Below are 144,179 nucleotides of genomic sequence, written 5' to 3'. Positions count from 1 at the left end.
TTTGAAGACATTCCTTTTTCCACTATTACCCTCTTAGCGCTCCGAATCTCCACTTGCATTTTCTACAAAAAGAGTGTTTCATAACTGCTCAATCAAAAATATGTTTTATCTCTGTTAACTGAATTTACAGATCAGAAATAAGTTTCACAGAATGCATCTGTGTAGTTTTTATTTGAAGATATTCTTTTTCCCAATGTAGGCCTCTTAGCGCTTTGCATGTCCAATTGCAGTTTCTACAGAAAGAGTGTTTCAGAACGGCTCAATCAAAAGTAAGGTTCAACTCTGTTAGTTGAATGCACAGAACAGAAAGAATTTTAACAGAATGCTACTGTGTAGTTTATATTTGAATATATTCCTTTTTCCACTATTACCCTCTTAGCGCTCCGAATGTCCACTTGCATTTTCTACAGAAAGAGTGTTCAGAACTGCGCAATCAAAAGTATGGTTTAACTCTGTTAGCTTAATGAACATATCAGAAATAAGTTTCACACAATGCTTCTGTGCAGTTTTTATTTGAAGATATTATTTTTCCCAATAGAGGCCTCTTAGCGCTCAGAATGTCCAATTGCAGTTTCTACAGAAAGAGTGTTTCAGAACGGCTCAATCAAAAGTAAGGTTCAACTCTGTTAGTTGAATGCACAGAACAGAAAGAAGTTTCATACAATGCTTCTGTGTAGTTTCTATTTGAACATATTCTTTTTTCCACTATTACCCACTTAGCGCTACGAATGTCCAGTTGCATTTTCTACAGACAGAGTGTTTCAAAACTGCTCAATCAAAAGTATGGTTTAACTCTGTTAGCTGAATGCTCAGATCAGAAAGAAGTTTCACAGAATGCTTCTCTGTACTTTATATTTGAATATATTCCTTTTTCCACTACTACTCTCTTAGCGCTCCAAATGTCCAGTTGCATTTTCTACAGAAAGAGTGTTCAGATCTGCTCAATCAAAAGTATGGTTTAACTCTGTTAGCTGAATGCACAGATCAGAAAGAAGTTTCACAGAATGATTCTGTGTAGTTTATATTTGGAGACATTCCTTTTTCCACTATTACCCTCTTAGCGCTCCGAATCTCCACTTGCATTTTCTACAGAAAGAGTGTTTCATAACTGCTCAATCAAAAATATGTTTTATCTCTGTTAACTGAATTTACAGATCAGAGATAATTTTCACAGAATGCATCTGTGTAGTTTATATTTGAAGATATTCTTTTTCCCAATGTAGGCCTCTTAGCGCTTCGCATGTCCAATTGCAGTTTCTACAGAAAGAGTGTTTCAGAACGGCTCAATCAAAAGTAAGGTTCAACTCTGTTAGTTGAATGCACAGAACAGAAAGAATTTTCACAGAATGCTACTGGGTAGTTTATATTTGAATATATTCCTTTTTCCACTATTACCATCTTAGCGCTCCGAATGTCCACTTGCATTTTCTACAGAAAGAGTGTTCAGAACTGCGCAATCAAAAGGATGGTTTAACTCTGTTAGCTTAATGAACATATCAGAAATAAGTTTCACACAATGCTTCTGTGTAGTGTTTATTTGAAGATATTATTTTTCCCAATAGAGGCCTCTTAGCGCTCAGAATGTCCAAATGCAGTTTCTACAGAAAGAGTGTTTCAGAAAGGCTCAATCAAAAGTAAGGTTCAACTCTGTTAGTTGAATGCACAGAACAGAAAGATGTTTCATACAATGCTTCTGTGTAGTTTATATTTGAACATATTTTTTTTCCACTATTACCCACTTAGCGCTACGAATGTCCAGTTGCATTTTCTACAGACAGAGTGTTTCAAAACTGCTCAATCAAAAGTATGTTTTAACTCTGTTAGCTGAATGCTCAGATCAGAAAGAAGTTTCACAGAATGCTTCTGTGTAGTTTATATTTGAATATATTCCTTTTTCCACTACTACTCTCTTAGCGCTCCAAATGTCCAGTTGCATTTTCTACAGAAAGACTGTTCAGATCTGCTCAATCAAAAGTATGGTTTAACTCTGTTAGCTGAATGCACAGATGAGAAAGAAGTTTCACAGAATGATTCTGTGTAGTTTATATTTGGAGACATTCCTTTTTCCACTATTACCCTCTTAGCGCTCCGAATCTCCACTTGCATTTTCTACAGAAAGAGTGTTTCAGAACGGCTCAATCAAAACTAAGGTTCAACTCTTTTAGTTGAAGAAACAGAACAGAAAGAAGTTTCACACAATTCTTCTGTGTAGTTTTTATTTGTAGACATTCTTTTTCCCAATATAGGCCTCTTAGCGCTCAGAATGTCCAATTGCAGTTTCTACAGAAAGACTGTTTCAGAACGGCTCAATCAAAAGTAAGGTTCAACTCTGTTAGTTGAATGCACAGAACAGAAAGAAGTTTCATACAATGCTTCTGTGTAGTTTATATTTGAACATATTCTTTTTTCCACTATTACCCACTTAGCGCTACGAATGTCCAGTTGCATTTTCTACAGACAGAGTGTTTCAAAACTGCTCAATCCAAAGTATGGTTTAACTCTGTTAGCTGAATGCTCAGATCAGAAAGAAGTTTCACAGAATGCTTCTGTGTAGTTTATATTTGAATATATTCCTTTTTCCACTACTACGCTCTTATCGCTCCAAATGTCCAGTTGCATTTTCTACAGAAAGAGTGTTCAGATCTGCTCAATCAAAAGTATGGTTTAACTCTGTTAGCTGAATGCACAGATCAGGAAGAAGTTTCACAGAATGATTCTGTGTAGTTTATATTTGGAGACATTCCTTTTTCCACTATTACCCTCTTAGCGCTCCGAATCTCCACTTGCATTTTCTACAGAAAGAGTGTTTCAGAACGGCTCAATCAAAACTAAGGTTCAACTCTTTTAGTTGAACAAACAGAACAGAAAGAAGTTTCACACAATTCTTCTGTGTAGTTTTTATTTGTAGACATTCTTTTTCCCAATATAGGCCTCTTAGCGCTCAGAATGTCCAATTGCAGTTTCTACAGAAAGAGTGTTTCAGAACGGCTCAATCAAAAGTAAGGTTCAACTCTGTTAGTTGAATGCACAGAACAGAAAGAAGTTTCATACAATGCTTCTGTGTAGTTTATAGTTGAACATATTCTTTTTTCCACTATTACCCACTTAGCGCTACGAATGTCCAGTTGCATTTTCTACAGACAGAGTGTTTCAAAACTGCTCAATCAAAAGTATGGTTTAACTCTGTTAGCTGAATGCTCAGATCAGAAAGAAGTTTCACAGAATGCTTCTGTGTAGTTTATATTTGAATATATTCCTTTTTCCACTACTACGCTCTTAGCGCTCCAAATGTCCAGTTGCATTTTCTACAGAAAGAGTGTTCAGATCTGCTCAATCAAAAGTATGGTTTAACTCAGTTATCTGAATGCACAGATCAGAAAGAAGTTTCACCGAATGATTCTGTGTAGTTTATATTTGAAGACATTCCTTTTTCCACTATTACCCTCTTAGCGCTCCGAATCTCCACTTGCATTTTCTACAAAAAGAGTGTTTCATAACTGCTCAATCAAAAATATGTTTTATCTCTGTTAACTGAATTTACAGATCAGAAATAAGTTTCACAGAATGCATCTGTGTAGTTTTTATTTGAAGATATTCTTTTTCCCAATGTAGGCCTCTTAGCGCTTAGCATGTCCAAATGCAGTTTCTACAGAAAGAGTGTTTCAGAACGGCTCAATCAAAAGTAAGGTTCAACTCTGTTAGTTGAATGCACAGAACAGAAAGAATTTTCACAGAATGCTACTGTGTAGTTTATATTTGAATATATTCCTTTTTCCACTATTACCCTCTTAGCGCTCCGAATGTCCACTTGCATTTTCTACAGAAAGAGTGTTCAGAACTGCGTAATCAAAAGTATGGTTTAACTCTGTTAGCTTAATGAACATATCAGAAATAAGTTTCACACAATGCTTCTGTGTAGTTTTTATTTGAAGATATTATTTTTCCCAATATAGGCCTCTTAGCGCTCAGAATGTCCAATTGCAGTTTCTACAGAAAGAGTGTTTCAGAAAGGCTCAATCCAAAGTAAGGTTCAACTCTGTTAGTTGAATGCACAGAACAGAAAGAAGTTTCATACAATGCTTCTGTGTAGTTTATATTTGAACATATTCTTTTTTCCACTATTACCCACTTAGCGCTACGAATGTCCAGTTGCATTTTCTACAGACAGACTGTTTCAAAACTGCTCAATCAAAAGTATGGTTTAACTCTGTTAGCTGAATGCTCAGATCAGAAAGAACTTTCACAGAATGCTTCTGTGTAGTTTATATTTGAATATATTCCTTTTTCCACTACTACTCTCTTAGCGCTCCAAATGTCCAGTTGCATTATCTACAGAAAGAGTGTTCAGATCTGCTCAATCAAAAGTATGGTTTAACTCTGTTAGCTGAAAGCACAGATCAGAAAGAAGTTTCACAGAATGATTCTGTGTAGTTTATATTTGGAGACATTCCTTTTTCCACTATTACCCTCTTAGCGCTCCGAATCTCCACTTGCATTTTCTACAGAAAGTGTGTTTCAGAACGGCTCAATCAAAACTAAGGTTCAACTCTTTTAGTTGAACAAACAGAACAGAAAGAAGTTTCACACAATTCTTCTGTGTAGTTTTTATTTGTAGACATTCTTTTTCCCAATATAGGCCTCTTAGCGCTCAGAATGTCCAATTGCAGTTTCTACAGAAAGAGTGTTTCAGAACGGCTCAATCAAAAGTAAGGTTCAACTCGGTTAGTTGAATGCACAGAACAGAAAGTAGTTTCATACAATGCTTCTGTGTAGTTTCTATTTGAACATATTCTTTTTTCCACTATTACCCACTTAGCGCTACGAATGTCCATTTGCATTTTCTACAGACAGAGTGTTTCAAAAATGCTCAATCAAAATATGGTTTAACTCTGTTATCTGAATGCTCAGATCAGAAAGAAGTTTCACAGAATGCTTCTGTGTAGTTTATATTTGAATATATTCCTTTTTCCACTACTACGCTCTTAGCGCTCCAAATGTCCAGTTGCATTTTCTACAGAAAGAGTGTTCAGATCTGCTCAATCAAAAGTATGGTTTAACTCTGTTAGCTGAATGCACAGATCAGAAAGAAGTTTCACCGAATGATTCTGTGTAGTTTATATTTGGAGACATTCCTTTTTCCACTATTACCCTCTTAGCGCTCCGAATCTCCACTTGCATTTTCTACAAAAACAGTGTTTCATAACTGCTCAATCAAAAATATGTTTTATCTCTGTTAACTGAGTTTACAGATCAGAAATAAGTTTCACAGAATACATCTGTGTAGTTTTTATTTGAAGATATTCTTTTCCCCAATGTAGGCCTCTTAGCGCTTAGCATGTCCAATTGCAGTTTCTACAGAAAGAGTGTTTCAGAACGGCTCAATGAAAAGTAAGGTTCAACTCTGTTAGTTGAATGCACAGAACAGAAAGAATTTTCACAGAATGCTACTGTGTAGTTTATATTTGAATATATACCTTTTTCCACTATTACCCTCTTAGCGCTCCGAATGTCCACTTGCATTTTCTACAGAAAGAGTGTTCAGAACTACGCAATCAAAAGTATGGTTTAACTCTGTTAGCTTAATGAACATATCAGAAATAAGTTTCACACAATGCTTCTGTGTACTTTTTATTTGAAGATATTATTTTTCCCAATAGAGGCCTCTTAGCGCTCAGAATGTCCAATTGCAGTTTCTACAGAAAGAGTGTTTCAGAAAGGCTCAATCAAAAGTAAGGTTCAACTCTGTTAGTTGAATGCACAGAACAGAAAGAAGTTTCACACAATGCTTCTGTGTAGTTTATATTTGAACATATTCTTTTTTCCACTATTACCCACTTAGCGCTACGAATGTCCAGTTGCATTTTCTACAGACAGAGTGTTTCAAAACTGCTCAATCAAAAGTATGGTTTAACTCTGTTAGCTGAATGCTCAGATCAGAAAGAAGTTTCACAGAATGCTTCTGTGTAGTTTATATTTGAATATATTCCTTTTTCCACTACTACTCTCTTAGCGCTCCAAATGTCCAGTTGCATTTTCTACAGAAAGAGTGTTCAGATCTGCTCAATCAAAAGTATGGTTTAACTCTGTTAGCTGAATGCACAGATCAGAAAGAAGTTTCACCGAGTGATTCTGTGTAGTTTATATTTGAAGACATTCCTTTTTCCACTATTACCCTCTTAGCGCTCCGAATCTCCACTTGCATTTTCTACAAAAAGAGTGTTTCATAACTGCTCAATCAAAAATATGTTTTATCTCTGTTAACTGAATTTACAGATCAGAAATAAGTTTCACAGAATGCATCTGTGTAGTTTTTATTTGAAGATATTCTTTTTCCCAATGTAGGCCTCTTAGCGCTTTGCATGTCCAATTGCAGTTTCTACAGAAAGAGTGTTTCAGAACGGCTCAATCAAAAGTAAGGTTCAACTCTGTTAGTTGAATGCACAGAACAGAAAGAATTTTAACAGAATGCTACTGTGTAGTTTATATTTGAATATATTCCTTTTTCCACTATTACCCTCTTAGCGCTCCGAATGTCCACTTGCATTTTCTACAGAAAGAGTGTTCAGAACTGCGCAATCAAAAGTATGGTTTAACTCTGTTAGCTTAATGAACATATCAGAAATAAGTTTCACACAATGCTTCTGTGCAGTTTTTATTTGAAGATATTATTTTTCCCAATAGAGGCCTCTTAGCGCTCAGAATGTCCAATTGCAGTTTCTACAGAAAGAGTGTTTCAGAACGGCTCAATCAAAAGTAAGGTTCAACTCTGTTAGTTGAATGCACAGAACAGAAAGAAGTTTCATACAATGCTTCTGTGTAGTTTCTATTTGAACATATTCTTTTTTCCACTATTACCCACTTAGCGCTACGAATGTCCAGTTGCATTTTATACAGACAGAGTGTTTCAAAACTGCTCAATCAAAAGTATGGTTTAACTCTGTTAGCTGAATGCTCAGATCAGAAAGAAGTTTCACAGAATGCTTCTGTGTACTTTATATTTGAATATATTCCTTTTTCCACTACTACTCTCTTAGCGCTCCAAATGTCCAGTTGCATTTTCTACAGAAAGAGTGTTCAGATCTGCTCAATCAAAAGTATGGTTTAACTCTGTTAGCTGAATGCACAGATCAGAAAGAAGTTTCACAGAATGATTCTGTGTAGTTTATATTTGGAGACATTCCTTTTTCCACTATTACCCTCTTAGCGCTCCGAATCTCCACTTGCATTTTCTACAGAAAGAGTGTTTCATAACTGCTCAATCAAAAATATGTTTTATCTCTGTTAACTGAATTTACAGATCAGAAATAAGTTTCACAGAATACATCTGTGTAGTTTTTATTTGAAGATATTCTTTTCCCCAATGTAGGCCTCTTAGCGCTTAGCATGTCCAATTGCAGTTTCTACAGAAAGAGTGTTTCAGAACGGCTCAATGAAAAGTAAGGTTCAACTCTGTTAGTTGAATGCACAGAACAGAAAGAATTTTCACAGAATGCTACTGTGTAGTTTATATTTGAATATATACCTTTTTCCACTATTACCCTCTTAGCGCTCCGAATGTCCACTTGCATTTTCTACAGAAAGAGTGTTCAGAACTACGCAATCAAAAGTATGGTTTAACTCTGTTAGCTTAATGAACATATCAGAAATAAGTTTCACACAATGCTTCTGTGTAGTTTTTATTTGAAGATATTATTTTTCCCAATAGAGGCCTCTTAGCGCTCAGAATGTCCAATTGCAGTTTCTACAGAAAGAGTGTTTCAGAAAGGCTCAATCAAAAGTAAGGTTCAACTCTGTTAGTTGAATGCACAGAACAGAAAGAAGTTTCACACTATGCTTCTGTGTAGTTTATATTTGAACATATTCTTTTTTCCACTATTACCCACTTAGCGCTACGAATGTCCAGTTGCATTTTCTACAGACAGAGTGTTTCAAAACTGCTCAATCAAAAGTATGGTTTAACTCTGTTAGCTGAATGCTCAGATCAGAAAGAAGTTTCACAGAATGCTTCTGTGTAGTTTATATTTGAATATATTCCTTTTTCCACTACTAATCTCTTAGCGCTCCAAATGTCCAGTTGCATTTTCTACAGAAAGAGTGTTCAGATCTGCTCAATCAAAAGTATGGTTTAACTCTGTTAGCTGAATGCACAGATCACAAAGAAGTTTCACAGAATGATTCTGTGTAGTTTATATTTGGAGACATTCCTTTTTCCACTATTACCCTCTTAGCGCTCCGAATCTCCACTTGCATTTTCTACAGAAAGAGTGTTTCAGAACGGCTCAATCAAAACTAAGGTTCAACTCTTTTAGTTGAACAAACAGAACAGAAAGAAGTTTCATACAATTCTTCTGTGTAGTTTTTATTTGTAGACATTCTTTTTCCCAATATAGGCCTCTTAGCGCTCAGAATGTCCAATTGCAGTTTCTACAGAAAGAGTGTTTCAGAACGGCTCAATCAAAAGTAAGGTTCAACTCTGTTAGTTGAATGCACAGAACAGAAAGAAGTTTCATACAATGCTTCTGTGTAGTTTATATTTGAACATATTCTTTTTTCCTCTATTACCCACTTAGCGCTACGAATGTCCAGTTGCATTTTCTACAGACAGAGTGTTTCAAAACTGCTCAATCAAAAGTATGGTTTAACTCTGTTAGCTGAATTCTCAGATCAGAAAGAAGTTTCACAGAATGCTTCTGTGTAGTTTATATTTGAATATATTCCTTTTTCCACTACTACGCTCTTAGCGCTCCAAATGTCCAGTTGCATTTTCTACAGAAAGAGTGTTCAGATCTGCTCAATCAAAAGTATGGTTTAACTCAGTTAGCTGAATGCACAGATCAGAAAGAAGTTTCACCGAATGATTCTGTGTAGTTTATATTTGAAGACATTCCTTTTTCCACTATTACCCTCTTAGCGCTCCGAATCTCCACTTGCATTTTCTACAAAAAGAGTGTTTCATAACTGCTCAATCAAAAATATGTTTTATCTCTGTTAACTGAATTTACAGATCAGAAATAAGTTTCACAGAATGCATCTGTGTAGTTTTTATTTGAAGATATTCTTTTTCCCAATGTAGGCCTCTTAGCGCTTAGCATGTCCAAATGCAGTTTCTACAGAAAGAGTGTTTCAGAACGGCTCAATCAAAAGTAAGGTTCAACTCTGTTAGTTGAATGCACAGAAAAGAAAGAATTTTCACAGAATGCTACTGTGTAGTTTATATTTGAATATATTCCTTTTTCCACTATTACCCTCTTAGCGCTCCGAATGTCCACTTGCATTTTCTACAGAAAGAGTGTTCAGAACTGCGTAATCAAAAGTATGGTTTAACTCTGTTAGCTTAATGAACATATCAGAAATAAGTTTCACACAATGCTTCTGTGTAGTTTTTATTTGAAGATATTATTTTTCCCAATATAGGCCTCTTAGCGCTCAGAATGTCCAATTGCAGTTTCTACAGAAAGAGTGTTTCAGAAAGGCTCAATCCAAAGTAAGGTTCAACTCTGTTAGTTGAATGCACAGAACAGAAAGAAGTTTCATACAATGCTTCTGTGTAGTTTATATTTGAACATATTCTTTTTTCCACTATTACCCACTTAGCGCTACGAATGTCCAGTTGCATTTTCTACAGACAGACTGTTTCAAAACTGCTCAATCAAAAGTATGGTTTAACTCTGTTAGCTGAATGCTCAGATCAGAAAGAACTTTCACAGAATGCTTCTGTGTAGTTTATATTTGAATATATTCCTTTTTCCACTACTACTCTCTTAGCGCTCCAAATGTCCAGTTGCATTTTCTACAGAAAGAGTGTTCAGATCTGCTCAATCAAAAGTATGTTTTAACTCTGTTAGCTGAATGCACAGATCACAAAGAAGTTTCACAGAATGATTCTGTGTAGTTTATATTTGGAGACATTCCTTTTTCCACTATTACCCTCTTAGCGCTCCGAATCTCCACTTGCATTTTCTACAGAAAGAGTGTTTCAGAACGGCTCAATCAAAACTAAGGTTCAAATCTTTTAGTTTAACAAACAGAACAGAAAGAAGTTTCACACAATTCTTCTGTGTAGTTTTTATTTGTAGACATTCTTTTTCCCAATATAGGCCTCTTAGCGCTCAGAATGTCCAATTGCAGTTTCTACAGAAAGAGTGTTTCAGAACGGCTCAATCAAAAGTAAGGTTCAACTCGGTTAGTTGAATGCACAGAACAGAAAGTAGTTTCATACAATGCTTCTGTGTAGTTTCTATTTGAACATATTCTTTTTTCCACTAATACCCACTTAGCGCTACGAATGTCCATTTGCATTTTCTACAGACAGAGTGTTTCAAAAATGCTCAATCAAAATATGGTTTAACTCTGTTATCTGAATGCTCAGATCAGAAAGAAGTTTCACAGAATGCTTCTGTGTAGTTTATATTTGAATATATTCCTTTTTCCACTACTACGCTCTTAGCGCTCCAAATGTCCAGTTGCATTTTCTACAGAAAGAGTGTTCAGATCTGCTCAATCAAAAGTATGGTTTAACTCTGTTAGCTGAATGCACAGATCAGAAAGAAGTTTCACCGAATGATTCTGTGTAGTTTATATTTGAAGACATTCCTTTTTCCACTATTACCCTCTTAGCGCTCCGAATGTCCACTTGCATTTTCTACAAAAACAGTGTTTCATAACTGCTCAATCAAAAATATGTTTTATCTCTGTTAACTGAATTTACAGATCAGAAATAAGTTTCACAGAATACATCTGTGTAGTTTTTATTTGAAGATATTCTTTTCCCCAATGTAGGCCTCTTAGCGCTTAGCATGTCCAATTGCAGTTTCTACAGAAAGAGTGTTTCAGAACGGCTCAATCAAAACTAAGGTTCAACTCTTTTAGTTGAACAAACAGAACAGAAAGAAGTTTCACACAATTCTTCAGTGTAGTTTTTATTTGTAGACATACTTTTTCCCAATATAGGCCTCTTAGCGCTCAGAATGTCCAATTGCAGTTTCTACAGAAAGAGTGTTTCAGAACGGCTCAATCAAAAGTAAGGTTCAACTCTGTTAGTTGAATGCACAGAACAGAAAGAAGTTTCATACAATGCTTCTGTGTAGTTTATATTTGAACATATTCTTTTTTCCTCTATTACCCACTTAGCGCTACGAATGTCCAGTTGCATTTTCTACAGACAGAGTGTTTCAAAACTGCTCAATCAAAAGTATGGTTTAACTCTGTTAGCTGAATGCTCAGATCAGAAAGAAGTTTCACAGAATGCTTCTGTGTAGTTTATATTTGAATATATTCCTTTTTCCACTACTACACTCTTAGCGCTCCAAATGTCCAGTTGCATTTTCTACAGAAAGAGTGTTCAGATCTGCTCAATCAAAAGTATGGTTTAACTCTGTTAGCTGAATGCACAGATCAGAAAGAAGTTTCACCGAGTGATTCTGTGTAGTTTATATTTGAAGACATTCCTTTTTCCACTATTACCCTCTTAGCGCTCCGAATCTCCACTTGCATTTTCTACAAAAAGAGTGTTTCATAACTGCTCAATCAAAAATATGTTTTATCTCTGTTAACTGAATTTACAGATCAGAAATAAGTTTCACAGAATGCATCTGTGTAGTTTTTATTTGAAGATATTCTTTTTCCCAATGTAGGCCTCTTAGCGCTTAGCATGTCCAATTGCAGTTTCTACAGAAAGAGTGTTTCAGAACGGCTCAATCAAAAGTAAGGTTCAACTCTGTTAGTTGAATGCACAGAACAGAAAGAATTTTCACAGAATGCTACTGTGTAGTTTATATTTGAATATATTCCTTTTTCCACTATTACCCTCTTAGCGCTCCGAATGTCCACTTGCATTTTCTACAGAAAGAGTGTTCAGAACTGCGCAATCAAAAGTATGGTTTAACTCTGTTAGCTTAATGAACATATCAGAAATAAGTTTCACACAATGCTTCTGTGTAGTTTTTATTTGAAGATATTATTTTTCCCAATATAGGCCTCTTAGCGCTCAGAATGTCCAATTGCAGTTTCTACAGAAGGAGTGTTTCAGAACGGCTCAATCCAAAGTAAGGTTCAACTCTGTTAGTTGAATGCACAGAACAGAAAGTAGTTTCATAGAATGCTTCTGTGTAGTTTCTATTTGAACATATTTTTTTTCCACTATTACCCACTTAGCGCTACGAATGTCCAGTTGCATTTTCTACATACAGAGTGTTTCAAAACTGCTCAATCAAAAGTATGGTTTAACTCTGTTAGCTGAATGCTCAGATCAGAAAGAAGTTTCACAGAATGCTTCTGTGTAGTTTATATTTGAATATATTCCTTTTTCCACTACTACGCTCTTAGCGCTCAAAATGTCCAGTTGCATTTTCTACAGAAAGAGTGTTCAGATCTGCTCAATCAAAAGTATGGTTTAACTCTGTTAGCTGAATGCACAGATCAGAAAGAAGTTTCACACAATTCTTCTGTGTAGTTTTTATTTGTAGACATTCCTTTTTCCACTATTACCCTCTTAGCGCTCGGAATCTCCACTTGCATTTTCTACAGAAAGAGTGTTTCAGAACGGCTCAATCAAAACTAAGGTTCAACTCTTTTAGTTGAACAAACAGAACAGAAAGAAGTTTCACACAATTCTTCTGTGTAGTTTTTATTTGTAGACATTCTTTTTCCCAATATAGGCCTCTTAGCGCTCAGAATGTCCAATTGCAGTTTCTACAGAAAGACTGTTTCAGAACGGCTCAATCAAAAGTAAGGTTCAACTCTGTTAGTTGAATGCACAGAACAGAAAGAAGTTTCATACAATGCTTCTGTGTAGTTTATATTTGAACATATTCTTTTTTCCACTATTACCCACTTAGCGCTACGAATGTCCAGTTGCATTTTCTACAGACAGAGTGTTTCAAAACTGCTCAATCCAAAGTATGGTTTAACTCTGTTAGCTGAATGCTCAGATCAGAAAGAAGTTTCACAGAATGCTTCTGTGTAGTTTATATTTGAATATATTCCTTTTTCCACTACTACGCTCTTATCGCTCCAAATGTCCAGTTGCATTTTCTACAGAAAGAGTGTTCAGATCTGCTCAATCAAAAGTATGGTTTAACTCTGTTAGCTGAATGCACAGATCAGGAAGAAGTTTCACAGAATGATTCTGTGTAGTTTATATTTGGAGACATTCCTTTTTCCACTATTACCCTCTTAGCGCTCCGAATCTCCACTTGCATTTTCTACAGAAAGAGTGTTTCAGAACGGCTCAATCAAAACTAAGGTTCAACTCTTTTAGTTGAACAAACAGAACAGAAAGAAGTTTCACACAATTCTTCTGTGTAGTTTTTATTTGTAGACATTCTTTTTCCCAATATAGGCCTCTTAGCGCTCAGAATGTCCAATTGCAGTTTCTACAGAAAGAGTGTTTCAGAACGGCTCAATCAAAAGTAAGGTTCAACTCTGTTAGTTGAATGCACAGAACAGAAAGAAGTTTCATACAATGCTTCTGTGTAGTTTATATTTGAACATATTCTTTTTTCCACTATTACCCACTTAGCGCTACGAATGTCCAGTTGCATTTTCTTCAGACAGAGTGTTTCAAAACTGCTCAATCAAAAGTATGGTTTAACTCTGTTAGCTGAATGCTCAGATCAGAAAGAAGTTTCACAGAATGCTTCTGTGTAGTTTATATTTGAATATATTCCTTTTTCCACTACTACTCTCTTAGCGCTCCAAATGTCCAGTTGCATTTTCTACAGAAAGAGTGTTCAGATCTGCTCAATCAAAAGTATGGTTTAATTCTGTTAGCTGAATGCACAGATCAGAAACAAGTTTCACCGAGTGATTCTGTGTAGTTTATATTTGAAGACATTCCTTTTTCCACTATTACCCTCTTAGCGCTCCGAATCTCCACTTGCATTTTCTACAAAAAGAGTGTTTCATAACTGCTCAATCAAAAATATGTTTTATCTCTGTTAACTGAATTTACAGATGAGAAATAAGTTTCACAGAATGCATCTGTGTAGTTTTTATTTGAAGATATTCTTTTTCCCAATGTAGGCCTCTTAGCGCTTAGCATGTCCAATTGCAGTTTCTACAGAAAGAGTGTTTCAGAACGGCTCAATCAAAAGTAAGGTTCAACTCTGTTAGTTGAATGCACAGAACAGAAAGAATTTTCACAGAATGCTACTGTGTAGTTTATATTTGAATATATTCCTTTTTCCACTATTACCCTCTTAGCGCTCCGAATGTCCACTTGCATTTTCTACAGAAAGAGTATTCAGAACTGCGCAATCAAAAGTATGGTTTAACTCTGTTAGCTTAATGAACATATCAGAAATATGTTTCACACAATGCATCTGTGTAGTTTTTATTTGAAGATATTATTTTTCCCAATAGAGGCCTCTTAGCGCTCAGAATGTCCAATTGCAGTTTCTACAGAAAGAGTGTTTCAGAAAGGCTCAATCAAAAGTAAGGTTCAACTCTGTTAGCTGAATGCACAGAACAGAAAGAAGTTTCATACAATGCTTCTGTGTAGTTTATATTTGAACATATTCTTTTTTCCACTATTACCCACTTAGCGCTACGAATGTCCAGTTGCATTTTCTACAGACAGAGTGTTTCAAAACTGCTCAATCAAAAGTATGGTTTAACTCTGTTAGCTGAATGCTCAGATCAGAAAGAAGTTTCACAGAATGCTTCTGTGTACTTTATATTTGAATATATTCCTTTTTCCACTACTATTCTCTTAGCGCTCCAAATGTCCAGTTGCATTTTCTAAAGAAACAGTGTTCAGATCTGCTCAATCAAAAGTATGGTTTAACTCTGTTAGCTGAATGCACAGATCAGAAAGAAGTTTCACAGAATGATTCTGTGTAGTTTATATTTGGAGACATTCCTTTTTCCACTATTACCCTCTTAGCGCTCCGAATCTCCACTTGCATTTTCTACAGAAAGAGTGTTTCAGAACGGCTCAATCAAAACTAAGGTTCAACTCTTTTAGTTGAACAAACAGAACAGAAAGTAGTTTCACACAATTCTTCTGTGTAGTTTTTATTTGTAGACATTCTTTTTCCCAATATAGGCCTCTTAGCGCTCAGAATGTCCAATTGCACTTTCTACAGAAAGAGTGTTTCAGAACGGCTCAATCAAAAGTAAGGTTCAACTCTGTTAGTTGAATGCACAGAACAGAAAGAAGTTTCATACAATGCTTCTGTGTAGTTTATATTTGAACATATTCTTTTTTCCACTATTACCCACTTAGCGCTACGAATGTCCAGTTGCATTTTCTACAGACAGAGTGTTTCAAAACTGCTCAATCAAAAGTATGGTTTAACTCTGTTAGCTGAATGCTCAGATCAGAAAGAAGTTTCACAGAATGCTTCTGTGTAGTTTATATTTGAATATATTCCTTTTTCCACTACTACACTCTTAGCGCTCCAAATGTCCAGTTGCATTTTCTACAGAAAGAGTGTTCAGATCTGCTCAATCAAAAGTATGGTTTAACTCTGTTAGCTGAATGCACAGATCAGAAAGAAGTTTCACCGAGTGATTCTGTGTAGTTTATATTTGAAGACATTCCTTTTTCCACTATTACCCCCTTAGCGCTCCGAATCTCCACTTGCATTTTCTACAAAAAGAGTGTTTCATAACTGCTCAATCAAAAATATGTTTTATCTCTGTTAACTGAATTTACAGATCAGAAATAAGTTTCACAGAATGCATCTGTGTAGTTTTTATTTGAAGATATTCTTTTTCCCAATGTAGGCCTCTTAGCGCTTAGCATGTCCAATTGCAATTTCTACAGAAAGAGTGTTTCAGAACGGCTCAATCAAAAGTAAGGTTCAACTCTGTTAGTTGAATGCACAGAACAGAAAGAATTTTCACAGAATGCTACTGTGTAGTTTATATTTGAATATATTCCTTTTTCCACTATTACCCTCTTAGCGCTCCGAATGTCCACTTGCATTTTCTACAGAAAGAGTGTTCAGAACTGCGCAATCAAAAGTATGGTTTAACTCTGTTAGCTTAATGAACATATCAGAAATAAGTTTCACACAATGCTTCTGTGTAGTTTTTATTTGAAGATATTATTTTTCCCAATATAGGCCTCTTAGCGCTCAGAATGTCCAATTGCAGTTTCTACAGAAAGAGTGTTTCAGAACGGCTCAATCCAAAGTAAGGTTCAACTCTGTTAGTTGAATGCACAGAACAGAAAGTAGTTTCATAGAATGCTTCTGTGTAGTTTCTATTTGAACATATTCTTTTTTCCACTATTACCCACTTAGCGCTACGAATGTCCAGTTGCATTTTCTACAGACAGAGTGTTTCAAAACTGCTCAATCCAAAGTATGGTTTAACTCTGTTAGCTGAATGCTCAGATCAGAAAGAAGTTTCACAGAATGCTTCTGTGTAGTTTATATTTGAATATATTCCTTTTTCCACTACTACGCTCTTATCGCTCCAAATGTCCAGTTGCATTTTCTACAGAAAGAGTGTTCAGATCTGCTCAATCAAAAGTATGGTTTAACTCTGTTAGCTGAATGCACAGATCAGGAAGAAGTTTCACAGAATGATTCTGTGTAGTTTATATTTGGAGACATTCCTTTTTCCACTATTACCCTCTTAGCGCTCCGAATCTCCACTTGCATTTTCTACAGAAAGAGTGTTTCAGAACGGCTCAATCAAAACTAAGGTTCAACTCTTTTAGTTGAACAAACAGAACAGAAAGAAGTTTCACACAATTCTTCTGTGTAGTTTTTATTTGTAGACATTCTTTTTCCCAATATAGGCCTCTTAGCGCTCAGAATGTCCAATTGCAGTTTCTACAGAAAGAGTGTTTCAGAACGGCTCAATCAAAAGTAAGGTTCAACTCTGTTAGTTGAATGCACAGAACAGAAAGAAGTTTCATACAATGCTTCTGTGTAGTTTCTATTTGAACATATTCTTTTTTCCACTATTACCCACTTAGCGCTACGAATGTCCAGTTGCATTTTCTACAGACAGAGTGTTTCAAAACTGCTCAATCAAAAGTATGGTTTAACTCTGTTAGCTGAATGCTCAGATCAGAAAGAAGTTTCACAGAATGCTTCTGTGTAGTTTATATTTGAATATATTCCTTTTTCCACTACTACTCTCTTAGCGCTCCAAATGTCCAGTTGTATTTTCTACAGAAAGAGTGTTCAGATCTGCTCAATCAAAAGTATGGTTTAACTCTGTTAGCTGAATGCACAGATCAGAAAGAAGTTTCACCGAGTGATTCTGTGTAGTTTATATTTGAAGACATTCCTTTTTCCACTATTACCCTCTTAGCGCTCCGAATCTCCACTTGCATTTTCTACAAAAAGAGTGTTTCATAACTGCTCAATCAAAAATATGTTTTATCTCTGTTAACTGAATTTACAGATGAGAAATAAGTTTCACAGAATGCATCTGTGTAGTTTTTATTTGAAGATATTCTTTTTCCCAATGTAGGCCTCTTAGCGCTTAGCATGTCCAATTGCAGTTTCTACAGAAAGAGTGTTTCAGAACGGCTCAATCAAAAGTAAGGTTCAACTCTGTTAGTTGAATGCACAGAACAGAAAGAATTTTCACAGAATGCTACTGTGTAGTTTATATTTGAATATATTCCTTTTTCCACTATTACCCTCTTAGCGCTCCGAATGTCCACTTGCATTTTCTACAGAAAGAGTATTCAGAACTGCGCAATCAAAAGTATGGTTTAACTCTGTTAGCTTAATGAACATATCAGAAATATGTTTCACACAATGCTTCTGTGTAGTTTTTATTTGAAGATATTATTTTTCCCAATAGAGGCCTCTTAGCGCTCAGAATGTCCAATTGCAGTTTCTACAGAAAGAGTGTTTCAGAAAGGCTCAATAAAAAGTAAGGTTCAACTCTGTTAGTTGAATGCACAGAACAGAAAGAAGTTTCATACAATGCTTCTGTGTAGTTTATATTTGAACATATTCTTTTTTCCACTATTACCCACTTAGCGCTACGAATGTCCAGTTGCATTTTCTACAGACAGAGTGTTTCAAAACTGCTCAATCAAAAGTATGGTTTAACTCTGTTAGCTGAATGCTCAGATCAGAAAGAAGTTTCACAGAATGCTTCTGTGTACTTTATATTTGAATATATTCCTTTTTCCACTACTATTCTCTTAGCGCTCCAAATGTCCAGTTGCATTTTCTAAAGAAAGAGTGTTCAGATCTGCTCAATCAAAAGTATGGTTTAACTCTGTTAGCTGAATGCACAGATCAGAAAGAAGTTTCACAGAATGATTCTGTGTAGTTTATATTTGGAGACATTCCTTTTTCCACTATTACCCTCTTAGCGCTCCGAATCTCCACTTGCATTTTCTACAGAAAGAGTGTTTCAGAACGGCTCAATCAAAACTAAGGTTCAACTCTTTTAGTTGAACAAACAGAACAGAAAGTAGTTTCACACAATTCTTCTGTGTAGTTTTTATTTGTAGACATTCTTTTTCCCAATATAGGCCTCTTAGCGCTCAGAATGTCCAATTGCAGTTTCTACAGAAAGAGTGTTTCAGAACGGCTCAATCAAAAGTAAGGTTCAACTCTGTTAGTTGAATGCACAGAACAGAAAGAAGTTTCATACAATGCTTCTGTGTAGTTTATATTTGAACATATTCTTTTTTCCACTATTACCCACTTAGCGCTACGAATGTCCAGTTGCATTTTCTACAGACAGAGTGTTTCAAAACTGCTCAATCAAAAGTATGGTTTAACTCTGTTAGCTGAATGCTCAGATCAGAAAGAAGTTTCACAGAATGCTTCTGTGTAGTTTATATTTGAATATATTCCTTTTTCCACTACTACGCACTTAGCGCTCCAAATGTCCAGTTGCATTTTATACAGAAAGAGTGTTCAGATCTGCTCAATCAAAAGTATGGTTTAACTCTGTTAGCTGAATGCACAGATCAGAAATAAGTTTCACCGAGTGATTCTGTGTAGTTTATATTTGAAGACATTCCTTTTTCCACTATTACCCTCTTAGCGCTCCGAATCTCCACTTGCATTTTCTACAGAAAGAGTGTTTCAGAACTTCTCAATCAAAACTAAGGTTCAACTCTTTTAGTTGAACAAACAGAACAGAAAGAAGTTTCACACAATTCTTCTGTGTAGTTTTTATTTGTAGACATTCTTTTTCCCAATATAGGCCTCTTAGCGCTCAGAATGTCCAATTGCAGTTTCTACAGAAAGAGTGTTTCAGAACGGCTCAATCAAAAGTAAGGTTCAACTCTGTTAGTTGAATGCACAGAACAGAAAGAATTTTCACAGAATGCTACTGTGTAGTTTATATTTGAATATATTCCTTTTTCCACTATTAACCTCTTAGCGCTCCGAATGTCCACTTGCATTTTCTACAGAAAGAGTGTTCAGAACTGCGCAATCAAAAGTATGGTTTAACTCTGTTAGCTTAATGAACATATCAGAAATAAGTTTTACACAATGCTTCTGTGTAGTTTTTATTTGAAGATATTATTTTTCCCAATATAGGCCTCTTAGCGCTCAGAATGTCCAATTGCAGTTTCTACAGAAAGAGTGTTTCAGAACGGCTCAATCCAAAGTAAGGTTCAACTCTGTTAGTTGAATGCACAGAACAGAAAGAAGTTTCATAGAATGCTTCTGTGTAGTTTCTATTTGAACATATTCTTTTTTCCACTATTACCCACTTAGCGCTACGAATGTCCAGTTGCATTTTCTACAGACAGAGTGTTTCAAAACTGCTCAATCAAAAGTATGGTTTAACTCTGTTAGCTGAATGCTCAGATCAGAAAGAAGTTTCACAGAATGCTTCTGTGTAGTTTATATTTGAATATATTCCTTTTTCCACTACTACGCTCTTAGCGCTCCAAATGTCCAGTTGCATTTTCTACAGAAAGAGTGTTCAGATCTGCTCAATCAAAAGTATGGTTTAACTCTGTTAGCTGAATGCACAGATGAGAAAGAAGTTTCACAGAATGATTCTGTGTAGTTTATATTTGGAGACATTCCTTTTTCCACTATTACCCTCTTAGCGCTCCGAATCTCCACTTGCATTTTCTACAGAAAGAGTGTTTCAGAACGGCTCAATCAAAACTAAGGTTCAACTCTTTTAGTTGAACAAACAGAACAGAAAGAAGTTTCACACAATTCTTCTGTGTAGTTTTTATTTGTAGACATGCTTTTTCCCAATATAGGCCTCTTAGCGCTCAGAATGTCCAATTGCAGTTTCTGCAGAAAGAGTGTTTCAGAACGGCTCAATCAAAAGTAAGGTTCAACTCTGTTAGTTGAATGCACAGAACAGAAAGAAGTTTCATACAATGCTTCTGTGTAGTTTATATTTGAACATATTCTTTTTTCCACTATTACCCACTTAGCGCTACGAATGTCCAGTTGCATTTTCTACAGACAGAGTGTTTCAAAACTGCTCAATCAAAAGTATGGTTTAACTCTGTTAGCTGAATGCTCAGATCAGAAAGAAGTTTCACAGAATGCTTCTGTGTAGTTTATATTTGAATATATTCCTTTTTCCACTACTACGCACTTAGCGCTCCAAATGTCCAGTTGCATTTTATACAGAAAGAGTGTTCAGATCTGCTCAATCAAAAGTATGGTTTAACTCTGTTAGCTGAATGCACAGAGCAGAAATAAGTTTCACCGAGTGATTCTGTGTAGTTTATATTTGAAGACATTCCTTTTTCCACTATTACCCTCTTAGCGCTCCGAATCTCCACTTGCATTTTCTACAAAAAGAGTGTTTCATAACTGCTCAATCAAAAATATGTTTTATCTCTGTTAACTGAATTTACAGATCAGAAATAAGTTTCACAGAATGCATCTGTGTAGTTTTTATATGAAGATATTCTTTTTCCCAATGTAGGCCTCTTAGCGCTTAGCATGTCCAATTGCAGTTTCTACAGAAAGAGTGTTTCAGAACGGCTCAATCAAAAGTAAGGTTCAACTCTGTTAGTTGAATGCACAGAACAGAAAGAATTTTCACAGAATGCTACTGTGTAGTTTATATTTGAATATATTCCTTTTTCCACTATTAACCTCTTAGCGCTCCGAATGTCCACTTGCATTTTCTACAGAAAGAGTGTTCAGAACTGCGCAATCAAAAGTATGGTTTAACTCTGTTAGCTTAATGAACATATCAGAAATAAGTTTCACAAAATGCTTCTGTGTAGTTTTTATTTGAAGATATTATTTTTCCCAATAGAGGCATCTTAGCGCTCAGAATGTCCAATTGCAGTTTCTACAGAAAGAGTGTTTAAGAACGGCTCAATCCAAAGTAAGGTTCAACTCTGTTAGTTGAATGCACAGAACAGAAAGAATTTTCATAGAATGCTTCTGTGTAGTTTCTATTTGAACATATTCTTTTTTCCACTATTACCCACTTAGCGCTACGAATGTCCAGTTGCATTTTCTACAGACAGAGTGTTTCAAAACTGCTCAATCAAAAGTATGGTTTAACTCTGTTAGCTGAATGCTCAGATCAGAAAGAAGTTTCACAGAATGCTTCTGTGTAGTTTATATTTGAATATATTCCTTTTTCCACTACTACTCTCTTAGCGCTCCAAATGCCCAGTTGCATTTTCTACAGAAAGAGTGTTCAGATCTGCTCAATCAAAAGTATGGTTTAACTCTGTTAGCTGAATGCACAGATGAGAAAGAAGTTTCACAGAATGATTCTGTGTAGTTTATATTTGGAGACATTCCTTTTTCCACTATTACCCTCTTAGCACTCCGAATCTCCACTTGCATTTTCTACAGAAAGAGTGTTTCATAACGGCTCAATCAAAACTAAGGTTCAACTCTTTTAGTTGAACAAACTGAACAGAAAGAAGTTTCACACAATTCTTCTGTGTAGTTTTTATTTGTAGACATTCTTTTTCCCAATATAGGCCTCTTAGCGCTTAGAATGTCCAATTGCAGTTTCTACAGAAAGAGTGTTTCAGAACGGCTCAATCAAAAGTAAGGTTCAACTCTGTTAGTTGAATGCACAGAACAGAAAGAAGTTTCATACAATGCTTCTGTGTAGTTTATATTTGAACATATTCTTTTTTCCACTATTACCCACTTAGCGCTACGAATGTCCAGTTGCATTTTCTACAGACAGAGTTTGTCAAAACTGCTCAATCAAAAGTATGGTTTAACTCTGTTAGCTGAATGCTCAGATCAGAAAGAAGTTTCACAGAATGCTTCTTTGTAGTTTATATTTGAATATATTCCTTTTTCCACTACTACGCTCTTAGCGCTCCAAATGTCCAGTTGCATTTTCTACAGAAAGAGTGTTCAGATCTGCTCAATCAAAAGTATGGTTTAACTCTGTTAGCTGAATGCACAGATCAGAAAGAAGTTTCACCTAGTGATTCTGTGTAGTTTATATTTGAAGACATTACTTTTTCCACTATTACCCTCTTAGCGCTCCGAATCTCCACTTGCATTTTCTGCAAAAAGAGTGTTTCATAACTGCTCAATCAAAAATATGTTTTATCTCTGTTAACTGAATTTACAGATCAGAAATAAGTTTCACAGAATGCATCTGTGTAGTTTTTATATGAAGATATTCTTTTTCCCAATGTAGGCCTCTTAGCGCTTAGCATGTCCAATTGCAGTTTCTACAGAAAGAGTGTTTCAGAACGGCTCAATCAAAAGTAAGGTTCAACTCTGTTAGTTGAATGCACAGAACAGAAAGAATTTTCACAGAATGCTACTGTGTAGTTTATATTTGAATATATTCCTTTTTCCACTATTACCCTCTTAGCGCTCCGAATGTCCACTTGCATTTTCTACAGAAAGAGTGTTCAGAACTACGCAATCAAAAGTATGGTTTAACTCTGTTAGCTTAATGAACATATCAGAAATAAGTTTCACACAATGCTTCTGTGTAGTTTTTATTTGAAGATATTATTTTTCCCAATAGAGGCCTCTTAGCGCTCAGAATGTCCAATTGCAGTTTCTACAGAAAGAGTGTTTCAGAACGGCTCAATCAAAAGTAAGGTTCAACTCTGTTAGTTGAATGCACAGAACAGAAAGAAGTTTCATAGAATGCTTCTGTGTAGTTTCTATTTGAACATATTCTTTTTTCCACTATTACCCACTTAGCGCTACGAAAGTCCAGTTGCATTTTCTACAGACAGAGTGTTTCAAAACTGCTCAATCAAAAGTATGGTTTAACTCTGTTAGCTGAATGCTCAGATCAGAAAGAAGTTTCACAGAATGCTTCTGTGTAGTTTATATTTGAATATATTCCTTTTTCCACTACTACTCTCTTAGCGCTCCAAATGTCCAGTTGCATTTTCTACAGAAAGAGTGTTCAGATCTGCTCAATCAAAAGTATGGTTTAACTATGTTACCTGAATGCACAGATCAGAAAGAAGTTTCACAGAATGATTCTGTGTAGTTTATATTTGAAGACATTCCTTTTTCCACTATTACCCTCTTAGCGCTCCGAATCTCCACTTGCATTTTCTACAGAAAGAGTGTTTCAGAACGGCTCAATCAAAACTAAGGTTCAACTCTTTTAGTTGAACAAACAGAACAGAAAGAAGTTTCACACAATTCTTCTGTGTAGTTTTTATTTGCAGACATGCTTTTTCCCAATATAGGCCTCTTAGCGCTCAGAATGTCCAATTGCAGTTTCTACAGAAAGAGTGTTTCAGAACGGCGCAATCAAAAGTAAGGTTCAACTCTGTTAGTTGAATGCACAGAACAGAAAGAAGTTTCATTCAATGCTTCTGTGTAGTTTATATTTGAACATATTCTTTTTCCCACTATTACCCACTTAGCGCTACGAATGTCCAGTTGCATTTTCTACAGACAGAGTGTTTCAAAACTGCTCAATCCAAAGTATGGTTTAACTCTGTTAGCTGAATGCTCAGATCAGAAAGAAGTTTCACAGAATGCTTCTGTGTAGTTTATATTTGAATATATTCCTTTTTCCACTACTACGCTCTTATCGCTCCAAATGTCCCGTTGCATTCTCTACAGAAAGAGTGTTCAGATCTGCTCAATCAAAAGTATGGTTTAAATCTGTTAGCTGAATGCACAGATCAGAAAGAAGTTTCACAGAATGATTCTGTGTAGTTTATATTTGGAGACATTCCTTTTTCCACTATTACCCTCTTAGCGCTCCGAATCTCCACTTGCATTTTCTACAGAAAGAGTGTTTCAGAACGGCTCAATCAAAACTAAGGTTCAACTCTTTTAGTTGAACAAACTGAACAGAAAGAAGTTTCACACAATTCTTCTGTGTAGTTTTTATTTGTAGACATTCTTTTTCCCAATATAGGCCTCTTAGCGCTCAGAATGTCCAATTGCAGTTTCTACAGAAAGAGTGTTTCAGAACGGCTCAATCAAAAGTAAGGTTCAACTCTGTTAGTTGAATGCACAGAACAGAAAGAAGTTTCATACAATGCTTCTGTGTAGTTTATATTTGAACATATTCTTTTTTCCAGTATTACCCACTTAGCGCTACGAATGTCCAGTTGCATTTTCTACAGACAGAGTGTTTCAAAACTGCTCAATCAAAAGTATGGTTTAACTCTGTTAGCTGAATGCTCAGATCAGAAAGAAGTTTCACAGAATGCTTCTGTGTAGTTTATATTTGAATATATTCCTTTTTCCACGACTACGCTCTTAGCGCTCCAAATGTCCAATTGCATTTTCTACAGAAAGAGTGTTCAGATCTGCTCAATCAAAAGTATGGTTTAACTCTGTTAGCTGAATGCACAGATCAGAAAGAAGTTTCACCGAATGATTCTGTGTAGTTTATATTTGAAGACATTCCTTTTTCCACTATTACCCTCCTAGCGCTCCGAATCTCCACTTGCATTTTCTACAAAAAGAGTGTTTCATAACTGCTCAATCAAAAATATGTTTTATCTCTGTTAACTGAATTTACAGATCAGAAATAAGTTTCACAGAATGCATCTGTGTAGTTTTTATTTGAAGATATTCTTTTTCCCAATGTAGGCCTCTTAGCGCTTAGCATGTCCAATAGCAGTTTCTACAGAAAGAGTGTTTCAGAACGGCTCAATCAAAAGTAAGGTTCAACTCTGTTAGTTGAATGCACAGAACAGAAAGAATTATCACAGAATGCTACTGTGTAGTTTATATTTGAATATATTCCTTTTTCCACTATTACCCTCTTAGCGCTCCGAATGTCCACTTGCATTTTCTACAGAAAGTGTGTTCAGAACTGCGCAATCAAAAGTATGGTTTAACTCTGTTAGCTTAATGAACATATCAGAAATATGTTTCACACAATGCTTCTGTGTAGTTTTTATTTGAAGATATTATTTTTCCCAATAGAGGCCTCTTAGCGCTCAGAATGTCCAATTGCAGTTTCTACAGAAAGAGTGTTTCAGAAAGGCTCAATCAAAAGTAAGGTTCAACTCTGTTAGTTGAATGCACAGAACAGAAAGAAGTTTCATACAATGCTTCTGTGTAGTTTATATTTGAACATATTCTTTTTTCCACTATTACCCACTTAGCGCTACGAATGTCCAGTTGCATTTTCTACAGACAGAGTGTTTCAAAACTGCTCAATCAAAAGTATGGTTTAACTCTGTTAGCTGAATGCTCAGATCAGAAAGAAGTTTCACAGAATGCTTCTGTGTACTTTATATTTGAATATATTCCTTTTTCCACTACTACTCTCTTAGCGCTCCAAATGTCCAGTTGCATTTTCTAAAGAAAGAGTGTTCAGATCTGCTCAATCAAAAGTATGGTTTAACTCTGTTAGCTGAATGCACAGATCAGAAAGAAGTTTCACAGAATGATTCTGTGTAGTTTATATTTGGAGACATTCCTTTTTCCACTATTACCCTCTTAGCGCTCCGAATCTCCACTTGCATTTTCTACAGAAAGAGTGTTTCAGAACGGCTAAATCAAAACTAAGGTTCAACTCTTTTAGTTGAACAAACAGAACAGAAAGAAGTTTCACACAATTCTTCTGTGTAGTTTTTATTTGTAGACATTCTTTTTCCCAATATAGGCCTCTTAGCGCTCAGAATGTCCAATTGCAGTTTCTACAGAAAGAGTGTTTCAGAACGGCTCAATCAAAACTAAGGTTCAACTCTTTTAGTTGAACAAACAGAACAGAAAGAAGTTTCACACAATTCTTCTGTGTAGTTTTTATTTGTAGACATTCTTTTTCCCAATATAGGCCTCTTAGCGCTCAGAATGTCCAATTGCAGTTTCTACAGAAAGAGTGTTTCAGAACGGCTCAATCAAAACTAAGGTTCAACTCTGTTAGTTGAATGCACAGAACAGAAAGAAGTTTCATACAATGCTTCTGTGTAGTTTATATTTGAACATATTCTTTTTTCCACTATTACCCACTTAGCGCTACGAATGTCCAGTTGCATTTTCTACAGACAGAGTGTTTCAAAACTGCTCAATCAAAAGTATGGTTTAACTCTGTTAGCTGAATGCTCAGATCAGAAAGAAGTTTCACAGAATGCTGCTGTGTAGTTTATATTTGAATATATTCCTTTTTCCACTACTACACTCTGAGCGCTCCAAATGTCCAGTTGCATTTTCTACAGAAAGAGTGTTCAGATCTGCTCAATCAAAAGTATGGTTTAACTCTGTTAGCTGAATGCACAGATCAGAAAGAAGTTTCACCGAGTGATTCTGTGTAGTTTATATTTGAAGACATTCCTTTTTCCACTATTACCCTCTTAGCGCTCCGAATCTCCACTTGCATTTTCTACAAAAAGAGTGTTTCATAACTGCTCAATCAAAAATATGTTTTATCTCTGTTAACTGAATTTACAGATCAGAAATAAGTTTCACAGAATGCATCTGTGTAGTTTTTATTTGAAGATATTCTTTTTCCCAATGTAGGCCTCTTAGCGCTTAGCATGTCCAATTGCAGTTTCTACAGAAAGAGTGTTTCAGAACGGCTCAATCAAAAGTAAGGTTCAACTCTGTTAGTTGAATGCACAGAACAGAAAGAATTTTCACAGAATGCTACTGTGTAGTTTATATTTGAATATATTCCTTTTTCCACTATTACCCTCTTAGCGCTCCGAATGTCCACTTGCATTTTCTACAGAAAGAGTGTTCAGAACTGCGCAATCAAAAGTATGGTTTAACTCTGTTAGCTTAATGAACATATCAGAAATAAGTTTCACACAATGCTTCTGTGTAGTTTTTATTTGAAGATATTATTTTTCCCAATATAGGCCTCTTAGCGCTCAGAATGTCCAATTGCAGTTTCTACAGAAAGAGTGTTTCAGAACGGCTCAATCCAAAGTAAGGTTCAACTCTGTTAGTTGAATGCACAGAACAGAAAGTAGTTTCATAGAATGCTTCTGTGTAGTTTCTATTTGAACATATTCTTTTTTCCACTATTACCCACTTAGCGCTACGAATGTCCAGTTGCATTTTCTACAGACAGAGTGTTTCAAAACTGCTCAATCAAAAGTATGGTTTAACTCTGTTAGCTGAATGCTCAGATCAGAAAGAAGTTTCACAGAATGCTTCTGTGTAGTTTATATTTGAATATATTCCTTTTTCCACTACTACGCTCTTAGCGCTCCAAATGTCCAGTTGCATTTTCTACAGAAAGAGTGTTCAGATCTGCTCAATCAAAAGTATGGTTTAACTCTGTTAGCTGAATGCACAGATCAGAAAGAAGTTTCACCGAATGATTCTGTGTAGTTTATATTTGAAGACACTCCTTTTTCCACTATTACCCTCTTAGCGCTCCGAATCTCCACTTGCATTTTCTACAGAAAGAGTGTTTCAGAACGGCTCAATCAAAACTAAGGTTCAACTCTTTTAGTTGAACAAACAGAACAGAAAGAAGTTTCACACAATTCTTCTGTGTAGTTTTTATTTGTAGACATTCTTTTTCCCAATATAGGCCTCTTAGCCCTCAGAATGTCCAATTGCAGTTTCTACAGAAAGAGTGTTTCAGAACGGCTCAATCAAAAGTAAGGTTCAACTCTGTTAGTTGAATGCACAGAACAGAAAGGAGTTTCATACAATGCTTCTGTGTAGTTTATATTTGAACATATTCTTTTTTCCACTATTACCCACTTAGCGTTACGAATGTCCAGTTGCATTTTCTACAGACAGAGTGTTTCAAAACTGCTCAATCAAAAGTATGGTTTAACTCTGTTAGCTGAATGCTCAGATCAGAAAGAAGTTTCACAGAATGCTTCTGTGTAGTTTATATTTGAATATATTCCTTTTTCCACTACTACGCTCTTATCGCTCCAAATGTCCAGTTGCATTTTCTACAGAAAGAGTGTTCAGATCTGCTCAATCAAAAGTATGGTTTAACTCTGTTAGCTGAATGCACAGATCAGAAAGAAATTTCACCGAGTGATTCTGTGTAGTTTATATTTGAAGACATTCCTTTTTCCACTATTACCCTCTTAGCGCTCCGAATCTCCACTTGCATTTTCTACAAAAAGCGTGTTTCATAACTGCTCAATCAAAAATATGTTTTATCTCTGTTAACTGAATTTACAGATCAGAAATAAGTTTCACAGAATGCATCTGTGTAGTTTTTATTTGAAGATATTCTTTTTCCCAATGTAGGCCTCTTAGCGCTTTGCATGTCCAATTGCAGTTTCTACAGAAAGAGTGTTTCAGAACGGCTCAATCAAAAGTAAGGTTCAACTCTGTTAGTTGAATGCACAGAACAGAAAGAATTTTCACAGAATGCTACTGTGTAGTTTATATTTGAATATATTCCTTTTTCCACTATTACCCTCTTTGCGCTCCGAATGTCCACATGCATTTTCTACAGAAAGAGTGTTCAGAACTGCGCAATCAAAAGTATGGTTTAACTCTGTTAGCTTAATGAACATATCAGAAATAAGTTTCACACAATGCTTCTGTGCAGTTTTTATTTGAAGATATTATTTTTCCCAATAGAGGCCTCTTAGCGCTCAGAATGTCCAATTGCAGTTTCTACAGAAAGAGTGTTTCAGAACGGCTCAATCAAAAGTAAGGTTCAACTCTGTTAGTTGAATGCACAGAACAGAAAGTAGTTTCATAGAATGCTTCTGTGTAGTTTCTATTTGAACATATTCTTTTTTCCACTATTACCCACTTAGCGCTACGAATGTCCAGTTGCATTTTCTACAGACAGAGTGTTTCAAAACTGCTCAATCAAAAGTATGGTTTAACTCTGTTAGCTGAATGCTCAGATCAGAAAGAAGTTTCACAGAATGCTTCTGTGTACTTTATATTTGAATATATTCCTTTTTCCACTACTACTCTCTTAGCGCTCCAAATGTCCAGTTGCATTTTCTACAGAAAGAGTGTTCAGATCTGCTCAATCAAAAGTATGGTTTAACTCTGTTAGCTGAATGCACAGATCAGAAAGAAGTTTCACAGAATGATTCTGTGTAGTTTATATTTGGAGACATTCCTTTTTCCACTATTACCCTCTTAGCGCTCCGAATCTCCACTTGCATTTTCTACAGAAAGAGTGTTTCAGAACGGCTCAATCAAAACTAAGGTTCAACTCTTTTAGTTGAACAAACAGAACAGAAAGAAGTTTCACACAATTCTTCTGTGTAGTTTTTATTTGTAGACATTCTTTTTCCCAATATAGGCCTCTTAGCGCTCAGAATGTCCAATTGCAGTTTCTACAGAAAGAGTGTTTCAGAACGGCTCAATCAAAAGTAAGGTTCAACTCTGTTAGTTGAATGCACAGAACAGAAAGAAGTTTCATACAATGCTTCTGTGTAGTTTATATTTGAACATATTCTTTTTTCCACTATTACCCACTTAGCGCTACGAATGTCCAGTTGCATTTTCTACAGACAGAGTGTTTCAAAACTGCTCAATCAAAAGTATGGCTTAACTCTGTTAGCTGAATGCTCAGATCAGAAAGAAGTTTCACAGAATGCTTCTGTGTAGTTTATATTTGAATATATTCCTTTTTCCACTACTACGCTCTTAGCGCTCCAAATGTCCAGTTGCATTTTCTACAGAAAGAGTGTTCAGATCTGCTCAATCAAAAGTATGTTTTAACTCTGTTAGCTGAATGCACAGATCAGAAAGAAGTTTCACCGAGTGATTCTGTGTAGTTTATAGTTGAAGACATTCCTTTTTCCACTATTACCCTCTTAGCGCTCCGAATCTCCACTTGCATTTTCTACAAAAAGAGTGTTTCATAACTGCTCAATCAAAAATATGTTATATCTCTGTTAACTGAATTTACAGATCAGAAATAAGTTTCACAGAATGCATCTGTGTAGTTTTTATTTGAAGATATTCTTTTTCCCAATGTAGGCCTCTTAGCGCTTAGCATGTCCAATTGCAGTTTCTACAGAAAGAGTGTTTCAGAACGGCTCAATCAAAAGTAAGGTTCAACTCTGTTAGTTGAATGCACAGAGCAGAAAGAATTTTCACAGAATGCTACTGTGTAGTTTATAATTGAATATATTCCTTTTTCCACTATTACCCTCTTAGCGCTCCGAATGTCCACTTGCATTTTCTACAGAAAGAGTGTTCAGAACTGCGCAATCAAAAGTATGGTTTAACTCTGTTAGCTTAATGAACATATCAGAAATAAGTTTCACAAAATGCTTCTGTGTAGTTTTTATTTGAAGATATTATTTTTCCCAATAGAGGCCTCTTAGCGCTCAGAATGTCCAATTGCAGTTTCTACAGAAAGAGTGTTTAAGAACGGCTCAATCCAAAGTAAGGTTCAACTCTGTTAGTTGAATGCACAGAACAGAAAGTATTTTCATAGAATGCTTCTGTGTAGTTTCTATTTGAACATATTCTTTTTTCCACTATTACCCACTTAGCGCTACGAATGTCCAGTTTCATTTTCTACAGACAGAGTGTTTCAAAACTGCTCAATCAAAAGTATGGTTTAACTCTGTTAGCTGAATGCTCAGATCAGAAAGAAGTTTCACAGAATGCTTCTGTGTAGTTTATATTTGAATATATTCCTTTTTCCACTACTACTCTCTTAGCGCTCCAAATGTCCAGTTGCATTTTCTACAGAAAGAGTGTTCAGATCTGCTCAATCAAAAGTATGGTTTAACTCTGTTAGCTGAATGCACAGATGAGAAAGAAGTTTCACAGAATGATTCTGTGTAGTTTATATTTGGAGACATTCCTGTTTCCACTATTACCCTCTTAGCGCACAGAATCTCCACTTGCATTTTCTACAGAAAGAGTGTTTCAGAATGGCTCAATCAAAACTAAGGTTCAACTCTTTTAGTTGAACAAACAGAACAGAAAGAAGTTTCACACAATTCTTCTGTGTAGTTTTTATTTGTAGACATTCTTTTTCCCAATATAGGCCTTTTAGCGCTCAGAATGTCCAATTGCAGTTTCTACAGAAAGAGTGTTTCAGAAAGGCTCAATCAAAATTAAGGTTCAACTCTGTTAGTTGAATGCACAGAACAGAAAGAAGTTTCATACAATGCTTCTGTGTAGTTTATATTTGAACATATTCTTTTTTCCACTATTACCCACTTAGTGCTACGAATGTCCAGTTGCATTTTCTACAGACAGAGTGTTTCAAAACTGCTCAATCCAAAGTATGGTTTAACTCTGTTAGCTGAATGCTCAGATCAGAAAGAAGTTTCACAGAATGCTTCTGTGTAGTTTATATTTGAATATATTCCTTTTTCAACTACTACGCTCTTAGCGCTCCAAATGTCCAGTTGCATTTTCTACAGAAAGAGTGTTCAGATCTGCTCAATCAAAAGTATGGTTTAACTCTGTTAGCTGAATGCACAGATCAGAAAGAAGTTTCACAGAATGATTCTGTGTAGTTTATATTTGGAGACATTCCTTTTTCCACTATTACCCTCTTAGCGCTCCGAATCTCCACTTGCATTTACTACAGAAAGAGTGTTTCAGAACGGCTCAATCAAAACTAAGGTTCAACTCTTTTAGTTGAACAAACAGAACAGAAAGAAGTTTCACACAATTCTTCTGTGTAGTTTTTATTTGTAGACATTCTTTTTCCCAATATAGGCCTCTTAGCGCTCAGAATGTCCAATTGCAGTTTCTACAGAAAGAGTGTTTCAGAACGGCTCAATCAAAAGTAAGGTTCAACTCTGTTAGTTGAATGCACAGAACAGAAAGTAGTTTCATACAATGCTTCTGTGTAGTTTATATTTGAACATATTCTTTTTTCCACTATTACCCACTTAGCGCTACGAATGTCCAGTTGCATTTTCTACAGACAGAGTGTTTCAAAACTGCTCAATCCAAAGTATGGTTTAACTCTGTTAGCTGAATGCTCAGATCAGAAAGAAGTTTAACAGAATGCTTCTGTGTAGTTTATATTTGAATATATTCCTTTTTCCACTACTACGCTCTTATCGCTCCAAATGTCCAGTTGCATTTTCTACAGAAAGAGTGTTCAGATCTGCTCAATCAAAAGTATGGTTTAACTCTGTTAGCTGAATGCACAGATCAGAAAGAAGTTTCACCGAGTGATTCTGTGTAGTTTATATTTGAAGACATTCCTTTTTCCACTATTACCCTCTTAGCGCTCCGAATCTCCACTTGCATTTTCTACAAAAAGAGTGTTTCATAACTGCTCAATCAAAAATATGTTTTATCTCTGTTAACTGAATTTACAGATCAGAAATAAGTTTCACAGAATGCATCTGTGTAGTTTTTATTTGAAGATATTCTTTTTCCCAATGTAGGCCTCTTAGCGCTTTGCATGTCCAATTGCAGTTTCTACAGAAAGAGTGTTTCAGAACGGCTCAATCAAAAGTAAGGTTCAACTCTGTTAGTTGAATGCACAGAACAGAAAGAATTTTCACAGAATGCTACTGTGTAGTTTATATTTGAATATATTCCTTTTTCCACTATTACCCTCTTAGCGCTCCGAATGTCCACATGCATTTTCTACAGAAAGAGTGTTCAGAACTGCGCAATCAAAAGTATGGTTTAACTCTGTTAGCTTAATGAACATATCAGAAATAAGTTTCACACAATGCTTCTGTGCAGTTTTTATTTGAAGATATTATTTTTCCCAATAGAGGCCTCTTAGCGCTCAGAATGTCCAATTGCAGTTTCTACAGAAAGAGTGTTTCAGAACGGCTCAATCAAAAGTAAGGTTCAACTCTGTTAGTTGAATGCACAGAACAGAAAGAAGTTTCATAGAATGCTTCTGTGTAGTTTCTATTTGAACATATTCTTTTTTCCACTATTACCCACTTAGCGCTACGAATGTCCAGTTGCATTTTCTACAGACAGAGTGTTTCAAAACTGCTCAATCAAAAGTGTGGTTTAACTCTGTTAGCTGAATTCTCAGATCAGAAAGAAGTTTCACAGAATGCTTCTGTGTAGTTTATATTTGAATATATTCCTTTTTCCACTACTACGCTCTTAGCGCTCCAAATGTCCAGTTGCATTTTCTACAGAAAGAGTGTTCAGATCTGCTCAATCAAAAGTATGGTTTAACTCTGTTAGCTGAATGCACAGATGAGAAAGAAGTTTCACAGAATGATTCTGTGTAGTTTATATTTGGAGACATTCCTTTTTCCACTATTACCCTCTTAGCGCTCCGAATCTCCACTTGCATTTTCTACAGAAAGAGTGTTTCAGAACGGCTCAATCAAAACTAAGGTTCAACTCTTTTAGTTGAACAAACAGAACAGAAAGAAGTTTCACACAATTCTTCTGTGTAGTTTTTATTTGTAGACATTCTTTTTCCCAATATAGGCCTCTTAGCACTCAGAATGTCCAATTGCAGTTTCTACAGAAAGAGTGTTTCAGAACGGCTCAATCAAAAGTAAGGTTCAACTCTGTTAGTTGAATGCACAGAACAGAAAGAAGTTTCATACAATGCTTCTGTGTAGTTTATATTTGAACATATTCTTTTTTCCACTATTACCCACTTAGCGCTACGAATGTCCAGTTGCATTTTCTACAGACAGAGTGTTTCAAAACTGCTCAATCCAAAGTATGGTTTAACTCTGTTAGCTGAATGCTCAGATCAGAAAGAAGTTTCACAGAATGCTTCTGTGTAGTTTATATTTGAATATATTCCTTTTTCCACTACTACGCTCTTAGCGCTCCAAATGTCCAGTTGCATTTTCTACAGAAAGAGTGTTCAGATCTGCTCAATCAAAAGTATGGTTTAACTCTGTTAGCTGAATGCACAGATCAGAAAGAAGTTTCACCGAGTGATTCTGTGTAGTTTATATTTGAAGACATTCCTTTTTCCACTATTACCCTCTTAGCGCTCCGAATCTCGACTTGCATTTTCTACAAAAAGAGTGTTTCATAACTGCTCAATCAAAAATATGTTATATCTCTGTTAACTGAATTTACAGATCAGAAATAAGTTTCACAGAATGCATCTGTGTAGTTTTTATTTGAAGATATTCTTTTTCCCAATGTAGGCCTCTTAGCGCTTAGCATGTCCAATTGCAGTTTCTACAGAAAGAGTGTTTCAGAACGGCTCAATCAAAAGTAAGGTTCAACTCTGTTAGTTGAATGCACAGAACAGAAAGAATTTTCACAGAATGCTACTGTGTAGTTTATAATTGAATATATTCCTTTTTCCACTATTACCCTCTTAGCGCTCCGAATCTCCACTTGCATTTTCTACAGAAAGAGTGTTTCAGAACGGCTCAATCAAAACTAAGGTTCAACTCTTTTAGTTGAACAAACAGAACAGAAAGAAGTTTCACACAATTCTTCTGTGTAGTTTTTATTTGTAGACATTCTTTTTCCCAATATAGGCCTCCTAGCGCTCAGAATGTCCAATTGCAGTTTCTACAGAAAGAGTGTTTCAGAACGGCTCAATCAAAAGTAAGGTTCAACTCTGTTAGTTGAATGGACAGAACAGAAAGAAGTTTCATACAATGCTTCTGTGTAGTTTATATTTGAACATATTCTTTTTTCCACTATTACCCACTTAACGCTACGAATGTCCAGTTGCATTTTCTACAGACAGAGTGTTTCAAAACTGCTCAATCCAAAGTATGGTTTAACTGTGTTAGCTGAATGCTCAGATCAGAAAGAAGTTTCACAGAATGCTTCTGTGTAGTTTATATTTGAATATATTCCTTTTTCCACTACTACGCTCTTAGCGCTCCAAATGTCCAGTTGCATTTTCTACAGAAAGAGTGTTCAGATCTGCTCAATCAAAAGTATGGTTTAACTCTGTGAGCTGAATGCACAGATCAGAAAGAAGTTTCACCGAGTGATTCTGTGTAGTTTATATTTGAAGACATTCCTTTTTCCACTATTACCCTCTTAGCGCTCCGAATCTCCACTTGCATTTTCTACAAAAAGAGTGTTTCATAACTGCTCAATCAAAAATATGTTTTATCTCTGTTAACTGAATTTACAGATCAGAAATAAGTTTCACAGAATGCATCTGTGTAGTTTTTATTTGAAGATATTCTTTTTCCCAATGTAGGCCTCTTAGCGCTTAGCATGTCCAATTGCAGTTTCTACAGAAAGAGTGTTTCAGAACGGCTCAATCAAAAGTAAGGTTCAACTCTGTTAGTTGAATGCACAGAACAGAAAGAATTTTCACAGAATGCTACTGTGTAGTTTATATTTGAATATATTCCTTTTTCCACTATTACCCTCTTAGCGCTCCGAATGTCCACATGCATTTTCTACAGAAAGAGTGTTCAGAACTGCGCAATCAAAAGTATGGTTTAACTCTGTTAGCTTAATGAACATATCAGAAATAAGTTTCACACAATGCTTCTGTGCAGTTTTTATTTGAAGATATTATTTTTCCCAATAGAGGCCTCTTAGCGCTCAGAATGTCCAATTGCAGTTTCTACAGAAAGAGTGTTTCAGAACGGCTCAATCAAAAGTAAGGTTCAACTCTGTTAGTTGAATGCACAGAACAGAAAGAAGTTTCATAGAAGGCTTCTGTGTAGTTTCTATTTGAACATATTCTTTTTTCCACTATTACCCACTTAGCGCTACGAATGTCCAGTTGCATTTTCTACAGACAGAGTGTTTCAAAACTGCTCAATCAAAAGTATGGTTTAACTCTGTTAGCTGAATGCTCAGATCAGAAAGAAGTTTCACAGAATGCTTCTGTGTAGTTTATATTTGAATATATTCCTTTTTCCACTACTACGCTCTTAGCGCTCCAAATGTCCAGTTGCATTTTCTACAGAAAGAGTGTTCAGATCTGCTCAATCAAAAGTATGGTTTAACTCTGTTAGCTGAAAGCACAGATGAGAAAGAAGTTTCACAGAATGATTCTGTGTAGTTTATATTTGGAGACATTCCTTTTTCCACTATTACCCTCTTAGCGCTCCGAATCTCCACTTGCATTTTCTACAGAAAGAGTGTTTCAGAACGGCTCAATCAAAACTAAGGTTCAACTCTTTTAGTTGAACAAACAGAACAGAAAGAAGTTTCACACAATTCTTCTGTGTAGTTTTTATTTGTAGACATTCTTTTTCCCAATATAGGCCTCTTAGCGCTCAGAATGTCCAATTGCAGTTTCTACAGAAAGAGTGTTTCAGAACGGCTCAATCAAAAGTAAGGTTCAACTCTGTTAGTTGAATGCACAGAACAGAAAGAAGTTTCATACAATGCTTCTGTGTAGTTTATATTTGAACATATTCTTTTTTCCACTATTACCCACTTAGCGCTACGAATGTCCAGTTGCATTTTCTACAGACAGAGTGTTTCAAAACTGCTCAATCCAAAGTATGGTTTAACTCTGTTAGCTGAATGCTCAGATCAGAAAGAAGTTTCACAGAATGCTTCTGTGTAGTTTATATTTGAATATATTCCTTTTTCCACTACTACGCTCTTAGCGCTCCAAATGTCCAGTTGCATTTTCTACAGAAAGAGTGTTCAGATCTGCTCAATCAAAAGTATGGTTTAACTCTGTTAGCTGAATGCACAGATCAGAAAGAAGTTTCACCGAGTGATTCTGTGTAGTTTATATTTGAAGACATTCCTTTTTCCACTATTACCCTCTTAGCGCTCCGAATCTCCACTTGCATTTTCTACAAAAAGAGTGTTTCATAACTGCTCAATCAAAAATATGTTTTATCTCTGTTAACTGAATTTACAGATCAGAAATAAGTTTCACAGAATGCATCTGTGTAGTTTTTATTTGAAGATATTCTTTTTCCCAATGTAGGCCTCTTAGCGCTTAGCATGTCCAATTGCAGTTTCTACAGAAAGAGTGTTTCAGAACGGCTCAATCAAAAGTAAGGTTCAACTCTGTTAGTTGAATGCACAGAACAGAAAGAATTTTCACAGAATGCTACTGTGTAGTTTATATTTCAATATATTCCTTTTTCCACTATTACCCTCTTAGCGCTCCGAATGTCCACTTGCATTTTCTACAGAAAGAGTGTTCAGAACTGCGCAATCAAAAGTATGGTTTAACTCTGTTAGCTTAATGAACATATCAGAAATAAGTTTCACACAATGCTTCTGTGTAGTTTTTATTTGAAGATATTATTTTTCCCAATATAGGCCTCTTAGCCCTCAGAATGTCCAATTGCAGTTTCTACAGAAAGAGTGTTTCAGAACGGCTCAATCCAAAGTAAGGTTCAACTCTGTTAGTTGAATGCACAGAACAGAAAGAAGTTTCATAGAAGGCTTCTGTGTAGTTTCTATTTGAACATATTCTTTTTTCCACTATTACCCACTTAGCGCTACGAATGTCCAGTTGCATTTTCTACAGACAGAGTGTTTCAAAACTGCTCAATCAAAAGTATGGTTTAACTCTGTTAGCTGAATGCTCAGATCAGAAAGAAGTTTCACAGAATGCTTCTGTGTAGTTTATATTTGAATATATTCCTTTTTCCACTACTACGCTCTTAGCGCTCCAAATGTCCAGTTGCATTTTCTACAGAAAGAGTGTTCAGATCTGCTCAATCAAAAGTATGGTTTAACTCTGTTAGCTGAATGCACAGATGAGAAAGAAGTTTCACAGAATGATTCTGTGTAGTTTATATTTGGAGACATTCCTTTTTCCACTATTACCCTCTTAGCGCTCCGAATCTCCACTTGCATTTTCTACAGAAAGAGTGTTTCAGAACGGCTCAATCAAAACTAAGGTTCAACTCTTTTAGTTGAACAAACAGAACAGAAAGAAGTTTCACACAATTCTTCTGTGTAGTTTTTATTTGTAGACATTCTTTTTCCCAATATAGGCCTCTTAGCGCTCAGAATGTCCAATTGCAGTTTCTACAGAAAGAGTGTTTCAGAACGGCTCAATCAAAAGTAAGGTTCAACTCTGTTAGTTGAATGCACAGAACAGAAAGAAGTTTCATACAATGCTTCTGTGTAGTTTATATTTGAACATATTCTTTTTTCCACTATTACCCACTTAGCGCTACGAATGTCCAGTTGCATTTTCTACAGACAGAGTGTTTCAAAACTGCTCAATCCAAAGTATGGTTTAACTCTGTTAGCTGAATGCTCAGATCAGAAAGAAGTTTCACAGAATGCTTCTGTGTAGTTTATATTTGAATATATTCCTTTTTCCACTACTACGCTCTTATCGCTCCAAATGTCCAGTTGCATTTTCTACAGAAAGAGTGTTCAGATCTGCTCAATCAAAAGTATGGTTTAACTCTGTTAGCTGAATGCACAGATCAGAAAGAAGTTTCACCGAGTGATTCTGTGTAGTTTCTATTTGAACATATTCTTTTTTCCACTATTACCCAATTAGCGCTACGAATGTCCAGTTGCATTTTCTACAGACAGAGTGTTTCAAAACTGCTCAATCAAAAGTATGGTTTAACTCTGTTAGCTGAATGCTCAGATCAGAAAGAAGTTGCACAGAATGCTTCTGTGTAGTTTATATTTGAATATATTCCTTTTTCCACTACTACTCTCTTAGCGCTCCAAATGTCCAGTTGCATTTTCTACAGAAAGAGTGTTCAGATCTGCTCAATCAAAAGTATGGTTTAACTCTGTTAGCTGAATGCACAGATGAGAAAGAAGTTTCACAGAATGATTCTGTGTAGTTTATATTTGGAGACATTCCTTTTTCCACTATTACCCTCTTAGCGCTCCGAATCTCCACTTGCATTTTCTACAGAAAGAGTGTTTCAGAATGGCTCAATCAAAACTAAGGTTCAACTCTTTTAGTTGAACAAACAGAACAGAAAGAAGTTTCACACAATTCTTCTGTGTAGTTTTTATTTGTAGACATTCTTTTTCCCAATATAGGCCTTTTAGCGCTCAGAATGTCCAATTGCAGTTTCTACAGAAAGAGTGTTTCAGAAAGGCTCAATCAAAATTAAGGTTCAACTCTGTTAGTTGAATGCACAGAACAGAAAGAAGTTTCATACAATGCTTCTGTGTAGTTTATATTTGAACATATTCTTTTTTCCACTATTACCCACTTAGTGCTACGAATGTCCAGTTGCATTTTCTACAGACAGAGTGTTTCAAAACTCCTCAATCCAAAGTATGGTTTAACTCTGTTAGCTGAATGCTCAGATCAGAAAGAAGTTTCACAGAATGCTTCTGTGTAGTTTATATTTGAATATATTCCTTTTTCAACTACTACGCTCTTAGCGCTCCAAATGTCCAGTTGCATTTTCTACAGAAAGAGTGTTCAGATCTGCTCAATCAAAAGTATGGTTTAACTCTGTTAGCTGAATGCACAGATCAGAAAGAAGTTTCACCGAATGATTCTGTGTAGTTTATATTTGAAGACATTCCTTTTTCCACTATTACCCTCTTAGCGCTCCGAATCTCCACTTGCATTTTCTACAAAAAGAGTGTTTCATAACTGCTCAATCAAAAATATGTTATATCTCTGTTAACTGAATTTACAGATCAGAAATAAGTTTCACAGAATGCATCTGTGTAGTTTTTATTTGAAGATATTCTTTTTCCCAATGTAGGCCTCTTAGCGCTTAGCATGTCCAATTGCAGTTTCTACAGAAAGAGTGTTTCAGAACGGCTCAATCAAAAGTAAGGTTCAACTCTGTTAGTTGAATGCACAGAACAGAAAGAATTTTCACAGAATGCTACTGTGTAGTTTATAATTGAATATATTCCTTTTTCCACTATTACCCTCTTAGCGCTCCGAATCTCCACTTGCATTTTCTACAGAAAGAGTGTTTCAGAACGGCTCAATCAAAACTAAGGTTCAACTCTTTTAGTTGAACAAACAGAACAGAAAGAAGTTTCACACAATTCTTCTGTGTAGTTTTTATTTGTAGACATTCTTTTTCCCAATATAGGCCTCTTAGCGCTCAGAATGTCCAATTGCAGTTTCTACAGAAAGAGTGTTTCAGAACGGCTCAATCAAAAGTAAGGTTCAACTCTGTTAGTTGAATGCACAGAACAGAAAGAAGTTTCATACAATGCTTCTGTGTAGTTTATATTTGAACATATTCTTTTTTCCACTATTACCCACTTAACGCTACAAATGTCCAGTTGCATTTTCTACAGACAGAGTGTTTCAAAACTGCTCAATCCAAAGTATGGTTTAACTCTGTTAGCTGAATGCTCAGATCAGAAAGAAGTTTCACAGAATGCTTCTGTGTAGTTTATATTTGAATATATTCCTTTTTCCACTACTACGCTCTTAGCGCTCCAAATGTCCAGTTGCATTTTCTACAGAAAGAGTGTTCAGATCTGCTCAATCAAAAGTATGGTTTAACTCTGTTAGCTGAATGCACAGATCAGAAAGAAGTTTCACCGAGTGATTCTGTGTAGTTTATACTTGAAGACATTCCTTTTTCCACTATTACCCTCTTAGCGCTCCGAATCTCCACTTGCATTTTCTACAAAAAGAGTGTTTCATAACTGCTCAATCAAAAATATGTTTTATCTGTGTTAACTGAATTTACAGATCAGAAATAAGTTTCACAGAATGCATCTGTGTAGTTTTTATTTGAAGATATTCTTTTTCCCAATGTAGGCCTCTTAGCGCTTAGCATGTCCAATTGCAGTTTCTACAGAAAGAGTGTTTCAGAACGGCTCAATCAAAAGTAAGGTTCAACTCTGTTAGTTGAATGCACAGAACAGAAAGAATTTTCACAGAATGCTACTGTGTAGTTTATATTTCAATATATTCCTTTTTCCACTATTACCCTCTTAGCGCTCCGAATGTCCACTTGCATTTTCTACAGAAAGAGTGTTCAGAACTGCGCAATCAAAAGTATGGTTTAACTCTGTTAGCTTAATGAACATATCAGAAATAAGTTTCACACAATGCTTCTGTGTAGTTTTTATTTGAAGATATTATTTTTCCCAATATAGGCCTCTTAGCGCTCAGAATGTCCAATTGCAGTTTCTACAGAAAGAGTGTTTCAGAACGGCTCAATCCAAAGTAAGGTTCAACTCTGTTAGTTGAATGCACAGAACAGAAAGAAGTTTCATAGAAGGCTTCTGTGTAGTTTCTATTTGAACATATTCTTTTTTTCACTATTACCCACTTAGCGCTACGAATGTCCAGTTGCATTTTCTACAGACAGAGTGTTTCAAAACTGCTCAATCAAAAGTATGGTTTAACTCTGTAAGCTGAATGCTCAGATCAGAAAGAAGTTTCACAGAATGCTTCTGTGTAGTTTATATTTGAATATATTCCTTTTTCCACTACTACGCTCTTAGCGCTCCAAATGTCCAGTTGCATTTTCTACAGAAAGAGTGTTCAGATCTGCTCAATCAAAAGTATGGTTTAACTCTGTTAGCTGAATGCACAGATGAGAAAGAAGTTTCACAGAATGATTCTGTGTAGTTTATATTTGGAGACATTCCTTTTTCCACTATTACCCTCTTAGCGCTCCGAATCTCCACTTGCATTTTCTACAGAAAGAGTGTTTCAGAACGGCTCAATCAAAACTAAGGTTCAACTCTTTTAGTTGAACAAACAGAACAGAAAGAAGTTTCACACAATTCTTCTGTGTAGTTTTTATTTGTAGACATTCTTTTTCCCAATATAGGCCTCTTAGCGCTCAGAATGTCCAATTGCAGTTTCTACAGAAAGAGTGTTTCAGAACGGCTCAATCAAAAGTAAGGTTCAACTCTGTTAGTTGAATGCACAGAACAGAAAGAAGTTTCATACAATGCTTCTGTGTAGTTTATATTTGAACATATTCTTTTTTCCACTATTACCCACTTAGCGCTACGAATGTCCAGTTGCATTTTCTACAGACAGAGTGTTTCAAAACTGCTCAATCCAAAGTATGGTTTAACTCTGTTAGCTGAATGCTCAGATCAGAAAGAAGTTTCACAGAATGCTTCTGTGTAGTTTATATTTGAATATATTCCTTTTTCCACTACTACGCTCTTATCGCTCCAAATGTCCAGTTGCATTTTCTACAGAAAGAGTGTTCAGATCTGCTCAATCAAAAGTATGGTTTAACTCTGTTAGCTGAATGCACAGATCAGACAGAAGTTTCACCGAGTGATTCTGTGTAGTTTATATTTGAAGACATTCCTTTTTCCACTATTACCCTCTTAGCGCTCCGAATCTCCACTTGCATTTTCTACAAAAAGAGTGTTTCATAACTGCTCAATCAAAAATATGTTTTATCTCTGTTAACTGAATTTACAGATCAGAAATAAGTTTCACAGAATGCATCTGTGTAGTTTTTATTTGAAGATATTCTTTTTCCCAATGTAGGCCTCTTAGCGCTTAGCATGTCCAATTGCAGTTTCTACAGAAAGAGTGTTTCAGAACGGCTCAATCAAAAGTAAGGTTCAACTCTGTTAGTTGAATGCACAGAACAGAAAGAATTTTCACAGAATGCTACTGTGTAGTTTATAATTGAATATATTCCTTTTTCCACTATTACCCTCTTAGCGCTCCGAATGTCCACTTGCATTTTCTACAGAAAGAGTGTTCAGAACTGCGCAATCAAAAGTATGGTTTAACTCTGTTAGCTTAATGAACATATCAGAAATAAGTTTCACAAAATGCTTCTGTGTAGTTTTTATTTGAAGATATTATTTTTCCCAATAGAGGCCTCTTAGCGCTCAGAATGTCCAATTGCAGTTTCTACAGAAAGAGTGTTTAAGAACGGCTCAATCCAAAGTAAGGTTCAACTCTGTTAGTTGAATGCACAGAACAGAAAGAATTTTCATAGAATGCTTCTGTGTAGTTTCTATTTGAACATATTCTTTTTTCCACTATTACCCAATTAGCGCTACGAATGTCCAGTTGCATTTTCTACAGACAGAGTGTTTCAAAACTGCTCAATCAAAAGTATGTTTTAATTCTGTTAGCTGAATGCTCAGATCAGAAAGAAGTTTCACAGAATGCTTCTGTGTAGTTTATATTTGAATATATTCCTTTTTCCACTACTACTCTCTTAGCGCTCCAAATGTCCAGTTGCATTTTCTACAGAAAGAGTGTTCAAATCTGCTCAATCAAAAGTATGGTTTAACTCTGTTAGCTGAATGCACAGATGAGAAAGAAGTTTCACAGAATGATTCTGTGTAGTTTATATTTGGAGACATTCCTTTTTCCACTATTACCCTCTTAGCGCTCCGAATCTCCACTTGCATTTTCTACAGAAAGAGTGTTTCAGAATGGCTCAATCAAAACTAAGGTTCAACTCTTTTAGTTGAACAAACAGAACAGAAAGAAGTTTCACACAATTCTTCTGTGTAGTTTTTATTTGTAGACATTCTTTTTCCCAATATAGGCCTTTTAGCGCTCAGAATGTCCAATTGCAGTTTCTACAGAAAGAGTGTTTCAGAAAGGCTCAATCAAAATTAAGGTTCAACTCTGTTAGTTGAATGCACAGAACAGAAAGAAGTTTCATACAATGCTTCTGTGTAGTTTATATTTGAACATATTCTTTTTTCCACTATTACCCACTTAGTGCTACGAATGTCCAGTTGCATTTTCTACAGACAGAGTGTTTCAAAACTGCTCAATCCAAAGTATGGTTTAACTCTGTTAGCTGAATGCTCAGATCAGAAAGAAGTTTCACAGAATGCTTCTGTGTAGTTTATATTTGAATATATTCCTTTTTCAACTACTACGCTCTTAGCGCTCCAAATGTCCAGTTGCATTTTCTACAGAAAGAGTGTTCAGATCTGCTCAATCAAAAGTATGGTTTAACTCTGTTAGCTGAATGCACAGATCAGAAAGAAGTTTCACAGAATGATTCTGTGTAGTTTATATTTGGAGACATTCCTTTTTCCACTATTACCCTCTTAGCGCTCCGAATCTCCACTTGCATTTTCTACAGAAAGAGTGTTTCAGAACGGCTCAATCAAAACTAAGGTTCAACTCTTTTAGTTGAACAAACTGAACAGAAAGAAGTTTCACACAATTCTTCTGTGTAGTTTTTATTTGTAGACATTCTTTTTCCCAATATAGGCCTCTTAGCGCTCAGAATGTCCAATTGCAGTTTCTACAGAAAGAGTGTTTCAGAACGGCTCAATCAAAAGTAAGTTTCAACTCTGTTAGTTGAATGCACAGAACAGAAAGTAGTTTCATACAATGCTTCTGTGTAGTTTATATTTGAACATATTCTTTTTTCCACTATTACCCACTTAGCGCTACGAATGTCCAGTTGCATTTTCTACAGACAGAGTGTTTCAAAACTGCTCAATCAAAAGTATGGTTTAACTCTGTTAGCTGAATGCTCAGATCAGAAAGAAGTTTCACAGAATGCTTCTTTGTAGTTTATATTTGAATATATTCCTTTTTCCACTACTAAGCTCTTAGCGCTCCAAATGTCCAGTTGCATTTTCTACAGAAAGAGTGTTCAGATCTGCTCAATCAAAAGTATGGTTTGACTCTGTTAGCTGAATGCACAGATCAGAAAGAAGTTTCACCTAGTGATTCTGTGTAGTTTATATTTGAAGACATTACTTTTTCCACTATTACCCTCTTAGCGCTCCGAATCTCCACTTGCATTTTCTACAAAAAGAGTGTTTCATAACTGCTCAATCAAAAATATGTTTTATCTCTGTTAACTGAATTTACAGATCAGAAATAAGTTTCACAGAATGCATCTGTGTAGTTTTTATTTGAAGATATTCTTTTTCCCAATGTAGGCCTCTTAGCGCTTAGCATGTCCAATTGCAGTTTCTACAGAAAGAGTGTTTCAGAACGGCTCAATCAAAAGTAAGGTTCAACTCTGTTAGTTGAATGCACAGAACAGAAAGAATTTTCACAGAATGCTACTGTGTAGTTTATATTTGAATATATTCCTTTTTCCACTATTACCCTCTTAGCGCTCCGAATGTCCACTTGCATTTTCTACAGAAAGAGTGTTCAGAACTGCGCAATCAAAAGTATGGTTTAACTCTGGTAGCTTAATGAACATATCAGAAATAAGTTTCACACAATGCTTCTGTGTAGTTTTTATTTGAAGATATTATTTTTCCCAATAGAGGCCTCTTAGCGCTCAGAATGTCCAATTGCAGTTTCTACAGAAAGAGGGTTTCAGAAAGGATCAATCAAAAGTAAGGTTCAACTCTGTTAGTTGAATGCACAGAACAGAAAGAAGTTTCATACAATGCTTCTGTGTAGTTTATATTTGAACATATACTTTTTTCCAGTATTACCCACTTAGCGCTACGAATGTCCAGTTGCATTTTCTACAGACAGTGTGTTTCAAAACTGCTCAATCAAAAGTATGGTTTAACTCTGTTAGCTGAATGCTCAGATCAGAAAGAAGTTTCACAGAATGCTTCTGTGTAGTTTATATTTGAATATATTCCTTTTTCCACTACTACGCTCTTAGCGCTCCAAATGTCCAGTTGCATTTTCTACAGAAAGAGTGTTCAGATCTGCTCAATCAAAAGTATGGTTTAACTCTGTTAGCTGAATGCTCAGATCAGAAAGAAGTTTCACGGAATGCTTCTGTATAGTTTATATTTGAATATATTCCTTTTTCCACTACTACGCTCTTAGCGCTCCAAATGTCCAGTTGCATTTTGTACAGAAAGAGTGTTTCAGAACGGCTCAATCAAAAGTAAGGTTCAACTCTGTTAGTTGAATGCACAGAACAGAAAGAATTTTCACAGAATGCTACTGTGTAGTTTATATTTGAATATATTCCTTTTTCCACTATTACCATCTTAGCGCTCCGAATGTCCACTTGCATTCTCTGCAGAAAGAGTGTTCAGAACTGCGCAATCAAAAGTATGGTTTAACTCTGTTAGCTGAATGCACAGATCAGAAAGAAGTTTCACCGAATGTTTCTGTGTAGTTTATATTTGAAGACATTCCTTTTTCCACTATTACCCTCTTAGCGCTCCGAATCTCCACTTGCATTTTCTACAAAAAGAGTGTTTCATAACTGCTCAATCAAAAATATATTTTATCTCTGTTAACTGAATTTACAGATCAGAAATAAGTTTCACAGAATGCATCTGTGTAGTTTTTATTTGAAGATATTCTTTTTCCCAATGTAGGCCTCTTAGCGCTTAGCATGTCCAATTGCAGTTTCTACAGAAAGAGTGTTTCAGAACGGCTCAATCAAAAGTAAGGTTCAACTCTGTTAGTTGAATGCACCGAACAGAAAGAATTTTCACAGAATGCTACTGTGTAGTTTATATTTGAATATATTCCTTTTTCCACTATTACCCTCTTAGCGCTCCGAATGTCCACTTGCATTTTCTGCAGAAAGAGTGTTCAGAACTGCGCAATCAAAAGTATAGTTTAACTCTGTTAGCTTAATGAATATATCAGAAATAAGTTTCACACAATGCTTCTGTGTAGTTTTTATTTGAAGATATTATTTTTCCCAATAGAGGCCTCTTAGCGCTCAGAATGTCCAATTGCAGTTTCTACAGAAAGAGTGTTTCAGAAAGGCTCAATCAAAAGTAAGGTTCAACTCTGTTAGTTGAATGCACAGAACAGAAAGAAGTTTCATACAATGCTTCTGTGTAGTTTATATTTGAACATATTCTTTTTTCCAGTATTACCCACTTAGCGCTACGAATGTCCAGTTGCATTTTCTACAGACAGAGTGTTTCAAAACTGCTCAATCAAATGTATGGTTGAAGTCTGTTAGCTGAATGCTCAGATCAGAAAGAAGTTTCACAGAATGCTTCTGTGTAGTTTATATTTGAATATATTCCTTTTTCCACTACTACTCTCTTAGCGCTCCAAATGTCCAGTTGCATTTTCTACAGAAAGAGTGTTCAGATCTACTCAATCAAAAGTATGGTTTAAATCTGTTAGCTCAATGCACAGATCAGAAAGAAGTTTCACAGAATGATTCTGTGTAGTTTATATTTGGAGACATTCCTTTTTCCACTATTACCCTCTTAGCGCTACGAATCTCCACTTGCATTTTCTACAGAAAGAGTGTTTAAGAACGGCTCAATCAAAACTAAGGTTCAACTATTTTAGTTGAACAAACAGAACAGAAAGAAGTTTCACACAATTCTTCTGTGTAGTTTTTATTTGTAGACATTCTTTTTCCCAATATAGGCCTCTTAGCGCTCAGAATGTCCAATTGCAATTTCTACAGAAAGAGTGTTTCATAACTGCTCAATCAAAAATATGTTTTATCTCTGTTAACTGAATTTACAGATCAGAAATAAGTTTCACAGAATGCATCTGTGTAGTTTTTATTTGAAGATATTCTTTTTCCCAATGTAGGCCTCTTAGCGCTTAGCATGTCCAATTGCAGTTTCTACAGAAAGAGTGTTTCAGAAAGGCTCAATCAAAAGTAAGGTTCAACTCTGTTAGTTGAATGCACAGAACAGAAAGAATTTTCACAGAATGCTACTGTGTAGTTTATAATTGAATATATTCCTTTTTCCACTATTACCCTCTTAGCGCTCCGAATGTCCACTTGCATTTTCTACAGAAAGAGTGTTCAGAACTGCGCAATCAAAAGTATGGTTTAACTCTGGTAGCTTAATGAACATATCAGAAATAAGTTTCACACAATGCTTCTGTGTAGTTTTTATTTGAAGATATTATTTTTCCCAATAGAGGCCTCTTAGCGCTCAGAATGTCCAATTGCAGTTTCTACAGAAAGAGGGTTTCAGAAAGGATCAATCAAAAGTAAGGTTCAACTCTGTTAGTTGAATGCACAGAACAGAAAGAAGTTTCATACAATGCTTCTGTGTAGTTTATATTTGAACATATACTTTTTTCCAGTATTACCCACTTAGCGCTACGAATGTCCAGTTGCATTTTCTACAGACAGTGTGTTTCAAAACTGCTCAATCAAAAGTATGGTTTAACTCTGTTAGCTGAATGCTCAGATCAGAAAGAAGTTTCACAGAATGCTTCTGTGTAGTTTATATTTGAATATATTCCTTTTTCCACTACTACGCTCTTAGCGCTCCAAATGTCCAGTTGCATTTTCTACAGAAAGAGTGTTCAGATCTGCTCAATCAAAAGTATGGTTTAACTCTGTTAGCTGAATGCTCAGATCAGAAAGAAGTTTCACGGAATGCTTCTGTATAGTTTATATTTGAATATATTCCTTTTTCCACTACTACGCTCTTAGCGCTCCAAATGTCCAGTTGCATTTTGTACAGAAAGAGTGTTTCAGAACGGCTCAATCAAAAGTAAGGTTCAACTCTGTTAGTTGAATGCACAGAACAGAAAGAATTTTCACAGAATGCTACTGTGTAGTTTATATTTGAATATATTCCTTTTTCCACTATTACCATCTTAGCGCTCCGAATGTCCACTTGCATTCTCTGCAGAAAGAGTGTTCAGAACTGCGCAATCAAAAGTATGGTTTAACTCTGTTAGCTGAATGCACAGATCAGAAAGAAGTTTCACCGAATGTTTCTGTGTAGTTTATATTTGAAGACATTCCTTTTTCCACTATTACCCTCTTAGCGCTCCGAATCTCCACTTGCATTTTCTACAAAAAGAGTGTTTCATAACTGCTCAATCAAAAATATATTTTATCTCTGTTAACTGAATTTACAGATCAGAAATAAGTTTCACAGAATGCATCTGTGTAGTTTTTATTTGAAGATATTCTTTTTCCCAATGTAGGCCTCTTAGCGCTTAGCATGTCCAATTGCAGTTTCTACAGAAAGAGTGTTTCAGAACGGCTCAATCAAAAGTAAGGTTCAACTCTGTTAGTTGAATGCACCGAACAGAAAGAATTTTCACAGAATGCTACTGTGTAGTTTATATTTGAATATATTCCTTTTTCCACTATTACCCTCTTAGCGCTCCGAATGTCCACTTGCATTTTCTGCAGAAAGAGTGTTCAGAACTGCGCAATCAAAAGTATAGTTTAACTCTGTTAGCTTAATGAATATATCAGAAATAAGTTTCACACAATGCTTCTGTGTAGTTTTTATTTGAAGATATTATTTTTCCCAATAGAGGCCTCTTAGCGCTCAGAATGTCCAATTGCAGTTTCTACAGAAAGAGTGTTTCAGAAAGGCTCAATCAAAAGTAAGGTTCAACTCTGTTAGTTGAATGCACAGAACAGAAAGAAGTTTCATACAATGCTTCTGTGTAGTTTATATTTGAACATATTCTTTTTTCCAGTATTACCCACTTAGCGCTACGAATGTCCAGTTGCATTTTCTACAGACAGAGTGTTTCAAAACTGCTCAATCAAATGTATGGTTGAAGTCTGTTAGCTGAATGCTCAGATCAGAAAGAAGTTTCACAGAATGCTTCTGTGTAGTTTATATTTGAATATATTCCTTTTTCCACTACTACTCTCTTAGCGCTCCAAATGTCCAGTTGCATTTTCTACAGAAAGAGTGTTCAGATCTACTCAATCAAAAGTATGGTTTAAATCTGTTAGCTCAATGCACAGATCAGAAAGAAGTTTCACAGAATGATTCTGTGTAGTTTATATTTGGAGACATTCCTTTTTCCACTATTACCCTCTTAGCGCTACGAATCTCCACTTGCATTTTCTACAGAAAGAGTGTTTAAGAACGGCTCAATCAAAACTAAGGTTCAACTATTTTAGTTGAACAAACAGAACAGAAAGAAGTTTCACACAATTCTTCTGTGTAGTTTTTATTTGTAGACATTCTTTTTCCCAATATAGGCCTCTTAGCGCTCAGAATGTCCAATTGCAATTTCTACAGAAAGAGTGTTTCATAACTGCTCAATCAAAAATATGTTTTATCTCTGTTAACTGAATTTACAGATCAGAAATAAGTTTCACAGAATGCATCTGTGTAGTTTTTATTTGAAGATATTCTTTTTCCCAATGTAGGCCTCTTAGCGCTTAGCATGTCCAATTGCAGTTTCTACAGAAAGAGTGTTTCAGAAAGGCTCAATCAAAAGTAAGGTTCAACTCTGTTAGTTGAATGCACAGAACAGAAAGAATTTTCACAGAATGCTACTGTGTAGTTTATAATTGAATATATTCCTTTTTCCACTATTACCCTCTTAGCGCTCCGAATGTCCACTTGCATTTTCTACAGAAAGAGTGTTCAGAACTGCGCAATCAAAAGTATGGTTTAACTCTGTTAGCTTAATGAACATATCAGAAATAAGTTTCACAAAATGCTTCTGTGTAGTTTTTATTTGAAGATATTATTTTTCCCAATAGAGGCCTCTTAGCGCTCAGAATGTCCAATTGCAGTTTCTACAGAAAGAGTGTTTAAGAACGGCTCAATCCAAAGTAAGGTTCAACTCTGTTAGTTGAATGCACAGAACAGAAAGAATTTTCATAGAATGCTTCTGTGTAGTTTCTATTTGAACATATTCTTTTTTCCACTATTACCCAATTAGCGCTACGAATGTCCAGTTGCATTTTCTACAGACAGAGTGTTTCAAAACTGCTCAATCAAAAGTATGGTTTAACTCTGTTAGCTGAATGCTCAGATCAGAAAGAAGTTTCACAGAATGCTTCTGTGTAGTTTATATTTGAATATATTCCTTTTTCCACTACTACTCTCTTAGCGCTCCAAATGTCCAGTTGCATTTTCTACAGAAAGAGTGTTCAGATCTGCTCAATCAAAAGTATGGTTTAACTCTGTTAGCTGAATGCACAGATGAGAAAGAAGTTTCACAGAATGATTCTGTGTAGTTTATATTTGGAGACATTCCTTTTTCCACTATTACCCTCTTAGCGCTCCGAATCTCCACTTGCATTTTCTACAGAAAGAGTGTTTCAGAATGGCTCAATCAAAACTAAGGTTCAACACTTTTAGTTGAACAAACAGAACAGAAAGAAGTTTCACACAATTCTTCTGTGTAGTTTTTATTTGTAGACATTCTTTTTCCCAATATAGGCCTTTTAGCGCTCAGAATGTCCAATTGCAGTTTCTACAGAAAGAGTGTTTCAGAAAGGCTCAATCAAAATTAAGGTTCAACTCTGTTAGTTGAATGCACAGAACAGAAAGAAGTTTCATACAATGCTTCTGTGTAGTTTATATTTGAACATATTCTTTTTTCCACTATTACCCACTTAGTGCTACGAATGTCCAGTTGCATTTTCTACAGACAGAGTGTTTCAAAACTCCTCAATCCAAAGTATGGTTTAACTCTGTTAGCTGAATGCTCAGATCAGAAAGAAGTTTCACAGAATGCTTCTGTGTAGTTTATATTTGAATATATTCCTTTTTCAACTACTACGCTCTTAGCGCTCCAAATGTCCAGTTGCATTTTCTACAGAAAGAGTGTTCAGATCTGCTCAATCAAAAGTATGGTTTAACTCTGTTAGCTGAATGCACAGATCAGAAAGAAGTTTCACAGAATGATTCTGTGTAGTTTATATTTGGAGACATTCCTTTTTCCACTATTACCCTCTTAGCGCTCCGAATCTCCACTTGCATTTTCTACAGAAAGAGTGTTTCAGAACGGCTCAATCAAAACTAAGGTTCAACTCTTTTAGTTGAACAAACAGAACAGAAAGAAGTTTCACACAATTCTTCTGTGTAGTTTTTAATTGTAGACATTCTTTTTCCCAATATAGGCCTCTTAGCGCTCAGAATGTCCAATTGCAGTTTCTACAGAAAGAGTGTTTCAGAACGGCTCAATCAAAAGTAAGGTTCAACTCTGTTAGTTGAATGCACAGAACAGAAAGAAGTTTCATACAATGCTTCTGTGTAGTTTATATTTGAACATATTCTTTTTTCCACTATTACCCACTAAGCGCTACGAATGTCCAGTTGCATTTTCTACAGACAGAGTGTTTCAAAACTGCTCAATCAAAAGTATGGTTTAACTCTGTTAGCTGAATGCTCAGATCAGAAAGAAGTTTCACAGAATGCTTCTGTGTAGTTTATATTTGAATATATTCCTTTTTCCACTACTACGCTCTTAGCGCTCCAAATGTCCAGTTGCATTTTCTACAGAAAGAGTGTTCAGATCTGCTCAATCAAAAGTATGGTTTAACTCTGTTAGCTGAATGCACAGATCAGAAGGAAGTTTCACCGAGTGAATCTGTGTAGTTTATATTTGAAGACATTCCTTTTTCCACTATTACCCTCTTAGCGCTCCGAATCTCCACTTGCATTTTCTACAAAAAGAGTGTTTCATAACTGCTCAATCAAAAATATGTTATATCTCTGTTAACTGAATTTACAGATCAGAAATAAGTTTCACAGAATGCATCTGTGTAGTTTTTATTTGAAGATATTCTTTTTCCCAATGTAGGCCTCTTAGCGCTTAGCATGTCCAATTGCAGTTTCTACAGAAAGAGTGTTTCAGAACGGCTCAATCAAAAGTAAGGTTCAACTCTGTTAGTTGAATGCACAGAACAGAAAGAATTTTCACAGAATGCTACTGTGTAGTTTATAATTGAATATATTCCTTTTTCCACTATTACCCTCTTAGCGCTCCGAATCTCCACTTGCATTTTCTACAGAAAGAGTGTTTCAGAACGGCTCAATCAAAACTAAGGTTCAACTCTTTTAGTTGAACAAACAGAACAGAAAGAAGTTTCACACAATTCTTCTGTGTAGTTTTTATTTGTAGACATTCTTTTTCCCAATATAGGCCTCTTAGCGCTCAGAATGTCCAATTGCAGTTTCTACAGAAAGAGTGTTTCAGAACGGCTCAATCAAAAGTAAGGTTCAACTCTGTTAGTTGAATGCACAGAACAGAAAGAAGTTTCATACAATGCTTCTGTGTAGTTTATATTTGAACATATTCTTTTTTCCACTATTACCCACTTAACGCTACGAATGTCCAGTTGCATTTTCTACAGACAGAGTGTTTCAAAACTGCTCAATCCAAAGTATGGTTTAACTCTGTTAGCTGAATGCTCAGATCAGAAAGAAGTTTCACAGAATGCTTCTGTGTAGTTTATATTTGAATATATTCCTTTTTCCACTACTACGCTCTTAGCGCTCCAAATGTCCAGTTGCATTTTCTACAGAAAGAGTGTTCAGATCTGCTCAATCAAAAGTATGGTTTAACTCTGTTAGCTGAATGCACAGATCAGAAAGAAGTTTCACCGAGTGATTCTGTGTAGTTTATACTTGAAGACATTCCTTTTTCCACTATTACCCTCTTAGCGCTCCGAATCTCCACTTGCATTTTCTACAAAAAGAGTGTTTCATAACTGCTCAATCAAAAATATGTTTTATCTCTGTTAACTGAATTTACAGATCAGAAATAAGTTTCACAGAATGCATCTGTGTAGTTTTTATTTGAAGATATTCTTTTTCCCAATGTAGGCCTCTTAGCGCTTAGCATGTCCAATTGCAGTTTCTACAGAAAGAGTGTTTCAGAACGGCTCAATCAAAAGTAAGGTTCAACTCTGTTAGTTGAATGCACAGAACAGAAAGAATTTTCACAGAATGCTACTGTGTAGTTTATATTTCAATATATTCCTTTTTCCACTATTACCCTCTTAGCGCTGCGAATGTCCTCTTGCATTTTCTACAGAAAGAGTGTTCAGAACTGCGCAATCAAAAGTATGGTTTAACTCTGTTAGCTTAATGAACATATCAGAAATAAGTTTCACACAATGCTTCTGTGTAGTTTTTATTTGAAGATATTATTTTTCCCAATATAGGCCTCTTAGCGCTCAGAATGTCCAATTGCAGTTTCTACAGAAAGAGTGTTTCAGAACGGCTCAATCCAAAGTAAGGTTCAACTCTGTTAGTTGAATGCACAGAACAGAAAGAAGTTTCATAGAAGGCTTCTGTGTAGTTTCTATTTGAACATATTCTTTTTTTCACTATTACCCACTTAGCGCTACGAATGTCCAGTTGCATTTTCTACAGACAGAGTGTTTCAAAACTGCTCAATCAAAAGTATGGTTTAACTCTGTAAGCTGAATGCTCAGATCAGAAAGAAGTTTCACAGAATGCTTCTGTGTAGTTTATATTTGAATATATTCCTTTTTCCACTACTACGCTCTTAGCGCTCCAAATGTCCAGTTGCATTTTCTACAGAAAGTGTGTTCAGATCTGCTCAATCAAAAGTATGGTTTAAATCTGTTAGCTGAATGCACAGATGAGAAAGAAGTTTCACAGAATGATTCTGTGTAGTTTATATTTGGAGACATTCCTTTTTCCACTATTACCCTCTTAGCGCTCCGAATCTCCACTTGCATTTTCTACAGAAAGAGTGTTTCAGAACGGCTCAATCAAAACTAAGGTTCAACTCTTTTAGTTGAACAAACAGAACAGAAAGAAGTTTCACACAATTCTTCTGTGTAGTTTTTATTTGTAGACATTCTTTTTCCCAATATAGGCCTCTTAGCGCTCAGAATGTCCAATTGCAGTTTCTACAGAAAGAGTGTTTCAGAACGGCTCAATCAAAAGTAAGGTTCAACTCTGTTAGTTGAATGCACAGAACAGAAAGAAGTTTCATACAATGCTTCTGTGTAGTTTATATTTGAACATATTCTTTTTTCCACTATTACCCACTTAGCGCTACGAATGTCCAGTTGCATTTTCTACAGACAGAGTGTTTCAAAACTGCTCAATCCAAAGTATGGTTTAACTCTGTTAGCTGAATGCTCAGATCAGAAATAAGTTTCACAGAATGCTTCTGTGTAGTTTATATTTGAATATATTCCTTTTTCCACTACTACGCTCTTATCGCTCCAAATGTCCAGTTGCATTTTCTACAGAAAGAGTGTTCAGATCTGCTCAATCAAAAGTATGGTTTAACTCTGTTAGCTGAATGCACAGATCAGACAGAAGTTTCACCGAGTGATTCTGTGTAGTTTATATTTGAAGACATTCCTTTTTCCACTATTACCCTCTTAGCGCTCCGAATCTCCACTTGCATTTTCTACAAAAAGAGTGTTTCATAACTGCTCAATCAAAAATATGTTTTATCTCTGTTAACTGAATTTACAGATCAGAAATAAGTTTCACAGAATGCATCTGTGTAGTTTTTATTTGAAGATATACTTTTTCCCAATGTAGGCCTCTTAGCGCTTAGCATGTCCAATTGCAGTTTCTACAGAAAGAGTGTTTCAGAACGGCTCAATCAAAAGTAAGGTTCAACTCTGTTAGTTGAATGCACAGAACAGAAAGAATTTTCACAGAATGCTACTGTGTAGTTTATAATTGAATATATTCCTTTTTCCACTATTACCCTCTTAGCGCTCTGAATGTCCACTTGCATTTTCTACAGAAAGAGTGTTCAGAACTGCGCAATCAAAAGTATGGTTTAACTCTGTTAGCTTAATGAACATATCAGAAATAAGTTTCACAAAATGCTTCTGTGTAGTTTTTATTTGAAGATATTATTTTTCCCAATAGAGGCCTCTTAGCGCTCAGAATGTCCAATTGCAGTTTCTACAGAAAGAGTGTTTAAGAACGGCTCAATCCAAAGTAAGGTTCAACTCTGTTAGTTGAATGCACAGAACAGAAAGAATTTTCATAGAATGCTTCTGTGTAGTTTCTATTTGAACATATTCTTTTTTCCACTATTACCCAATTAGCGCTACGAATGTCCAGTTGCATTTTCTACAGACAGAGTGTTTCAAAACTGCTCAATCAAAAGTATGGTTTAACTCTGTTAGCTGAATGCTCAGATCAGAAAGAAGTTTCACAGAATGCTTCTGTGTAGTTTATATTTGAATATATTCCTTTTTCCACTACTACTCTCTTAGCGCTCCAAATGTCCAGTTGCATTTTCTACAGAAAGAGTGTTCAGATCTGCTCAATCAAAAGTATGGTTTAACTCTGTTAGCTGAATGCACAGATGAGAAAGAAGTTTCACAGAATGATTCTGTGTAGTTTATATTTGGAGACATTCCTTTTTCCACTATTACCCTCTTAGCGCTCCGAATCTCCACTTGCATTTTCTACAGAAAGAGTGTTTCAGAATGGCTCAATCAAAACTAAGGTTCAACTCTTTTAGTTGAACAAACAGAACAGAAAGAAGTTTCACACAATTCTTCTGTGTAGTTTTTATTTGTAGACATTCTTTTTCCCAATATAGGCCTTTTAGCGCTCAGAATGTCCAATTGCAGTTTCTACAGAAAGAGTGTTTCAGAAAGGCTCAATCAAAATTAAGGTTCAACTCTGTTAGTTGAATGCACAGAACAGAAAGATGTTTCATACAATGCTTCTGTGTAGTTTATATTTGAACATATTCTTTTTTCCACTATTACCCACTTAGTGCTACGAATGTCCAGTTGCATTTTCTACAGACAGAGTGTTTCAAAACTGCTCAATCCAAAGTATGGTTTAACTCTGTTAGCTGAATGCTCAGATCAGAAAGAAGTTTCACAGAATGCTTCTGTGTAGTTTATATTTGAATATATTCCTTTTTCAACTACTACGCTCTTAGCGCTCCAAATGTCCAGTTGCATTTTCTACAGAAAGAGTGTTCAGATCTGCTCAATCAAAAGTATGGTTTAACTCTGTTAGCTGAATGCACAGATCAGAAAGAAGTTTCACAGAATGATTCTGTGTAGTTTATATTTGGAGACATTCCTTTTTCCACTATTACCCTCTTAGCGCTCCGAATCTCCACTTGCATTTTCTACAGAAAGAGTGTTTCAGAACGGCTCAATCAAAACTAAGGTTCAACTCTTTTAGTTGAACAAACTGAACAGAAAGAAGTTTCACACAATTCTTCTGTGTAGTTTTTATTTGTAGACATTCTTTTTCCCAATATAGGCCTCTTAGCGCTCAGAATGTCCAATTGCAGTTTCTACAGAAAGAGTGTTTCAGAACGGCTCAATCAAAAGTAAGTTTCAACTCTGTTATTTGAATGCACAGAACAGAAAGTAGTTTCATACAATGCTTCTGTGTAGTTTATATTTGAACATATTCTTTTTTCCACTATTACCCACTTAGCGCTACGAATGTCCAGTTGCATTTTCTACAGACAGAGTGTTTCAAAACTGCTCAATCAAAAGTATGGTTTAACTCTGTTAGCTGAATGCTCAGATCAGAAAGAAGTTTCACAGAATGCTTCTTTGTAGTTTATATTTGAATATATTCCTTTTTCCACTACTACGCTCTTAGCGCTCCAAATGTCCAGTTGCATTTTCTACAGAAAGAGTGTTCAGATCTGCTCAATCAAAAGTATGGTTTGACTCTGTTAGCTGAATGCACAGATCAGAAAGAAGTTTCACCTAGTGATTCTGTGTAGTTTATATTTGAAGACATTACTTTTTCCACTATTACCCTCTTAGCGCTCCGAATCTCCACTTGCATTTTCTACAAAAAGAGTGTTTCATAACTGCTCAATCAAAAATATGTTTTATCTCTGTTAACTGAATTTACAGATCAGAAATAAGTTTCACAGAATGCATCTGTGTAGTTTTTATTTGAAGATATTCTTTTTCCCAATGTAGGCCTCTTAGCGCTTAGCATGTCCAATTGCAGTTTCTACAGAAAGAGTGTTTCAGAACGGCTCAATCAAAAGTAAGGTTCAACTCTGTTAGTTGAATGCACAGAACAGAAAGAATTTTCACAGAATGCTACCGTGTAGTTTATATTTGAATATATTCCTTTTTCCACTATTACCCTCTTAGCGCTCCGAATGTCCACTTGCATTTTCTACAGAAAGAGTGTTCAGAACTGCGCAATCAAAAGTATGGTTTAACTCTGTTAGCTTAATAAACATATCAGAAATAAGTTTCACACAATGCTTCTGTGTAGTTTTTATTTGAAGATATTATTTTTCCCAATAGAGGCCTCTTAGCGCTCAGAATGTCCAATTGCCGTTTCTACAGAAAGAGTGTTTCAGAACGGCTCAATCAAAAGTAAGGTTCAACTCTGTTAGTTGAATGCACAGAACAGAAAGAAGTTTCATAGAATGCTTCTGTGTAGTTTCTATTTGAACATATTCTTTTTTCCACTATTACCCACTTAGCGCTACGAATGTCCAGTTGCATTTTCTACAGACAGAGTGTTTCAAAACTGGTCAATCAAAAGTATGGTTTAACTCTGTTAGCTGAATGCTCAGATCAGAAAGAAGTTTCACAGAATGCTTCTGTGTAGTTTATATTTGAATATATTCCTTTTTCCACTACTACGCTCTTAGCGCTCCAAATGTCCAGTTGCATTTTCTACAGAAAGAGTGTTCAGATCTGCTCAATCAAAAGTATGGTTTAACTCTGTTAGCTGAATGCACAGATCAGAAAGAAGTTTCACCGAATGATTCTGTGTAGTTTATATTTGAAGACATTCCTTTTTCCACTATTACCCTCTTAGCGCTCCGAATCTCAACTTGCATTTTCTACAAAAAGAGTGTTTCATAACTGCTCAATCAAAAATATGTTTTATCTCTGTTAACTGAATTTACAGATGAGAAATAAGTTTCACAGAATGCATCTGTGTAGTTTTTATTTGAAGATATTCTTTTTCCCAATGTAGGCCTCTTAGCGCTTAGCATGTCCAATTGCAGTTTCTACAGAAAGAGTGTTTCAGAACGGCTCAATCAAAAGTAAGGTTCAACTCTGTTAGTTGAATGCACAGAACAGAAAGAATTTTCACAGAATGCTACTGTGTAGTTTATATTTGAATATATTCCTTTTTCCACTATTACCCTCTTAGCGCTCCGAATGTCCACTTGCATTTTCTACAGAAAGAGTGTTCAGAACTGCGCAATCAAAAGTATGGTTTAACTCTGTTAGCTTAATGAACATATCAGAAATAAGTTTCACACAATGCTTCTGTGTAGTTTTTATTTGAAGATATTATTTTTCCCAATAGATGCCTCGTAGCGCTCAGAATGTCCAAATGCAGTTTCTACAGAAAGAGTGTTTCAGAAAGGCTCAATCAAAAGTAAGGTTCAACTCTGTTAGTTGAATGCACAGAACAGAAAGAAGTTTCATACAATGCTTCTGTGTAGTTTATATTTGAACATATTCTTTTTTCCACTATTACCCACTTAGCGCTACGAATGTCCAGTTGCATTTTCTACAGACAAAGTGTTTCAAAACTGCTCAATCAAAAGTATGGTTTAACTCTGTTAGCTGAATGCTCAGATCAGAAAGAAGTTTCACAGAATGCTTCTGTGCAGTTTATATTTGAATATATTCCTTTTTCCACTACTACTCTCTTAGCGCTCCAAATTTCCAGTTGCATTTTCTACAGAAAGAGTGTTCAGATCTGCTCAATCAAAAGTAAGGTTCAACTCTGTTAGTTGAATGAACAGAACAGAAAGAATTATCACAGAATGCTACTGTGTAGTTTATATTTGAATATATTCCTTTTTCCACTGTTACCCTCTTAGCGCTCCGAATGTCCACTTGCATTTTCTACAGAAAGAGTGTTCAGAACTGCGCAATCAAAAGTATGGTTTAACTCTGGTAGCTTAATGAACATATCAGAAATAAGTTTCACACAATGCTTCTGTGTAGTTTTTATTTGAAGATATTATTTTTCCCAATAGAGGCCTCTTAGCGCTCAGAATGTCCAATTGCAGTTTCTACAGAAAGAGGGTTTCAGAAAGGATCAATCAAAAGTAAGCTTCAACTCTGTTAGTTGAATGCACAGAACAGAAAGAAGTTTCATACAATGCTTCTGTGTAGTTTATATTTGAACATATACTTTTTTCCAGTATTACCCACTTAGCGCTACGAATGTCCAGTTGCATTTTCTACAGACAGTGTGTTTCAAAACTGCTCAATCAAAAGTATGGTTTAACTCTGTTAGCTGAATGCTCAGATCAGAAAGAAGTTTCGCAGAATGCTTCTGTGTAGTTTATATTTGAATATATTCCTTTTTCCACTACTACTCTCTTAGCGCTCCAAATGTCCAGTTGCATTTTCTACAGAAAGAGTGTTCAGATCTGCTCAATCAAAAGTATGCTTTAACTCTGTTAGCTGAATGCACAGATCAGAAAAATGTTTCACAGAATGATTCTGTGTAGTTTATATTTGGAGACATTCCTTTTTCCACTATTACTCTTTTAGCGTTCGGAATCTCCACTTGCATTTTCTACAGAAAGAGTGTTTCAGAACGGCTCAATCAAAACTAAGGTTCAACTCTTTTAGTTGAACAAACAGAACAGAAAGAAGTTTCACACAATTCTTCTGTGTAGTTTTTATTTGTAGACATTCTTTTTCCCAATATAGGCCTCTTAGCGCTCAGAATGTCCAATTGCAGTTTCTACAGAAAGAGTGTTTCAGAATGGCTCAATCAATAGTAAGGTTCAACTCTGTTAGTTGAATGCACAGAACAGAAAGAAGTTTCATACAATGCTTCTGTGTAGTTTATATTTGAACATATTCTTTTTTCCACTATTACCCACTTAGCGCTACGAATGTCCAGTTGCATTTTCTACAGACAGAGTGTTTCAAAACTGCTCAATCAAAAGTATGGTTTAACTCTGTTAGCTGAATGCTCAGATCAGAAAGAAGTTTCACAGAATGCTTCTGTGTAGTTTATATTTGAATATATTCCTTTTTCCACTACTACGCTCTTAGCGCTCCAAATGTCCAGTTGCATTTTCTACAGAAAGAGTGTTCAGATCTGCTCAATGAAAATTATGGTTTAACTCTGTTAGCTGAATGCTCAGATCAGAAAGAAGTTTCACGGAATGCTTCTGTATAGTTTATATTTGAATATATTACTTTTTCCACTACTACGCTCTTAGCGCTCCAAATGTCCAGTTGCATTTTGTACAGAAAGAATGTTTCAGAACGGCTCAATCAAAAGTAAGGTTCAACTCTGTTAGTTGAATGCACAGAACAGAAAGAATTTTCACAGAATGCTACTGTGTAGTTTATATTTGAATATATTCCTTTTTCCACTATTACCATCTTAGCGCTCCGAATGTCCACTTGCATTCTCTGCAGAAAGAGTGTTCAGAACTGCGCAATCAAAAGTATGGTTTAACTCTGTTAGCTGAATGCACAGATCAGAAAGAAGTTTCACCGAATGTTTCTGTGTAGTTTATATTTGAAGACATTCCTTTTTCCACTATTACCCTCTTAGCGCTCCGAATCTCCACTTGCATTTTCTACAAAAAGAGTGTTTCATAACTGCTCAATCAAAAATATATTTTATCTCTGTTAACTGAATTTACAGATCAGAAATAAGTTTCACAGAATGCATCTGTGTAGTTTTTATTTGAAGATATTCTTTTTCCCAATGTAGGCCTCTTAGCGCTTAGCATGTCCAATTGCAGTTTCTACAGAAAGAGTGTTTCAGAACGGCTCAATCAAAAGTAAGGTTCAACTCTGTTAGTTGAATGCACCGAACAGAAAGAATTTTCACAGAATGCTACTGTGTAGTTTATATTTATATATATTCCTTTTTCCACTATTACCCTCTTAGCGCTCCGAATGTCCACTTGCATTTTCTGCAGAAAGAGTGTTCAGAACTGCGCAATCAAAAGTATAGTTTAACTCTGTTAGCTTAATGAATATATCAGAAATAAGTTTCACACAATGCTTCTGTGTAGTTTTTATTTGAAGATATTATTTTTCCCAATAGAGGCCTCTTAGCGCTCAGAATGTCCAATTGCAGTTTCTACAGAAAGAGTGTTTCAGAAAGGCTCAATCAAAAGTAAGGTTCAACTCTGTTAGTTGAATGCACAGAACAGAAAGAAGTTTCATACAATGCTTCTGTGTAGTTTATATTTGAACATATTCTTTTTTCCAGTATTACCCACTTAGCGCTACGAATGTCCAGTTGCATTTTCTACAGACAGAGTGTTTCAAAACTGCTCAATCAAATGTATGGTTTAAGTCTGTTAGCTGAATGCTCAGATCAGAAAGAAGTTTCACAGAATGCTTCTGTGTAGTTTATATTTGAATATATTCCTTTTTCCACTACTACTCTCTTAGCGCTCCAAATGTCCAGTTGCATTTTCTACAGAAAGAGTGTTCAGATCTACTCAATCAAAAGTATGGTTTAAATCTGTTAGCTCAATGCACAGATCAGAAAGAAGTTTCACAGAATGATTCTGTGTAGTTTATATTTGGAGACATTCCTTTTTCCACTATTACCCTCTTAGCGCTCCGAATCTCCACTTGCATTTTCTACAGAAAGAGTGTTTAAGAACGGCTCAATCAAAACTAAGGTTCAACTATTTTAGTTGAACAAACAGAACAGAAAGAAGTTTCACACAATTCTTCTGTGTAGTTTTTATTTGTAGACATTCTTTTTCCCAATATAGGCCTCTTAGCGCTCAGAATGTCCAATTGCAATTTCTACAGAAAGAGTGTTTCAGAACGGCTCAATCAAAAGTAAGGTTCATCTCTGTTAGTTGAATGCACAGAACAGAAAGAAGTTTCATACAATGCTTCTGTGTAGTTTATATTTGAACATATTCTTTTTTCCACTATTACCCACTTAGCGCTACGAATGTCCAGTTGCATTTTCTACAGACAGAGTGTTTCAAAACTGCTCAATCAAAGGTATGGTTTAACTCTGTTAGCTGAATGCTCAGAACAGAAAGAAGTTTCACAGAATGCTTCTGTGTAGTTTATATTTGAATATATTCCTTTTTCCACTACTACTCTCTTAGCGCTCCAAATGTCCATTTGCATTTTCTACAGAAAAAGTGTTCAGATCTGCTCAATCAAAAGTATGGTTTAACTCTGTTAGCTGAATGCACAGATCAGAAAGAAGTTTCACAGAATGATTCTGTGTAGTTTATATTTGGAGACATTCCTTTTTCCACTATTACCCTCTTAGCGCTCCGAATCTCCACTTGCATTTTCTACAGAAAGAGTGTTTCAGAACGGCTCAATCAAAACTAAGGTTCAGCTCTTTTAGTTGAACAAACAGAACAGAAAGAAGTTTCACACAATTCTTCTGTGTAGTTTTTATTTGTAGACATTCTTTTTCCCAATATAAGCCTCTTAGCGCTCAGAATGTATAATTGCAGTTTCTACAGAAAGAGTGTTTCAGAACGGCTCAATCAAAAGTAAGGTTCAACTCTGTTAGTTGAATGCACAGAACAGAAGGAAGTTTCATACAATGCTTCTGTGTAGTTTATATTTGAACATATTCTTTTTTCCACTATTACCCACTTAGCGCTACGAATGTCCACTTGCATTTTCTACAGACAGAGTGTTTCAAAACTGGTCAATCAAAAGTATGGTTTAACTCTGTTAGCTGAATGCTCAGATCAGAAAGAAATTTCACAGAATGCTTCTGTGTAGTTTATATTTGAATATATTCCTTTTTCCACTACTACGCTCTTAGCGCTCCAAATGTCCAGTTGCATTTTCTACAGAAAGAGTGTTCAGATCTGCTCAATCAAAAGTATGGTTTAACTCTGTTAGCTGAATGCACAGATCAGAAAGAAGTTTCACCGAATGATTCTGTGTAGTTTATATTTGAAGACATTCCTTTTTCCACTATTACCCTCTTAGCGCTCCGAATCTCAACTTGCATTTTCTACAAAAAGAGTGTTTCATAACTGCTCAATCAAAAATATGTTTTATCTCTGTTAACTGAATTTACAGATGAGAAATAAGTTTCACAGAATGCATCTGTGTAGTTTTTATTTGAAGATATTCTTTTTCCCAATGTAGGCCTCTTAGCGCTTAGCATGTCCAATTGCAGTTTCTACAGAAAGAGTGTTTCAGAACGGCTCAATCAAAAGTAAGGTTCAACTCTGTTAGTTGAATGCACAGAACAGAAAGAATTTTCACAGAATGCTACTGTGTAGTTTATATTTGAACATATTCTTTTTCCACTATTACCCACTTAGCGCTACAAATGTCCAGTTGCATTTTCTACAGACAAAGTGTTTCAAAACTGCTCAATCAAAAGTATGGTTTAACTCTGTTAGCTGAATGCTCAGATCAGAAAGAAGTTTCACAGAATGCTTCTGTGCAGTTTATATTTGAATATATTCCTTTTTCCACTACTACACTCTTAGCGCTCCAAATTTCCAGTTGCATTTTCTACAGAAAGAGTGTTCAGATCTGCTCAATCAAAAGTAAGGTTCAACTCTGTTAGTTGAATGAACAGAACAGAAAGAATTATCACAGAATGCTACTGTGTAGTTTATATTTGAATATATTCCTTTTTCCACTATTACCCTCTTAGCGCTCCGAATGTCCACTTGCATTTTCTACAGAAAGAGTGTTCAGAACTGCGCAATCAAAAGTATGGTTTAACTCTGGTAGCTTAATGAACATATCAGAAATAAGTTTCACACAATGCTTCTGTGTAGTTTTTATTTGAAGATATTATTTTTCCCAATAGAGGCCTCTTAGCGCTCAGAATGTCCAATTGCAGTTTCTACAGAAAGAGGGTTTCAGAAAGGATCAATCAAAAGTAAGGTTCAACTCTGTTAGTTGAATGCACAGAACAGAAAGAAGTTTCATACAATGCTTCTGTGTAGTTTATATTTGAACATATACTTTTTTCCAGTATTACCCACTTAGCGCTACGAATGTCCAGTTGCATTTTCTACAGAAAGAGTGTTCAGATCTGCTCAATCAAAAGTATGGTTTAACTCTGTTAGCTGAATGCACAGATCAGAAAAATGTTTCACAGAATGATTCTGTGTAGTTTATATTTGGAGACATTCCTTTTTCCACTATTACTCTCTTAGCGTTCGGAATCTCCACTTGCATTTTCTACAGAAAGAGTGTTTCAGAACGGCTCAATCAAAACTAAGGTTCAACTCTTTTAGTTGAACAAACAGAACAGAAAGAAGTTTCACACAATTCTTCTGTGTAGTTTTTATTTGTAGACATTCTTTTTCCCAATATAGGCCTCTTAGCGCTCAGAATGTCCAATTGCAGTTTCTACAGAAAGAGTGTTTCAGAACGGCTCAATCAATAGTAAGGTTCAACTCTGTTAGTTGAATGCACAGAACAGAAAGAAGTTTCATACAATGCTTCTGTGTAGTTTATATTTGAACATATTCTTTTTTCCACTATTACCCACTTAGCGCTACGAATGTCCAGTTGCATTTTCTACAGACAGAGTGTTTCAAAACTGCTCAATCAAAAGTATGGTTTAACTCTGTTAGCTGAATGCTCAGATCAGAAAGAAGTTTCACAGAATGCTTCTGTGTAGTTTATATTTGAATATATTCCTTTTTCCACTACTACGCTCTTAGCGCTCCAAATGTCCAGTTGCATTTTCTACAGAAAGAGTGTTCAGATCTGCTCAATCAAAAGTATGGTTTAACTCTGTTAGCTGAATGCTCAGATCAGAAAGAAGTTTCACGGAATGCTTCTGTATAGTTTATATTTGAATATATTCCTTTTTCCACTACTACGCTCTTAGCGCTCCAAATGTCCAGTTGCATTTTGTACAGAAAGAGTGTTTCAGAACGGCTCAATCAAAAGTAAGGTTCAACTCTGTTAGTTGAATGCACAGAACAGAAAGAATTTTCACAGAATGCTACTGTGTAGTTTATATTTGAATATATTCCTTTTTCCACTATTACCATCTTAGCGCTCCGAATGTCCACTTGAATTCTCTGCAGAAAGAGTGTTCAGAACTGCGCAATCAAAAGTATGGTTTAACTCTGTTAGCTGAATGCACAGATCAGAAAGAAGTTTCACCGAATGTTTCTGTGTAGTTTATATTTGAAGACATTCCTTTTTCCACTATTACCCTCTTAGCGCTCCGAATCTCCACTTGCATTTTCTACAAAAAGAGTGTTTCATAACTGCTCAATCAAAAATATATTTTATCTCTGTTAACTGAATTTACAGATCAGAAATAAGTTTCACAGAATGCATCTGTGTAGTTTTTATTTGAAGATATTCTTTTTACCAATGTAGGCCTCTTAGCGCTTAGCATGTCCAATTGCAGTTTCTACAGAAAGAGTGTTTCAGAACGGCTCAATCAAAAGTAAGGTTCAACTCTGTTAGTTGAATGCACCGAACAGAAAGAATTTTCACAGAATGCTACTGTGTAGTTTATATTTGAATATATTCCTTTTTCCACTATTACCCTCTTAGCGCTCCGAATGTCCACTTGCATTTTCTGCAGAAAGAGTTTTCAGAACTGCGCAATCAAAAGTATAGTTTAACTCTGTTAGCTTAATGAATATATCAGAAATAAGTTTCACACAATGCTTCTGTGTAGTTTTTATTTGAAGATATTATTTTTCCCAATAGAGGCCTCTTAGCGCTCAGAATGTCCAATTGCAGTTTCTACAGAAAGAGTGTTTCAGAAAGGCTCAATCAAAAGTAAGGTTCAACTCTGTTAGTTGAATGCACAGAACAGAAAGAAGTTTCATACAATGCTTCTGTGTAGTTTATATTTGAACATATTCTTTTTTCCAGTATTACCCACTTAGCGCTACGAATGTCCAGTTGCATTTTCTACAGACAGAGTGTTTCAAAACTGCTCAATCAAATGTATGGTTTAAGTCTGTTAGCTGAATGCTCAGATCAGAAAGAAGTTTCACAGAATGCTTCTGTGTAGTTTATATTTGAATATATTCCTTTTTCCACTACTACTCTCTTAGCGCTCCAAATGTCCAGTTGCATTTTCTACAGAAAGAGTGTTCAGATCTACTCAATCAAAAGTATGGTTTAAATCTGTTAGCTCAATGCACAGATCAGAAAGAAGTTTCACAGAATGATTCTGTGTAGTTTATATTTGGAGACATTCCTTTTTCCACTATTACCCTCTTAGCGCTCCGAATCTCCACTTGCATTTTCTACAGAAAGAGTGTTTAAGAACGGCTCAATCAAAACTAAGGTTCAACTATTTTAGTTGAACAAACAGAACAGAAAGAAGTTTCACACAATTCTTCTGTGTAGTTTTTATTTGTAGACATTCTTTATCCCAATATAGGCCTCTTAGCGCTCAGAATGTCCAATTGCAATTTCTACAGAAAGAGTGTTTCAGAACGGCTCAATCAAAAGTAAGGTTCAACTCTGTTAGTTGAATGCACAGAACAGAAAGAAGTTTCATACAATGCTTCTGTGTAGTTTATATTTGAACATATTCTTTTTTCCACTATTACCCACTTAGCGCTACGAATGTCCAGTTGCATTTTCTACAGACAGAGTGTTTCAAAACTGCTCAATCAAAGGTATGGTTTAACTCTGTTAGCTGAATGCTCAGAACAGAAAGAAGTTTCACAGAATGCTTCTGTGTAGTTTATATTTGAATATATTCCTTTTTCCACTACTACTCTCTTAGCGCTCCAAATGTCCATTTGCATTTTCTACAGAAAAAGTGTTCAGATCTGCTCAATCAAAAGTATGGTTTAACTCTGTTAGCTGAATGCACAGATCAGAAAGAAGTTTCACAGAATGATTCTGTGTAGTTTATATTTGGAGACATTCCTTTTTCCACTATTACCCTCTTAGCGCTCCGAATCTCCACTTGCATTTTCTACAGAAAGAGTGTTTCAGAACGGCTCAATCAAAACTAAGGTTCAGCTCTTTTAGTTGAACAAACAGAACAGAAAGAAGTTTCACACAATTCTTCTGTGTAGTTTTTATTTGTAGACATTCTTTTTCCCAATATAAGCCTCTTAGCGCTCAGAATGTATAATTGCAGTTTCTACAGAAAGAGTGTTTCAGAACGGCTCAATCAAAAGTAAGGTTCAACTCTGTTAGTTGAATGCACAGAACAGAAGGAAGTTTCATACAATGCTTCTGTGTAGTTTATATTTGAACATATTCTTTTTTCCACTATTACCCACTTAGCGCTATGAATGTCCACTTGCATTTTCTACAGACAGAGTGTTTCAAAACTGGTCAATCAAAAGTATGGTTTAACTCTGTTAGCTGAATGCTGAGATCAGAAAGAAATTTCACAGAATGCTTCTGTGTAGTTTATATTTGAATATATTCCTTTTTCCACTACTACGCTCTTAGCGCTCCAAATGTCCAGTTGCATTTTCTACAGAAAGAGTGTTCAGATCTGCTCAATCAAAAGTATGGTTTAAATCTGTTAGCTCAATGCACAGATCAGAAAGAAGTTTCACAGAATGATTCTGTGTAGTTTATATTTGGAGACATTCCTTTTTCCACTATTACCCTCTTAGCGCTCCGAATCTCCACTTGCATTTTCTACAGAAAGAGTGTTTAAGAACGGCTCAATCAAAACAAAGGTTCAACTATTTTAGTTGAACAAACAGAACAGAAAGAAGTTTCACACAATTCTTCTGTGTAGTTTTTATTTGTAGACATTCTTTTTCCCAATATAGGCCTCTTAGCGCTCAGAATGTACAATTGCAATTTCTACAGAAAGAGTGTTTCAGAACGGCTCAATCAAAAGTAAGGTTCAACTCTGTTAGTTGAATGCACAGAACAGAAAGAAGTTTCATACAATGCTTCTGTGTAGTTTATATTTGAACATATTCTTTTTTCCACTATTACCCACTTAGCGCTACGAATGTCCAGTTGCATTTTCTACAGACAGAGTGTTTCAAAACTGCTCAATCAAAGGTATGGTTTAATTCTGTTAGCTGAATGCTCAGAACAGAAAGAAGTTTCACAGAATGCTTCTGTGTAGTTTATATTTGAATATATTCCTTTTTCGACTACTACTCTCTTAGCGCTCCAAATGTCCATTTGCATTTTCTACAGAAAAAGTGTTCAGATCTGCTCAATCAAAAGTATGGTTTAACTCTGTTAGCTGAATGCACAGATCAGAAAGAAGTTTCACAGAATGATTCTGTGTAGTTTATATTTGGAGACATTCCTTTTTCCACTATTACCCTCTTAGCGCTCCGAATCTCCACTTGCATTTTCTACAGAAAGAGTGTTTCAGAACGGCTCAATCAAAACTAAGGTTCAGCTCTTTTAGTTGAACAAACAGAACAGAAAGTAGTTTCACACAATTCTTCTGTGTAGTTTTTATTTGTAGACATTCTTTTTCCCAATATAAGCCTCTTAGCGCTCAGAATGTATAATTGCAGTTTCTACAGAAAGAGTGTTTCAGAACGGCTCAATCAAAAGTAAGGTTCAACTCTGTTAGTTGAATGCACAGAACAGAAGGAAGTTTCATACAATGCTTCTGTGTAGTTTATATTTGAACATATTCTTTTTTCCACTATTACCCACTTAGCGCTACGAATGTCCACTTGCATTTTCTACAGACAGAGTGTTTCAAAACTGGTCAATCAAAAGTATGGTTTAACTCTGTTAGCTGAATGCTCAGATCAGAAAGAAATTTCACAGAATGCTTCTGTGTAGTTTATATTTGAATATATTCCTTTTTCCACTACTACGCTCTTAGCGCTCCAAATGTCCAGTTGCATTTTCTACAGAAAGAGTGTTCAGATCTGCTCAATCAAAAGTATGGTTTAAATCTGTTAGCTCAATGCACAGATCAGAAAGAAGTTTCACAGAATGATTCTGTGTAGTTTATATTTGGAGACATTCCTTTTTCCACTATTACCCTCTTAGCGCTCCGAATCTCCACTTGCATTTTCTACAGAAAGAGTGTTTAAGAACGGCTCAATCAAAACAAAGGTTCAACTATTTTAGTTGAACAAACAGAACAGAAAGAAGTTTCACACAATTCTTCTGTGTAGTTTTTATTTGTAGACATTCTTTTTCCCAATATAGGCCTCTTAGCGCTCAGAATGTACAATTGCAATTTCTACAGAAAGAGTGTTTCAGAACGGCTCAATCAAAAGTAAGGTTCAACTCTGTTAGTTGAATGCACAGAACAGAAAGAAGTTTCATACAATGCTTCTGTGTAGTTTATATTTGAACATATTCTTTTTTCCACTATTACCCACTTAGCGCTACGAATGTCCAGTTGCATTTTCTACAGACAGAGTGTTTCAAAACTGCTCAATCAAAGGTATGGTTTAACTCTGTTAGCTGAATGCTCAGAACAGAAAGAAGTTTCACAGAATGCTTCTGTGTAGTTTATATTTGAATATATTCCTTTTTCCACTACTACTCTCTTAGCGCTCCAAATGTCCATTTGCATTTTCTACAGAAAAAGTGTTCAGATCTGCTCAATCAAAAGTATGGTTTAACTCTGTTAGCTGAATGCACAGATCAGAAAGAAGTTTCACAGAATGATTCTGTGTAGTTTATATTTGGAGACATTCCTTTTTCCACTATTACCCTCTTAGCGCTCCGAATCTCCACTTGCATTTTCTACAGAAAGAGTGTTTCAGAACGGCTCAATCAAAACTAAGGTTCAGCTCTTTTAGTTGAACAAACAGAACAGAAAGTAGTTTCACACAATTCTTCTGTGTAGTTTTTATTTGTAGACATTCTTTTTCCCAATATAAGCCTCTTAGCGCTCAGAATGTATAATTGCAGTTTCTACAGAAAGAGTGTTTCAGAATGGCTCAATCAAAAGTAAGGTTCAACTCTGTTAGTTGAATGCACAGAACAGAAGGAAGTTTCATACAATGCTTCTGTGTAGTTTATATTTGAACATATTCTTTTTTCCACTATTACCCACTTAGCGCTACGAATGTCCACTTGCATTTTCTACAGACAGAGTGTTTCAAAACTGGTCAATCAAAAGTATGGTTTAACTCTGTTAGCTGAATGCTCAGATCAGAAAGAAATTTCACAGAATGCTTCTGTGTAGTTTATATTTGAATATATTCCTTTTTCCACTACTACGCTCTTAGCGCTCCAAATGTCCAGTTGCATTTTCTACAGAAAGAGTGTTCAGATCTGCTCAATCAAAAGTATGGTTTAACTCTGTTAGCTGAATGCACAGATCAGAAAGAAGTTTCACCGAATGATTCTGTGTAGTTTATATTTGAAGACATTCCTTTTTCCACTATTACCCTCTTAGCGCTCCGAATCTCCACTTGCATTTTCTACAAAAAGAGTGTTTCATAACTGCTCAATCAAAAATATGTTTTATCTCTGTTAACTGAATTTACAGATCAGAAATAAGTTTCACAGAATGCATCTGTGTAGTTTTTATTTGAAGATATTCTTTTTCCCAATGTAGGCCTCTTAGCGCTTAGCATGTCCAATTGCAGTTTCTACAGAAAGAGTGTTTCAGAACGGCTCAATCAAAAGTAAGGTTCAACTCTGTTAGTTGAATGCACAGAACAGAAAGAATTTTCACAGAATGCTACTGTGTAGTTTATATTTGAATATATTCCTTTTTCCACTATTGCCCTCTTAGCGCTCTGAATGTCCACTTGCATTTTCTGCAGAAAGAGTGTTCAAAACTGCGCATTCAAAAGTATGGTTTAACTCTGTTAGCTGAATCACAGATCAGAAAGTAGTTTCACCGAATGTTTCTGTGTAGTTTACATTTGAAGACATTCCTTTTTCCACTATTACCCACTTAGCGCTCAGAATCTCCACTTGCATTTTCTACAAAAAGAGTGTTTCATAACTGCTCAATCAAAAATATGTTTTATCTCTGTTAACTGAATTTACAGATCAGAAATAAGTTTCACAGAATGCATCTGTGTAGTTTTTATTTGAAGATATACTTTTTCCCAATGTAGGCCTCTTAGCGCTTAGCATGTCCAATTGCAGTTTCTACAGAAAGAGTGTTTCAGAACGGCTCAATCAAAAGTAAGGTTCAACTCTTTTAGTTGAATGCACCGAACAGAAAGAATTTTCACAGAATGCTACTGTGTAGTTTATATTTGAATATATTCCTTTTTCCACTATTACCCTCTTAGCGCTCGGAATGTCCACTTGCATTTTCTGCAGAAAGAGTGTTCAGAACTGCGCAATCAAAAGTATGGTTTAACTCTGTTAGCTTAATGAACATATCAGAAATAAGTTTCACACAATGCTTCTGTGTAGTTTTTATTTGAGGATACTATTTTTCCCAATAGAGGCCTCTTAGCGCTCAGAATGTCCAATTGCAGTTTCTACAGAAAGAGTGTTTCAGAAAGGCTCAATCAAAAGTAAGTTTCAACTCTGTTAGTTGAATGCACAGAACAGAAAGAAGTTTCATACAATGCTTCTGTGTAGTTTATATTTGAACATATTCTTTTTTCCACTATTACCCACTTAGCGCTACGAATGTCCAGTTGCATTTTCTACAGACAGAGTGTTTCAAAACTGCTCAATCAAAGTTATGGTTTAACTCTGTTAGCTGAATGCTCAGATCAGAAATAAGTTTCACAGAATGCTTCTGTGTAGTTTATATTTGAATATATTCCTTTTTCCACTACTACTCTCTTAGCGCTCCAAATGTCCAGTTGCATTTTCTACAGAAAGAGTGTTCAGATCTGCTCAATCAAAAGTATGGTTTAACTCTGTTAGCTGAATGCACAGATCAGAAAGAAGTTTCACCGAATGTTTCTGTGTAGTTTATATTTGAAGACATTCCTTTTTCCACTATTACCCTCTTAGCGCTCCGAATCTCCACTTGCATTTTCTACAAAAAGAGTGTTTCATAACTGCTCAATCAAAAATATGTTTTATCTCTGTTAACTGAATTTACAGATCAGAAATAAGTTTCACAGAATGCATCTGTGTAGTTTTTATTAGAAGATATTCTTTTTCCCAATGTAGGCCTCTTAGCGCTTAGCATGTCCAATTGCAGTTTCTACAGAAAGAGTGTTTCAGAACGGCTCAATCAAAAGTAAGGTTCAACTCTGTTAGTTGAATGCACAGAACAGAAAGAATTTTCACAGAATGCTACTGTGTAGTTTATATTTGAATATATTCCTTTTTCCACTATTACCATCTTAGCGCTCCGAATGTCCACTTGCATTCTCTGCAGAAAGAGTGTTCAGAACTGTGCAATCAAAAGTATGGTTTAACTCTGTTAGCTGAATGCACAGGTCAGAAAGAAGTTTCACCGAATGTTTCTGTGTAGTTTATATTTGAAGACATTCCTTTTTCCACTATTACCCTCTTAGCGCTCCGAATCTCCACTTGCATTTTCTACAAAAAGAGTGTTTCATAACTGCTCAATCAAAAATATATTTTATCTCTGTTAACTGAATTTACAGATCAGAAATAAGTTTCACAGAATGCATCTGTGTAGTTTTTATTTGAAGATATTCTTTTTCCCAATGTAGGCCTCTTAGCGCTTAGCATGTCCAATTGCAGTTTCTACAGAAAGAGTGTTTCAGAACGGCTCAATCAAAAGTAAGGTTCAACTCTGTTAGTTGAATGCACCGAACAGAAAGAATTTTCACAGAATGCTACTGTGTAGTTTATATTTGAATATATTCCTTTTTCCACTATTACCCTCTTAGCGCTCCGAATGTCCACTTGCATTTTCTGCAGAAAGAGTGTTCAGAACTGCGCAATCAAAAGTATGGTTTAACTCTGTTAGCTTAATGAATATATCAGAAATAAGTTTCACACAATGCTTCTGTGTAGTTTTTATTTGAAGATATTATTTTTCCCAATAGAGGCCTCTTAGCGCTCAGAATGTCCAATTGCAGTTTCTACAGAAAGAGTGTTTCAGAAAGGCTCAATCAAAAGTAAGGTTCAACTCTGTTAGTTGAATGCACAGAACAGAAAGAAGTTTCATACAATGCTTCTGTGGAGTTTATATTTGAACATATTCTTTTTTCCAGTATTACCCACTTAGCGCTACGAATGTCCAGTTGCATTTTCTACAGACAGAGTATTTCAAAACTGCTCAATCAAATGTATGGTTTAACTCTGTTAGCTGAATGCTCAGATCAGAAAGAAGTTTCACAGAATGCTTCTGTGTAGTTTATATTTGAATATATTCCTTTTTCCACTACTACTCTCTTAGCGCTCCAAATGTCCAGTTGCATTTTCTACAGAAAGAGTGTTCAGATCTACTCAATCAAAAGTATGGTTTAACTCTGTTAGCTCAATGCACAGATCAGAAAGAAGTTTCACAGAATGATTCTGTGTAGTTTATATTTGGAGACATTCCTTTTTCCACTATTACCCTCTTAGCGCTCCGAATCTCCACTTGCATTTTCTACAGAAAGAGTGTTTAAGAACGGCTCAATCAAAACTAAGGTTCAACTCTTTTAGTTGAACAAACAGAACAGAAAGAAGTTTCACACAATTCTTCTGTGTAGTTTTTATTTGTAGACATTCTTTTTCCCAATATAGGCCTCTTAGCGCTCAGAATGTCCAATTGCAGTTTCTACAGAAAGAGTGTTTCAGAACGGCTCAATCAAAAGTAAGGTTCAACTCTGTTAGTTGAATGCACAGAACAGAAAGAAGTTTCATACAATGCTTCTGTGGAGTTTATATTTGAACATATTCTTTTTTCCACTATTACCCACTTAGCGCTACGAATGTCCAGTTGCATTTTCTACAGACAGAGTTTTTCAAAACTGCTCAATCAAAGGTATGGTTTAACTCTGTTAGCTGAATGCTCAGAACAGAAACAAGTTTCACAGAATGCTTCTGTGTAGTTTATATTTGAATATATTCCTTTTTCCACTACTACTCTTAGCGCTCCAAATGTGCATTTGCATTTTCTACAGAAAAAGTGTTCAGATCTGCTCAATCAAAAGTATGGTTTAACTCTGTTAGCTGAATGCGCAGATCAGAAAGAAGTTTCACAGAATGATTCTGTGTAGTTTATATTTGGAGACATTCCTTTTTCCACTATTACCCTCTTAGCGCTCCGAATCTCCACTTGCATTTTCTACAGAAAGAGTGTTTCAGAACGGCTCAATCAAAACTAAGGTTCAGCTCTTTTAGTTGAACAAACAGAACAGAAAGAAGTTTCACACAATTCTTCTGTGTAGTTTTTATTTGTAGACATTCTTTTTCCCAATATAAGCCTCTTAGCGCTCAGAATGTATAATTGCAGTTCCTACAGAAAGAGTGTTTCAGAACGGCTCAATCAAAAGTAAGGTTCAACTCTGTTAGTTGAATGCACAGAACAGAAGGAAGTTTCATACAATGCTTCTGTGTAGTTTATATTTGAACATATTCTTTTTTCCACTATTACCCACTTAGCGCTACGAATGTCCACTTGCATTTTCTACAGACAGAGTGTTTCAAAACTGGTCAATCAAAAGTATGGTTTAACTCTGTTAGCTGAATGCTCAGATCAGAAAGAAATTTCACAGAATGCTTCTGTGTAGTTTATATTTGAATATATTCCTTTTTCCACTACTACGCTCTTAGCGCTCCAAATGTCCAGTTGCATTTTCTACAGAAAGAGTGTTCAGATCTGCTCAATCAAAAGTATGGTTTAAATCTGTTAGCTGAATGCACAGATCAGAAAGAAGTTTCACCGAATGATTCTGTGTAGTTTATATTTGAAGACATTCCTTTTTCCACTATTACCCTCTTAGCGCTCCGAATCTCCACTTGCATTTTCTACAAAAAGAGTGTTTCATAACTGCTCAATCAAAAATATGTTTTATCTCTGTTAACTGAATTTACAGATCAGAAATAAGTTTCACAGAATGCATCTGTGTAGTTTTTATTTGAAGATATTCTTTTTCCCAATGTAGGCCTCTTAGCGCTTAGCATGTCCAATTGCAGTTTCTACAGAAAGAGTGTTTCAGAACGGCTCAATCAAAAGTAAGGTTCAACTCTGTTAGTTGAATGCACAGAACAGAAAGAATTTTCACAGAATGCTACTGTGTAGTTTATATTTGAATATATTCCTTTTTCCACTATTACCCTCTTAGCGCTCTGAATGTCCACTTGCATTTTCTGCAGAAAGAGTGTTCAAAACTGCGCAATCAAAAGTATGGTTTAACTCTGTTAGCTGAATCACAGATCAGAAAGAAGTTTCACCGAATGTTTCTGTGTAGTTTATATTTGAAGACATTCCTTTTTCCACTATTACCCTCTTAGCGCTCAGAATCTCCACTTGCATTTTCTACAAAAAGAGTGTTTCATAACTGCTCAATCAAAAATATGTTTTATCTCTGTTAACTGAATTTACAGATCAGAAATAAGTTTCACAGAATGCATCTGTGTAGTTTTTATTTGAAGATATACTTTTTCCCAATGTAGGCCTCTTAGCGCTTAGCATGTCCAATTGCAGTTTCTACAGAAAGAGTGTTTCAGAACGGCTCAATCAAAAGTAAGGTTCAACTCTTTTAGTTGAATGCACCGAACAGAAAGAATTTTCACAGAATGCTACTGTGTAGTTTATATTTGAATATATTCCTTTTTCCACTATTACCCTCTTAGCGCTCGGAATGTCCACTTGCATTTTCTGCAGAAAGAGTGTTCAGAACTGCGCAATCAAAATATGGTTTAACTCTGTTAGCTTAATGAACATATCAGAAATAAGTTTCACACAATGCTTCTGTGTAGTTTTTATTTGAAGATACTATTTTTCCCAATAGAGGCCTCTTAGCGCTCAGAATGTCCAATTGCAGTTTCTACAGAAAGAGTGTTTCAGAAAGGCTCAATCAAATGTAAGGTTCAACTCTGTTAGTTGAATGCACAGAACAGAAAGAAGTTTCATACAATGCTTCTGTGTAGTTTATATTTGAACATATTCTTTTTTCCACTATTACCCACTTAGCGCTACGAATGTCCAGTTGCATTTTCTACAGACAGAGTGTTTCAAAACTGCTCAATCAAAGTTATGGTTTAACTCTCTTAGCTGAATGCTCAGATCAGAAATAAGTTTCACAGAATGCTTCTGTGTAGTTTATATTTGAATATATTCCTTTTTCCACTACTACTCCCTTAGCGCTCCAAATGTCCAGTTGCATTTTCTACAGAAAGAGTGTTCAGATCTGCTCAATCAAAAGTATAGTTTAACTCTGTTAGCTGAATGCACAGATCAGAAAGAAGTTTCACCGAATGTTTCTGTGTAGTTTATATTTGAAGACATTCCTTTTTCCACTATTACCCTCTTAGCGCTCCGAATCTCCACTTGCATTTTCTACAAAAAGAATGTTTCATAACTGCTCAATCAAAAATATGTTTTATCTCTGTTAACTGAATTTACAGATCAGAAATATGTTTCACAGAATGCATCTGTGTAGTTTTTATTAGAAGATATTCTTTTTCCCAATGTAGGCCTCTTAGCGCTTAGCATGTCCAATTGCAGTTTCTACAGAAAGAGTGTTTCAGAACGGCTCAATCAAAAGTAAGGTTCAACCCTGTTAGTTGAATGCACAGAACAGAAAGAATTTTCACAGAATGCTACTGTGTAGTTTATATTTGAATATATTCCTTTTTCCACTATTACCATCTTAGCGCTCCGAATGTCCACTTGCATTCTCTGCAGAAAGAGTGTTCAGAACTGCGCAATGAAAAGTATGGTTTAACTCTGTTAGCTGAATGCACAGATCAGAAAGAAGTTTCACCGAATGTTTCTGTGTAGTTTATATTTGAAGACATTCCTTTTTCCACTACTACTCTCTTAGCGCTCCAAATGTCCAGTTGCATTTTCTACAGAAAGAGTGTTCAGATCTACTCAATCAAAAGTATGGTTTAACTCTGTTAGCTCAATGCACAGATCAGAAAGATGTTTCACAGAATGATTCTGTGTAGTTTATATTTGGAGACATTCCTTTTTCCACTATTACCCTCTTAGCGCTCCGAATCTCCACTTGCATTTTCTACAGAAAGAGTGTTTAAGAACGGCTCAATCAAAACTAAGGTTCAACTCTTTTAGTTGAACAAACAGAACAGAAAGAAGTTTCACACAATTCTTCTGTGTAGTTTTTATTTGTAGACATTCTTTTTCCCAATATAGGCCTCTTAGCGCTCAGAATGTCCAATTGCAGTTTCTACAGAAAGAGTGTTTCAGAACGGCTCAATCAAAAGTAAGGTTCAACTCTGTTAGTTGAATGCACAGAACAGAAAGAAGTTTCATACAATGCTTCTGTGTAGTTTATATTTGAACATATTCTTTTTTCCACTATTACCCACTTAGCGCTACGAATGTCCAGTTGCATTTTCTACAGAGTGTTTCAAAACTGCTCAATCAAAGGTATGGTTTAACTCTGTTAGCTGAATGCTCAGAACAGAAAGAAGTTTCACAGAATGCTTCTGTGTAGTTTATATTTGAATATATTCCTTTTTCCACTACTACTCTTAGCGCTCCAAATGTCCATTTGCATTTTCTACAGAAAAAGTGTTCAGATCTGCTCAATCAAAAGTATGGTTTAACTCTGTTAGCTGAATGCACAGATCAGAAAGAAGTTTCACAGAATGATTCTGTGTAGTTTATATTTGGAGACATTCCTTTTTCCACTATTACCCTCTTAGCGCTCCGAATCTCCACTTGCATTTTCTACAGAAAGAGTGTTTCAGAACGGCTCAATCAAAACTAAGGTTCAGCTCTTTTAGTTGAACAAACAGAACAGAAGGAAGTTTCACACAATTCTTCTGTGTAGTTTTTATTTGTAGACATTCTTTTTCCCAATATAAGCCTCTTAGCGCTCAGAATGTATAATTGCAGTTTCTACAGAAAGAGTGTTTCAGAAAGGCTCAATCAAAAGTAAGGTTCAACTCTGTTAGTTGAATGCACAGAGCAGAAGGAAGTTTCATACAATGCTTCTGTGTAGTTTATATTTGAACATATTCTTTTTTCCACTATTACCCACTTAGCGCTACGAATGTCCACTTGCATTTTCTACAGACAGAGTGTTTTAAAACTGGTCAATCAAAAGTATGGTTTAACTCTGTTAGCTGAATGCTCAGATCAGAAAGAAATTTCACAGAATGCTTCTGTGTAGTTTATATTTGAATATATTCCTTTTTCCACTACTACGCTCTTAGCGCTCCAAATGTCCAGTTGCATTTTCTACAGAAAGAGTGTTCAGATCTGCTCAATCAAAAGTATGGTTTAACTCTGTTAGCTGAATGCACAGATCAGAAAGAAGTTTCACCGAATGATTCTGTGTAGTTTATATTTGAAGACATTCCTTTTTCCACTATTACCCTCTTAGCGCTCCGAATCTCCACTTGCATTTTCTACAAAAAGAGTGTTTCATAACTGCTCAATCAAAAATATGTTTTATCTCTGTTAACTGAATTTACAGGTCAGAAATAAGTTTCACACAATGCTTCTGTGTAGTTTTTATTTGAAGATATTATTTTTCCCAATAGAGGCCTCTTAGCGCTCAGAATGTCCAATTGCAGTTTCTACAGAAAGAGTGTTTCAGAAAGGCTCAATCAAAAGTAAGGTTCAACTCTGTTAGTTGAATGCACAGAACAGAAAGAAGTTTCATACAATCCTTCTGTGTAGTTTATATTTGAACATATTCTTTTTTCCAGTATTACCCACTTAGCGCTACGAATGTCCAGTTGCATTTTCTACAGACAGAGTGTTTCAAAACTGCTCAATCAAATGTATGGTTTAACTCTGTTAGCTGAATGCTCAGATCAGAAAGAAGTTTCACAGAATGCTTCTGTGTAGTTTATATTTGAATATATTCCTTTTTCCACTACTACTCTCTTAGCGCTCCAAATGTCCAGTTGCATTTTCTACAGAAAGAGTGTTCAGATCTACTCAATCAAAAGTATGGTTTAACTCTGTTAGCTCAATGCACAGATCAGAAAGAAGTTTCACAGAATGATTCTGTGTAGTTTATATTTGGAGACATTCCTTTTTCCACTATTACCCTCTTAGCACTCCGAATCTCCACTTGCATTTTCTACAGAAAGAGTGTTTAAGAACGGCTCAATCAAAACTAAGGTTCAACTCTTTTAGTTGAACAAACAGAACAGAAAGAAGTTTCACACAATTCTTCTGTGTAGTTTTTATTTGTAGACATTCTTTTTCCCAATATACGCCTCTTAGCGCTCAGAATGTCCAATTGCAGTTTCTACAGAAAGAGTGTTTCAGAACGGCTCAATCAAAAGTAAGGTTCAACTCTGTTAGTTGAATGCACAGAACAGAAAGAAGTTTCATACAATGCTTCTGTGTAGTTTATATTTGAACATATTCTTTTTTCCACTATTACCCACTTAGCGCTACGAATGTCCAGTTGCATTTTCTACAGACAGAGTGTTTCAAAACTGCTCAATCAAAGGTATGGTTTAACTCTGTTAGCTGAATGCTCAGAACAGAAAGAAGTTTCACAGAATGCTTCTGTGTAGTTTATATTTGAATATATTCCTTTTTCCACTACTACTCTTAGCGCTCCAAATGTCCATTTGCATTTTCTACAGAAAAAGTGTTCAGATCTGCTCAATCAAAAGTATAGTTTAACTCTGTTAGCTGAATGCACAGATCAGAAAGAATTTTCACAGAATGATTCTGTGTAATTTATATTTGGAGACATTCCTTTTTCCACTATTACCCTCTTAGCGCTCCGAATCTCCACTTGCATTTTCTACAGAAAGAGTGTTTCAGAACGGCTCAATCAAAACTAAGGTTCAGCTCTTTTAGTTGAACAAACAGAACAGAAAGAAGTTTCACACAATTCTTCTGTGTAGTTTTTATTTGTAGACATTCTTTTTCCCAATATAAGCCTCTTAGCGCTCAGAATGTATAATTGCAGTTTCTACAGAAAGAGTGTTTCAGAACGGCTCAATCAAAAGTAAGGTTCAACTCTGTTAGTTGAATGCACAGAACAGAAGGACGTTTCATACAATGCTTCTGTGTAGTTTATATTTGAACATATTCTTTTTTCCACTATTACCCACTTAGCGCTACGAATGTCCACTTGCATTTTCTACAGACAGAGTGTTTCAAAACTGGTCAATCAAAAGTATGGTTTAACTCTGTTAGCAGAATGCTCAGATCAGAAAGAAATTTCACAGAATGCTTCTGTGTAGTTTATATTTGAATATATTCCTTTTTCCACTACTACGCTCTTAGCGCTCCAAATGTCCAGTTGCATTTTCTACAGAAAGAGTGTTCAGATCTGCTCAATCAAAAGTATGGTTTAACTCTGTTAGCTGAATGCACAGATCAGAAAGAAGTTTCACCGAATGATTCTGTGTAGTTTATATTTGAAGACATTCCTTTTTCCACTATTACCCTCTTAGTGCTCCGAATCTCCACTTGCATTTTCTACAAAAAGAGTGTTTCATAACTGCTCAATCAAAAATATGTTTTATCTCTGTTAACTGAATTTAGAGATCAGAAATAAGTTTCACAGAATGCATCTGTGTAGTTTTTATTTGAAGATATTCTTTTTCCCAATGTAGGCCTCTTAGCGCTTAGCATGTCCAATTGCAGTTTCTACAGAAAGAGTGTTTCAGAACGGCTCAATCAAAAGTAAGGTTCAACTCTGTTAGTTGAATGCACAGAACAGAAAGAATTTTCACAGAATGCTACTGTGTAGTTTATATTTGAATATATTCCTTTTTCCACTATTACCCTCTTAGCCCTCTGAATGTCCACTTGCATTTTCTGCAGAAAGAGTGTTCAAAACTGCGCAATCAAAAGTATGGTTTAACTCTGTTAGCTGAATCACAGATCAGAAAGAATTTTCACCGAATGTTTCTGTGTAGTTTATATTTGAAGACATTCCTTTTTCCACTATTACCCTCTTAGCGCTCAGAATCTCCACTTGCATTTTCTACAAAAAGAGTGTTTCATAACTGCTCAATCAAAAATATGTTTTATCTCTGTTAACTGAATTTACAGATCAGAAATAAGTTTCACAGAATGCATCTGTGTAGTTTTTATTTGAAGATATACTTTTTCCCAATGTAGGCCTCTTAGCGCTTAGCATGTCCAATTGCAGTTTCTACAGAAAGAGTGTTTCAGAACGGCTCAATCAAAAGTAAGGTTCAACTCTTTTAGTTGAATGCACCGAACAGAAAGAATTTTCACAGAATGCTACTGTGTAGTTTATATTTGAATATATTCCTTTTTCCACTATTACCCTCTTAGCGCTCGGAATGTCCACTTGCATTTTCTGCAGAAAGAGTGTTCAGAACTGCGCAATCAAAAGTATGGTTTAACTCTGTTAGCTTAATGAACATATCAGAAATAAGTTTCACACAATGCTTCTGTGTAGTTTTTATTTGAAGATACTATTTTTCCCAATAGAGGCCTCTTAGCGCTCAGAATGTCCAATTGCAGTTTCTACAGAAAGAGTGTTTCAGAAAGGCTCAATCAAAAGTAAGGTTCAACTCTGTTAGTTGAATGCACAGAACAGAAACAAGTTTCATACAATGCTTCTGTGTAGTTTATATTTGAACATATTCTTTTTTCCACTATTACCCACTTAGCGCTACGAATGTCCAGTTGCATTTTCTACAGACAGAGTGTTTCAAAACTGCTCAATCAAAAGTATGGTTTAACTCTGTTAGCTGAATGCTCAGATCAGAAAGAAGTTTCACAGAATGCTTCTGTGTAGTTTATATTTGAATATATTCCTTTTTCCACTACTACTCTCTTAGCGCTCCAAATGTCCAGTTGCATTTTCTACAGAAAGAGTGTTCAGATCTGCTCAATCTAAATTATGGTTGAACTCTGTTAGCTGAATGCACAGATCAGAAAGAAGTTTCACAGAATGATTCTGTGTAGTTTATATTTGGAGACATTCCTTTTTCCACTATTACCCTCTTAGCGCTCCGAATCTCCACTTGCATTTTCTACAGAAAGAGTGTTTCAGAACGGCTCAATCAAAACTAAGGTTCAACCCTTTTAGTTGAACAAACAGAACAGAAAGAAGTTTCACACAATTCTTCTGTGTAGTTTTTATCTGTAGACATTATTTTTCCCAATATAGGCCTCTTAGCGCTCAGAATGTCCAATTGCAGTTTCTACAGAAAGAGTGTTTCAGAACGGCTCAATCAAAAGTAAGGTTCAACTCTGTTAGTTGAATGCACAGAACAGAAAGAAGTTTCATACAATGCTTCTGTGTAGTTTATATTTGAACATATTCTTTTTTCCACTATTACCCACTTAGCGCTACGAATGTCCAGTTGCATTTTCTACAGACAGAGTGTTTCAAAACTGCTCAATCAAAAGTATGGTTTAACTCTGTTAGCTGAATGCACAGATCAGAAAGAAGTTTCACCGAATGATTCTGTGTAGTTTATATTTGAAGACATTCCTTTTTCCACTATTACCCTCTTAGTGCTCCGAATCTCCACTTGCATTTTCTACAAAAAGAGTGTTTCATAACTGCTCAATCAAAAATATGTTTTATCTCTGTTAACTGAATTTAGAGATCAGAAATATGTTTCACAGAATGCATCTGTGTAGTTTTTATTTGAAGATATTCTTTTTCCCAATGTAGGCCTCTTAGCGCTTAGCATGTCCAATTGCAGTTTCTACAGAAAGAGTGTTTCAGAACGGCTCAATCAAAAGTAAGGTTCAACTCTGTTAGTTGAATGCACAGAACAGAAAGAAGTTTCACAGAATGCTACTGTGTAGTTTATATTTGAATATATTCCTTTTTCCACTATTACCCTCTTAGCGCTCTGAATGTCCACTTGCATTTTCTGCAGAAAGAGTGTTCAAAACTGCGCAATCAAAAGTATGGTTTAACTCTGTTAGCTGAATCACAGATCAGAAAGAATTTTCACCGAATGTTTCTGTGTAGTTTATATTTGAAGACATTCCTTTTTCCACTATTACCCTCTTAGCGCTCAGAATCTCCACTTGCATTTTCTACAAAAAGAGTGTTTCATAACTGCTCAATCAAAAATATGTTTTATCTCTGTTAACTGAATTTACAGATCAGAAATAAGTTTCACAGAATGCATCTGTGTAGTTTTTATTTGAAGATATACTTTTTCCCAATGTAGGCCTCTTAGCGCTTAGCATGTCCAATTGCAGTTTCTACAGAAAGAGTGTTTCAGAACGGCTCAATCAAAAGTAAGGTTCAACTCTTTTAGTTGAATGCACCGAACAGAAAGAATTTTCACAGAATGCTACTGTGTAGTTTATATTTGAATATATTCCTTTTTCCACTATTACCCTCTTAGCGCTCGGAATGTCCACTTGCATTTTCTGCAGAAAGAGTGTTCAGAACTGCGCAATCAAAAGTATGGTTTAACTCTGTTAGCTTAATGAACATATCAGAAATAAGTTTCACACAATGCTTCTGTGTAGTTTTTATTTGAAGATACTATTTTTCCCAATAGAGGCCTCTTAGCGCTCAGAATGTCCAATTGCAGTTTCTACAGAAAGAGTGTTTCAGAAAGGCTCAATCAAAAGTAAGGTTCAACTCTGTTAGTTGAATGCACAGAACAGAAACAAGTTTCATACAATGCTTCTGTGTAGTTTATATTTGAACATATTCTTTTTTCCACTATTACCCACTTAGCGCTACGAATGTCCAGTTGCATTTTCTACAGACAGAGTGTTTCAAAACTGCTCAATCAAAAGTATGGTTTAACTCTGTTAGCTGAATGCTCAGATCAGAAAGAAGTTTCACAGAATGCTTCTGTGTAGTTTATATTTGAATATATTCCTTTTTCCACTACTACTCTCTTAGCGCTCCAAATGTCCAGTTGCATTTTCTACAGAAAGAGTGTTCAGATCTGCTCAATCTAAATTATGGTTGAACTCTGTTAGCTGAATGCACAGATCAGAAAGAAGTTTCACAGAATGATTCTGTGTAGTTTATATTTGGAGACATTCCTTTTTCCACTATTACCCTCTTAGCGCTCCGAATCTCCACTTGCATTTTCTACAGAAAGAGTGTTTCAGAACGGCTCAATCAAAACTAAGGTTCAACCCTTTTAGTTGAACAAACAGAACAGAAAGAAGTTTCACACAATTCTTCTGTGTAGTTTTTATCTGTAGACATTATTTTTCCCAATATAGGCCTCTTAGCGCTCAGAATGTCCAATTGCAGTTTCTACAGAAAGAGTGTTTCAGAACGGCTCAATCAAAAGTAAGGTTCAACTCTGTTAGTTGAATGCACAGAACAGAAAGAAGTTTCATACAATGCTTCTGTGTAGTTTATATTTGAACATATTCTTTTTTCCACTATTACCCACTTAGCGCTACGAATGTCCAGTTGCATTTTCTACAGACAGAGTGTTTCAAAACTGCTCAATCAAAAGTATGGTTTAACTCTGTTAGCTGAATGCTCAGATCAGAAAGAAGTTTCACAGAATGCTTCTGTGTAGTTTATATTTGAATATATTCCTTTTTCCACTACTACGCTCTTAGCGCTCCAAATGTCCAGTTGCATTTTCTACAGAAAGAGTGTTCAGATCTGCTCAATCAAAAGTATGGTTTAACTCTGTTAGCTGAATGCACAGATCAGAAAGAAGTTTCACAGAATGATTCTGTGTAGTTTATATTTGAAGACATTCCTTTTTCCACTATTACCCTCTTAGCGCTCCGAATCTCCACTTGCATTTTCTACAAAAAGTGTGTTTCATAACTGCTCAATCAAAAATATGTTTTATCTCTGTTAACTGAATTTACAGATCAGAAATAAGTTTCACAGAATGCATCTGTGTAGTTTTTATTTGAAGATATTCTTTTTCCCAATGTAGGCCTCTTAGCCCTTAGCATGTCCAATTGCAGTTTCTACAGAAATTGTGTTTCAGAACGGCTCAATCGAAAGTAAGGATCAACTCTGTTAGTTGAATGCACCGAACAGAAATAATTTTCACAGAATGCTACTGTGTAGTTTATATTTGAATATATTCCTTTTTCCACTATTACCCTCTTAGCGCTCCGAATGTCCACTTGCATTTTCTGCAGAAAGAGTGTTCAGAACTGCGCAATCAAAAGTATGGTTTAACTCTGTTAGCTTAATGAACATATCAGAAATAAGTTTCACACAATGCTTCTGTGTAGTTTTTATTTGTAGACATTCTTTTTCCCAATATAGGCCTCTTAGCGCTCAGAATGTACAATTGCAGTTTCTACAGAAAGAGTGTTTCAGAACGGCTCAATCAAAAGTAAGGTTCAACTCTGTTAGTTGAATGCACAGAACAGAAGGAAGTTTCATACAATGCTTCTGTGTAGTTTATATTTGAACATATTCTTTTTTCCACTATTACCCACTTAGCGCTACGAATGTCCACTTGCATTTTCTACAGACAGAGTGTTTCAAAACTGGTCAATCAAAAGTATGGTTTAAATCTGTTAGCTGAATGCTCAGATCAGAAAGAAGTTTCACAGAATGCTTCTGTGTAGTTTATATTTGAATATATTCCTTTTTCCACTACTACGCTCTTAGCGCTCCAAATGTCCAGTTGCACTTTCTACAGAAAGAGTGTTCAGATCTGCTCAATCAAAAGTATGGTTTAACTCTGTTAGCTGAATGCACAGATCAGAAAGAAGTTTCACCGAATGATTCTGTGTAGTTTATATTTGAAGACATTCCTTTTTCCACTATTACCCTCTTAGCGCTCCGAATCTCCACTTGCATTTTCTACAAAAAGAGTGTTTCATAACTGCTCAATCAAAAATATATTTTATCTCTGTTAACTGAATTTACAGATCAGAAATAAGTTTCACAGAATGCATCTGTGTAGTTTTTATTTGAAGATATTCCTTTTCCCAATGTATTCCTCTTAGCGCTTAGCATGTCCAATTGCAGTTTCTACAGAAAGAGTGTTTCAGAACGGCTCAATCAAAAGTAAGGTTCAACTCTGTTAGTTGAATGCACAGAACAGAAAGAATTTTCACAGAATGCTACTGTGTAGTTTATATATGAATATATTCCTTTTTCCACTATTACCCTCTTAGCGCTCTGAATGTCCACTTGCATTTTCTGCAGAAAGAGTGTTCAAAACTGCGCAATCAAAAGTATGGTTTAACTCTGTTAGCTGAATCACAGATCAGAAAGAAGTTTCACCGAATGTTTCTGTGTAGTTTATATTTGAAGACATTCCATTTTCCACTATTACCCTCTTAGCGCTCAGAATCTCCACTTGCATTTTCTACAAAAAGAGTGTTTCATAACTGCTCAATCAAAAATATGTTTTATCTCTGTTAACTGAATTTACAGATCAGAAATAAGTTTCACAGAATGCATCTGTGTAGTTTTTATTTGAAGATATACTTTTTCCCAATGTAGGCCTCTTAGCGCTTAGCATGTCCAATTGCAGTTTCTACAGAAAGAGTGTTTCAGAACGGCTCAATCAAAAGTAAGGTTCAACTCTTTTAGTTGAATGCACCGAACAGAAAGAATTTTCACAGAATGCTACTGTGTAGTTTATATTTGAATATATTCCTTTTTCCACTATTACCCTCTTAGCGCTCGGAATGTCCACTTGCATTTTCTGCAGAAAGAGTGTTCAGAACTGCGCAATCAAAAGTATGGTTTAACTCTGTTAGCTTAATGAACATATCAGAAATAAGTTTCACACAATGCTTCTGTGTAGTTTTTATTTGAAGATACTATTTTTCCCAATAGAGGCCTCTTAGCGCTCAGAATGTCCAATTGCAGTTTCTACAGAAAGAGTGTTTCAGAAAGGCTCAATCAAAAGTAAGGTTCAACTCTGTTAGTTGAATGCACAGAACAGAAAGAAGTTTCATACAATGCTTCTGTGTAGTTTATATTTGAACATATTCTTTTTTCCACTATTACCCACTTAGCGCTACGAATGTCCAGTTGCATTTTCTACAGACAGAGTGTTTCAAACTGCTCAATCAAAGTTATGGTTTAACTCTGTTAGCTGAATGCTCAGATCAGAAATAAGTTTCACAGAATGCTTCTGTGTAGTTTATATTTGAATATATTCCTTTTTCCACTACTACTCCCTTAGCGCTCCAAATGTCCAGTTGCATTTTCTACAGAAAGAGTGTTCAGATCTGCTCAATCAAAAGTATGGTTTAACTCTGTTAGCTGAATGCACAGATCAGAAAGATGTTTCACCGAATGTTTCTGTGTAGTTTATATTTGAAGACATTCCTTTTTCCACTATTACCCTCTTAGCGCTCCGAATCTCCACTTGCATTTTCTACAAAAATAGTGTTTCATAACTGCTCAATCAAAAATATGTTTTATCTCTGTTAACTGAATTTACAGATCAGAAATATGTTTCACAGAATGCATCTGTGTAGTTTTTATTAGAAGATATTCTTTTTCCCAATGTAGGCCTCTTAGCGCTTAGCATGTCCAATTGCAGTTTCTACAGAAAGAGTGTTTCAGAACGGCTCAATCAAAAGTAAGGTTCAACTCTGTTAGTTGAATGCACAGAACAGAAAGAATTTTCACAGAATGCTACTGTGTAGTTTATATTTGAATATATTCCTTTTTCCACTATTACCATCTTAGCGCTCCGAATGTCCACTTGCATTCTCTGCAGAAAGAGTGTTCAGAACTGCGCAATCAAAAGTATGGTTTAACTCTGTTAGCTGAATGCACAGATCAGAAAGAAGTTTCACCGAATGTTTCTGTGTAGTTTATATTTGAAGACATTCCTTTTTCCACTACTACTCTCTTAGCGCTCCAAATGTCCAGTTGCATTTTCTACAGAAAGAGTGTTCAGATCTACTCAATCAAAAGTATGGTTTAACTCTGTTAGCTCAATGCACAGATCAGAAAGAAGTTTCACAGAATGATTCTGTGTAGTTTATATTTGGAGACATTCCTTTTTCCACTATTACCCTCTTAGCGCTCCGAATCTCCACTTGCATTTTCTACAGAAAGAGTGTTTAAGAACGGCTCAATCAAAACTAAGGTTCAACTCTTTTAGTTGAACAAACAGAACAGAAAGAAGTTTCACACAATTCTTCTGTGTAGTTTTTATTTGTAGACATTCTTTTTCCCAATATAGGCCTCTTAGCGCTCAGAATGTCCAATTGCAGTTTCTACAGAAAGAGTGTTTCAGAACGGCTCAATCAAAAGTAAGGTTCAACTCTGTTAGTTGAATGCACAGAACAGAAAGAAGTTTCATACAATGCTTCTGTGTAGTTTATATTTGAACATATTCTTTTTTCCACTATTACCCACTTAGCGCTACGAATGTCCAGTTGCATTTTCTACAGAGTGTTTCAAAACTGCTCAATCAAAGGTATGGTTTAACTCTGTTAGCTGAATGCTCAGAACAGAAAGAAGTTTCACAGAATGCTTCTGTGTAGTTTATATTTGAATATATTCCTTTTTCCACTACTACTCTTAGCGCTCCAAATGTCCATTTGCATTTTCTACAGAAAAAGTGTTCAGATCTGCTCAATCAAAAGTATGGTTTAACTCTGTTAGCTGAATGCACAGATCAGAAAGAAGTTTCACAGAATGATTCTGTGTAGTTTATATTTGCAGACATTCCTTTTTCCACTATTACCCTCTTAGCGCTCCGAATCTCCACTTGCATTTTCTACAGAAAGAGTGTTTCAGAACGGCTCAATCAAAACTAAGGTTCAGCTCTTTTAGTTGAACAAACAGAACAGAAAGAAGTTTCACACAATTCTTCTGTGTAGTTTTTATTTGTAGACATTCTTTTTCCCAATATAAGCCTCTTAGCGCTCAGAATGTATAATTGCAGTTTCTACAGAAAGAGTGTTTCAGAACGGCTCAATCAAAAGTAAGGTTCAACTCTGTTAGTTGAATGCACAGAACAGAAGGAAGTTTCATACAATGCTTCTGTGTAGTTTATATTTGAACATATTCTTTTTTCCACTATTACCCACTTAGCGCTACGAATGTCCACTTGCATTTTCTACAGACAGAGTGTTTCAAAACTGGTCAATCATAAGTATGGTTTAACTCTGTTAGCTGAATGCTCAGATCAGAAAGAAATTTCACAGAATGCTTCTGTGTAGTTTATATTTGAATATATTCCTTTTTCCACTACTACGCTCTTAGCGCTCCAATTGTCCAGTTGCATTTTCTACAGAAAGAGTGTTCAGATCTGCTCAATCAAAAGTATGGTTTAACTCTGTTAGCTGAATGCACAGATCAGAAAGAAGTTTCACCGAATGATTCTGTGTAGTTTATATTTGAAGACATTCCTTTTTCCACTATTACCCTCTTAGCGCTCCGAATCTCCACTTGCATTTTCTACAAAAAGAGTGTTTCATAACTGCTCAATCAAAAATATGTTTTATCTCTGTTAACTGAATTTACAGATCAGAAACAAGTTTCACAGAATGCATCTGTGTAGTTTTTATTTGAAGATATTCTTTTTCCCAATGTAGGCCTCTTAGCGCTTAGCATGTCCAATTGCAGTTTCTACAGAAAGAGTGTTTCAGAACGGCTCAATCAAAAGTAAGGTTCAACTCTGTTAGTTGAATGCACCGAACAGAAAGAATTTTCACAGAATGCTACTGTGTAGTTTATATTTGAATATATTCCTTTTTCCACTATTACCCTCTTAGCGCTCCGAATGTCCACTTGCATTTTCTGCAGAAAGAGTGTTCAGAACTGCGCAATCAAAAGTATGGTTTAACTCTGTTAGCTTAATGAATATATCAGAAATAAGTTTCACACAATGCTTCTGTGTAGTTTTTATTTGAAGATATTATTTTTCCCAATAGAGGCCTCTTAGCGCTCAGAATGTCCAATTGCAGTTTCTACAGAAAGAGTGTTTCAGAAAGGCTCAATCAAAAGTAAGGTTCAACTCTGTTAGTTGAATGCACAGAACAGAAAGTAGTTTCATACAATGCTTCTGTGTAGTTTATATTTGATCATATTCTTTTTTCCAGTATTACCCACTTAGCGCTACGAATGTCCAGTTGCATTTTCTACAGACAGAGTGTTTCAAAACTGCTCAATCAAATGTATGGTTTAACTCTGTTAGCTGAATGCTCAGATCAGAAAGAAGTTTCACAGAATGCTTCTGTGTAGTTTATATTTGAATATATTCCTTTTTCCACTACTACTCTCTTAGCGCTCCAAATGCCCAGTTGCATTTTCTACAGAAAGAGTGTTCAGATCTACTCAATCAAAAGTATGGTTTAACTCTGTTAGCTGAATGCACAGATCAGAAAGAAGTTTCACAGAATGATTCTGTGTAGTTTATATTTGGAGACATTCCTTTTTCCACTATTACCCTCTTAGCGCTCCGAATCTCCACTTGCATTTTCTACAGAAAGAGTGTTTAAGAACGGCTCAATCAAAACTAAGGTTCAACTCTTTTAGTTGAACAAACAGAACAGAAAGAAGTTTCACACAATTCTTCTGTGTAGTTTTTATTTGTAGACATTCTTTTTCCCAATATACGCCTCTTAGCGCTCAGAATGTCCAATTGCAGTTTCTACAGAAAGAGTGTTTCAGAACGGCTCAATCAAAAGTAAGGTTCAACTCTGTTAGTTGAATGCACAGAACAGAAAGAAGTTTCATACAATGCTTCTGTGTAGTTTATATTTGAACATATTCTTTTTTCCACTATTACCCACTTAGCGCTACGAATGTCCAGTTGCATTTTCTACAGACAGAGTGTTTCAAAACTGCTCAATCAAAAGTATGGTTTAACTCTGTTAGCTGAATGCTCAGATCAGAAAGAAGTTTCACAGAATGCTTCTGTGTAGTTTATATTTGAATATATTCCTTTTTCCACTACTACGCTCTTAGCGCTCCAAATGTCCAGTTGCATTTTCTACAGAAAGAGTGTTCAGATCTGCTCAATCAAAAGTATGGTTTAACTCTGTTAGCTGAATGCACAGATCAGAAAGAAGTTTCACAGAATGATTCTGTGTAGTTTATATTTGAAGACATTCCTTTTTCCACTATTACCCTCTTAGCGCTCCGAATCTCCACTTGCATTTTCTACAAAAAGTGTGTTTCATAACTGCTCAATCAAAAATATGTTTTATCTCTGTTAACTGAATTTACAGATCAGAAATAAGTTTCACAGAATGCATCTGTGTAGTTTTTATTTTAAGATATTCTTTTTCCCAATGTAGGCCTCATAGCGCTTAGCATGTCCAATTGCAGTTTCTACAGAAAGAGTGTTTCAGAACGGCTCAATCAAAAGTAAGGTTCAACTCTGTTAGTTGAATGCACCGAACAGAAATAATTTTCACAGAATGCTACTGTGTAGTTTATATTTGAATATATTCCTTTTTCCACTATTACCCTCTTAGCGCTCCGAATGTCCACTTGCATTTTCTGCAGAAAGAGTGTTCAGAACTGCGCAATCAAAAGTATGGTTTAACTCTGTTAGCTTAATGAACATATCAGAAATAAGTTTCACACAATGCTTCTGTGTAGTTTTTATTTGTAGACATTCTTTTTCCCAATATAGGCCTCTTAGCGCTCAGAATGTACAATTGCAGTTTCTACAGAAAGAGTGTTTCAGAACGGCTCAATCAAAAGTAAGGTTCAACTCTGTTAGTTGAATGCACAGAACAGAAGGAAGTTTCATACAATGCTTCTGTGTAGTTTATATTTGAACATATTCTTTTTTCCACTATTACCCACTTAGCGCTACGAATGTCCACTTGCATTTTCTACAGACAGAGTGTTTCAAAACTGGTCAATCAAAAGTATGGTTTAACTCTGTTAGCTGAATGCTCAGATCAGAAAGAAGTTTCACAGAATGCTTCTGTGTAGTTTATATTTGAATATATTCCTTTTTCCACTACTACGCTCTTAGCGCTCCAAATGTCCAGTTGCACTTTCTACAGAAAGAGTGTTCAGATCTGCTCAATCAAAAGTATGGTTTAACTCTGTTAGCTGAATGCACAGATCAGAAAGAAGTTTCACCGAATGATTCTGTGTAGTTTATATTTGAAGACATTCCTTTTTCCACTATTACCCTCTTAGCGCTCCGAATCTCCACTTGCATTTTCTACAAAAAGAGTGTTTCATAACTGCTCAATCAAAAATATATTTTATCTCTGTTAACTGAATTTACAGATCAGAAATAAGTTTCACAGAATGCATCTGTGTAGTTTTTATTTGAAGATATTCCTTTTCCCAATGTAGGCCTCTTAGCGCTTAGCATGTCCAATTGCAGTTTCTACAGAAAGAGTGTTTCAGAACGGCTCAATCAAAAGTAAGGTTCAACTCTGTTAGTTGAATGCACAGAACAGAAAGAATTTTCACAGAATGCTACTGTGTAGTTTATATTTGAATATATTCCTTTTTCCACTATTACCCTCTTAGCGCTCTGAATGTCCACTTGCATTTTCTGCAGAAAGAGTGTTCAAAACTGCGCAATCAAAAGTATGGTTTAACTCTGTTAGCTGAATCACAGATCAGAAAGAAGTTTCACCGAATGTTTCTGTGTAGTTTATATTTGAAGACATTCCATTTTCCACTATTACCCTCTTAGCGCTCAGAATCTCCACTTGCATTTTCTACAAAAAGAGTGTTTCATAACTGCTCAATCAAAAATATGTTTTATCTCTGTTAACTGAATTTACAGATCAGAAATAAGTTTCACAGAATGCATCTGTGTAGTTTTTATTTGAAGATATACTTTTTCCCAATGTAGGCCTCTTAGCGCTTAGCATGTCCAATTGCAGTTTCTACAGAAAGAGTGTTTCAGAACGGCTCAATCAAAAGTAAGGTTCAACTCTTTTAGTTGAATGCACCGAACAGAAAGAATTTTCACAGAATGCTACTGTGTAGTTTATATTTGAATATATTCCTTTTTCCACTATTACCCTCTTAGCGCTCGGAATGTCCACTTGCATTTTCTGCAGAAAGAGTGTTCAGAACTGCGCAATCAAAAGTATGGTTTAACTCTGTTAGCTTAATGAACATATCAGAAATAAGTTTCACACAATGCTTCTGTGTAGTTTTTATTTGAAGATACTATTTTTCCCAATAGAGGCCTCTTAGCGCTCAGAATGTCCAATTGCAGTTTCTACAGAAAGAGTGTTTCAGAAAGGCTCAATCAAAAGTAAGGTTCAACTCTGTTAGTTGAATGCACAGAACAGAAAGAAGTTTCATACAATGCTTCTGTGTAGTTTATATTTGAACATATTCTTTTTTCCACTATTACCCACTTAGCGCTACGAATGTCCAGTTGCATTTTCTACAGACAGAGTGTTTCAAACTGCTCAATCAAAGTTATGGTTTAACTCTGTTAGCTGAATGCTCAGATCAGAAATAAGTTTCACAGAATGCTTCTGTGTAGTTTATATTTGAATATATTCCTTTTTCCACTACTACTCCCTTAGCGCTCCAAATGTCCAGTTGCATTTTCTACAGAAAGAGTGTTCAGATCTGCTCAATCAAAAGTATGGTTTAACTCTGTTAGCTGAATGCACAGATCAGAAAGATGTTTCACCGAATGTTTCTGTGTAGTTTGTATTTGAAGACATTCCTTTTTCCACTATTACCCTCTTACCGCTCCGAATCTCCACTTGCATTTTCTACAAAAATAGTGTTTCATAACTGCTCAATCAAAAATATGTTTTATCTCTGTTAACTGAATTTACAGATCAGAAATATGTTTCACAGAATGCATCTGTGTAGTTTTTATTAGAAGATATTCTTTTTCCCAATGTAGGCCTCTTAGCGCTTAGCATGTCCAATTGCAGTTTCTACAGAAAGAGTGTTTCAGAACGGCTCAATCAAAAGTAAGGTTCAACTCTGTTAGTTGAATGCACAGAACAGAAAGAATTTTCACAGAATGCTACTGTGTAGTTTATATTTGAATATATTCCTTTTTCCACTATTACCATCTTAGCGCTCCGAATGTCCACTTGCATTCTCTGCAGAAAGAGTGTTCAGAACTGCGCAATCAAAAGTATGGTTTAACTCTGTTAGCTGAATGCACAGATCAGAAAGAAGTTTCACCGAATGTTTCTGTGTAGTTTATATTTGAAGACATTCCTTTTTCCACTACTACTCTCTTAGCGCTCCAAATGTCCAGTTGCATTTTCTACAGAAAGAGTGTTCAGATCTACTCAATCAAAAGTATGGTTTAACTCTGTTAGCTCAATGCACAGATCAGAAAGAAGTTTCACAGAATGATTCTGTGTAGTTTATATTTGGAGACATTCCTTTTTCCACTATTACCCTCTTAGCGCTCCGAATCTCCACTTGCATTTTCTACAGAAAGAGTGTTTAAGAACGGCTCAATCAAAACTAAGGTTCAACTCTTTTAGTTGAACAAACAGAACAGAAAGAAGTTTCACACAATTCTTCTGTGTAGTTTTTATTTGTAGACATTCTTTTTCCCAATATAGGCCTCTTAGCGCTCAGAATGTCCAATTGCAGTTTCTACAGAAAGAGTGTTTCAGAACGGCTCAATCAAAAGTAAGGTTCAACTCTGTTAGTTGAATGCACAGAACAGAAAGAAGTTTCATACAATGCTTCTGTGTAGTTTATATTTGAACATATTCTTTTTTCCACTATTACCCACTTAGCGCTACGAATGTCCAGTTGCATTTTCTACAGAGTGTTTCAAAACTGCTCAATCAAAGGTATGGTTTAACTCTGTTAGCTGAATGCTCAGAACAGAAAGAAGTTTCACAGAATGCTTCTGTGTAGTTTATATTTGAATATATTCCTTTTTCCACTACTACTCTTAGCGCTCCAAATGTCCATTTGCATTTTCTACAGAAAAAGTGTTCAGATCTGCTCAATCAAAAGTATGGTTTAACTCTGTTAGCTGAATGCACAGATCAGAAAGAAGTTTCACAGAATGATTCTGTGTAGTTTATATTTGGAGACATTCCTTTTTCCACTATTACCCTCTTAGCGCTCCGAATCTCCACTTGCATTTTCTACAGAAAGAGTGTTTCAGAACGGCTCAATCAAAACTAAGGTTCAGCTCTTTTAGTTGAACAAACAGAACAGAAAGAAGTTTCACACAATTCTTCTGTGTAGTTTTTATTTGTAGACATTCTTTTTCCCAATATAAGCCTCTTAGCGCTCAGAATGTATAATTGCAGTTTCTACAGAAAGAGTGTTTCAGAACGGCTCAATCAAAAGTAAGGTTCAACTCTGTTAGTTGAATGCACAGAACAGAAGGAAGTTTCATACAATGCTTCTGTGTAGTTTATATTTGAACATATTCTTTTTTCCACTATTACCCACTTAGCGCTACGAATGTCCACTTGCATTTTCTACAGACAGAGTGTTTCAAAACTGGTCAATCATAAGTATGGTTTAACTCTGTTAGCTGAATGCTCAGATCAGAAAGAAATTTCACAGAATGCTTCTGTGTAGTTTATATTTGAATATATTCCTTTTTCCACTACTACGCTCTTAGCGCTCCAATTGTCCAGTTGCATTTTCTACAGAAAGAGTGTTCAGATCTGCTCAATCAAAAGTATGGTTTAACTCTGTTAGCTGAATGCACAGATCAGAAAGAAGTTTCACCGAATGATTCTGTGTAGTTTATATTTGAAGACATTCCTTTTTCCACTATTACCCTCTTAGCGCTCCGAATCTCCACTTGCATTTTCTACAAAAAGAGTGTTTCATAACTGCTCAATCAAAAATATGTTTTATCTCTGTTAACTGAATTTACAGATCAGAAACAAGTTTCACAGAATGCATCTGTGTAGTTTTTATTTGAAGATATTCTTTTTCCCAATGTAGGCCTCTTAGCGCTTAGCATGTCCAATTGCAGTTTCTACAGAAAGAGTGTTTCAGAACGGCTCAATCAAAAGTAAGGTTCAACTCTGTTAGTTGAATGCACCGAACAGAAAGAATTTTCACAGAATGCTACTGTGTAGTTTATATTTGAATATATTCCTTTTTCCACTATTACCCTCTTAGCGCTCCGAATGTCCACTTGCATTTTCTGCAGAAAGAGTGTTCAGAACTGCTCAATCAAAAGTATGGTTTAACTCTGTTAGCTTAATGAATATATCAGAAATAAGTTTCACACAATGCTTCTGTGTAGTTTTTATTTGAAGATATTATTTTTCCCAATAGAGGCCTCTTAGCGCTCAGAATGTCCAATTGCAGTTTCTACAGAAAGAGTGTTTCAGAAAGGCTCAATCAAAAGTAAGATTCAACTCTGTTAGTTGAATGCACAGAACAGAAAGTAGTTTCATACAATGCTTCTGTGTAGTTTATATTTGATCATATTCTTTTTTCCAGTATTACCCACTTAGCGCTACGAATGTCCAGTTGCATTTTCTACAGACAGAGTGTTTCAAAACTGCTCAATCAAATGTATGGTTTAACTCTGTTAGCTGAATGCTCAGATCAGAAAGAAGTTTCACAGAATGCTTCTGTGTAGTTTATATTTGAATATATTCCTTTTTCCACTACTACTCTCTTAGCGCTCCAAATGTCCAGTTGCATTTTCTACAGAAAGAGTGTTCAGATCTACTCAATCAAAAGTATGGTTTAACTCTGTTAGCTGAATGCACAGATCAGAAAGAAGTTTCACAGAATGATTCTGTGTAGTTTATATTTGGAGACATTCCTTTTTCCACTATTACCCTCTTAGCGCTCCGAATCTCCACTTGCATTTTCTACAGAAAGAGTGTTTAAGAACGGCTCAATCAAAACTAAGGTTCAACTCTTTTAGTTGAACAAACAGAACAGAAAGAAGTTTCACACAATTCTTCTGTGTAGTTTTTATTTGTAGACATTCTTTTTCCCAATATACGCCTCTTAGCGCTCAGAATGTCCAATTGCAGTTTCTACAGAAAGAGTGTTTCAGAACGGCTCAATCAAAAGTAAGGTTCAACTCTGTTAGTTGAATGCACAGAACAGAAAGAAGTTTCATACAATGCTTCTGTGTAGTTTATATTTGAACATATTCTTTTTTCCACTATTACCCACTTAGCGCTACGAATGTCCAGTTGCATTTTCTACAGACAGAGTGTTTCAAAACTGCTCAATCAAAAGTATGGTTTAACTCTGTTAGCTGAATGCTCAGATCAGAAAGAAGTTTCACAGAATGCTTCTGTGTAGTTTATATTTGAATATATTCCTTTTTCCACTACTACGCTCTTAGCGCTCCAAATGTCCAGTTGCATTTTCTACAGAAAGAGTGTTCAGATCTGCTCAATCAAAAGTATGGTTTAACTCTGTTAGCTGAATGCACAGATCAGAAAGAAGTTTCACAGAATGATTCTGTGTAGTTTATATTTGAAGACATTCCTTTTTCCACTATTACCCTCTTAGCGCTCCGAATCTCCACTTGCATTTTCTACAAAAAGTGTGTTTCATAACTGCTCAATCAAAAATATGTTTTATCTCTGTTAACTGAATTTACAGATCAGAAATAAGTTTCACAGAATGCATCTGTGTAGTTTTTATTTTAAGATATTCTTTCTCCCAATGTAGGCCTCTTAGCGCTTAGCATGTCCAATTGTAGTTTCTACAGAAATTGTGATTCAGAACGGCTCAATCGAAAGTAAGGATCAACTCTGTTAGTTGAATGCACAGAACAGAAAGAATTTTCACAGAATGCTACTGTGTAGTTTATATTTGAATATATTACTTTTTCCACTATTACCCTCTTAGCGCTCCGAATGTCCACTTGCATTTTCTACAGAAAGAGTGTTCAGAACTGCGTAATCAAAAGTATGGTTTAACTCTGTTAGCTTAATGAACATATCAGAAGTAAGTTTCACACAATGCTTCTGTGTAGTTTTTATTTGAAGATATTCTTTTTCCCAATATAGGCCTCTTAGCGCTCAGAATGTCCAATTGCAGTTTCTACGGAAAGAGTGTTTCAGAAAGGCTCAATCAAAAGTAAGGTTCAACTCTGTTAGTTGAATGCACAGAACAGAAAGAAGTTTCATACAATGCTTCTGTGTAGTTTATATTTGAACATATTCTTTTTTCCACTAATACCCACTTAGCGCTACGAATGTCCAGTTGAATTTTCTACAGACAGAGTGTTTCAAAACTGCTCAATCAAAGGTATGGTTTAACTCTGTTAGCTGAATGCTCAGATCAGAAATAAGTTTCACAGAATGCTTCTGTGTAGTTTATATTTGAATATATTCCTTTTTCCACTACTACTCTCTTAGCGCTCCAAATGTCCAGTGGCATTTTCTACAGAAAGAGTGTTCAGATCTGCTCAATCAAAAGTATGGTTTAACTCTGTTAGCTGAATGCACAGATCAGAAAGAAGTTTCACCGAATGTTTCTGTGTAGTTTATATTTGAAGACATTCCTATTTCCACTATTACCCTCTTAGCGCTCCGAATCTCGACTTGCATTTTCTACAAAAAGAGTGTTTCATAACTGCTCAATCAAAAATATGTTTTATCTCTGTTAACTGAATTTACAGATCAGAAATAAGTTTCACAGAATGCATCTGTGTATTTTTTATTTGAAGATATTCTTTTTCCCAATGTAGGCCTCTTAGCGCTTAGCATGTCCAATTGCAGTTTCTACAGAAAGAGTGTTTCAGAACGGCTCAATCAAAAGTAAGGTTCAACTCTGTTAGTTGAATGCACCGAACAGAAAGAATTTTCACAGAATGCTACTGTGTAGTTTATATTTGAATATATTCCTTTTTCCACTATTAACCTCTTAGCGCTCCGAATGTCCACTTGCATTTTCTGCAGAAAGAGTGTTCAGAACTGCGCAATCAAAAGTATGGTTTAACTCTGTTAGCTTAATGAACATATCAGAAATAAGTTTCACACAATGCTTCTGTGTAGTTTATATTTGAATATATTACTTTTTCCACTACTACGCTCTTAGCGCTCCAAATGTCCAGTTGCATTTTCTACAGAAAGAGTGTTCAGATCTGCTCAATCAAAAGTATGGTTTAACTCTGTTAGCTCAATGCACAGATCAGAAAGAAGTTTCACAGAATGATTCTGTGTAGTTTATATTTGAAGACATTCCTTTTTCCACTATTACCCTCTTAGCGCTCCGAATCTCCACTTGCATTTTCTACAAAAAGAGTGTTTCATAACTGCTCAATCAAAAATATGTTTTATCTCTGTTAACTGAATTTACAGATCAGAAATAAGTTTCACAGAATGCATCTGTGTAGTTTTTATTTGAAGATATTATTTTTCCCAATGTAGGCCTCTTAGCGCTTAGCATGTCCAATTGCAGTTTCTACAGAAAGAGTGTTTCAGAACGGCTCAATCAAAAGTAAGGTTCAACTCTGTTAGTTGAATGCACAGAACAGAAAGAATTTTCACAGAATGCTACTGTGTAGTTTATATTTGAATATATTCCTTTTTCCACTATTACCCTCTTAGCGCTCCGAATGTCCACTTGCATTTTCTACAGAAAGAGTGTTCAGAACTGCGCAATCAAAAGTATGGTTTAACTCTGTTAGCTTAATGAACATATCAGAAATAAGTTTCACACAATGCTTCTGTGTAGTTTTTATTTGAAGATATTATTTTTCCCAATATAGGCTTCTTAGCACTCAGAATGTCCAATTGCAGTTTCTACAGAAAGAGTGTTTCAGAAAGGCTCAATCAAAAGTAAGGTTCAACTCTGTTAGTTGAATGCACAGAACAGAAAAAAGTTTCATACAATGCTTCTGTGTAGTTTATATTTGAACATATTCTTTTTTCCACTATTACCCACTTAGCGCTACGAATGTCCAGTTGCATTTTCTACAGACAGAGTGTTCAAAACTGCTCAATCAAAAGTATGGTTTAACTCTGTTAGCTGAATGCTCAGATCAGAAAGAAGTTTCACAGAATGCTTCTGTGTAGTTTATATTTGAATATATTCCTTTTTCCACTACTACTCTCTTAGCGCTCCAAATGTCCAGTTGCATTTTCTACAGAAAGATTGTTCAGATCTGCTCAATCAAAAGTATGGTTTAACTCTGTTAGCTGAATGCACAGATGAGAAAGAAGTTTCACAGAATGATTCTGTGTAGTTTATATTTGGAGACATTCCTTTTTCCACTATTACCCTCTTAGCGCTCCGAATCTCCACTTGCATTTTCTACAGAAAGAGTGTTTCAGAACGGCTCAATCAAAACTAAGGTTCAACTCTTTTAGTTGAACAAACAGAAGAGAAAGAAGTTTCACACAATTCTTCTGTGTAGTTTTTATTTGTAGACATTCTTTTTCCCAATATAGGCCTCTTAGCGCTCAGAATGTCCAATTGCAGTTTCTACAGAAAGAGTGTTTCAGAACGGCTCAATCAAAAGTAAGGTTCAACTCTGTTACTTGAAAGCACAGAACAGAAAGAAGTTTCATACAATGCTTCTGTGTAGTTTATATTTGAACATATTCTTTTTTCCACTATTACCCACTTAGCGCTACGAATGTCCAGTTGCATTTTCTACAGACAGAGTGTTTCAAAACTGCTCAATCCAAAGTATGGTTTAACTCTGTTAGCTGAATGCTCAGATCAGAAAGAAGAATCACAGAATGCTTCTGTGTAGTTTATATTTGAATATATTCCTTTTTAAACTACTACGCTCTTAGCGCTCCAAATGTCCAGTTGCATTTTCTACAGAAAGAGTGTTCAGATCTGCTCAATCAAAAGTATGGTTTAACTCTGTTAGCTGAATGCACAGATCAGAAAGAAGTTTCACCGAATGATTCTGTGTAGTTTATATTTGAAGACATTCCTTTTTCCACTATTACCCTCTTAGCGCTCCGAATCTCCACTTGCATTTTCTACAAAAAGAGTGTTTCATAACTGCTCAATCAAAAATATGTTTTACCTCTGTTAACTGAATTTACAGATCAGAAATAAGTTTCACAGAATGCATCTGTGTAGTTTTTATTTGAAGATATTCTTTTTCCCAATGTAGGCCTCCTAGCGCTTAGCATGTCCAATTGCATTTTCTACAGAAAGAGTGTTTCAGAACGGCTCAATCAAAAGTAAGGTTCAACTCTGTTAGTTGAATGCACAGAACAGAAAGAATTTTCACAGAATGCTACTGTGTAGTTTATATTTGAATATATTCCTTTTTCCACTATTACCCTCTTAGCGCTCCGAATGTCCACTTGCATTTTCTACAGAAAGAGTGTTCAGAACTGCGCAATCAAAAGTATGGTTTAACTCTGTTAGCTTAATGAACATATCAGAAATAAGTTTCACACAATGCTTCTGTGTAGTTTTTATTTGAAGATATTATTTTTCCCAATATAGGCCTCTTAGCGCTCAGAATGTCCAATTGCAGTTTCTACAGAAAGCGTGTTTCAGAAAAGCTCAATCAAAAGTAAGGTTCAACTCTGTTAGTTGAATGCACAGAACAGAAAAAAGTTTCATACAATGCTTCTGTGTAGTTTATATTTGAACATATTCTTTTTTCCACTATTACCCACTTAGCGCTACGAATGTCCAGTTGCATTTTCTACAGACAGAGTGTTTCAAAACTGCTCAATCAAAAGTATGGTTTAACTCTGTTAGCTGAATGCTCAGATCAGAAAGAAGTTTCACAGAATGCTTCTGTGTAGTTTATATTTGAATATATTCCTTTTTCCACTACTACTCTCTTAGCGCTCCAAATGTCCAGTTGCATTTTCTACAGAAAGAGTGTTCAGATCTGCTCAATCAAAAGTATGGTTTAACTCTGTTAGCTGAATGCACAGATGAGAAAGAAGTTTCAAAGAATGATTCGGTGTAGTTTATATTTGGAGACATTCCTTTTTCCACTATTACCCTCTTAGCGCTCCAAATCTCCACTTGCATTTTCTACAGAAAGAGTGTTTCAGAACGGCTCAATCAAAACTAAGGTTCAACTCTTTTAGTTGAACAAACAGAAGAGAAAGAAGTTTCACACAATTCTTCTGTGTAGTTTTTATTTGTAGACATTCTTTTTCCCAATATAGGCCTCTTAGCGCTCAGAATGTCCAATTGCAGTTTCTAGAGAAAGAGTGTTTCAGAACGGCTCAATCAAAAGTAAGGTTCAACTCTGTTATTTGAAAGCACAGAACAGAAAGAAGTTTCATACAATGCTTCTGTGTAGTTTATATTTGAACATATTCTTTTTTCCACTATTACCCATTTAGCGCTACGAATGTCCAGTTGCATTTTCTACAGACAGAGTGTTTCAAAACTGCTCAATCCAAAGTATGGTTTAACTCTGTTAGCTGAATGCTCAGATCAGAAAGAAGTTTCACAGAATGCTTCTGTGTAGTTTATATTTGAATATATTCCTTTTTAAACTACTACGCTCTTAGCGCTCCAAATGTCCAGTTGCATTTTCTACAGAAAGAGTGTTCAGATCTGCTCAATCAAAAGTATGGTTTAACTCTGTTAGCTGAATGCACAGATCAGAAAGAAGTTTCACCGAATGATTCTGTGTAGTTTATATTTGAAGACATTCCTTTTTCCACTATTACCCTCTTAGCGCTCCGAATCTCCACTTGCATTTTCTACAAAAAGAGTGTTTCATAACTGCTCAATCAAAAATATGTTTTATCTCTGTTAACTGAATTTACAGATCAGAAATAAGTTTCACAGAATGCATCTGTGTAGTTTTTATTTGAAGATATTCTTTTTCCCAATGTAGGCCTCTTAGCGCTTAGCATGTCCAATTGCAGTTTCTACAGAAAGAGTGTTTCAGAACGGCTCAATCAAAAGTAAGGTTCAACTCTGTTAGTTGAATGCACAGAACAGAAAGAATTTTCACAGAATGCTACTGTGTAGTTTATATTTGAATATATTCCTTTTTCCACTATTACCCTCTTAGCGCTCCGAATGTCCACTTGCATTTTCTACAGAAAGAGTGTTCAGAACTGCGCAATCAAAAGTATGGTTTAACTCTGTTAGCTTAATGAACATATCAGAAATAAGTTTCACACAATGCTTCTGTGTAGTTTTTATTTGAAGATATTATTTTTCCCAATATAGGCTTCTTAGCACTCAGAATGTCCAATTGCAGTTTCTACAGAAAGAGTGTTTCAGAAAGGCTCAATCAAAAGTAAGGTTCAACTCTGTTAGTTGAATGCACAGAACAGAAAAAAGTTTCATACAATGCTTCTGTGTAGTTTATATTTGAACATATTCTTTTTTCCACTATTACCCACTTAGCGCTACGAATGTCCAGTTGCATTTTCTACAGACAGAGTGTTCAAAACTGCTCAATCAAAAGTATGGTTTAACTCTGTTAGCTGAATGCTCAGATCAGAAAGAAGTTTCACAGAATGCTTCTGTGTAGTTTATATTTGAATATATTCCTTTTTCCACTACTACTCTCTTAGCGCTCCAAATGTCCAGTTGCATTTTCTACAGAAAGAGTGTTCAGATCTGCTCAATCAAAGGTATGGTTTAACTCTGTTAGCTGAATGCACAGATGAGAAAGAAGTTTCACAGAATGATTCTGTGTAGTTTATATTTGGAGACATTCCTTTTTCCACTATTACCCTCTTAGCGCTCCGAATCTCCACTTGCATTTTCTACAGAAAGAGTGTTTCAGAACGGCTCAATCAAAACTAAGGTTCAACTCTTTTAGTTGAACAAACAGAAGAGAAAGAAGTTTCACACAATTCTTCTGTGTAGTTTTTATTTGTAGACATTCTTTTTCCCAATATAGGCCTCTTAGCGCTCAGAATGTCCAATTGCAGTTTCTACAGAAAGAGTGTTTCAGAACGGCTCAATCAAAAGTAAGGTTCAACTCTGTTACTTGAAAGCACAGAACAGAAAGAAGTTTCATACAATGCTTCTGTGTAGTTTATATTTGAACATATTCTTTTTTCCACTATTACCCACTTAGCGCTACGAATGTCCAGTTGCATTTTCTACAGACAGAGTGTTTCAAAACTGCTCAATCCAAAGTATGGTTTAACTCTGTTAGCTGAATGCTCAGATCAGAAAGAAGAATCACAGAATGCTTCTGTGTAGTTTATATTTGAATATATTCCTTTTTAAACTACTACGCTCTTAGCGCTCCAAATGTCCAGTTGCATTTTCTACAGAAAGAGTGTTCAGATCTGCTCAATCAAAAGTATGGTTTAACTCTGTTAGCTGAATGCACAGATCAGAAAGAAGTTTCACCGAATGATTCTGTGTAGTTTATATTTGAAGACATTCCTTTTTCCACTATTACCCTCTTAGCGCTCCGAATCTCCACTTGCATTTTCTACAAAAAGAGTGTTTCATAACTGCTCAATCAAAAATATGTTTTACCTCTGTTAACTGAATTTACAGATCAGAAATAAGTTTCACAGAATGCATCTGTGTAGTTTTTATTTGAAGATATTCTTTTTCCCAATGTAGGCCTCCTAGCGCTTAGCATGTCCAATTGCATTTTCTACAGAAAGAGTGTTTCAGAACGGCTCAATCAAAAGTAAGGTTCAACTCTGTTAGTTGAATGCACAGAACAGAAAGAATTTTCACAGAATGCTACTGTGTAGTTTATATTTGAATATATTCCTTTTTCCACTATTACCCTCTTAGCGCTCCGAATGTCCACTTGCATTTTCTACAGAAAGAGTGTTCAGAACTGCGCAATCAAAAGTATGGTTTAACTCTGTTAGCTTAATGAACATATCAGAAATAAGTTTCACACAATGCTTCTGTGTAGTTTTTATTTGAAGATATTATTTTTCCCAATATAGGCCTCTTAGCGCTCAGAATGTCCAATTGCAGTTTCTACAGAAAGCGTGTTTCAGAAAAGCTCAATCAAAAGTAAGGTTCAACTCTGTTAGTTGAATGCACAGAACAGAAAAAAGTTTCATACAATGCTTCTGTGTAGTTTATATTTGAACATATTCTTTTTTCCACTATTACCCACTTAGCGCTACGAATGTCCAGTTGCATTTTCTACAGACAGAGGGTTTCAAAACTGCTCAATCAAAAGTATGGTTTAACTCTGTTAGCTGAATGCTCAGATCAGAAAGAAGTTTCACAGAATGCTTCTGTGTAGTTTATATTTGAATATATTCCTTTTTCCACTACTACTCTCTTAGCGCTCCAAATGTCCAGTTGCATTTTCTACAGAAAGAGTGTTCAGATCTGCTCAATCAAAAGTATGGTTTAACTCTGTTAGCTGAATGCACAGATGAGAAAGAAGTTTCACAGAATGATTCGGTGTAGTTTATATTTGGAGACATTCCTTTTTCCACTATTACCCTCTTAGCGCTCCAAATCTCCACTTGCATTTTCTACAGAAAGAGTGTTTCAGAACGGCTCAATCAAAACTAAGGTTCAACTCTTTTAGTTGAACAAACAGAAGAGAAAGAAGTTTCACACAATTCTTCTGTGTAGTTTTTATTTGTAGACATTCTTTTTCCCAATATAGGCCTCTTAGCGCTCAGAATGTCCAATTGCAGTTTCTACAGAAAGAGTGTTTCAGAACGGCTCAATCAAAAGTAAGGTTCAACTCTGTTATTTGAAAGCACAGAACAGAAAGAAGTTTCATACAATGCTTCTGTGTAGTTTATATTTGAACATATTCTTTTTTCCACTATTACCCATTTAGCGCTACGAATGTCCAGTTGCATTTTCTACAGACAGAGTGTTTCAAAACTGCTCAATCCAAAGTATGGTTTAACTCTGTTAGCTGAATGCTCAGATCAGAAAGAAGTTTCACAGAATCCTTCTGTGTAGTTTATATTTGAATATATTCCTTTTTAAACTACTACGCTCTTAGCGCTCCAAATGTCCAGTTGCATTTTCTACAGAAAGAGTGTTCAGATCTGCTCAATCAAAAGTATGGTTTAACTCTGTTAGCTGAATGCACAGATCAGAAAGAAGTTTCACCGAATGATTCTGTGTAGTTTATATTTGAAGACATTCCTTTTTCCACTATTACCCTCTTAGCGCTCCGAATCTCCACTTGCATTTTCTACAAAAAGAGTGTTTCATAACTGCTCAATCAAAAATATGTTTTATCTCTGTTAACTGAATTTACAGATCAGAAATAAGTTTCACAGAATGCATCTGTGTAGTTTTTATTTGAAGATATTCTTTTTCCCAATGTAGGCCTCTTAGCGCTTAGCATGTCCAATTGCAGTTTCTACAGAAAGAGTGTTTCAGAACGGCTCAATCAAAAGTAAGGTTCAACTCTGTTAGTTGAATGCACAGAACAGAAAGAATTTTCACAGAATGCTACTGTGTAGTTTATATTTGAATATATTACTTTTTCCACTATTACCCTCTTAGAGCTCCGAATGTCCACTTGCATTTTCTACAGAAAGAGTGTTCAGAACTGCGCAATCAAAAGTATGGTTTAACTCTGTTAGCTTAATGAACATATCAGAAATAAGTTTCACACAATGCTTCTGTGTAGTTTTTATTTGAAGATATTATTTTTCCCAATATAGGCCTCTTAGCGCTCAGAATGTCCAATTGCAGTTTCTACAGAAAGAGTGTTTCAGAACGACTCAATCAAAAGTAAGGTTCAACTCTGTTAGTTGAATGCACAGAACAGAAAGAAGTTTCATACAATGCTTCTGTGTAGTTTATATTTGAACATATTATTTTTTCCACTATTACCCACTTAGCGCTACGAATGTCCAGTTGCATTTTCTACAGACAGAGTGTTTCAAAACTGCTCAATCAAAAGTATGGTTTAACTCTGTTAGCTGAATGCTCAGATCAGAAAGAAGTTTCACAGAATGCTTCTGTGTAGTTTATATTTGAATATATTCCTTTTTCCACTACTACTCTCTTAGCGCTCCAAATGTCCAGTTGCATTTTCTACAGAAAGAGTGTTCAGATCTGCTCAATCAAAAGTATGGTTTAACTCTGTTAGCTGAATGCACAGATCAGAAAGATGTTTCACAGAATGATTCTGTGTAGTTTATATTTGGAGACATTCCTTTTTCCACTATTACCCTCTTAGCGTTCCGAATCTCCACTTGCATTTTCTACAGAAAGAGTGTTTCAGAACGGCTCAATCAAAACTAAGGTTCAACTCTTTTAGTTGAACAAACAGAAGAGAAAGTAGTTTCACACAATTCTTCTGTGTAGTTTTTATTTGTAGACATTCTTTTTCCCAATATAGGCCTCTTAGCACTCAGAATGTCCAATTGCAGTTTCTACAGAAAGAGTGTTTCAGAACGGCTCAATCAAAAGTAAGGTTCAACTCTGTTAGTTGAATGCACAGAACAGAAAGAAGTTTCATACAATGCTTCTGTGTAGTTTATATTTGAACATATTCTTTTTTCCACTATTACCCTCTTAGCGCTACGAATGTCCACTTGCATTTTCTACAGACAGAGTGTTTCAAAACTGCTCAATCAAAAGTATGGTTTTACTCTGTTAGCTGAATGCTCAGATCAGAAAGAAGTTTCACAGAATGCTTCTGTGTAGTTTATATTTGAATATATTCCTTTTTCCACTACTACGCTCTTAGCGCTCCAAATGTCCAGTTGCATTTTCTACAGAAAGAGTGTTCAGATCTGCTCAATCAAAAGTATGGTTTAACTCTGTTAGCTGAAAGCACAGATCAGAAAGAAGTTTCACAGAATGATTCTGTGTAGTTTATATTTGAAGACATTCCTTTTTCCACTATTACCCACTTAGTGCTCCGAATCTCCACTTGCATTTTCTACAAAAAGAGTGTTTCATAACTGCTCAATCAAAAATATGTTTTATCTCTGTTAACTGAATTTACAGATCAGAAATAAGTTTCACAGAATGCATCTGTGTAGTTTTTATTTGAAGATATTCTTTTTCCCAATGTAGGCCTCTTAGCGCTTAGCATGTCCAATTGCAGTTTCTACAGAAAGAGTGTTTCAGAACGGCTCAATCAAAAGTAATGTTCAACTCTGTTAGTTGAATGCACAGAACAGAAAGAATTTTCACAGAATGCTACTGTGTAGTTTATATTTGAATATATTCCTTTTTCCACTATTACCCTCTTAGCGCTCCGAATGTCCACTTGCATTTTCTACAGAAAGAGTGTTCAGAACTGCGCAATCAAAAGTATGGTTTAACTCTGGTAGCTTAATGAACATATCAGAAATAAGTTTCACACAATGCTTCTGTGTAGTTTTTATTTGAAGATATTATTTTTCCCAATATAGGCCTCTTAGCGCTCAGAATGTCCAATTGCAGTTTCTACAGAAAGAGTGTTTCAGAAAGGCTCAATCAAAAGTAAGGTTCAACTCTGTTAGTTGAATGCACAGAATAGAAAAAAGTTTCATACAATGCTTCTGTGTAGTTTATATTTGAACATATTCTTGTTTCCACTATTACCCACTTAGCGCTACGAATGTCCAGTTGCATTTTCTACAGACAGAGTGTTTCAAAACTGCTCAATCAAAAGTATGGTTTAACTCTGTTAGCTGAATGCTCAGATCAGAAAGAAGTTTAACAGAATGCTTCTGTGTAGTTTATATTTGAATATATTCCTTTTTCCACTACTACTCTCTTAGCGCTCCAAATGTCCAGTTGCATTTTCTACAGAAAGAGTGTTCAGATCTGCTCAATCAAAAGTATGGTTTAACTCTGTTAGCTGAATGCACAGATGAGAAAGAAGTTTCACAGAATGATTCTGTGTAGTTTATATTTGGAGACATTCCTTTTTCCACTATTACCCTCTTTGCGCTCCGAATCTCCACTTGCATTTTCTACAGAAAGAGTGTTTCAGAACGGCTCAATCAAAACTAAGGTACAACTCTTTTAGTTGAACAAACAGAAGAGAAAGAAGTTTCACACAATTCTTCTGTGTAGTTTTTATTTGTAGACATTCTTTTTCCCAATATAGGCCTCTTAGCACTCAGAATGTCCAATTGCAGTTTCTACAGAAAGAGTGTTTCAGAACGGCTCAATCAAAAGTAAGGTTCAACTCTGTTAGTTGAATGCACAGAACAGAAAGAAGTTTCATACAATGTTTCTGTGTAGTTTATATTTGAACATATTCTTTTTTCCACTATTACCCTCTTAGCGCTACGAATGTCCACTTGCATTTTCTACAGACAGAGTGTTTCAAAACTGCTCAATCAAAAGTATGGTTTTACTCTGTTAGCTGAATGCTCAGATCAGAAAGAAGTTTCACAGAATGCTTCTGTGTAGTTTATATTTGAATATATTCCTTTTTCCACTACTACGCTCTTAGCGCTCCAAATGTCCAGTTGCATTTTCTACAGAAAGAGTGTTCAGATCTGCTCAATCAAAAGTATGGTTTAACTCTGTTAGCTGAATGCACAGATCAGAAAGAAGTTTCACAGAATGATTCTGTGTAGTTTATATTTGAAGACATTCCTTTTTCCACTATTACCCACTTAGTGCTCCGAATCTCCACTTGCATTTTCTACAAAAAGAGTGTTTCATAACTGCTCAATCAAAAATATGTTTTATCTCTGTTAACTGAATTTACAGATCAGAAATAAGTTTCACAGAATGCATCTGTGTAGTTTTTATTTGAAGATATTCTTTTTCCCAATGTAGGCCTCTTAGCGCTTAGCATGCCCAATTGCAGTTTCTACAGAAAGAGTGTTTCAGAACGGCTCAATCAAAAGTAAGGTTCAACTCTGTTAGTTGAATGCACAGATCAGAAAGAATTTTCACAGAATGCTACTGTGTAGTTTATATTTGAATATATTCCTTTTTCCACTATTACCCTCTTAGCGCTCCGAATGTCCACTTGCATTTTCTACAGAAAGAGTGTTCAGAACTGCGCAATCAAAAGTATGGTTTAACTCTGTTAGCTTAATGAACATATCAGAAATAAGTTTCACACAATGCTTCTGTGTAGTTTTTATTTGAAGATATTATTTTTCCCAATATAGGCCTCTTAGCGCTCAGAATGTCCAATTGCAGTTTCTACAGAAAGAGTGTTTCAGAAAGGCTCAATCAAAAGTAAGGTTCAACTCTGTTAGTTGAATGCACAGAATAGAAAAAAGTTTCATACAATGCTTCTGTGTAGTTTATATTTGAACATATTCTTGTTTCCACTATTACCCACTTAGCGCTACGAATGTCCAGTTGCATTTTCTACAGACAGAGTGTTTCAAAACTGCTCAATCAAAAGTATGGTTTAACTCTGTTAGCTGAATGCTCAGATCAGAAAGAAGTTTCACAGAATGCTTCTGTGTAGTTTATATTTGAATATATTCCTTTTTCCACTACTACTCTCTTAGCGCTCCAAATGTCCAGTTGCATTTTCTACAGAAAGAGTGTTCAGATCTGCTCAATCAAAAGTATGGTTTAACTCTGTTAGCTGAATGCACAGATGAGAAAGAAGTTTCACAGAATGATTCTGTGTAGTTTATATTTGGAGACATTCCTTTTTCCACTATTACCCTCTTTGCGCTCCGAATCTCCACTTGCATTTTCTACAGAAAGAGTGTTTCAGAACGGCTCAATCAAAACTAAGGTACAACTCTTTTAGTTGAACAAACAGAAGAGAAAGAAGTTTCACACAATTCTTCTGTGTAGTTTTTATTTGTAGACATTCTTTTTCCCAATATAGGCCTCTTAGCGCTCAGAATGTCCAATTGCAGTTTCTACAGAAAGAGTGTTTCAGAACGGCTCAATCAAAAGTAAGGTTCAACTCTGTTAGTTGAAAGCACAGAACAGAAAGAAGTTTCATACAATGCTTCTGTGTAGTTTATATTTGAACATATTCTTTTTTCCACTATTACCCATTTAGCGCTACGAATGTCCAGTTGCATTTTCTACAGACAGAGTGTTTCAAAACTGCTCAATCCAAAGTATGGTTTAACTCTGTTAGCTGAATGCTCAGATCAGAAAGAAGTTTCACAGAATGCTTCTGTGTAGTTTATATTTGAATATATTCATTTTTAAACTACTACGCTCTTAGCGCTCCAAATGTCCAGTTGCATTTTCTACAGAAATAGTGTTCAGATCTGCTCAATCAAAAGTATGGTTTAACTCTGTTAGCTGAATGCACAGATCAGAAAGAAGTTTCACCGAATGATTCTGTGTAGTTTATATTTGAAGACATTCCTTTTTCCACTATTACCCTCTTAGCGCTCCGAATCTCCACTTGCATTTTCTACAAAAAGAGTGTTTCATAACTGCTCAATCAAAAATATGTTTTATCTCTGTTAACTGAATTTACAGATCAGAAATAAGTTTCACAGAATGCATCTGTGTAGTTTTTATTTGAAGATATTCTTTTCCCAATGTAGGCCTCTTAGCGCTTAGCATGTCCAATTGCAGTTTCTACAGAAAGAGTGTTTCAGAACGGCTCAATCAAAAGTAAGGTTCAACTCTGTTAGTTGAATGCACAGAACAGAAAGAATTTTCACAGAATGCTACTGTGTAGTTTATATTTGAATATATTCCTTTTTCCACTATTACCCTCTTAGCGCTCCGAATGTCCACTTGCATTTTCTACAGAAAGAGGGTTCAGAACTGCGCAATCAAAAGTATGGTTTAACTCTGTTAGCTTAATGAACATATCAGAAATAAGTTTCACACAATGCTTCTGTGTAGTTTTTATTTGAAGGTATTATTTTTCCCAATAGAGGCCTCTTAGCGCTCAGAATGTCCAATTGCAGTTTCTACAGAAAGAGTGTTTCAGTACGACTCAATCAAAAGTAAGGTTCAACTCTGTTAGTTGAATGCACAGAACAGAAAGAAGTTTCATACAATGCTTCTGTGTAGTTTATATTTGAACATATTCTTTTTTCCACTATTACCCACTTAGCGCTACGAATGTCCAGTTGCATTTTCTACAGACAGAGTGTTTCAAAACTGCTCAATCAAAAGTATGGTTTAACTCTGTTAGCTGAATGCTCAGATCAGAAAGAAGTTTCACAGAATGCTTCTGTGTAGTTTATATTTGAATATATTCCTTTTTCCACTACTACTCTCTTAGCGCTCCAAATGTCCAGTTGCATTTTCTACAGAAAGAGTGTTCAGATCCGCTCAATCAAAAGTATGGTTTAACTCTTTTAGCTGAATGCACAGATCAGAAAGAAGTTTCACAGAATGATTCTGTGTAGTTTATATTTGGAGACATTCCTTTTTCCACTATTACCCTCTTAGCGCTCCGAATCTCCACTTGCATTTTCTACAGAAAGAGTGTTTCAGAACAGCTCAATCAAAACTAAGGTTCAACTCTTTTAGTTGAAAATACAGAAGAGAAAGAAGTTTCACACAATTCTTCTGTGTAGTTTTTATTTGTAGACATTCTTTTTCCCAATATAGGACTCTTAGCGCTCAGAATGTCCAATTGCAGTTTCTACAGAAAGAGTGTTTCAGAACGGCTCAATCAAAAGTAAGGTTCAACTCTCTTAGTTGAATGCACAGAACAGAAAGAAGTTTCATACAATGCTTCTGTGTAGTTTATATTTGAACATATTCTTTTTTCCACTATTACCCACTTAGCGCTACGAATGTCCAGTTGCATTTTCTACAGACAGAGTGTTTCAAAACTGCTCAATCAAAAGTATGGTTTAACTCTGTTAGCTGAATGCTCAGATCAGAAAGAAGTTTCACAGAATGCTTCTGTGTAGTTTATATTTGAATATATTCCTTTTTCCACTACTACGCTCTTAGCGCTCCAAATGTCCAGTTGCATTTTCTACAGAAAGAGTGTTCAGATCTGCTCAATCAAAAGTATGGTTTAACTCTGTTAGCTGAATGCACAGATCAGAAAGAAGTTTCACAGAATGATTCTGTGTAGTTTATATTTGAAGACATTCCTTTTTCCACTATTACCCTCTTAGCGCTCCGAATCTCCACTTGCATTTTCTACAAAAAGAGTGTTTCATAACTGCTCAATCAAAAATATGTTTTATCTCTGTTAACTGAATTTACAGATCAGAAATAAGTTTCACAGAATGCATCTGTGTAGTTTTTATTTGAAGATATTCTTTTTCCCAATGTAGGCCTCTTAGCGCTTAGCATGTCCAATTGCAGTTTCTACAGAAAGAGTGTTTCAGAACGGCTCAATCAAAAGTAAGGTTCAACTCTGTTAGTTGAATGCACAGAACAGAAAGAATTTTCACAGAATGCTACTGTGTAGTTTATATTTGAATATATTCCTTTTTCCACTATTACCCTCTTAGCGCTCCGAATGTCCACTTGCATTTTCTACAGAAAGAGGGTTCAGAACTGCGCAATCAAAAGTATGGTTTAACTCTGTTAGCTTAATGAACATATCAGAAATAAGTTTCACAAAATGCTTCTGTGTAGTTTTTATTTGAAGATATTATTTTTCCCAATATAGGCCTCTTAGCGCTCAGAATGTCCAATTGCAGTTTCTACAGAAAGAGTGTTTCAGAAAGGCTCAATCAAAAGTAAGGTTCAACTCTGTTAGTTGAATGCACAGAACAGAAAAAAGTTTCATACAATGCTTCTGTGTAGTTTATATTTGAACATATTCTTTTTTCCACTATTACCCACTTAGCGCTACGAATGTCCAGTTGCATTTTCTACAGACAGAGTGTTCCAAAACTGCTCAATCAAAAGTATGGTTTAACTCTGTTAGCTGAATGCTCAGATCAGAAAGAAGTTTCACAGAATGCTTCTGTGTAGTTTATATTTGAATATATTCCTTTTTCCACTACTACTCTCTTAGCGCTCCAAATGTCCAGTTGCATTTTCTACAGAAAGAGTGTTCAGATCTGCTCAATCAAAAGTATGGTTTAACTCTGTTAGCTGAATGCACAGATGAGAAAGAAGTTTCACAGAATGATTCTGTGTAGTTTGTATTTGGAGACATTCCTTTTTCCACTATTACCCTCTTAGCGCTCCGAATCTCCACTTGCATTTTCTACAGAAAGAGTGTTTCAGAACGGCTCAATCAAAACTAAGGTTCAACTCTTTTAGTTGAACAAACAGAAGAGAAAGAAGTTTCACACAATTCTTCTGTGTAGTTTTTATTTGTAGACATTCTTTTTCCCAATATAGGCCTCTTAGCGCTCAGAATGTCCAATTGCAGTTTCTACAGAAAGAGTGTTTCAGAACGGCTCAATCAAAAGTAAGGTTCAACTCTGTTAGTTGAAAGCACAGAACAGAAAGAAGTTTCATACAATGCTTCTGTGTAGTTTATATTTGAACATATTCTTTTTTCCACTATTACCCACTTAGCACTACGAATGTCCAGTTGCATTTTCTACAGACAGAGTGTTTCAAAACTGCTCAATCAAAAGTATGGTTTAACTCTGTTAGCTGAATGCTCAGATCAGAAAGAAGTTTCACAGAATGCTTCTGTGTAGTTTATATTTGAATATATTCCTTTTTCCACTACTACGCTCTTAGCGCTCCAAATGTCCAGTTGCATTTTCTACAGAAAGAGTGTTCAGATCTGCTCAATCAAAAGTATGGTTTAACTCTGATAGCTGAATGCACAGATCAGAAAGAAGTTTCACAGAATGATTCTGTGTAGTTTATATTTGAAGACATTCCTTTTTCCACTATTACCCTCTTAGCGCTCCGAATCTCCACTTGCATTTTCTACAAAAAGAGTGTTTCATAACTGCTCAATCAAAAATATGTTTTATCTCTGTTAACTGAATTTACAGATCAGAAATAAGTTTCACAGAATGCATCTGTGTAGTTTTTATTTGAAGATATTCTTTTTCCCAATGTAGGCCTCTTAGCGCTTAGCATGTCCAATTGCAGTTTCTACAGAAAGAGTGTTTCAGAACGGCTCAATCAAATGTAAGGTTCAACTCTGTTAGTTGAATGCACAGAACAGAAAGAATTTTCACAGAATGCTACTGTGTAGTTTATATTTGAATATATTCCTTTTTCCACTATTACCCTCTTAGCGCTCCGAATGTCCACTTGCATTTTCTACAGAAAGAGTGTTCAGAACTGCGCAATCAAAAGTATGGTTTAACTCTGTTAGCTTAATGAACATATCAGAAATAAGTTTCACACAATGCTTCTGTGTAGTTTTTATTTGAAGATATTATTTTTCCCAATATAGGCCTCTTAGGGCTCAGAATGTCCAATTGCAGTTTCTACAGAAAGAGTGTTTCAGAACGGCTCAATCAAAAGTAAGGTTCAACTCTGTTAGTTGAATGCACAGAACAGAAAGAAGTTTCATACAATGCTTCTGTGTAGTTTATATTTGAACATATTCTTTTTTCCACTATTACCCACTTAGCGCTACGAATGTCCAGTTGCATTTTCTACAGACAGAGTGTTTCAAAACTGCTCAATCAAAAGTATGGTTTAACTCTGTTAGCTGAATGCTCAGATCAGAAAGAAGTTTCACAGAATGCTTCTGTGTAGTTTATATTTGAATATATTCCTTTTTCCACTACTACTCTCTTAGCGCTCCAAATGTCCAGTTGCAATTTCTACAGAAAGAGTGTTCAGATCTGCTCAATCAAAAGTATGGTTTAACTCTGTTAGCTGAATGCACAGAACGGAAAGAAGTTTCACAGAATGATTCTGTGTAGTTTATATTTGGAGACATTCCTTTTTCCACTACTACCCTCTTAGCGCTCTGAATCTCCACTTGCATTTTCTACAGAAAGAGTGTTTCAGAACGGCTCAATCAAAACTAAGGTTCAACCCTTTTAGTTGAACAAACAGAACAGAAAGAAGTTTCACACAATTCTTCTGTGTAGTTTTTATTTGTAGACATTCTTTTTCCCAATATAGGCCTCTTAGCGCTCAGAATGTCCAATTGCAGTTTCTACAGAAAGAGTGTTTCAGAACGGCTCAATCAAAAGTAAGGTTCAACTCTGTTAGTTAAATGCACAGAACAGAAAGAAGTTTCATACAATGCTTCTGTGTAGTTTATATTAGAACATATTCTTTTTTCCACTATTACCCACTTAGCGCTACGAATGTCCAGTTGCATTTTCTACACACAGAGTGTTTCAAAACTGCTCAATCAAAAGTATGGTTTAACTCTGTTAGCTGAATGCTCAGATCAGAAAGAAGTTTCACAGAAGGCTTCTGTGTAGTTTATATTTGAATATATTCCTTTTTCCACTACTACGCTCTTAGCGCTCCAAATGTCCAGTTGCATTTTCTACAGAAAGAGTGTTCAGATCTGCTCAATCAAAAGTATGGTTTAACTCTGTTAGCTGAATGCACAGATCAGAAAGAAGTTTCACCGAATGATTCTGTGTAGTTTATATTTGAAGACATTCCTTTTTCCACTATTACCATCTTAGCGCTCCGAATCTCCACTTGCATTTTCTACAAAAAGAGTGTTTCATAACTGCTCAATCAAAAATATGTTTTATCTCTGTTAACTGAATTTACAGATCAGAAATAAGTTTCACAGAATGCATCTGTGTAGTTTTTATTTGAAGATATTTTTTTCCCAATGTAGGCCTCTTAGCGCTTAGCATGTCCAATTGCAGTTTCTACAGAAAGAGTGTTTCAGAACGGCTCAATCAAAAGTAAGGTTCAACTCTGTTAGTTGAATGCACAGAACAGAAAGAATTTTCACAGAATGCTACTGTGTAGTTTATATTTGAATATATTCCTTTTTCCACTATTAACCTCTTAGCGCTCCGAATGTCCACTTGCATTTTCTACAGAAAGAGGGTTCAGAACTGCGCAATCAAAAGTATTGTTTAACTCTGTTAGCTTAATGAACATATCAGAAATAAGTTTCACACAATGCTTCTGTGTAGTTTTTATTTGAAGATATTATTTTTCCCAATAGAGGCCTCTTAGCGCTCAGAATGTCCAATTGCAGTTTCTACAGAAAGAGTGTTTCAGAAAGGCTCAATCAAAACTAAGGTTCAACTCTGTTAGTTGAATGCACAGAACAGAAAGTAGTTTCATACAATGCTTCTGTGTAGTTTATATTTGAACGTATTCTTTTTTCCACTATTACCCACTTAGCGCTACGAATGTCCAGTTGCATTTCCTACAGACAGAGTGTTTCAAAACTGCTCAATCAAAAGTATGGTTTAAATCTGTTAGCTGAATGCTCAGATCAGAAAGAAGTTTCGCAGAATGCTTCTGTGTAGTTTATATTTGAATATATTCCTTTTTCCCCTACTACGCTCTTAGCGCTCCAAATGTCCAGTTGCATTTTCTACAGAAAGAGTGTTCAGATCTGCTCAATCAAAAGTATGGTTTAACTCTGTTAGCTGAATGCACAGATCAGAAAGAAGTTTAACAGAATGATTCTGTGTAGTTTATATTTGGAGACATTCCTTTTTCCACTATTACCCTCTTAGCGCTCCGAATCTCCACTTGCATTTTCTACAGAAAGAGTGTTTCAGAACGGCTCAATCAAAACTAAGGTTCAACTCTTTTAGTTGAACAAACAGAACAGAAAGAAGTTTCACACAATTCTTCTGTGTAGTTTTTAATTGTAGACATTCTTTTTCCCAATATAGGCCTCTTAGCGCTCAGAATGACCAATTGCAGTTTCTACAGAAAGAGTGTTTCAGAACGGCTCAATCAAAAGTAAGGTTCAACTCTGTTAGTTGAATGCACAGAACAGAAAGAAGTTTCATACAATGATTCTGTGTAGTTTATATTTGAACATATTCTTTTTTCCACTATTACCCACTTAGCGCTACGAATGTCCAGTTGCATTTTCTACATACAGAGTGTTTCAAAACTGCTCAATCAAAAGTATGGTTTAACTCTGTTAGCTGAAAGCTCAGATCAGAAAGAAGTTTCACAGAATGCTTCTGTGTAGTTTATATTTGAATATATTCCTTTTTCCACTACTACGCTCTTAGCGCTCCAAATGTCCAGTTGCATTTTCTACAGAAAGAGTGTTCAGATCTGCTCAATCAAAAGTATGGTTTAACTCTGTTAGCTGAATGCATAGATCAGAAAGAAGTTTCACCGAATGATTCTGTGTAGTTTATATTTGAAGACATTCCTTTTTCCACTATTACCCTCTTTGCGCTCGGAATCTCCACTTGCATTTTCTACAAAAAGAGTGTTTCATAACTGCTCAATCAAAAATATGTTTTATCTCTGTTAACTGAATTTACAGATCAGAAATAAGTTTCACAGAATGCATCTGTGTAGTTTTTATTTGAAGATATTCTTTTTCCCAATGTAGGCCTCTTAGCGCTTAGCATGTCCAATTGCAGTTTATACAGAAAGAGTGTTTCAGAACGGCTCAATCAAAAGTAACGTTCAACTCTGTTAGTTGAATGCACAGAACAGAAAGAATTTTCACAGAATGCTACTGTGTAGTTTATATTTGAATATATTCCTTTTTCCACTATTACCCTCTTAGCGCTCCGAATGTCCACTTGCATTTTCTACAGAAAGAGTGATAAGAACTGCGCAATGAAAAGTATGGTTTAACTCTGTTAGCTTAATGAACATATCAGAAATAAGTTTCACACAATGCTTCTGTGTAGTTTTTATTTGAAGATATTATTTTTCCCAATATAGGCCTCTTAGCGCTCAGAATGTCCAATTGCAGTTTCTACAGAAAGAGTGTTTCAGAACGGCTCAATCAAAAGTAAGGTTCAACTCTGTTAGTTGAATGCACAGAACAGAAAGAAGTTTCATACAATGCTTCTGTGTAGTTTATATTTGAACATATTTTTTTTCCACTATTACCCACTTAGCGCTACGAATGTCCAGTTGCATTTTCTACAGACAGAGTGTTTCAAAACTGCTCAATCAAAAGTATGGTTTAACTCTGTTAGCTGAATGCTCAGATCAGAAAGAAGTTTCACAGAATGCTTCTGTGTAGTTTATATTTGAATATATTCCTTTTTACACTACTACTCTCTTAGCGCTCCAAATGTCCAGTTGCAATTTCTACAGAAAGAGTGTTCAGATCTGCTCAATCAAAAGTATGGTTTAACTCTGTTAGCTGAATGCACAGATCGGAAAGAAGTTTCACAGAATGATTCTGTGTAGTTTATATTTGGAGACATTCCTTTTTCCACTATTACCCTCTTAGCGCTCCGAATCTCCACTTGCATTTTCTACAGAAAGAGTGTTTCAGAACGGCTCAATCAAAACTAAGGTTCAACTCTTTTAGTTGAACAAACAGAACAGAAAGAAGTTTCACACAATTCTTCTGTGTAGTTTTTATTTGTAGACATTCTTTTTCCCAATATAGGCCTCTTAGCGCTCAGAATGTCCAATTGCAGTTTCTACAGAAAGAGTGTTTCAGAACGGCTCAATCAAAAGTAAGGTTCAACTCTGTTAGTTGAATGCACAGAACAGAAAGAAGTTTCATACAATGCTTCTGTGTAGTTTATATTTGAACATATTCTTTTTTCCACTATTACCCACTTAGCGCTACGAACGTCCAGTTGCATTTTCTACAGACAGAGTGTTTCAAAACTGCTCAATCAAAAGTATGGTTTAACTCTGTTAGCTGAATGCTCAGATCAGAAAGAAGTTTCACAGAAGGCTTCTGTGTAGTTTATATTTGAATATATTCCTTTTTCCACTACTACGCTCTTAGCGCTCCAAATGTCCAGTTGCATTTTCTACAGAAAGAGTGTTCAGATCTGCTCAATCAAAAGTATGGTTTAACTCTGTTAGCTGAATGCACAGATCAGAAAGAAGTTTCACCGAATGATTCTGTGTAGTTTATATTTGAAGACATTCCTTTTTCCACTATTACCCTCTTAGCGCTCCGAATCTCCACTTGCATTTTCTACAAAAAGAGTGTTTCATAACTGCTCAATCAAAAATATGTTTTATCTCTGTTAACTGAATTTACAGATCAGAAATAAGTTTCACAGAATGCATCTGTGTAGTTTTTATTTGAAGATATTCTTTTTCCCAATGTAGGCCTCTTAGCGCTTAGCATGTCCAATTGCAGTTTCTACAGAAAGAGTGTTTCAGAACGGCTCAATCAAAAGTAAGGTTCAACTCTGTTAGTTGAATGCACAGAACAGAAAGAATTTTCACAGAATGCTACTGTGTAGTTTATATTTGAATATATTCCTTTTTCCTCTATTAACCTCTTAGCGCTCCGAATGTCCACTTGCATTTTCTACAGAAAGAGGGTTCAGAACTGCGCAATCAAAAGTATTGTTTAACTCTGTTAGCTTAATGAACATATCAGAAATAAGTTTCACACAATGCTTCTGTGTAGTTTTTATTTGAAGATATTATTTTTCCCAATAGAGACCTCTTAGCGCTCAGAATGTCCAATTGCAGTTTCTACAGAAAGAGTGTTTCAGAAAGGCTCAATCAAAACTAAGGTTCAACTCTGTTAGTTGAATGCACAGAACAGAAAGAAGTTTCATACAATGCTTCTGTGTAGTTTATATTTGAACGTATTCTTTTTTCCACTATTACCCACTTAGCGCTACGAATGTCCAGTTGCATTTTCTACAGACAGAGTGTTTCAAAACTGCTCAATCAAAAGTATGGTTTAACTCTGTTAGCTGAATGCTCAGATCAGAAAGAAGTTTCACAGAATGCTTCTGTGTAGTTTATATTTGAATATATTCCTTTTTCCCCTACTACGCTCTTAGCGCTCCAAATGTCCAGTTGCATTTTCTACAGAAAGAGTGTTCAGATCTGCTCAATCAAAAGTATGGTTTAACTCTGTTAGCTGAATGCACAGATCAGAAAGAAGTTTCACAGAATGATTCTGTGTAGTTTATATTTGAAGACATTCCTTTTTCCACTATTACCCTCTTAGCGCTCCGAATCTCCACTTGCATTTTCTACAGAAAGAGTGTTTCAGAACGGCTCAATCAAAACTAAGGTTCAACTCTTTTAGTTGAACAAACAGAACAGAAAGAAGTTTCACACAATTCTTCTGTGTAGTTTTTAATTGTAGACATTCTTTTTCCCAATATAGGCCTCTTAGCGCTCAGAATGACCAATTGCAGTTTCTACAGAAAGAGTGTTTCAGAACGGCTCAATCAAAAGTAAGGTTCAACTCTGTTAGTTGAATGCACAGAACAGAAAGAAGTTTCATACAATGATTCTGTGTAGTTTATATTTGAACATATTCTTTTTTCCACTATTACCCACTTAGCGCTACGAATGTCCAGTTGCATTTTCTACATACAGAGTGTTTCAAAACTGCTCAATCAAAAGTATGGTTTAACTCTGTTAGCTGAAAGCTCAGATCAGAAAGAAGTTTCACAGAATGCTTCTGTGTAGTTTATATTTGAATATATTCCTTTTTCCACTACTACGCTCTTAGCGCTCCAAATGTCCAGTTGCATTTTCTACAGAAAGAGTGTTCAGATCTGCTCAATCAAAAGTATGGTTTAACTCTGTTAGCTGAATGCATAGATCAGGAAGAAGTTTCACCGAATGATTCTGTGTAGTTTATATTTGAAGACATTCCTTTTTCCACTATTACCCTCTTTGCGCTCGGAATCTCCACTTGCATTTTCTACAAAAAGAGTGTTTCATAACTGCTCAATCCAAAATATGTTTTATCTCTGTTAACTGAATTTACAGATCAGAAATAAGTTTCACAGAATGCATCTGTGTAGTTTTTATTTGAAGATATTCTTTTTCCCAATGTAGGCCTCTTAGCGCTTAGCATGTCCAATTGCAGTTTATACAGAAAGAGTGTTTCAGAACGGCTCAATCAAAAGTAACGTTCAACTCTGTTAGTTGAATGCACAGAACAGAAAGAATTTTCACAGAATGCTACTGTGTAGTTTATATTTGAATATATTCCTTTTTCCACTATTACCCTCTTAGCGCTCCGAATGTCCACTTGCATTTTCTACAGAAAGAGTGATAAGAACTGCGCAATGAAAAGTATGGTTTAACTCTGTTAGCTTAATGAACATATCAGAAATAAGTTTCACACAATGCTTCTGTGTAGTTTTTATTTGAAGATATTATTTTTCCCAATATAAGCCTCTTAGCGCTCAGAATGTCCAATTGCAGTTTCTGCAGAAAGAGTGTTTCAGAACGGCTCAATCAAAAGTAAGGTTCAACTCTGTTAGTTGAATGCACAGAACAGAAAGAAGTTTCATACAATGCTTCTGTGTAGTTTATATATGAACGTATTCTTTTTTCCACTATTACCCACTTAGCGCTACGAATGTCCAGTTGCATTTTCTACAGACAGAGTGTTTCAAAACTGCTCAATCAAAAGTATGGTTTAACTCTGTTAGCTGAATGCTCAGATCAGAAAGAAGTTTCACAGAATGCTTCTGTGTAGTTTATATTTGAATATTTTCCTTTTTCCACTACTACTCTCTTAGCGCTCCAAATGTCCAGTTGCAATTTCTACAGAAAGAGTGTTCAGATCTGCTCAATCAAAAGTATGGTTTAACTCTGTTAGCTGAATGCACAGATCGGAAAGAAGTTTCACAGAATGATTCTGTGTAGTTTATATTTGGAGACATTCCTTTTTCCACTATTACCCTCTTAGCGCTCCGAATCTCCACTTGCATTTTCTACAGAAAGAGTGTTTCAGAACGGCTCAATCAAAACTAAGGTTCAACTCTTTTAGTTGAACAAACAGAACAGAAAGAAGTTTCACACAATTCTTCTGTGTAGTTTTTATTTGTAGACAGTCTTTTTCCCAATATAGGCCTCTTAGCGCTCAGAATGTCCAATTGCAGTTTCTACAGAAAGAGTGTTTCAGAACGGCTCAATCAAAAGTAAGGTTCAACTCTGTTAGTTGAATGCACAGAACAGAAAGAAGTTTCATACAATGCTTCTGTGTAGTTTATATTTGAACATATTCTTTTTTCCACTATTACCCACTTAGCGCTACGAATGTCCAGTTGCATTTTCTACAGACAGAGTGTTTCAAAACTGCTCAATCAAAAGTATGGTTTAACTCTGTTAGCTGAATGCTCAGATCAGAAAGAAGTTTCACAGAAGGCTTCTGTGTAGTTTATATTTGAATATATTCCTTTTTCCACTACTACGCTCTTAGCGCTCCAAATGTCCAGTTGCATTTTCTACAGAAAGAGTGTTCAGATCTGCTCAATCAAAAGTATGGTTTAACTCTGTTAGCTGAATGCATAGATCAGAAAGAAGTTTCACCGAATGATTCTGTGTAGTTTATATTTGAAGACATTCCTTTTTCCACTATTACCCTCTTTGCGCTCGGAATCTCCACTTGCATTTTCTACAAAAAGAGTGTTTCATAACTGCTCAATCCAAAATATGTTTTATCTCTGTTAACTGAATTTACAGATCAGAAATAAGTTTCACAGAATGCATCTGTGTAGTTTTTATTTGAAGATATTCTTTTTCCCAATGTAGGCCTCTTAGCGCTTAGCATGTCCAATGGCAGTTTCTACAGAAAGAGTGTTTCAGAACGGCTCAATCAAAAGTAAGGTTCAACTCTGTTAGTTGAATGCACAGAACAGAAAGAATTTTCACAGAATGCTACTGTGTAGTTTATATTTGAATATATTCCTTTTTCCACTATTAACCTCTTAGCGCTCCGAATGTCCACTTGCATTTTCTACAGAAAGAGGGTTCAGAACTGCGCAATCAAAAGTATGGTTTATCTCTGTTAGCTTAATGAACATATCAGAAATAAGTTTCACACAATGCTTCTGTGTAGTTTTTATTTGAAGATATTATTTTTCCCAATATAGGCCTCTTAGCGCTCAGAATGTCCAATTGCAGTTTCTACAGAAAGAGTGTTTCAGAACGGCTCAATCAAAAGTAAGGTTCAACTCTGTTAGTTGAATGCACAGAACAGAAAGAAGTTTCATACAATGCTTCTGTGTAGTTTATATTTGAACATATTCTTTTTTCCACTATTACCCACTTAGCGCTACGAATGTCCAGTTGCATTTTCTACAGACAGAGTGTTTCAAAACTGCTCAATCAAAAGTATGGTTTAACTCTGTTAGCTGAATGCTCAGATCAGAAAGAAGTTTCACAGAATGCTTCTGTGTAGTTTATATTTGAATATATTCCTTTTTCCACTACTACACTCTTAGCGCTCCAAATGTCCAGTTGCATTATCTACAGAAAGAGTGTTCAGATCTGCTCAATCAAAAGTATGGTTTAACTCTGTTAGCTGAATGCACAGATCAGAAAGAAATTTCACAGAATGATTCTGTGTAGTTTATATTTGGAGACATTCCTTTTTCCACTATTACCCTCTTAGCGCTCGGAATCTCCACTTGCATTTTCTACAGAAAGAGTGTTTCAGAACGGCTCAATCAAAAATATGTTTTATCTCTGTTAACTGAATTTACAGATCAGAAATAAGTTTCACAGAATGCATGTGTGTAGTTTTTATTTGAAGATATTCTTTTTCCCAATGTAGGCCTCTTAGCGCTTAGCATGTCCAATTGCAGTTTCTACAGAAAGAGTGTTTCAGAACGGCTCAATCAAAAGTAAGGTTCAACTCTGTTAGTTGAATGCACAGAACAGAAAGAATTTTCACAGAATGCTACTGTGTAGTTTATATTTGAATATATTCCTTTTTCCACTATTACCCTCTTAGCGCTCCGAATGTCCACTTGCATTTTCTACAAAAAGAGTGTTCAGAACTGCGCAATCAAAAGTATGGTTTAACTCTGTTAGCTTAATGAACATATCAGAAATAAGTTTCACACAATGCTTCTGTGTAGTTTTTATTTGAAGATATTATTTTTCCCAATATAGGCCTCTTAGCGCTCAGAATGTCCAATTGCAGTTTCTACAGAAAGAGTGTTTCAGAACGGCTCAATCAAAAGTAAGGTTCAACTCTGTTAGTTGAATGCACAGAACAGAAAGAAGTTTCATACAATGCTTCTGTGTAGTTTATATTTGAACGTATTCTTTTTTCCACTATTACCCACTTAGCGCTACGAATGTCCAGTTGCATTTTCTACAGACAGAGTGTTTCAAAACTGCTCAATCAAAAGTATGGTTTAACTCTGTTAGCTGAATGCTCAGATCAGAAAGAAGTTTCACAGAATGCTTCTGTGTAGTTTATATTTGAATATATTCCTTTTTCCACTACTACTCTCTTAGCGCTCCAAATGTCCAGTTGCAATTTCTACAGAAAGAGTGTTCAGATCTGCTCAATCAAAAGTATGGTTTAACTCTGTTAGCTGAATGCACAGATCGGAAAGAAGTTTCACAGAATGATTCTGTGTAGTTTATATTTGGAGACATTCCTTTTTCCACTATTACCCTATTAGCGCTCCGAATCTCCACTTGCATTTTCTACAGAAAGAGTGTTTCAGAACGGCTCAATCAAAACTAAGGTTCAACTCTTTTTGTTGAACAAACAGAACAGAAAGAAGTTTCACACAATTCTTCTGTGTAGTTTTTATTTGTAGACATTCTTTTTCCCAATATAGGCCTCTTAGCGCTCAGAATGTCCAATTGCAGTTCCTACAGAAAGAGTGTTTCAGAACGGCTCAATCAAAAGTAAGGTTCAACTCTGTTAGTTGAATGCACAGAACAGAAAGAAGTTTCATACAATGCTTCTGTGTAGTTTATATTTGAACATATTCTTTTTTCCACTATTACCCACTTAGCGCTACGAATGTCCAGTTGCATTTTCTACAGACAGAGTGTTCCAAAACTGCTCAATCAAAAGTATGGTTTAACTCTGTTAGCTGAATGCTCAGATCAGAATGAAGTTTCACAGAAGGCTTCTGTGTAGTTTATATTTGAATATATTCCTTTTTCCACTACTACGCTCTTAGCGCTCCAAATGTCCAGTTGCATTTTCTACAGAAAGAGTGTTCAGATCTGCTCAATCAAAAGTATGGTTTAACTCTGTTAGCTGAATGCACAGATCAGAAAGAAGTTTCACCGAATGATTCTGTGTAGTTTATATTTGAAGACATTCCTTTTTCCACTATTACCCTCTTAGCGCTCCGAATCTCCACTTGCATTTTCTACAAAAAGAGTGTTTCATAACTGCTCAATCAAAAATATGTTTTATCTCTGTTAACTGAATTTACAGATCAGAAATAAGTTTCACAGAATGAATCTGTGTAGTTTTTATTTGAAGATATTCTTTTTCCCAATGTAGGCCTCTTAGCGCTTAGCATGTCCAATTGCAGTTTCTACAGAAAGAGTGTTTCAGAACGGCTCAATCAAAAGTAAGGTTCAACTCTGTTAGTTGAATGCACAGAACAGAAAGAATTTTCACAGAATGCTACTGTGTAGTTTATATTTGTATATATTCCTTTTTCCACTATTACCCCCTTAGCGCTCCGAATGTCCACTTGCATTTTCTACAGAAAGAGTGTTCAGAACTGCGCAATCAAAAGTATGGTTTAACTCTGTTAGCTTAATGAACATATCAGAAATAAGTTTCACACAATGCTTCTGTGTAGTTTTTATTTGAAGATATTATTTTTCCCAATAGAGGCCTCTTAGCGCTCAGAATGTCCAATTGCAGTTTCTACAGAAAGAGTGTTTCAGAAAGGCTCAATCAAAACTAAGGTTCAACCCTGTTAGTTGAATGCACAGAACAGAAAGAAGTTTCATACAATGCTTCTGTGTAGTTTGTATTTGAACATACACTTTTTTCCACTATTACCCACTTAGCGCTACGAATGTCCAGTTGCATTTTCTACAGACAGAGTCTTTCAAAACTGCTCAATCAAAAGTATGGTTTAACTCTGTTAGCTGAATGCTCAGATCAGAAAGAAGTTTCACAGAATGCTTCTGTGTAGTTTACATTTGAATATATTCCTTTTTCCACTACTACTCTCTTAGCGCTCCAAATGTCCAGTTGCATTTTCTACAGAAAGAGTGTTCAGATCTGCTCAATCAAAAGTATGGTTTAACTCTGTTAGCTGAATGCACAGATCAGAAAGAAGTTTCACAGAATGATTCTGTGTAGTTTAAATTTGGAGACATTCCTTTTTCCACTATTACCCTCTTAGCGCTCCGAATCTCCACTTGCATTTTCTACAGAAAGAGTGTTTCAGAACGGCTCAATCAAAACTAAGGTTCAACTCTTTTAGTTGAACAAACAGAAGAGAAAGAAGTTTCACACAATTCTTCTGTGTAGTTTTTATTTGTAGACATTCTTTTTCCCAATATAGGCCTCTTAGCGCTCAGAATGTCCAATTGCAGTTTCTACAGAAAGAGTGTTTCAGAACGGCTCAATCAAAAGTAAGGTTCAACTCTGTTAGTTGAAAGCACAGAACAGAAAGAAGTTTCATACAATGCTTCTGTGTAGTTTATATTTGAACATATTCTTTTTTCCACTATTACCCACTTAGCGCTACGAATGTCCAGTTGCATTTTCTACAGACAGAGTGTTTCAAAACTGCTCAATCAAAAGTATGGTTTTACTCTGTTAGCTGAATGCTCAGATCAGAAAGAAGTTTCACAGAAGGCTTCTGTGTAGTTTATATTTGAATATATTCCTTTTTCCACTACTACGCTCTTAGCGCTCCAAATGTCCAGTTGCATTTTCTACAGAAAGAGTGTTCAGATCTGCTCAATCAAAAGTATGGTTTAACTCTGTTAGCTGAATGCACAGATCAGAAAGAAGTTTCACCGAATGATTCTGTGTAGTTTATATTTGAAGACATTCCTTTTTCCACTATTACCCTCTTAGCGCTCCGAATCTCCACTTGCATTTTCTACAAAAAGAGTGTTTCATAACTGCTCAATCAAAAATATGTTTTATCTCTGTTAACTGAATTTACAGATCAGAAATAAGTTTCACAGAATGCATCTGTGTAGTTTTTATTTGAAGATATTCTTTTTCCCAATGTAGGCCTCTTAGCGCTTAGCATGTCCAATTGCAGTTTCTACAGAAAGAGTGTTTCAGAACGGCTCAATCAAAAGTAAGGTTCAACTCTGTTAGTTGAATGCACAGAACAGAAAGAATTTTCACAGAATGCTACTGTGTAGTTTATATTTGAATATATTCTTTTTTCCACTATTACCCACTTAGCGCTACGAATGTCCAGTTGCATTTTCTACAGACAGAGTGTTTCAAAACTGCTCAATCAAAAGTATGGTTTAACTCTGTTAGCTGAATGCTCAGATCAGAAAGAAGTTTCACAGAATGCTTCTGTGTAGTTTACATTTGAATATATTCCTTTTTCCACTACTACTCTCTTAGCGCTCCAAATGTCCAGTTGCATTTTCTACAGAAAGAGTGTTCAGATCTGCTCAATCAAAAGTATGGTTTAACTCTGTTAGCTGAATGCACAGATCAGAAAGAAGTTTCACAGAATGATTCTGTGTAGTTTATATTTGGAGACATTCCTTTTTCCACTATTACCCTCTTAGCGCTCCGAATCTCCACTTGCATTTTCTACAGAAAGAGTGTTTCAGAACGGCTCAATCAAAAATATGTTTTATCTCTGTTAACTGAATTTGCAGATCAGAAATAAGTTTCACAGAATGCATCTGTGTAGTTTTTATTTGAAGATATTCTTTTTCCCAATGTAGGCCTCTTAGCGCTTAGCATGTCCAATTGCAGTTTCTACAGAAAGAGTGTTTCAGAACGGCTCAATTAAAAGTAAGGTTCAAATCTGTTAGTTGAATGCACAGAACAGAAAGAATTTACACAGAATGCTACTGTGTAGTTTATATTTGAATATATTCCTTTTTCCACTATTACACTCTTAGCGCTCCGAATGTCCACTTGCATTTTCTACAGAAAGAGTGTTCAGAACTGCGCAATCAAAAGTATGGTTTAACTCTGTTAGCTTAATGAACATATCAGAAATAAGTTTCACACAATGCTTCTGTGTAGTTTTTATTTGAAGATATTATTTTTCCCAATAGAGGCCTCTTAGCGCTCAGAATGTCCAATTGCAGTTTCTACAGAAAGAGTGTTTCAGAAAGGCTCAATCAAAACTAAGGTTCAACTCTGTTAGTTGAATGCACAGAACAGAAAGAAGTTTCATACAATGCTTCTGTGTAGTTTGTATTTGAACATACACTTTTTTCCACTATTACCCACTTAGCGCTACGAATGTCCAGTTGCATTTTCTACAGACAGAGTCTTTCAAAACTGCTCAATCAAAAGTATGGTTTAACTCTGTTAGCTGAATGCTTAGATCAGAAAGAAGTTTCACAGAATGCTTCTGTGTAGTTTACATTTGAATATATTCCTTTTTCCACTACTACTCTCTTAGCGCTCCAAATGTCCAGTTGCATTTTCTACAGAAAGAGTGTTCAGATCTGCTCAATCAAAAGTATGGTTTAACTCTGTTAGCTGAATGCACAGATCAGAAAGAAGTTTCACAGAATGATTCTGTGTAGTTTAAATTTGGAGACATTCCTTTTTCCACTATTACCCTCTTAGCGCTCCGAATCTCCACTTGCATTTTCTACAGAAAGAGTGTTTCAGAACGGCTCAATCAAAACTAAGGTTCAACTCTTTTAGTTGAACAAACAGAAGAGAAAGAAGTTTCACACAATTCTTCTGTGTAGTTTTTATTTGTAGACATTCTTTTTCCCAATATAGGCCTCTTAGCGCTCAGAATGTCCAATTGCAGTTTCTACAGAAAGAGTGTTTCAGAACGGCTCAATCAAAAGTAAGGTTCAACTCTGTTAGTTGAAAGCACAGAACAGAAAGAAGTTTCATACAATGCTTCTGTGTAGTTTATATTTGAACATATTCTTTTTTCCACTATTACCCACTTAGCGCTACGAATGTCCAGTTGCATTTTCTACAGACAGAGTGTTTCAAAACTGCTCAATCAAAAGTATGGTTTTACTCTGTTAGCTGAATGCTCAGATCAGAAAGAAGTTTCACAGAAGGCTTCTGTGTAGTTTATATTTGAATATATTCCTTTTTCCACTACTACGCTCTTAGCGCTCCAAATGTCCAGTTGCATTTTCTACAGAAAGAGTGTTCAGATCTGCTCAATCAAAAGTATGGTTTAACTCTGTTAGCTGAATGCACAGATCAGAAAGAAGTTTCACCGAATGATTCTGTGTAGTTTATATTTGAAGACATTCCTTTTTCCACTATTACCCTCTTAGCGCTCCGAATCTCCACTTGCATTTTCTACAAAAAGAGTGTTTCATAACTGCTCAATCAAAAATATGTTTTATCTCTGTTAACTGAATTTACAGATCAGAAATAAGTTTCACAGAATGCATCTGTGTAGTTTTTATTTGAAGATATTCTTTTTCCCAATGTAGGCCTCTTAGCGCTTAGCATGTCCAATTGCAGTTTCTACAGAAAGAGTGTTTCAGAACGGCTCAATCAAAAGTAAGGTTCAACTCTGTTAGTTGAATGCACAGAACAGAAAGAATTTTCACAGAATGCTACTGTGTAGTTTATATTTGAATATATTCCTTTTTCCACTATTAACCTCTTAGCGCTCCGAATGTCCACTTGCATTTTCTACAGAAAGAGGGTTCAGAACTGCGCAATCAAAAGTATTGTTTAACTCTGTTAGCTTAATGAACATATCAGAAATAAGTTTCACACAATGCTTCTGTGTAGTTTTTATTTGAAGATATTATTTTTCCCAATAGAGGCCTCTTAGCGCTCAGAATGTCCAATTGCAGTTTCTACAGAAAGAGTGTTTCAGAAAGGCTCAATCAAAACTAAGGTTCAACTCTGTTAGTTGAATGCACAGAACAGAAAGAAGTTTCATACAATGCTTCTGTGTAGTTTATATTTGAACGTATTCTTTTTTCCACTATTACCCACTTAGCGCTACGAATGTCCAGTTGCATTTTCTACAGACAGAGTGTTTCAAAACTGCTCAATCAAAAGTATGGTTTAACTCTGTTAGCTGAATGCTCAGATCAGAAAGAAGTTTCACAGAATGCTTCTGTGTAGTTTATATTTGAATATATTCCTTTTTCCCCTATTAAGCTCTTAGCGCTCCAAATGTCCAGTTGCATTTTCTACAGAAAGAGTGTTCAGATCTGCTCAATCAAAGGTATGGTTTAACTCTGTTAGCTGAATGCACAGATCAGAAAGAAGTTTCACAGAATGATTCTGTGTAGTTTATATTTGGAGACATTCCTTTTTCCACTATTACCCTCTTAGCGCTCCGAATCTCCACTTGCATTTTCTACAGAAAGAGTGTTTCAGAACGGCTCAATCAAAACTAAGGTTCAACTCTTTTAGTTGAACAAACAGAACAGAAAGAAGTTTCACACAATTCTTCTGTGTAGTTTTTAATTGTAGACATTCTTTTTCCCAATATAGGCCTCTTAGCGCTCAGAATGACCAATTGCAGTTTCTACAGAAAGAGTGTTTCAGAACGGCTCAATCAAAAGTAAGGTTCAACTCTGTTAGTTGAATGCACAGAACAGAAAGTAGTTTCATACAATGATTCTGTGTAGTTTATATTTGAACATATTCTTTTTTCCACTATTACCCACTTAGCGCTACGAATGTCCAGTTGCATTTTCTACAGACAGAGTGTTTCAAAACTGCTCAATCAAAAGTATGGTTTAACTCTGTTAGCTGAAAGCTCAGATCAGAAAGAAGTTTCACAGAATGCTTCTGTGTAGTTTATATTTGAATATATTCCTTTTTCCACTACTACGCTCTTAGCGCTCCAAATGTCCAGTTGCATTTTCTACAGAAAGAGTGTTCAGATCTGCTCAATCAAAAGTATGGTTTAACTCTGTTAGCTGAATGCATAGATCAGAAAGAAGTTTCACCGAATGATTCTGTGTAGTTTATATTTGAAGACATTCCTTTTTCCACTATTACCCTCTTTGCGCTCGGAATCTCCACTTGCATTTTCTACAAAAAGAGTGTTTCATAACTGCTCAATCCAAAATATGTTTTATCTCTGTTAACTGAATTTACATATCAGAAATAAGTTTCACAGAATGCATCTGTGTAGTTTTTATTTGAAGATATTCTTTTTCCCAATGTAGGCCTCTTAGCGCTTAGCATGTCCAATTGCAGTTTATACAGAAAGAGTGTTTCAGAACGGCTCAATCAAAAGTAACGTTCAACTCTGTTAGTTGAATGCACAGAACAGAAAGAATTTTCACAGAATGCTACTGTGTAGTTTATATTTGAATATATTCCTTTTTCCACTATTACCCTCTTAGCGCTCCGAATGTCCACTTGTATTTTCTACAGAAAGAGTGATAAGAACTGCGCAATGAAAAGTATGGTTTAACTCTGTTAGCTTAATGAACATATCAGAAATAAGTTTCACACAATGCTTCTGTGTAGTTTTTATTTGAAGATATTATTTTTCCCAATATAGGCCTCTTAGCGCTCAGAATGTCCAATTGCAGTTTCTACAGAAAGAGTGTTTCAGAACGGCTCAATCAAAAGTAAGGTTCAACTCTGTTAGTTGAATGCACAGAACAGAAAGAAGTTTCATACAATGCTTCTGTGTAGTTTATATTTGAACGTATTCTTTTTTCCACTATTACCCACTTAGCGCTACGAATGTCCAGTTGCATTTTCTACAGACAGAGTGTTTCAAAACTGCTCAATCAAAAGTATGGTTTAACTCTGTTAGCTGAATGCTCAGATCAGAAAGAAGTTTCACAGAATGCTTCTGTGTAGTTTATATTTGAATATTTTCCTTTTTCCACTACTACTCTCTTAGCGCTCCAAATGTCCAGTTGCAATTTCTAAAGAAAGAGTGTTCAGATCTGCTCAATCAAAAGTATGGTTTAACTCTGTTAGCTGAATGCACAGATCGGAAAGAAGTTTCACAGAATGATTCTGTGTAGTTTATATTTGGAGACATTCCTTTTTCCACTATTACCCTCTTAGCGCTCCGAATCTCCACTTGCATTTTCTACAGAAAGAGTGTTTCAGAACGGCTCAATCAAAACTAAGGTTCAACTCTTTTAGTTGAACAAACAGAACAGAAAGAAGTTTCACACAATACTTCTGTGTAGTTTTTATTTGTAGACATTCTTTTTCCCAATATAGGCCTCTTAGCGCTCAGAATGTCCAATTGCAGTTTCCACAGAAAGAGTGTTTCAGAACGGCTCAATCAAAAGTAAGGTTCAACTCTGTTAGTTGAATGCACAGGACAGAAAGAAGTTTCATACAATGCTTCTGTGTAGTTTATATTTGAACATATTCTTTTTTCCACTATTACCCACTTAGCGCTACGAATGTCCAGTTGCATTTTCTACAGACAGAGTGTTTCAAAACTGCTCAATCAAAAGTATGGTTTAACTCTGTTAGCTGAATGCTCAGATCAGAAAGAAGTTTCACAGAAGGCTTCTGTGTAGTTTATATTTGAATATATTCCTTTTTCCACTACTACGCTCTTAGCGCTCCAAATGTCCAGTTGCATTTTCTACAGAAAGAGTGTTCAGATCTGCTCAATCAAAAGTATGGTTTAACTCTGTTAGCTGAATGCATAGATCAGAAAGAAGTTTCACCGAATGATTCTGTGTAGTTTATATTTGAAGACATTCCTTTTTCCACTATTACCCTCTTTGCGATCGGAATCTCCACTTGCATTTTCTACAAAAAGAGTGTTTCATAACTGCTCAATCCAAAATATGTTTTATCTCTGTTAACTGAATTTACAGATCAGAAATAAGTTTCACAGAATGCATCTGTGTAGTTTTTATTTGAAGATATTCTTTTTCCCAATGTAGGCCTCTTAGCGCTTAGCATGTCCAATTGCAGTTTCTACAGAAAGAGTGTTTCAGAACGGCTCAATCAAAAGTAAGGTTCAACTCTGTTAGTTGAATGCACAGAACAGAAAGAATTTTCACAGAATGCTACTGTGTAGTTTATATTTGAATATATTCCTTTTTCCACTATTACCCTCTTAGCGCTCCGAATGTCCACTTGCATTTTCTACAGAAAGAGGGTTCAGAACTGCGCAATCAAAAGTATGGTTTAACTCTGTTAGCTTAATGAACATATCAGAAATAAGTTTCACACAATGCTTCTGTGTAGTTTTTATTTGAAGATATTATTTTTCCCAATATAGGCCTCTTAGCGCTCAGAATGTCCAATTGCAGTTTCTACAGAAAGAGTGTTTCAGAACGGCTCAATCAAAAGTAAGGTTCAACTCTGTTAGTTGAATGCACAGAACAGAAAGAAGTTTCATACAATGCTTCTGTGTAGTTTATATTTGAACATATTCTTTTTTCCACTATTACCCACTTAGCGCTACGAATGTCCAGTTGCATTTTCTACAGACAGACTGTTTCAAAACTGCTCAATCAAAAGTATGGTTTAACTCTCTTAGCTGAATGCTCAGATCAGAAAGAAGTTTCACAGAATGCTTCTGTGTAGTTTATATTTGAATATATTCCTTTTTCCACTACTACTCTCTTAGCGCTCCAAATGTCCAGTTGCATTATCTACAGAAAGAGTGTTCAGATCTGCTCAATCAAAAGTATGGTTTAACTCTGTTAGCTGAATGCACAGATCAGAAAGAAATTTCACAGAATGATTCTGTGTAGTTTATATTTGGAGACATTCCTTTTTCCACTATTACCCTCTTAGCGCTCGGAATCTCCACTTGCATTTTCTACAGAAAGAGTGTTTCAGAACGGCTCAATCAAAAATATGTTTTATCTCTGTTAACTGAATTTACAGATCAGAAATAAGTTTCACAGAATGCATGTGTGTAGTTTTTATTTGAAGATATTCTTTTTCCCAATGTAGGCCTCTTAGCGCTTAGCATGTCCAATTGCAGTTTCTACAGAAAGAGTGTTTCAGAACGGCTCAATCAAAAGTAAGGTTCAACTCTGTTAGTTGAATGCACAGAACAGAAAGAATTTTCACAGAATGCTACTGTGTAGTTTATATTTGAATATATTCCTTTTTCCACTATTACCCTCTTAGCGCTCCGAATGTCCACTTGCATTTTCTACAAAAAGAGTGTTCAGAACTGCGCAATCAAAAGTATGGTTTAACTCTGTTAGCTTAATGAACATATCAGAAATAAGTTTCACACGATGCTTCTGTGTAGTTTTTACTTGAAGATATTATTTTTCCCAATATAGGCCTCTTAGCGCTCAGAATGTCCAATTGCAGTTTCTACAGAAAGAGTGTTTCAGAACGGCTCAATCAAAAGTAAGGTTCAACTCTGTTAGTTGAATGCACAGAACAGAAAGAAGTTTCATACAATGCTTCTGTGTAGTTTATATTTGAACGTATTCTTTTTTCCACTATTACCCACTTAGCGCTACGAATGTCCAGTTGCATTTTCTACAGACAGAGTGTTTCAAAACTGCTCAATCAAAAGTATGGTTTAACTCTGTTAGCTGAATGCTCAGATCAGAAAGAAGTTTCACAGAATGCTTCTGTGTAGTTTATATTTGAATATTTTCCTTTTTCCACTACTACTCTCTTAGCGCTCCAAATGTCCAGTTGCAATTTCTACAGAAAGAGTGTTCAGATCTGCTCAATCAAAAGTATGGTTTAACTCTGTTAGCTGAATGCACAGATCGGAAAGAAGTTTCACAGAATGATTCTGTGTAGTTTATATTTGGAGACATTCCTTTTTCCACTATTACCCTCTTAGCGCTCCGAATCTCCACTTGCATTTTCTACAGAAAGAGTGTTTCAGAACGGCTCAATCAAAACTAAGGTTCAACTCTTTTAGTTGAACAAACAGAACAGAAAGAAGTTTCACACAATTCTTCTGTGTAGTTTTTATTTGTAGACATTCTTTTTCCCAATATAGGCCTCTTAGCGCTCAGAATGTCCAATTGCAGTTTCTACAGAAAGAGTGTTTCAGAACGGCTCAATCAAAAGTAAGGTTCAACTCTGTTAGTTGAATGCACAGAACAGAAAGAAGTTTCATACAATGCTTCTGTGTAGTTTATATTTGAACATATTATTTTTTCCACTATTACCCACTTAGCGCTACGAATGTCCAGTTGCATTTTCTACAGACAGAGTGTTTCAAAACTGCTCAATCAAAAGTATGGTTTAACTCTGTTAGCTGAATGCTCAGATCAGAAAGAAGTTTCACAGAAGGCTTCTGTGTAGTTTATATTTGAATATATTCCTTTTTCCACTACTACGCTCTTAGCGCTCCAAATGTCCAGTTGCATTTTCTACAGAAAGAGTGTTCAGATCTGCTCAATCAAAAGTATGGTTTAACTCTGTTAGCTGAATGCATAGATCAGAAAGAAGTTTCACCGAATGATTCTGTGTAGTTTATATTTGAAGACATTCCTTTTTCCACTATTACCCTCTTTGCGCTCGGAATCTCCACTTGCATTTTCTACAAAAAGAGTGTTTCATAACTGCTCAATCCAAAATATGTTTTATCTCTGTTAACTGAATTTACAGATCAGAAATAAGTTTCACAGAATGCATCTGTGTAGTTTTTATTTGAAGATATTCTTTTTCCCAATGTAGGCCTCTTAGCGCTTAGCATGTCCAATTGCAGTTTCTACAGAAAGAGTGTTTCAGAACGGCTCAATCAAAAGTAAGGTTCAACTCTGTTAGTTGAATGCACAGAACAGAAAGAATTTTCACAGAATGCTACTGTGTAGTTTATATTTGAATATATTCCTTTTTCCACTATTACCCTCTTAGCGCTCCGAATGTCCACTTGCATTTTCTACAGAAAGAGGGTTCAGAACTGCGCAATCAAAAGTATGGTTTAACTCTGTTAGCTTAATGAACATATCAGAAATAAGTTTCACACAATGCTTCTGTGTAGTTTTTATTTGAAGATATTATTTTTCCCAATATAGGCCTCTTAGCGCTCAGAATGTCCAATTGCAGTTTCTACAGAAAGAGAGTTTCAGAACGGCTCAATCAAAAGTAAGGTTCAACTCTGTTAGTTGAATGCACAGAACAGAAAGAAGTTTCATACAATGCTTCTGTGTAGTTTATATTTGAACATATTCTTTTTTCCACTATTACCCACTTAGCGCTACGAATGTCCAGTTGCATTTTCTACAGACAGAGTGTTTCAAAACTGCTCAATCAAAAGTATGGTTTAACTCTGTTAGCTGAATGCTCAGATCAGAAAGAAGTTTCACAGAATGCTTCTGTGTAGTTTATATTTGAATATATTCCTTTTTCCACTACTACTCTCTTAGCGCTCCAAATGTCCAGTTGCATTATCTACAGAAAGAGTGTTCAGATCTGCTCAATCAAAAGTATGGTGTAACTCTGTTAGCTGAATGCACAGATCAGAAAGAAATTTCACAGAATGATTCTGTGTAGTTTATATTTGGAGACATTCCTTTTTCCACTATTACCCTCTTAGCGCTCGGAATCTCCACTTGCATTTTCTACAGAAAGAGTGTTTCAGAACGGCTCAATCAAAAATATGTTTTATCTCTGTTAACTGAATTTACAGATCAGAAATAAGTTTCACAGAATGCATGTGTGTAGTCTTTATTTGAAGATATTCTTTTTCCCAATGTAGGCCTCTTAGCGCTTAGCATGTCCAATTGCAGTTTCTACAGAAAGAGTGTTTCAGAACGGCTCAATCAAAAGTAAGGTTCAACTCTGTTAGTTGAATGCACAGAACAGAAAGAATTTTCACAGAATGCTACTGTGTAGTTTATATTTGAATATATTCCTTTTTCCACTATTACCCTCTTAGCGCTCCGAATGTCCACTTGCATTTTCTACAAAAAGAGTGTTCAGAACTGCGCAATCAAAAGTATGGTTTAACTCTGTTAGCTTAATGAACATATCAGAAATAAGTTTCACACGATGCTTCTGTGTAGTTTTTATTTGAAGATATTATTTTTCCCAATATAGGCCTCTTAGCGCTCAGAATGTCCAATTGCAGTTTCTACAGAAAGAGTGTTTCAGAACGGCTCAATCAAAAGTAAGGTTCAACTCTGTTAGTTGAATGCACAGAACAGAAAGAAGTTTCATACAATGCTTCTGTGTAGTTTATATTTGAACATATTATTTTTTCCACTATTACCCACTTAGCGCTACGAATGTCCAGTTGCATTTTCTACAGACAGAGTGTTTCAAAACTGCTCAATCAAAAGTATGGTTTAACTCTGTTAGCTGAATGCTCAGATCAGAAAGAAGTTTCACAGAAGGCTTCTGTGTAGTTTATATTTGAATATATTCCTTTTTCCACTACTACGCTCTTAGCGCTCCAAAAGTCCAGTTGCATTTTCTACAGAAAGAGTGTTCAGATCTGCTCAATCAAAAGTATGGTTTAACTCTGTTAGCTGAATGCATAGATCAGAAAGAAGTTTCACCGAATGATTCTGTGTAGTTTATATTTGAAGACATTCCTTTTTCCACTATTACCCTCTTTGCGCTCGGAATCTCCACTTGCATTTTCTACAAAAAGAGTGTTTCATAACTGCTCAATCCAAAATATGTTTTATCTCTGTTAACTGAATTTACAGATCAGAAATAAGTTTCACAGAATGCATCTGTGTAGTTTTTATTTGAAGATATTCTTTTTCCCAATGTAGGCCTCTTAGCGCTTAGCATGTCCAATTGCAGTTTCTACAGAAAGAGTGTTTCAGAACGGCTCAATCAAAAGTAAGGTTCAACTCTGTTAGTTGAATGCACAGAACAGAAAGAATTTTCACAGAATGCTACTGTGTAGTTTATATTTGAATATATTCCTTTTTCCACTATTACCCTCTTAGCGCTCCGAATGTCCACTTGCATTTTCTACAGAAAGAGGGTTCAGAACTGCGCAATCAAAAGTATGGTTTAACTCTGTTAGCTTAATGAACATATCAGAAATAAGTTTCACACAATGCTTCTGTGTAGTTTTTATTTGAAGATATTATTTTTCCCAATATAGGCCTCTTAGCGCTCAGAATGTCCAATTGCAGTTTCTACAGAAAGAGAGTTTCAGAACGGCTCAATCAAAAGTAAGGTTCAACTCTGTTAGTTGAATGCACAGAACAGAAAGAAGTTTCATACAATGCTTCTGTGTAGTTTATATTTGAACATATTCTTTTTTCCACTATTACCCACTTAGCGCTACGAATGTCCAGTTGCATTTTCTACAGACAGAGTGTTTCAAAACTGCTCAATCAAAAGTATGGTTTAACTCTGTTAGCTGAATGCTCAGATCAGAAAGAAGTTTCACAGAATGCTTCTGTGTAGTTTATATTTGAATATATTCCTTTTTCCACTACTACTCTCTTAGCGCTCCAAATGTCCAGTTGCATTATCTACAGAAAGAGTGTTCAGATCTGCTCAATCAAAAGTATTGTTTAACTCTGTTAGCTGAATGCACAGATCAGAAAGAAATTTCACAGAATGATTCTGTGTAGTTTATATTTGGAGACATTCCTTTTTCCACTATTACCCTCTTAGCGCTCGGAATCTCCACTTGCATTTTCTACAGAAAGAGTGTTTCAGAACGGCTCAATCAAAAATATGTTTTATCTCTGTTAACTGAATTTACAGATCAGAAATAAGTTTCACAGAATGCATGTGTGTAGTCTTTATTTGAAGATATTCTTTTTCCCAATGTAGGCCTCTTAGCGCTTAGCATGTCCAATTGCAGTTTCTACAGAAAGAGTGTTTCAGAACGGCTCAATCAAAAGTAAGGTTCAACTCTGTTAGTTGAATGCACAGAACAGAAAGAATTTTCACAGAATGCTACTGTGTAGTTTATATTTGAATATATTCCTTTTTCCACTATTACCCTCTTAGCGCTCCGAATGTCCACTTGCATTTTCTACAAAAAGAGTGTTCAGAACTGCGCAATCAAAAGTATGGTTTAACTCTGTTAGCTTAATGAACATATCAGAAATAAGTTTCACACGATGCTTCTGTGTAGTTTTTATTTGAAGATATTATTTTTCCCAATATAGGCCTCTTAGCGCTCAGAATGTCCAATTGCAGTTTCTACAGAAAGAGTGTTTCAGAACGGCTCAATCAAAAGTAAGGTTCAACTCTGTTAGTTGAATGCACAGAACAGAAAGAAGTTTCATACAATGCTTCTGTGTAGTTTATATTTGAACATATTATTTTTTCCACTATTACCCACTTAGCGCTACGAATGTCCAGTTGCATTTTCTACAGACAGAGTGTTTCAAAACTGCTCAATCAAAAGTATGGTTTAACTCTGTTAGCTGAATGCTCAGATCAGAAAGAAGTTTCACAGAAGGCTTCTGTGTAGTTTATATTTGAATATATTCCTTTTTCCACTACTACGCTCTTAGCGCTCCAAATGTCCAGTTGCATTTTCTACAGAAAGAGTGTTCAGATCTGCTCAATCAAAAGTATGGTTTAACTCTGTTAGCTGAATGCATAGATCAGAAAGAAGTTTCACCGAATGATTCTGTGTAGTTTATATTTGAAGACATTCCTTTTTCCACTATTACCCTCTTTGCGCTCGGAATCTCCACTTGCATTTTCTACAAAAAGAGTGTTTCATAACTGCTCAATCCAAAATATGTTTTATCTCTGTTAACTGAATTTACAGATCAGAAATAAGTTTCACAGAATGCATCTGTGTAGTTTTTATTTGAAGATATTCTTTTTCCCAATGTAGGCCTCTTAGCGCTTAGCATGTCCAATTGCAGTTTCTACAGAAAGAGTGTTTCAGAACGGCTCAATCAAAAGTAAGGTTCAACTCTGTTAGTTGAATGCACAGAACAGAAAGAATTTTCACAGAATGCTACTGTGTAGTTTATATTTGAATATATTCCTTTTTCCACTATTACCCTCTTAGCGCTCCGAATGTCCACTTGCATTTTCTACAGAAAGAGGGTTCAGAACTGCGCAATCAAAAGTATGGTTTAACTCTGTTAGCTTAATGAACATATCAGAAATAAGTTTCACACAATGCTTCTGTGTAGTTTTTATTTGAAGATATTATTTTTCCCAATATAGGCCTCTTAGCGCTCAGAATGTCCAATTGCAGTTTCTACAGAAAGAGAGTTTCAGAACGGCTCAATCAAAAGTAAGGTTCAACTCTGTTAGTTGAATGCACAGAACAGAAAGAAGTTTCATACAATGCTTCTGTGTAGTTTATATTTGAACATATTCTTTTTTCCACTATTACCCACTTAGCGCTACGAATGTCCAGTTGCATTTTCTACAGACAGAGTGTTTCAAAACTGCTCAATCAAAAGTATGGTTTAACTCTGTTAGCTGAATGCTCAGATCAGAAAGAAGTTTCACAGAATGCTTCTGTGTAGTTTATATTTGAATATATTCCTTTTTCCACTACTACTCTCTTAGCGCTCCAAATGTCCAGTTGCATTATCTACAGAAAGAGTGTTCAGATCTGCTCAATCAAAAGTATGGTTTAACTCTGTTAGCTGAATGCACAGATCAGAAAGAAATTTCACAGAATGATTCTGTGTAGTTTATATTTGGAGACATTCCTTTTTCCACTATTACCCTCTTAGCGCTCGGAATCTCCACTTGCATTTTCTACAGAAAGAGTGTTTCAGAACGGCTCAATCAAAAATATGTTTTATCTCTGTTAACTGAATTTACAGATCAGAAATAAGTTTCACAGAATGCATGTGTGTAGTTTTTATTTGAAGATATTCTTTTTCCCAATGTAGGCCTCTTAGCGCTTAGCATGTCCAATTGCAGTTTCTACAGAAAGAGTGTTTCAGAACGGCTCAATCAAAAGTAAGGTTCAACTCTGTTAGTTGAATGCACAGAACAGAAAGAATTTTCACAGAATGCTACTGTGTAGTTTATATTTGAATATATTCCTTTTTCCACTATTACCCTCTTAGCGCTCCGAATGTCCACTTGCATTTTCTACAAAAAGAGTGTTCAGAACTGCGCAATCAAAAGTATGGTTTAACTCTGTTAGCTTAATGAACATATCAGAAATAAGTTTCACACGATGCTTCTGTGTAGTTTTTATTTGAAGATATTATTTTTCCCAATATAGGCCTCTTAGCGCTCAGAATGTCCAATTGCAGTTTCTACAGAAAGAGTGTTTCAGAACGGCTCAATCAAAAGTAAGGTTCAACTCTGTTAGTTGAATGCACAGAACAGAAAGAAGTTTCATACAATGCTTCTGTGTAGTTTATATTTGAACGTATTCTTTTTTCCACTATTACCCACTTAGCGCTACGAATGTCCAGTTGCATTTTCTACAGACAGAGTGTTTCAAAACTGCTCAATCAAAAGTATGGTTTAACTCTGTTAGCTGAATGCTCAGATCAGAAAGAAGTTTAACAGAATGCTTCTGTGTAGTTTATATTTGAATATTTTCCTTTTTCCACTACTACTCTCTTAGCGCTCCAAATGTCCAGTTGCAATTTCTACAGAAAGAGTGTTCAGATCTGCTCAATCAAAAGTATGGTTTAACTCTGTTAGCTGAATGCACAGATCGGAAAGAAGTTTCACAGAATGATTCTGTGTAGTTTATATTTGGAGACATTCCTTTTTCCACTATTACCCTCTTATTGCTCCGAATCTCCACTTGCATTTTCTACAGAAAGAGTGTTTCAGAACGGCTCAATCAAAACTAAGGTCAAACTCTTTTAGTTGAACAAACAGAACAGAAAGAAGTTTCACACAATTCTTCTGTGTAGTTTTTATTTGTAGACATTCTTTTTCCCAATATAGGCCTCTTAGCGCTCAGAATGTCCAATTGCAGTTTCTACAGAAAGAGTGTTTCAGAACGGCTCAATCAAAAGTAAGGTTCAACTCTGTTAGTTGAATGCACAGAACAGAAAGAAGTTTCATACAATGCTTCTGTGTAGTTTATATTTGAACATATTCTTTTTCCACTATTACCCACTTAGCGCTACGAATGTCCAGTTGCATTTTCTACAGACAGAGTGCTTCAAAACTGCTCAATCAAAAGTATGGTTTAACTCTGTTAGCTGAATGCTCAGATCAGAAAGAAGTTTCACAGAAGGCTTCTGTGTAGTTTATATTTGAATATATTCCTTTTTCCACTACTACGCTCTTAGCGCTCCAAATGTCCAGTTGCATTTTCTACAGAAAGAGTGTTCAGATCTGCTCAATCAAAAGTATGGTTTAACTCTGTTAGCTGAATGCATAGATCAGAAAGAAGTTTCACCGAATGATTCTGTGTAGTTTATATTTGAAGACATTCCTTTTTCCACTATTACCCTCTTTGCGCTCGGAATCTCCACTTGCATTTTCTACAAAAAGAGTGTTTCATAACTGCTCAATCCAAAATATGTTTTATCTCTGTTAACTGAATTTACAGATCAGAAATAAGTTTCACAGAATGCATCTGTGTAGTTTTTATTTGAAGATATTCTTTTTCCCAATGTAGGCCTCTTAGCGCTTAGCATGTCCAATTGCAGTTTCTACAGAAAGAGTGTTTCAGAACGGCTCAATCAAAAGTAAGGTTCAACTCTGTTAGTTGAATGCACAGAACAGAAAGAATTTTCACAGAATGCTACTGTGTAGTTTATATTTGAATATATTCCTTTTTCCACTATTACCCTCTTAGCGCTCCGAATGTCCACTTGCATTTTCTACAGAAAGAGGGTTCAGAACTGCGCAATCAAAAGTATGGTTTAACTCTGTTAGCTTAATGAACATATCAGAAATAAGTTTCACACAATTCTTCTGTGTAGTTTTTATTTGAAGATATTATTTTTCCCAATATAGGCCTCTTAGCGCTCAGAATGTCCAATTGCAGTTTCTACAGAAAGAGTGTTTCAGAACGGCTCAATCAAAAGTAAGGTTCAACTCTGTTAGTTGAATGCACAGAACAGAAAGAAGTTTCATACAATGCTTCTGTGTAGTTTATATTTGAACATATTCTTTTTTCCACTATTACCCACTTAGCGCTACGAATGTCCAGTTGCATTTTCTACAGACAGAGTGTTTCAAAACTGCTCAATCAAAAGTATGGTTTAACTCTGTTAGCTGAATGCTCAGATCAGAAAGAAGTTTCACAGAATGCTTCTGTGTAGTTTATATTTGAATATATTCCTTTTTCCACTACTACTCTCTTAGCGCTCCAAATGTCCAGTTGCATTATCTACAGAAAGAGTGTTCAGATCTGCTCAATCAAAAGTATGGTTTAACTCTGTTAGCTGAATGCACAGATCAGAAAGAAATTTCACAGAAT

Source organism: Symphalangus syndactylus, chromosome 4 (genome assembly GCF_028878055.3).
Source record: "Symphalangus syndactylus isolate Jambi chromosome 4, NHGRI_mSymSyn1-v2.1_pri, whole genome shotgun sequence".
NCBI classification, from domain to species: domain Eukaryota; kingdom Metazoa; phylum Chordata; class Mammalia; order Primates; family Hylobatidae; genus Symphalangus; species Symphalangus syndactylus.
Note: the sequence above shows the minus strand (reverse complement) of the source record.